Source organism: Leuresthes tenuis, unplaced genomic scaffold, assembly GCF_036924035.1.
Source record: "Leuresthes tenuis unplaced genomic scaffold, fLeuTen1.0.hap1 SCAF_2, whole genome shotgun sequence".
Lineage (NCBI taxonomy): Eukaryota > Metazoa > Chordata > Actinopteri > Atheriniformes > Atherinopsidae > Leuresthes > Leuresthes tenuis.
This window is the reverse complement of record NW_027325356.1, coordinates 17,808,105-17,952,283: the sequence shown is the minus strand read 5'-3', so window position 1 is coordinate 17,952,283 and position 144,179 is coordinate 17,808,105. Positions and strand designations below refer to the sequence as shown.

The following is a 144,179-nucleotide window of genomic DNA, read 5'->3' as shown; positions in this document are numbered from 1 at the left end:
TGCATGCCACAATAAGCATTTTTAAGAGACAACTACGTTTTAGGCCTCTTATTGAGCAAGCCTGCACCTGATGTCTGTGTCTCTAACTCTTTTGCCCAAAATCTATAACTCTATTTCTAAAAAAGTTGTCAAGCTGCATGAAATGCAGATAAAAACACATTTGCCACGACTTGCAAATCATATAAACCGTATAGATAATTGAAAATGGTACAGAGACAGCATATCAAGTGTTGAAGTGTCTTTTTTTTGTTTTGGTGTATGCTCATTTTGAATTTGATGCTGACTACACATTCAAAAAGTGCTTGGACAGGGGATCATTTACTTCTCTGTTGCATTATCTGTTCTTTTAACAACACTGTATGTACCATTGGGATTCCATCTGCTCAACAGTTCAAAACCTTTTCTGTTGTATTTATCACGTAATGATGTACAAAATGTTTTCAGGCAGGCAGGTCAGTTTGGCACCCAACCTCATTTCCTACAGAGCCATGCTGTTGTAATGCGTACAGTTTATGGCTTGGCATTGTTTTGCAGAAATAAGCCATGCCTTTCCTGAAAGGGACATTGTTTGAATGGCAGCATATGTTCTTCCAAAATCTGTACACATCAGTCAGCTTTAAAAGAGCTGTTGCCGATGTGCAAGTTGCCCATGTTATGTGCAGCAATGCAGCCTCCATATCATCACAAATGCTGGCTTTTGAACTGTGTGCTGATAACAAACCCGGAAAGGGTCATCTGCTCAAAAGCCTGGAGGAAACGGTGTACATGAGGTCCAAGTTTTGTTTCATGAGATCACTGAACAGTTTCCCACTTTCAGTTAATCACAGACTGAGAGAAGGCAAACACAATGTTTGCTAAATTGTGTTGTTGATTGTTTTTTGTTGTTGTTTGTTGCTTTTTTTTTTTTGCATGGCAGAGTTTTAATTGTGCTTGTGTTTGTAGATGCAAAGCTAAAGATGAACAGTGTTCACTGACTATGGTTCTCAGAGCTGTTCCGGAGCAAAAACAGTGATTTCCACAGCACAGTTTCCTCTCTTTTTAAGCAGTTTTGCCTGAGGGGCTGAAGTCAAAGACTATTCAGAACTGGTTTTCTACCTTTTCTATAGAAATTTCCCCAAATTTAGCAAATCTTACAATGATATTCTGTACTGTGTAGATCAGTGGTTCCCAGCTTCTTTCCTTGCTGCTCCTGACTTGTAACTACAAAACGTTGCTCGTTCCTTCCTGCTGCCAAGCCCTCACAGGCACCGAATGAGTAATCTGCACTTTTTGGCAGGCCTTTGAGGAACAATCAGTCACACTTTTACTTTCATTAAACACTTATGGCCATCTTTAGCTTGCAAAGCTCTGGCCGGGGATGAGATGTCAGATGTAATGTTTTTGGAAGTCTGTCATAGTTTTGTTTGTTTATTTTTTAGAATATTTTCATTGTTAATGGTGGTGAAGGCTGTATATAGAGGTGCATTGGTGAACAAACTGGAACTGCTTATTGTTCCAGTCTGGGTGCAACAGCTTGTCATTTGGCTGAACAAAGTTTTTGGTTTGGGTTCTGCAGGAAATATTTCTTTGTCACTGAATCAGCTTAAAGGTGCATGAATGCATTATCACATCCAAGGTTTTTCCCTTCTTTAGGCTGGAAATATACAAATCCAATGCTCATGATTAAAGGAATCATGAATCTTGTATTGTACATGTCAACGTCAGTAACACAAGACTGAATTTCTAACCAAAAGATGCTCATATTCTGCATAAATCAGTGTATAAACATGCACACGCAGTGCCATGGGACTGTTTCATCTGCAGTGGACATTATGGTGGCTTTTTATTGTAGATGCAATGATTTAAGATTTTTTTTCCTGTTTTCAAAAAGCTGTGTTTGACGCACTTTATCTTTGACAGACTCCTGATAATGCAGTAAATGTGACTTTGGAGACGTGGACTTCAGGTTTGGAAACATTGTTCATGATGATGACATTGCCAAATTCACTGAAAAATATATTTCTAGCATAGACAGGGTAGTAAAATAATCCTTACCGGTCAGTAATCAAACTAATTAGTTGCTAATTGTTCCACCAGGTGTTTTTTCTTTCTTTTTTCTTTTTTAGAAATGTGTCACTGGCAATAAGTTCAGAATGAATGTATTTATCACAAATGGAAGACCTAAAGGGCTTCATGGACTCCATAAAAAGAAGGCTGTTAAGCAGGCTTTTTCTAAGCCACCTTAACGGTGTGCAACACACCCTTCACCCACCATCAACTGCAACAGGAACAGGAGCAAAGCGTGACTGCTCTGTGAAATTCAGCAAGAGCGATAACAGATAACACATTCTAAGAACAACTCTTCTAAGCTCATGTCAGAAAACACACTGTCTAGACTAAGCATTCTGGGAAACTGTCTTACCGCCCTCAACATGCTGCAGTATATCAGTCAAACAAACAACAGAATATCTCACTTCCAACCTTTGAAATCTCGTCTTTTACCTGCTTCAAGTTAAACATCTTTGGATTCTTTGCAAATTATTGTAATTGTCTTAAAGGCTGGAACTACTATTGTGTTACAATCCTTCTTAGTTAAAAAGTCACCTGTGTTCAATATTCTCATTGATATCACTCATTTGATCCTCTCTTTTTTAACTTGGCCTGTCTTCACCATCAACATAACAACAAGTGGATTTTATGTCTGTTACTGACTACTGCTGTATCTGAGATCCATAGCTGGATTTTCAGTCATTGATAGACTCATGGTGACAGCAACCCAAAGAGCTATCCATTATGAATGAAGCTGCAAGAAAGAGGACTGAATGGGGTGAAACTGAAGAAGGCCAGGCAGAGTGCCTCACATCATTGAGTACTTGACTGAGTCCAGAGACAGGATTGCTTCAGTATTGTTGTACAAAGAACAGCGAATGTCTACACTTTCCCTTGATGTAGTGCACAGGGAAGGGGCAGATGGAACCTTGCTTCCTCTTGCAGAGCTGCCTCCTAGGACTTTTGTCATGTTTTGATTTTTGTGAATGTGTTTAAATGTGTTGCAAGCATTAAAACCAAAATGGTGTTTGGATAGTTTTTTGCTTTTCATTGACTAACTTATATAGCTAAATTAGTTGAAAATCAGAGATGGAATCGACTTTTCAAATGTTGTAGTTTATTTTATTTTTGCATTTTAAAAAAACGCATCAAAATAGAAGAGCATACCTCTGGAACATGACATTACATATTTGAGCTACTTCTTATTTAATTTTCTTTCCTGTAGTTGTGTTTTCTATTGTGTTTTCTGTGTGATTGGATTAGTCTGTGTGTGTGTGCGTGCATGTGAATTGTGCATTTTGAAGCACACTCTACACAATGTATACATTCAGTATGCCACCAAATAATAAAAGTAGCTGGAGGAGAGAAATAGTCCAAGATGTACATTGTTCCAGTCAAATATCCTCAACAAACTAAATTATCAGCACGTGCTGGACCAGATCAGTTCCTGGATTTCTCCTCTTCAAATGTGTCCCAGCCCCCATGTGATAACTCCAAGGTCTAGGGCTGTTCTGCCTGGGCTGCATCCCTGAAAGAGGAGGTGGTGGAGGGGAGCAGGCCGCAGGCATCCTGAAGACTGTCTTCATTGAGGGGAAACACAAGCGAACAAACAAAAGGGTCTGCGGCCAGGAAGCTTTAATCACTGCCACTACCATTAGAGTAATGAGGCCTGATGGACGCACAGTCGAGTGAGAGACCAGGGAAGAAGGGGGGCGTTCCACATAGATGAGGGCTGATAAACCCCCTTCTCATTCTTCTACAACTGCCACCATACTCTCAGGGGCATATTAATGAAACAACAGTGCCCTTCAATCCCATCTGATTTCTTTTCTTTCAAGTGTTTCTTTTTCTTCCTGAGATTAGCGGGGTATTGTTTAAATGAGCTCTTTGTTGTTTTAAAGGAGATTCTAGTGAGTCGTGCCAGCGTAGTTATTCAATTATACCTGCAAGAGACAAGGCTTAACTTGTGACTTCTGCCAAAAAAGTAAAGATCAGATCACTTTGTTCCTTATGGATGTTAAAAGTCACTAGCAAGGACTAAAAAAAGGAAAAAGAAACACACCAACAAAAGAGGCAGAGCTTTTTATACTTTGATCCAATGGAATGTCATCCCATACCGATACGTTAAAAGATGCTATTGATTTAACAGTAAGCCTCAAAAATTATGCCTGGCTGTGGTTATATGTGGCCATAGTGCTTTGTGAGCTGTGTTGCGACCGTCACTATCCGGGGATTGCCTGTTGTGTACTCTCCTGTTTATGGATCTCATAGCTCTTTACAACACACTTCAAAAATTAATCACCCCAGAGTCCAATACAAGTCTCTAGCACGCATCTGCTGAACTGCTCTGGCCAAACTCCCTTATGCTGGGAGAAGCACACTGCCGCAGCACTGCAGAGCATTTCATTAAATAATGAGAAAACACATTCAGATCTCACTGTTGTTATATGAAATGGATGGCAATTAAATCACAGCTGAGAGGAATTAATAACACTTGTGTAATGTAAGTAAATGGAGTTGACACTGATGGCTTGTCACGGTGCAGTTTTTTTCTTTCTTTCTTTGTTTTTTTTTTTTTCAGACCGACATGCTGTCGGTCTTACAGTCTGTGTGCGTCCGGCTGATACTGTATTTCCAGCAGGTTTCAGTTTTAAAGCTCTCAGGTGGGCCTTTAAACGGTTGCTCAGACAACAGTGAAGGCCTCCCTCTGATTTTCCATCTCTCTCTCCTCCTGTCCGCTGTCCTTTTCAGAGCCTGATTTATGGCCCACATAAGTGTGCAAGAGACGCTGAGATTTCAAAGGAAGTCATAAATAGAACAAAACCAAAGTAGAGAGGAGGGAAGAGGAAACAGACTGAGGAGGTGACAGGGACATGCAGAATGAAAAGGGAGCTTGAGAGAGACAGACAAGGAGACTTTGGCTTATTATTTCAGTTATTTACTGCAGAAAGAAGGCTTTCTCTGCTGCTCTGTCTACTGTACTTGCTGTCTGTCTCGCTTCTGTGTTTCTTTCCTTCCTGTCAGCTGACCTATGAACTCTTGATGGGTGTGCCTCCCTGTGGTTTGTTCTCCTAATTGGAGTCAGGATGCACATGCTCTTGCAGCTTGTGAACGCACAAACAAAGTCATGCTTCAGTATGAATTGACACAGAGGAGGGAGAATGAATTTGGTTGAAACAGAATGTGAGGAAAGGTAAAATAAGATGTATGACTGAATATTTTAATTATTATAATTATTATTATTTTTTTTTTTACATTGTTAGGGACTTCCCCCTGTTTACAACGCAGTCATGTAAATCCTGCTTTTTGGGCATTCTTGATTCAGTTGTCCATTCAGGAGCAACTCTTAAAGATCACAATGCAATGTCATAGCCAGTGGTGTGACGAAATTCCTTGCTTATATGTTGAGTAAATGTTAGTTCAGGAGAAAAAACAGTACAACAGCTCTGCAAAGACTCCAAGATTAATCTCTGGGCTTACATCTTGTAGACAGTTAGCTGCCTAACAGCACAATGGAAAAATGACCTCACCATCACATAAGCTCTTTATCATAATGATGAGGAGCCTACTGCTCCTAGGTGTCCTATAAACTATAACCAGCCTACCTATTGCCTGTCCCACTCAAGCCTTAATCCAAGGCGCTGTTTAACTAAACAGCTGGTAATCATACACATATACTCAAAAACTCAGTGTACAGTATTTTTCCCTGTTAGACTCATCAGGAGTCTGTTTTAGTCACATGTGATTAGCTTGCAGATATGGAATGAAACTGACAATGTATTGCATTTCTATGATTTGTCTTGAAGTGCACATTTTAACAAATCTGGACTTGAACAGTTTGTTTTGATATCGCACCTTATAAGTCTTTATGTGCAGTATTAAGTGGTTGAATATCAATATCAAAATCTAAATTGGACAACATTTCAGAAGGATTGTCATTGTATACAGGGCCAGCAGTCCCATTTTGTATGTGTCACCCACAGTAAATTTCCATAAATTTGAAAGAAGTTACAATTTGAGGGTAGTATATATAATATATAAGATATATATCACATCAAAACCTGGACATATTTTTCTTATATTTCACACAAACACTTATTTGGGCTCAAGGACAAACTGATCAAACTGACAGTGGTCTCATGAAACATGTTTGGTCATAAAGCAATAATTAGTCTGCAAATTCTGACTTTCAAATGATTTCATGCAAATGTCTAATAATATAGAATAAAATAACATCTTATATCCAAATGGTCAGAGGTCAACTTTATTCACCCTCCACTACCCAATTGATAGTAGAAAGCCCGAGAACTTTCAATTGGACTTGAGTTTGTGACCACTTTTACACTGTTTTGTGCTATTTTTTCACTTCATAGGTTTCTGTTTTCTTTCACTCTGTGTTGACTTTAAGGTTCACTTGCTGTTTGGTTAGTTTTAGGCATTAAAATGACTTAAGTATTTCGCTTATTCAATTAACAATGCAGTTAAAATAAGGAAACACTATTTCACAGTAATGTGTGTTGGATAAGACCAGTTTCTCTGTAACTCTTCTCACGCTGTCTGTTTAATGCAGGGCCACTGTTGCGCCTTGCTTTACTGTGTGTAAGCTACGGAGGGAAAATGGGGAATCAAAGTCAAAGATCATGTGCATCTCAACTGGCAAAAAAAAGGTACCGGTAGTTACTGAGACAATTTGATGTGTAAAAGGTTATTTGCGGTTTACGCATCTGCTCAGACGTGAAGCCCGTGTGCCCTCCAGTCTGCGAGGTCCACCAGGTCTCTCTGCGGAGGTCTGCATGCAGCCCAAATATTTGTAAACACACAAACTGAGCGCAGTGAGTATGCATGTATCAAGATTAATCACCATTCAGAAAAAACTACGTACCAGATGATGAACAGAAGAACAATATGGACCCTTGTTTTGAGGACCGGCTCTGCAGGATCTCTGCTGTTATCCACATCTTCACAGATAAGCAAAGAGGTATTAGGTTTCAGATCATTTGTGTGTCCACAGACCCATAACCAGTTGCACACATGGACGGTGAGAGCTAGCACCCGCCATCTGAACAGATGTTTGTCTGAGACAGCAACACACTGTCTCTGTTTGGTTGGTATGAACAAGCAAAGATGAACAAGGGCTGCATAATGAGCTAATATTTTTCAGTGAGGTAGCATGGAAAAGGCTTAGGTTTTGAAAATGAAGACTTTCATTTGTGTTCGTTTGTAACGGTAAGGAGTCTTGACGAAACAGCTGTATAGGATGCTGTCAGAGTGAAAGCAGGCTGTTAATACTGATTGAAATTATATGTGCTTTGCCAGCAAAACCAATGTCGCAAATCAAAGGAGAGAGATATTTTTTGCTGCACCGACACTTTGCTTATGAAAATGACCTTTTGTTAACCTTTTTATAATAGACACCTCTATTCTACCTGAGCGGAAACTGCTCTTCCTTCTCATGTACTCTTTATTTGCAGTGGTTAAGCCTGTAGTTTCACCCGCTCTCATTTTCTGTCATGTAGAGATTGTCTTAAAACTGCCAACAAAAACTTTGATGTGTCCTGTGATCTACAGTGTGTTCTGTGCTGAATGCATGTAGGAATTTGCACATATATATTGTTCGAGACAATATATTGTTGTCCCGAACTCGAATTACAGTCTAATCCATTTCATTGCACGCAGAGAACTTTTGCAAGGGGAACTGAGAGTTTCCGAGTGATAATAAAGTCGCAGTGGTTGTTGTTATATTAAGCAAAAATCCCAGACAGCTCCGAACTGATATAACTTGCAGTATCCATGAATTTTAAGTAATGATTTTAATTTGTAATTATATGAGGAAGAAGACAAAAGAAACAATTTCTGGAGCTTTTCTTGTGAGGAATTGTTTCTTTGTTGCTTGTGTTAGGCTGTTTTTGGTGTGTGTGTGTGTGTGTGTGTGTGTGTGTGTTTGTGGTGCACAGACGGCCCATACATCACATCCTCTTTACAGTGTTTCTCTGTGAGTCATTTGCATGTCATTACAGCTTTGTTTTATAAGTGAGTGGCTATTAAGGAAGCTGCTCCATAAAATGCCTGTTAAAATGGAAGAAGGCAGCAATACGGAACTTAAAAAGCCAAGTGCGTTCTGCATTTTCTCACCTCACATGGCTGATGAAAAGTGTGTGTGTGTGTGTGTGTGTGTTTGTGAGAGAGAGAGGGAGAAGCCAGATGTCTCTCCTCTGGGACTCACACATCTGTTGGTTTTTTTTTAATGACAGCAAAATTCATGCAATCCCATTTCTCTTCCCACTTTCTCTACTTCCCTTTCTGCTGCAGTCCCTCTGTTCTCTCTCTTTTCACACATCTGGACTTAACTCCATGAGTTCTGATGCGGTCCCCATCTGTGACGGGCGACACAACTGTTGGCATGATTCCCCTCCCACCCCCCTAGTTGGACCCAGGATTGGACAGGGCATCCAGGGAGTCTGTGCAGTCAACCTGCTCCTCCTTGCTGATTTAGACAATTGACAAATTTACGTAGTTTTTTTTTGTTCTTTCTGTCCTGGTTGTTCCAATATGTAACAGCTGGCGGTAACTGAAACAATAAGAATAAACAAATTTGCCCTCTCTCAGGAAAGTGACACGTCTCAGTGGCACTTACATCTATTCCAGGCAGGGATTGGACTTATGAACAAGAACACTTTAAAGCAATTTTTGAAACAGATTTATTCTGTAAGACAAGTCAGAACAAGAACAGAAGGACTGTATATTAGCATGTTTGTTATTTTTGTTAGAGGTCAAACAACTTTTTCTGATAACTAACTGGAGTGTGAGACCAGATTTCAACTGTTAAGGGTTCCGTGATTTGGGGTGTATAGTTGGCAAGCTTCAGCCTGGGATTGGAAGCATGTGGCTAACATCTGGATTTGCTTACAGTGTCGGGGAGGGAGCTTTCGTGACAGCCAGGCACGTGGCAACAAACTAAAACCTTTTGCAGAGAAAATGTCCCTGTTGCGCACTTGTGAAAAGAAAAGTTAGTGTGGCGAGCAGTTTTGACAAGCTTAGCATTGTATTTGTAACAGACAGGGGTGGAGAGGTTGTTCAAAGTTTAGCAACTCATGGCATGAGGAGAAGAGTTTTCCTCGGCTAATGCGGAGAAATGCTGTGCCGTTATTTATTTCCACAGCTGTCAATTTCCATCATACGTCCATCCAGCACAACATTTCAGATGATCTTTCTCCATAACTGTATTTATAGCTTTAGACACATCTTTTGAAATTAACTGAAGCAATGACAAGTAATAAATTCTAAGTCTGTAGATATTAATGTAGTTAGTTCCCCAGTTTGTAAAAGCAAATGTGTTACCAATTTTTTTTCAACCTGAAACAATGTTTTTGCTCTTGATACCTACTTAACTGTATCTATATATTTGTGTTTTTGTAGTGTTTTTTTAAAAAAATGTATCCATTCAAGTTTCTTCTTCTTAAATCCTGTCTTGTTGAATAGTTGGCAGTAGGACTTTGGTCAGAACAACTGGTTCTCATTTGCTTCACAGGGGCTGCTGTGTTTGTAAGGGGTGTATCTGTGAGATTACATTCCTTTCCATCACTGCATGCATATGCTGTATTAAAAGGGATTTTGAAAGGTTTGTATCGCCACTTTGTTATTTTCTTTCTTTCTCTATTTTGTATGTAAGAAGTCATGTAATATGTCTGTCAGCAGGGCTTACTGCTGTGTGTTACTTTCTATTCTTAGGTCTAGTTTACACACGATTGTTCTTCACCGGCACTTTCTCTTTCTCCTTTCTCTCGTTCCAACTCCTCTGTCCTTCTCTCAGTCCACTCTCTCCGAACACCGTTTCTCACAGCTATTTCTTTCCCTCCCCCTCTGCCCCATTCGCTCTCATGGACATGACAGTGCGGGGGGATAAGGGAAGAGTAATTATGGTTCAGTGAGGCTGCCAGGTGTGATAAATGACTAATAAGGGGAGCGGAGCCCTGGGTCCTCTAAGGAGGACTATTACAGTCTTATCAGCACAGGGCTGCAGCTCACAGGCTGGCCTGGGACAGAGGCCCTTGTAGCTGTGCTCACTCCTCTCCTAACCCCTTCACCTCAGTCATCCTCCGCAGCCAGCATCAGTCCAGCCCACCTCAGAGACAAGCTTCAGCTTTAACACCTTACCTGCTGGATCTGAAGGCATGTATTTATTCCTGATTGTTGAGATTTCATTTAATCTTTTTGTAATTGTTGATTTAAATAAGGAAACTTAATCTTTAGATCAACAAAATATCTTGGATGGTCAGTAATGACATGCATGTGCACATCATGCGAGCTGTTTGTTTCTGAATGTGTTTGGACTTTATTTAAAAAAAGGGAGAAAATTCTCAAGCGCTTCAAGCTGTGTTTGTGTCAACTGCAGATGTTACTGCTAATAAGAGCCAGTCTGTCTTACAAAAACACCCTAAAAAACCATTGTTAACACGTTTATAGATATTTTAAAAGTTTAATTCAGTTGCAGATAAGAAGTGTAACATATGATAGTCATGATTGTTAGCTTTTTCTTTTTTTTCCCCACCTGGTTGTTATCATGATCTGGTAATTACAACATGGAAATTCAGTCATTTTGACTCACTTTGGCAAATGAATGAAATGCATCTGCTTGTAAAAAGTGAGAGCTCGTAGCCATTAAGTAGATGACACAAACGGCCCGCAGTGAGCATGCGGCCAGTGGATGGAATCCCTTCATGTTCTGCCAAACTGCAAAAGCCGATACATTTAAATCACAGTCAGTCAAATTTAAGTCTCATCTTTTACTGCTGGAAAAAAAGAAATTTAGTTTTTTCTGGTTGCTCTCTTTGCTACAAATCTCCCCACACAAACTGTTCAACAACTACTCGGGGCACACAATAATGAGACACATTCTTAGTCAGTTGAATGATATCACGTTCAGCTTAAATTGCTTTCCGGAAAGTTTTATCTGGTGATAGTGTGGCATTCTTTACGCATTACATCAGAAATAGGGTGTTAAAACACGATAAGCTGTTCCTAATAAAAATAAATAAATAAAAACTTCAATGTGACCAATTGCTGTATGCTCATCTATGTCTCTTTTACACCAGAGAATTTCATATTCTAACCAGTATAAAAAATGGCTTGAGAATTTCTTAATGATGTTAGTTCCTTTGCTATTAACCTTGCACTACCCCATATAATCAGCTGTTATTATAAATTGATCGTTAACACCTCTATATATACTTTCATATGTGTTAAATTATTTTGTTTTCATATTTTTATGAAAGCTAGAATGATGTTATCTACATAAAATGGGATTGCTTTTAATTGATGGTTTATTTGACATTCATTTTATTTTGATGACATTTTTTTTTCTAAATCTTAATAGCATCACTCTACTTGCTATATGAAATGGTAGTATTGTAATAGCATTCTTACCACAGAGTCCCTCCTCCTGTGGTTGCTTTAATCCATGGTCTGAGGTCTATTTCTTGACATCCTGGTCACACCCCCCACAGAAAAAAAGCAGCTACAACCTGAATCAATATTACCATTACTCTGGTAACTCTAACCCTTAAATCAGATACAGAGGTAAAAATAAAGAAAAAAAATGTCTTTTGTTTATGTTGGTTCATGCTAAATTGACAGCAAACTGTAGCTCATGTGAGATCCCAAGATGAGCTGGAATAATCCCCTCCTCTCTTGACTCCATCCTTAGGCTGATTCCCAGTGTGATGTTTCCAGAATATCTCCACTGGTCTTGATAACAGCATCCTAGAGCTTTTTTTTGGGTCATCTTACATGTTCACTCACAGTGCATTAAAGATCCTTCAGAAGCACAAAGGCATTGCTTTTCAACAGTTTTGGCTCTATCTTGTAAAGTCAACAAAGCTACACGATCACTAAATAACAGATGCAAGACTCAGGCCACCAAATGGCCATTGGTTTTCTCAAACTCCTATCCACAAAAATAACAGCTTAACTGCATTCTCCTGTAGCAGATGGATGTCTCAGGCTTCACATTGAGTAAGAAGGTTTTATTTCACTTCTAAACCAAATTGCTGGCCAGGAGTAAAAGTTCTCAGTATGATTTGGGAATTGAGCCCTTCATTAGGACTAAGGCCCTCACTGGCCCTAACTTGTGGCTTCGATTCCCATCTGAGATCCAGGAGCAATGGCAACAAAACTACCAAGTTAGTGATTCCTGAACAAATAAGAATGCATTACTAAATTGAATCACACACGCTTTAAAGACTCCTAAAGACCAAAGTGGAATCTTTGCAGTCACATAAATAATACAAACATTTTACTCTTCTATATTTACCCTCATCGAAACACTAATTTAAAGACTGATTGAAATCTACCAAAAAGATTGAGCATTGCAGTCTGTGTAAACTGTGAGTGAACGCCCAGTGAAAGCGTGTCAACAATTTCAGAGGAATGTAAATTATGTTGATGTGATTTTACCCTTTCACTGTTGTACTGTTTTCAGGTCCCCTAAAGTGCTAATTCCCTTTCCTTTAACCCTAGGTGAAGAATACGTAGTTTTTTTTTTAGCATTGGGTCAGGGCTGATGTTTTGAGAAGGAATGACTGACAAATGAGTAAAACATGGACCCAATCCTCTAAGCCCCCATCTTAAACTCACGTCTAATTCATAGCCCTGTTGATTACCCAGGGGAATTCTTTTATCTCCCCCATTTCATTCCTGAAGCGCTTGGCGGACATTTTAATGGCTGCACTTTCATCGTCTGTCAGATATTTAAATAGAGAAGCGTGTGTGTGTATGTGAATGTGTGTGTGGCGAGGACTGAGGCAGTGTGGGGGCCATCTCAGATTCTGCATGTCAATCTTTAATGCCTAGAGATATGGACGTGCTCTGACCTCTCACTCTGTCATTCTGCCTCTCCCTTGCATAAATTGACCTCTTGATACTCATTTCTTACTCCTATCTGCTGTAACGAGTGTTCCAGAGTACTCGACCGTCACGTGATCCAGAGAGAGCCATTAGGGTTGAGAGATTGACCCCAGTGCAATGGCTTGGCCATAAAGCCTTCCTCTGACATATGGACTACGGTGAGACTGTCATGAGAAGTGAATTTCACTCAGACTGTTACGACCATGAATATCACAGAGAGACGTGTAATAGAAGGGGGAACTATTGGTATAATAGAACTGCAAGTTCGAGTCATTTGCCATTATTGCTGTCTGTTGGTAGAGCTGAAGGAACGCATACCTAAAGAAACTGAGCGAGAGCATAAACGAAGCACGAAAGTCTAGTTTGATTTGTTAGAGTTTGGTACAAGTTCACGTTGTTTGTATGTTATCGCCAAGGTATTCTGTAATATTTTGGCTTGAGTGCCACATTCTCATTAAGAAATCGTCCCCTCGTGTTACCGCCTGTTGAGTGCTGCTGCTTACCTACTTTAGCACCAGTTTAATGAGATACTGGTTTCCTGTCTTCCTCCAAGGCCACACTGCCACAGCCACGTGCATATGGCTAAGCACCTGCTCCACAGCAGTGGCCCGGTCACAGATGACCTGACACTTTAGACAATGTGCATGCCAGTGACTCAGCCTTTATTTCCTCTCCTGACAGAAGCGCTCTCATGTCCTTGCGTCTTAGCTGTGCTCCTTTAATTTCATTTGGTTTATCGCTTCATGCAAGTTTTATTTCATTAGAATTTAAGAAAGACAGAAACCTTGACCCTGTGGATCCTCTAATTCTTTAAATGTAAACATCCAATCACGTCCAGATGCAAATTCTGCTTAATTGGCGCACTTAATCTTTACAAGAGAAATAGCCACACACCAGTGGTCCTCAAATGAGTATTTAATCCTTCTGGGGGCACCTCTAATCTTTTCATATTAAAGGTAAATAATCAAATGTGCCTATTGATCTGATTACCCGTGGATTTCTCTGGGGAGCTCGGAAAATTAAATGTGTTCCAAATATAGCGTCCAGTCCATGTTAATGTCTTAGAGGGTTATTGGAGATTTAGTATTAAGACAGAAAACTTGTTTGGTATTATATTAGGCTTTGGTGAAATAAATTAAATAATATAGTTATATTTATATTTTTTGACATCCTCTTTATGTTTTGTATTAATTGCTACATTTGAATGATATTTAAAAGAATACACAGTTCATTTTAAGAAAAAAAAAACACTTTTGCCTTATCAATAATGAGGTTTGTATTTGAGTCGACCCACATAAACTTGTCAGTCATAACAATAAAACCACCAGCCTTACTTTGTGTAAGTTGTCATTGTCCTGTTAAAACAGCTCTGACCTCTCAGCCATGAAACACAGGAAATTCATGACAGTCCTGTGTTGTCTCTTTCCAGGACGTTCGTGGGTTGATCTGTCAGGTGTGGCCACTGTCCGTTGAGCTTGTTCTTGTCTATGATTGCTCGATTGGACTGGTTTCCGGACTCTTTTTCATGTTCCATCCATACTTTCCAGTGCAGCTTTCATAGTAACACATGGTAAGATGCCTTGCTAGTGGAGGCTGCTGCCATCAGAGACAGTTGTTGCCGTGATGGTTGCGCTGGGTCAGCGACAAAGCTTTCTGGGTGGTACATTCCAAAAATATCATCAACACTCAGTGTGTCATTTTCTAGTTGATTTAAGTAATGATATTATGAAGTTTCTTTTTGCATGCATTATGGAGACTTTCATAGATTGTGTAAAGTTAGGTTTAGGTAAAGTTAGTTTAATTCGACCGCAAAATATTTAGTTAATTGAAAAAGAGCACGTCTTTTGTGCCCTCGGAGGTAAGTGGTGCGCTAGACTGGAAATGTAATTGGTTTTGTTTATTTTGTGTGGCAATGCAGTTTTGTGCTTATGTAAGTGTATCATTTTTTTTTTTTGACAAATATGTACTTCAACTTGGGTGGCTCAAAGGAATACCGCAGCTGTGTTCTGAAAAATAGATGGTTGATATAATCGCTGAGCAATAAAATAGGTGCAGAGGTGAACCTGAAATCTTTTTAGATAACAGAGCAAGAGTGCGGAACGCAGCTATTTGTATCCAGTTGGTGATATTAGAGTTTAAAATCTACTCATTTTTTCTAATTCACAGTCATCAGATCTAATTTTTTTTTGTTTCCTGTTATGTTATTATATATGTTTTTTTTACGTGTGGTTATCTCAGAAGTGAACTTGTGTGCTGTTATGACTTAAAGAAGACTTGTTATGACTTAAAGTATTATCAAAGAAGACCACAGGTCTGAGGCGTGCTGGAAGGCTGTCTGCAAAGATAGAACAAACGACACTGCGAGAGATATTTAGGTTTGTAGTAAAAGCAGTAAACAACTTTTTTCTCATTGGCATATTGATGTTCCTCTATCTGACTACCACACCACTAACAGTAAAACAAAACCTTGACACACAGCAGCATTGTAGATTGCAAAATATGATTATGATTATGTCGATTTTTTTTTTTTTGCTGCAGATTCTGTAATACTTGCCAGTTACATACATATTCTATATTTAATAAAACGTGAAAAATTTATAAATATACATTTTTTATCTGGTAATTGTCCTTTTCACAACACACAGTGGTTAGAAATAATTCAACTGCCATATCTGACATATTTGGACGAGCAAACATTTGAAGCACTGCCTGCAGATAAAAGTGCCATGATGTGACAAATAGTGTGATTTCTGCCATTTTATCCAGAATTAGCTGTCTCAGCAAATTCATCTCACAAGCAAAGACTTTAGTTTAAGAAATAAGAGGAAGAAATAAAATGATAAAACGTCTTTTACCCTACGATGTCATCACAGAAGCTGCTGCTAACTTTTAAAATCAGGAAGACATTCCACAAATTTTAACTCCACAGGTTGAGTGCCAGGAAACCATGCCATGACGGACAAAGGCCAGGCCTTTTCAAATACTGTGGACTCTGACTGGGCAAATGAATCAAGAATGAATTCATTTGGTTACAATAAACACAATAAACATAGATATGTTTGATGCAGAACATATTGGTTTTGAGGGTGAAATTGCAAGTTTGTTCTGTGAATCATAGTGGAATTCTTATGGCTTTGACTTGATCTGCTGTCACAGAGACTGGGCAGCAAGCTGTGATTGACAAAACAATTCATTCTGATTCGCATTAGAGACTGTTTGACGACAGTGTAAGACTATCTGTTCGAAAGCTGAGATTGACCTGGAAGTGGAAACTCTTAACAGAATAATGATCCTCCACGCGAACAAGTCCTCAGAGGACTTGCTCAAAAAGAAGGGGGAGTTTATGGAATGGCTAGATCCAAGTGCAGATGTGAATACCATTGAAAAGTTGTGGGGTGATTTGAAACAGGCCGTGTTGGCAAGAAGATCCACAAGCATCTTGCATCTGAAATATTTTTTAATTGGAGAAGGGTGATGTCAGAAACGGGTGGAAAATATCCCAAAATAAGTAATTTCTTCTCAAGTGGACACTACTAGCTTTCCCATCAGATGTGCTTACTTTTCAGATGATTCTACTGTGACTGTTGTCAGCTGGCCTTATTATCCACTTGATTCTGTCATATAAGCCTGCAAATTCTTCAACTCGGTTTACTCTCATGTATAGATATACTGAGATTGCTCAAGTCTTACATGTCCAAGTCCCACTGTTTGCAGTCATTGTGCTTCTGTTGACAGTAATTTATCTCTGAAACGAATGCAATCATAGAAAAAATACTGCAAATTGATTTCCATAAAGTGCCAAAATTGAAAGTAAGGCAAGTAGAAAAATGGTTTGCCTACTACATCGCTGTGCAGTAAAGTGGATTTTAAATAAAGTAAATGCGCTGAAACATACAAACTACCCTGGGCCTTTAAAGACCCCCAGGATGTTGGTTTGGACCGATGCGAGTTCTGAGAAGGCTGCAACACTTAACTGTTGATTCCTATTTCTTTGAGCTCTCTGTGCCTGTCAGTGTTATCTCCTTCTCCCTGGTGGGAGGAGACATGCTCCATGGGAAGGGCTATCACCACGGGCTGGTGGGAAATCAGATTCTCCCATCACAGCTCCTGACCCCCCTGTTACACTGTATGATAGAATGTGAAAGTTAAGCTGGATCAGTGCCTGGGGACAGTGTCTGACTTTGTTGAGGGAATATGATGTTTCGCTCACACGTTTAGGCTTACAGGTGTGTGCAGGAGCAGCTACACACACGAAATAAAGGTTTTCAAAAAGTAAAATGACCTGGGCCTATTACAACTACCTCTAAGTGCACTTTTACTTATTTGTTAAGTTACATTTCTTCTTTATCTCTGAGTTTCCCCCCAAAAAGTAGATGTTTTAAAAAATTCTCATGAATAAAACAACAAATATGTTAAGTCAAGAAAGAGAGATAAAGAATTTGTGCTGTACATGTCTAAAACCGCTTTTTAGTCGACAGTCATGTACTTTTTTGCTCTAGTGTTTCAGTTTCAAAGATGTCCACACATCTGCAATGTGTGGACATCTTGTTCCAAACATCTGCAATGTTTTTTATGTCTCTATGAAGAAAAAAGTATATGCAAAGAGCTAAAGCGGGATTTTACTTCACAGCTGACTCTTGACTGCAATTTACCACTGTCTAGATTGCGTAAACTGAATGCAAAAGCACTCAAGCTGCTAACCTCTTCGCCAAAGTATAAAGTATAAAATGAAAAGAAAATGGAAAAAAAATTTAGCAGATTATCACCTCTAACTCTGAAACTGTGCAGCTGTAACTTTCAGTAGATGTGTGGGAGGACTCATTGCTTATAATCTGCTGGGAGGATCTGAACATGCACTGTTTTGTGTAAAGGTTAATGAAATTACACAGGGGGTTGGTGCCACAGCTGCAGGTGTACTCTCTCACACACAGGCAACAGAAAGCTGGAAAGCAGAATAAGCTGCCTTTCTGGGCTGCAAATTGAATCCATACACTTGAATTTGTATTTTGCAAAATCGCTATATTCGTATAGTTTTTGAACTACTTTGTATCAGATTACGCTGATCAGTCACAACAATAATGTCAGAGGTGCCCGTTGACTGTTAACTGTATTTGGGGATGTTGCTGGTCTTTGCTCGGGATCATTTTTTGATTTTTTTTTGTTGCTCCATTAGACGCCACTTGGATTCTGTGTCTGCTGTGGGGTTTGTCTCTGAAAGACTGTTAGTCAGCGCTGTATCTAGAAACACTTTGTCATGCTGGGCAGGACAAGGGAAAAAAAAACCACTTTCTCATGCAGCGTAACCACCCACCAGCCTACTGTGTCACACTGCAAGAGCCACTGCATTCTCAGATGACAGAAAAAAACTCTTGGCCATGCACAGCTCTGCTAACTGGAAGAAGCAGGCATGTGGCAGCATGGAGAAAGTTGAGACTGCTCAATTTACACTTAGGTCTAAGACTGTGTAGATCCCCTGCAGTCTGCCAAACTGAGCCTGTTCCATTCCCAAATATGATCCCATGGGTCAACTAGGCAATTTTGATCTATAATTATGTTTGGAGATTAAACTCTAGTGGTTGGAATTAGAGCAATGTCAAAATGGCATGCATTCATGTGACGGTAATGTGGTAGAAATAATCTATCCTAGCTTTGACCATTGTTATTCAACAGGCCCAACCAAGAATTGGTATTGAATAAATACAAGCACATTGCCATTTTATCAAGGCAACCAACAAAGGAACATGCATTGTTGTGCTGTTGTGAATGTGTTTTAGCTGTGACAATATTCGTTTTAAACCCCTATCTGTGTAGTTTGCATTTCTAGCCCTTAGTGAAGTGCTGTCATTGTTATTGTTTGAACGTAGTCCTGATTTAAAAAAAAAAAAAAAGAGAAAAGTTTCATATCTTTGTCTCGCACTCGAGTCTCAGCTCTCCTCCCTTTGTTAAAAGAACTCACCATTATCAATATGTCATCCAGTTCCACTCCTTCCTCCTTTGGAAGACTTTTTGATTTTTTTTAAAGAAATCATTTGTAATTTTATTGGCAGAATTTTTTGAGGGAGGATTAAATATTGCGTATGGTTGCGTAATTCTTGGATGTGCAATACTTGACGCCACCTGTCAGAGTGCTTAAAGACACTTTTTTAGGTCGTATATAAAGGTTGCAACAAATGGCTGATATGGTTGTTTAGATGTAAGGACAGGTTGGACAAGACAGCCCTGAGTTGTCAGGAAATGGTCATGGGACATTAGGGGCTCTTTGTCACCTTGTACTGGGATGTTAGAGGTGGGTTCTGCAGGGTGCTTCGCAGGGACTTTGTGGACTTTGTGTGTCCAACTGCATCCTGCAAATGCATAATGAAATTGAGAGTCTGCAGTAATGCTTAGATGGGAGGTACATAAAAAAAAAAAGCAAAAAAAAAAAGCAACATCAATAAGAATGACCAGATCCAAGGTTTATTTAGCAGAAAATTGCACTGAGATGATTGATGTTATCCACTTCATCTCTCTGTGGTTTTAATGTTGTGGTTGATCAGTGCAGCTAGACTCGCTATAAATAATATTGTTGCTATAATAGCTTTGTCCATTCTCCTTAACACCCTCAAACCCCTTCTGCTTTTTCAGCATCTCCTCTTGGTCTCTCAGACACTCTCAAGCATTATATGTGTCTGTGTTAGGCTCATTAGGAACATGTTTGCTGAGTTGCGTTGCCACAGTTACAGTCTTAAGTGCTGTTTACAACTCCACAAGGGAGGACTTGAATGCAGTCATTTTGCAATATTACTGCTTCACATTATGAAGTTATAAAGTTATCCGTTGTTCATTTACAAAAATACAAGACTGGAGAAATATTGATTTGAAGCTGTACAGTATGTTTCGTGACATGTTTTAGTTTGCTGCAGAAGGTCAAAGGTCACACAGTGATGAATACATCTGAGGCCCCAGTGAGCAAGAGGGAGCCAAGGATTAGAAGGAACTAAAATGCAAAAATGACAGAAGGACAAAGATATCCAGTTTCACTGTCTTCAGTCTGTTCTCTATTCTTACAGCTGTTTACAACTGTGTCTGATCCTACAGAACAGATGGCAATCTCCTGCACAGCTTCTTTTTTCCACATGTATCACCATTTGACAGTGTTCACATGCTTGCATTGTATCTCTTCACTGTTTGCTATACATACTTTTTAAAGCGTCTTCCTTTTTTTGTTTTTACTTACTTTATCTATTTACAATTTATCTGCGAAGTTTCTCTCATCAGCAACTTTGCAACAAACCATAAACAGCTTTTTATAGTTTTTATAGGTGAATCTCCATGTGTAGTTTATTAGCAAAATAAAAGCATTGCACTTGGCTTCCCGACATAAAGTCTAAAGACGGTAAGAGTTGCTGGGCGAATGAATAAAGCAGAAAGGTCTGATATCCTACAAGTGAATTTACCAACTACGACATGACCATTAGCTTCGATGATGAATTAAAGATAAAGCATGGATTATCATGGCATTGCAAGGAAAAAAGAAGAAAAGAAAAGTGAAAACAAATGAAATAGAGTTGCACAGTGAGATAGAGTTAGAGACAGGGAGGGTTAGAAGGATACAGGCAGTGTTCTAATGACTTCACACCCCATTAGCCACTTAGTCTGATGCGTCACACCTCATTATGCTGCTGGAGCAGCAGTGCATGAACGCGTGAAACCGTCCACTCAGCCAGACCTGTCCACCCGCTCCGAACGCTCACTCACTTACAGCAATTAGAGATTGTGAGTTTGTGTTTTCTGTGTTGCCTGCGAGTGTGTGTGGAGGTAAGCTCCTAATGGCCTGTCTGTTTGTGAAAACAAATGCTTGAAATTAATTGTTTTAGAGCCCATTGAAGATCTTCTCAACAGAGATGTAATGCTCCCACTAAGAGGCAGTTCAACACAACTTCACCATGGCTACCCTGCAGCTGAAGCTTGAAATGCTGTGAACAGGCAGGAGCTGCGCTTTCTTTGTGAGCCTTTATCAGGGTAGAGGACTGAGTAGCGTGCTCCAGTGGGCTTCCCTTAATCACTCTCACACAAGGGCACATGCACACTCTCTTGCCCAATGATGAACATGCACACAAGCAGTCACACACAAGGATAAGGAGATGAAAAAGAGGGGTCTCTCCATGCCATTCCCTGCGCGGGCAGCCCCAGTTGGCAGAGTATGTAGTGTTCCTCTCCAGGACAAGCCCCGCTAACTCAAATCCCTGGCTGGGAGCCACACTCCTCTCCATTACAAACACTGGACCCATTTATCCCGCTGCCCCCACCTCCTCCCTCTCCAGTCACACTGCCACCCCAGGGGGAATGCCACATAATGGCTCTGTGCTGCTGTAACCGACATCTTTATTCAGATTATGTTTATTGTTTTGGTCTGTTTGACTTGTTGATACTCAACAAAAATGAAAAACTAAGAAGAAAAAAAAAAACTAAACAAAATGAGAAAATCACTTATATCATTGTGTCAACATTTGTGCATTTCAGGGACCCCAAACAAAAATCCCACATTCAATTTGAGCAGTCTTCTATTACTGGTAAAGTTAGTCTGGATTAATAAGCAGGACATGAAGGAGTTTTATGCAATTAAAATGTCTTTTGACTGGCAATCTGATGTCACTGAACACATGGATTAACTTTTATCTCTGCAGATGACCTTTAATGATCTGTTATTTCATCTTTACATTTAGATTTCTGTAATTTAGTCTTTGTGTGTGTGTGTGTGTGTGTGTTATGCGCCAAATCTGAACTGTACTCTCAAATGGTTTACTCTTCAGATTTCATTCATGTGCCAATTTGATAATATTTAAGTATTGTTTTCCTGATCTCAGCAGTCTGTGCTTGCTTAGCTCATGCTGTGAGCTGAGACAGACTCCTTCTTTCTCAGACTCCTTCCAAGGTGACTTTCAATTTCAGCACATAGAGGTTTTATTTCTTCAATTATTTATTCCAGCTGTTCAGATTCTTGGTGTCTTAAATAGATTATCTCCAACTGGCATAAAGTTACAAATTAAATGTTGTTTTAACATTGTAAGCAAATTTATTGTCTTTATTAAGATTAAAAGTGAGAATATTGCATGCACTTAATTGGCATATGTAGCTTATAGGACTACAGTTTATTGACAATCATCATTAGAAAAAAACAGATACTGCAAATAAAAAAAAAACGTTATTAATACTCTGACTCCTCCAACCGTGCCCAGGCTGTGAGCTCTTCTATTTTACTGCTGAAAACCTGAAGACATGAAGACATAGCAGACTCTGGAGTGGTGTTGGGGCTACATGATGTTTAGCACTGTCTCCTCAGAGCAAGTGGGTTCCTGGTTGGAGTAGTGGTCCACTGTTGTTCTCCGTTCTACTCTTTCCTGCCTCTTCACCAAACAATTAAACATTGGAAGTTTGTAAGCTGACATTCAAACAAGCCCGATTGATTTTCCAAACAAGTCGAAATAGACGGATGAAATTAAAATGGAACCTTTTGGTCACAATAAACAAATGTATGTTTTAAAATAATATGCAGGATATGATTTAACGAACATCCTCAACTGTTTTGGCATTGGACTGATCATACTTTAAGGTTGTGTCGCTGACAATGGCCTGAGAAACAATTTACTAATGAAGGGAAGAATGGATTCAGTCAAATACAGGCAAACTCTGAAAACATCACACCATCTGTAAAAAGAAGATGAGGCACACATCGACATCCACAGTAAACCACCTTAGCTGAAGGTTTTACCATTGTGACCTGAACATTTAAAATATGTGGATATACTTTAAGAGAGCCGTGCATGTAAGATGGCCTCTTTATGTGAAGAATGGACAAAAAAACCTTCAAATAATTACAGAAAGAGTCAGAAAAAATGCTCATACTGCCATCCGTCATTATAGACTGTATTCTTACATCTTGTTTCTTTGTTTTTGACATGAAATCATGCTAGTCTACATCACCAAACAAGCTCACCAACTTTGAGAGATGTGATCCTGAATGATTGAATTTAAAGTGCTTGGTTTTCCTCTTTTTAGCTGGGGCCTCCTGTGACCTTCAGCAACGCACCAAGAGATAATGTAATCATGGTCAGGGAGATGCTGCCGTCAAATACGTCTCCTCTCTGTGATGAACGCATGCTGTGTGAGCATGTCAAACATCACACACCTGAACACCTGTCTGTTGCTGTCACCAGCCCCACATCACCTCCACCGTACAGCACCAGCACGGGGAAGGACAAAACTGGGGGAGGGGTGTCTGAAATTCCAGTAGAAAAAGAGAAAACACAGTGGTTCCTCAGAGGACGCTGATCTCAGCACACAGGAAATTCCAACTCACAATAATTTCATTGTTGCTTTGTTGAAATGCGAGTTTAATTTCAGTCTTTATCAGTGTGCGGGCCTCGTGTCTTCATAATTTGCCAGTGATCACACCAAGCTGATTGGCAGCTGTGTCAGTGGGCACAGCTTGGAGCGTGTTGGCCCCTGCAGTGTCCTGTTACCAGGGTCACTGAGGCCTCGCCGCGAGACTATGCGCTGCAGACAGGGGGTGGCCTTTGGTGTCAGTCTTGTGTGACCTCCCTCTTGCATCCTCCCCTCTATTCACCCTCTTCATCTCTGTGTGCTGTCCTTCTGGGTAAAGAGGGAATACCTCCTATCAGTTGGCATGCAAAACACGGCTCACATGCTGGGGTTAGAGTTCAGAAGGGGTGGAATCATTCTAGAGCACACATAAGGATGCATGTTTGACAGAGTGTATGTTTTGTGAGTTTAAAAAGAGAAGAGAGCGAGTGATACCACACTCTATCATTTCCAGACAAGGGGCAGGCTGAGCACTTTCCAACTGCTCATCTGCATCAGCAGACAGGTGATGAACATGCCCTTGCCCAACACTGATGTCAAATAATAAACATTTTCATTTTGAGGACACATGTATTGCAGGGGGAGGCTGATGACAAATTATGGTCAAATGTTCTCAGTATCCCACTGCCTCAATACTCTGACCCCAAGCCTGCATTCTCCCTCTCTACCTCCCTTTCGCTCTCTTTTTCTTTCTCGTCTCTCTCACTCCCTCATCTGCTTTGGACAGAGGTATGGATGAGATCATAATTATGTTATGACACATGGCATTAGCCCCTAGAGTGCTAGGATTTTAACTCAAAGTGGGAGTTGTCAGCGCAACAACCCGTGCTGTTCTTAATTGGAGGGAAGGGCCAAGAGGCCCGCCCACAGACTGAGGTGGCAGTTTTAATGAGGCTATGCTCACGCAGAAAGTCATAGTTGTGACAGGAGGAAACTGTCATTGGCCTGTTAGAGAGCGGCTGACATCTCAAAGCCGCCTGTGTTTGTCAGTGAGAGGGGGGAACCTCTCCACTCCTCTCTCCACAGGTGGAAACAGGCAATTAAAACAGCAATGAAGAACTTAAAAAACACCCAGCGCAGCCACACCAACTTGAGTATGTCGTTAATAAACACCAATCAGAAGAGGAAAAGCTGCTGAGAGAATAAAAACAGCTAAATGAAAATCTTATTAACCTCCTTGGAGTCATTTACCCAGGACTTAAAAATGAGCATAATCACCCCAACTAAATGGCAATTAACACAAATCAACAAGGCCATGTGTGTGTGTCTCTGTCTTTGCCTCAGTGCATGTATGTGTGATCTGTCCATCTTTGCATGTGCACGCACTCTGTGTCATTACACATCTGTAAGTGTGTCCCTGGTTTGTGCCAGTGTACACTTAAGAGACTTTTCTCTAATGTGGTTCAGCTCCTTCTTTGGTCTGTAAAGGGGGGAGCAAAGGTGTTGAAAGCAGAGCTGCAGACTTCTCTAGCCAAAACACTGAGCTCAGTGTTCTCCAGGTGCACCCTGTTGAGAGAGAGTGCTGCTGCCAGAGAAATGTGGCTGTTGGTAGACGGCCCTAACAAACAGGCAGGGCGCAACCTTTGATCTGCACCACCCTCAAAGTGAGTTCCCACTTCTACGAAAAGGCCATTTGCGAAATGTGTTCCTTTCTTTCTCTCTGTTATAACCAAATCCAAAATATTGGTCCAGCATTTAATTTCAAACGACATTTATTTGGAGTGGGGACTGTGTTTATTTTCCAAAGTAGATTTTGAACAGGTTTGAGTTTCGCTGATGCTTTCAAACACACACACGGTGTGTTTCGACGTCCAACAAAAATCATCACAGAGATCGTAGCCATTTCCTGTCAGTGTGTCCCTCCATGGACCTCTGCATGTTTCAGGCGCACCGGTTTGTTTTGAAGATATACCTTTGCCGGCCAGGAATTCTGTGGGTTGAAGAAAAAGATTCTAATTCAAGAACAAAAAATGATGACTCAGCAGTTTTGATCTTGCAAAATGCTTCACCTTGTAGGTACTTTGTTGAGCTTAGTTTAATATGTAAGGGAGATGCTGTCCTTCAGGTGTTTAAGGAAAAAATACATAGTGCTGCTAAACAATTTGTTTACAAATTTGTATGACGTGTGGCTATGTGTAGAGCTGATGACAGATGGCCTGGCCTCCAGATGTCACCGCCTTTAGTTTGCTTCACCTGGACCTTATAGCATGAGTTTAATAGACTCTCTTTGTCCGCTGTGACAATATGTGGCTTCACACAATTAGAGAGGTCTCCTTGCTGCCATGCTGTAGATAAGCATCACCTGCTGGCTGTATAGATTGGAACAGGCTCTCCAAGGTTGTCTGGAGGTCTTTCTGTGTTCAGCACCTTATTCACACACATACTACTAAGCTTTCTTCTCTGAGGATGTGGGAAGGAGTGAGAGGGGATCTGTGATGACCTTGTGTGGCATGGGGGCATGAGGAGTAAGATTGGGATGAGGGAAAGTGTTTGGTCCCAAGCAGAAAGAAAAAAGATCAACGTGTTTCCGTGGGCCGAAGGATGCTATTTAATAAGTTGACAAGGGCCGCAGCAAATGGGCTTATCAGGAAATGTGGACACCAAGGTGAGAAGGGGCAAAGTCCCATTTAAATCCAATCTGAATTTAATGCTATGGTAAACATGATTCGTCCCCATGTAGTGCCTCAATGGCTCCTGTTAGGGTTTTCTTGTGATTTGATCTGAAAAACAAGCAGGCAATATGCTTTTATACTGCTGCTCCATTGGGATTTCTAAGATCTCACAGGTGTACAGAGTGGCTTCTCTCCTCAGGACGCACAGATTCACGTGATACCATTCAGCTCATGGCCACTACTCTGCTGTCAGCCTCATCTGTGAGAACTGTGGAGATGTGACATCTAAGATGAAACTGCTTCTGGAGCAAGAGGCACGAGGTGGGTTGTGTGTATAAGTTGAACGTGTGTGCGTGTGAAGGTTTGGCTCAAAGCTGAACTCATCCCACCTACGAGGCATTTGCAAGTCTTCTGTGATCAGGTCTGACTGTAATCTCACCACAGCGCTGGCTCGCTCTGCTTACGTTCACCCGCGGAAAATTGTCATGAGTTTCGGTGGAGAGCACTATTGCCTAACTAATGCGCTTTGTGAGAGCTAACAGATCGTGAGAACTGACATGTTAATGTTGTTGAACATCACTTCCTCAGCATGTTACGGATGGAAACAAACGGGCCTGAAAAAATGTACAGATTACGTGGAAAGTTCTGAATTTATTTCACAACCTGTGAAAAAAAAAAACACGATTCTCACCTTTTTCCGTTACATTTTAATGTTCACCACAATTAAGACATGGTGTAAAAGATCATCAAATAAGACTAAGTGTCACCAAAATTTAAAGTTGAATCATAGCGCATTAATTAGTCTGAAGGTTTCCAGAAAATCCCTCTGTCACAGTGTCGTAGAATCTCAATGTAACACTGAAACTTTGTGAATCTCAACAGTGATCACCTCTGGTTAAACCCAGATTCTGTAATGCTCCAAGGTCCACTTAGCTGGGCTTCTCTTGCATTAATAATGCAGAACATTTTCCTAATGAAGGAACATATTTTTTCTTTTCCATTTTTCTTTCAACATGTTGAATAACTGTGTTAATCAAGGCTTTACTCTCAGATTTGCTCTCTAATGGCATATCCAGGGAAGGGAAAAGGTCATCGTGGTAATAGACTGATCTGTAGTCCTCAGGGAGTTTCTCGCTTTCTACTCAGCCCCAGACAGACAGTCTTAGTCCCAGACTTCCTCATCTGCCTCCTGCTGCGCTCAGCCCAGGATTTCAATCACAGGGCCAAATGAAATTATTAAGAGGTGTTAAACTTATTAATCATTATATTAGCTAAATGATCCTCCGCTTACAGCCCAGATGAATGACATGTCATTCTCTAATGCAATTTGCTTCCCCACCTCTCCAGCAGGTGAAGGTCAGGAGAGGGCCTGCAGCACGGCAGTTGATGACTTTTCCCTATTTCATCTCTTTCTTTCTTTGTGTCCTACTGAGAGCTTTCTATCAGCTATGAGAGGGAGACTGAGAATAGCTAAAAAACATACATACATGAAAAACGATACATGATGTGGCTGCACAAACACTGACGGAAAAAAAAAACTAACTAACTAGCAGACATTTGAAGAAAGACATTAAATTAACCTGGCACTTCCTGTCATCATTTCTCCTTTGGTGATAGACACGTACCAAACCCGCTCTCTGGTTTTGGTTTCCTTCCTATCTTGATTTCATTGGTGGGAAAGTAGGTGAGCTTTTATGTGAAACATACCTCCTACATAACACTTAGGTTCTCTGTGTTAACATGCAGTGACATTCTGTTGATATCATGTGAGAACTAGAGTGCAGATAGCACTGGAGTTGATGTGAGCTATCTCCATATGGCTGATTCACCTTTCAGGAACTGCTAAGTGTCACAACCCCATGATGTAGGTTTAAGTGGTTTTGATAGACAGAAAATATGAACGATTTAAAGACTCACCTGCGTATTTTGATCGTCATGACTTGCATTTATTTCTGCGACTTTACCATCCGAGTGTTTGACATTTACGCAGTGAGATAATGTGCCTCTTCTCCTCTCAGTGCCAGCTTTCCTTCCCTCTGATTTATCTTCAGTGGAACATAACAGAGCCATTTGAAATGCGACAGTGCCAGGTAATCAGTGAGGTTATTACAGAATTTACAGAAGGCTAACAAAGCGTACCTACGGTCCACCAATTATTGCTGTAGTTAAGGTCAGTGCTGTGGATGAGCAAGCTGAGTGGATGGGGGTTTGAGGAGGCAAAGACAAGGTCAAAGCAGCTAGGATTTTCATTTAAAAACCAATGCAACAAATCATAACATTTTTCAGTGTATCCGCTTCAGGCTGGATGGTGTAATTTTCGCTGCACATTCTGATTCTTTGTGATTTTCTTTGTGATTTGCTTAGTGGTCTCATACACGTTTCTCCCTACCATCGGCATCCATTCCTGTGGAGTGTTTGTCGCTATACCTGCACACGTGTGTGACATACATGCCAGTATTTCAGATTGTAGTCCTTAGGGATTTAAATATCATTTTAATTAATCTGCTCACCTGAATTTAATGAGACATGTCCAGGGGTCTGTATGCATGTTTGAATATGTGCATGCATGTGTCCATATAGGAATACGAATGAAGGTGTGTGTGCGGCATGTGCTCCTGTATGTTCAAGTGTGCATGCCTGTGACTAATGAAGTTGCTTGCGGGATCTCAAATTGTCTTTTTCATCCAGTCCTTCCAGAAATTTGCATATATTAACTGAATTGTAGCCAAAAAGACTGAGACAAGGAGACTTTGTCTGTTCACCTTTTAAGTGCGAGCTGCTTCAGTTTTCCACAACAAAAGGCCATCTAGAAATAAATCCCATTTGTTATTAATACAAATATGATCATATAATTAGTCTGTGATCAATAGAACATTGATTCCAATACAAACAAGGGATTAGAGTTCCCTGTGTTCTCTGGACAGTTCAGCAGACATGATGTGGACATGTTCGACAAGCTGACCAACAGGCCAGTGCAACCTTGACCGAGTTTACATCGATATGTGATTGAACAGAACACAGAGGTTATGGGAAAATGCAGAGTTAGTTGTTACCAAAAGCAAATGTATTTTAACATCATGTCAATATACCTTCAGAGTTCGGCATAATCATGTAACTTTTACTGATTGGCTGCCTTCTCATCACACGCTCTTTGCTAAAGTAGTCATAACAGGCGAGCAGTTGGTTGCAGGTTGCAGCTCAGATCAGTGCTTGTATCAGAAAATGATTGTGACTGCTATGTGCTTTGTGCTGATTAATATTTGCAGATCACCACGCCGTCATTTCTTCACCATAACATAAAGCCAGAGTAACTCTTTTGTACATGTAGCCCTTCTTTAGTGTTTTTGAAAGTAAAAAGTGGAGGAGGAGAAGATGTGAAGAGAGCTCTGAATGATTCAGTGAAGATTAGAGGCTACCATTTGAAATGTCATCAAGGGTTATGTGAAGATATAACTTTTATGTGTATGCAGTTTTATACAATGACTATATATATATATGAGCTTTGAACACTTTATAAACACACATATAAAGTGTATTAATGTAAATAATTGGTTGAATTTCCTGTCCTATTTCCATGCCTGACATGCTTTTTCTGTGTATGCCTCTCGGTTGTCAGAACGTGGTTGTCAGTGTGAGAAACGACAACCAACATGCGAGTGCGTATGCCAGACATTACACAATAGGCCTACACAAAACCCTCCCTCCCTCTACCACAATTGCCTGTTTCTCTCTGTTCTGCTTTTGTTTTGTCCAGCCTCATTTGTGATGGTATTTATCTCAGTAAAGGATACAAAAACCCCGCTCTTGTCTGAAAGAAGAGTCATTTACAATCGTTTACATTAACAAAAACTGCATTTTACCATTACAATAACTGCAGACAATAGAATATATCCCCCTCGTTCATTTTTTTGCGCAACAAAATGAACAGAGGTGCACACACTTCCATTGTTCTGGTTAAAATGTGCCATAGCAGAATAATCTCCCCCTCTGTTGGTATATTAGATAATGAGAAGATGCAGATAAGTTCTCCCAATACAATCTACTCCCCGCTGGCTAATCCACATCATTCAGTATTGTGAGGATCACAATGATGGTTTATCATTGCTCATTCAGAGCTCAACAATGATTTAAACGTTTGCAGTATGGGAAGAAACACACTGCTTCAGATCACTCATCCATTTAAGAGGATGCCAGTTCTGCTTAGTAGCAGCTGTCGGTTCGCTTGGATTGTTTTGTTTGTTGTTAGTCTGAAAGCTCCGCAGTTGATACAGTTGAAAAGCTGCATGTTTGACCAAGAGAAAGTACACCCAGGGTGGTGGATGTGCACTAGCTTTGCCCATGAAAAGACATTCAGGACACACTTAATTATACATGTACAGATAATGTGGGTTTAAAGTGAAAGACTGAAAATGAATCGAGACTGGAATGTCGCTGTGGCCACAGTAAATGTTCCCATTTCCTCAGGATCTTATAAACGGAGGGTATCCTTCTGTTTAGCTCATCTATCCCTCAGCTGTCAGGCACCTGCAGGATTGAGTTTCACTGATACTGGCCCTTAATGAGAAGCAGAGTGACACCTTTGTGTTATAGGTAGTGCCCTACCTCGCTCCATTTCTATGACTTGCTTTAATAAATTACAGTCCAATAAGAACTTTTATGATCTTGGCATATGTTGCTTTTTATAGGTGAAAATAATTGCGTTCCCGGATCCCCCTACCCGTTTTGAACATGAGAATGAGACTACCGGAGCCTACAAAATGAGATAGTTTCACAGTGTCTGCACAAGTCCTTCTCATTTGGGTCGCTGCCCCCTCCCCCTCCTTCTTTCTTGGTTTCCTGGCTTACCTTCACAAGCATCACCCCCCCCATTCTTCGCCACTCTCAACTCCACTCATGCCTAAAGAGGCCCGTGCTTGCGTGCCAACAGGCACTCTTAAACCCACAGCCCCATCCCCCATTTGACTTCACTCACTCACTGTCACACACACACACACACACATGCACACACAAGGAGTCTTGTTTTTGAGTTCCCACTGAAGTGTGACAGAAGCCACTTGACAGGTGACACACACACTTGATGTTATCGGGTCAGGGCCAGAGACTCAGTCTCTTGAGTGATGAGAGACTGTCACTCGCATTGTTTATCTTTGCTGCTAGAAGGGCGGGAGAAAAACGACAGAGAGAAAGCCTGCACTCCTTTCTGTCTTTGCCATATATCACTCAAGACGAAAGGGGAGCAAAGACAGAGCAATGCTCGCTGCAGAAGACAGAGACTACATGTGGAATTTGTGGCCACAACCACTGACTCAAATAACTCAAGATTCTCATGGCATACATGAGAATATGGTCAATTATATGGGTGCCTGCTAAACTGTCACAGCAAACAAAGACTTACAGGGGCCTGAAAGAGAAGTGCTCCTCAGTCATTTAGAGAAATGCACTGGAGTCGGCTCACAAATTGATGTGGCTTTCTTATCGGCATTGTCAATTGATTACACCTTGGGCGATAATGAAATAACTAATTGAATGTGTCCTCTTGTAAACAATTTGTTGAAATGTGCAAAACACAAGCTCGCCTCACTCAGTGCAAGTGGCTTTAATTAATTTAGGTCTGATTCTGATAACCTTCACAGATCTGTTAGTCATGCCTTTGGAAGTGGAAAAGGACGACGTTTGTAAAAAAAAAATCCCTGACATCACAAATATTATCTGAGGAATAATCTGTTTTATGTTATAGTTGGTGGTTTCGTTGCAAAAGTCGGCTATGATGGCCAATACTGGTCTTGTTTATCAGGGCTGAGGCAAAGTGAAACTTAATCTTTCTGCTCTATTGTACGTATAGTAGCTGGGAGTCAAAGGTCATTTTGTGTGAGACTTGTATGTCATTGAGAAGATAGTGAGTAAACAATATCCAGGCTTTAGGCTCCATTACCGCAGAGAGCAGCTTATCTGGGGATGTTTCCCGAAACATACTTTAAAACTAAACCCTTTCATTGTCTTTAACTTGATCTTGCCACCAATGATTCTATCGTTGAGGTCTGGATTATATCATCATATTCAGAGGGTAAAGACATAGTTCAGAAACTGACACAACTTGACTTGTTTTCTTGTTACAATAGTTATTTATTAAATTTAAAATATCTTTAGCACAGGTTAAAAATTAGACACTTCCATCTACCATGAGCGCCTTGGGATTTAACACGGTTCTAACATGGTTGAAAATAAACACTCTTAGAAACAAACAAACAAACAAACAAAACAACAAAATTATTCTCATTTCCTCCATTGCTGCATCCATAAAATGTCACATTAGAGCTGCTAGGGCAGAGGCAAATTTGGCATATAGATAATATTTTTTTCCCCTTGGATATTGTATTAGAAATGCAGAAAAAAAAGTTAAACATTTCTAAATTTCCTTTTCCTTGCAAGTCATGGTTTGGAAACTTTTGAATGAGTCAAAATTTTTCTCCAGCTTCGTAGTATGCATTCATCTATCAGACACAAATGTGTGCCTTTTTAAAAGGGCACACGTTAAAGCTGGTGATGCAACTCTTTTTGGTGAGATCACTTAAGTGGCAGCCCAGTTTTGACCACTTTTTCGCTAAATGGTTTTGCCACAACATTTTATTGGTTGTGTTTCACACTCAGAATCTGTAATTATCATTAAGTGTGTGCATGTGAGAGCGTGCAGTGGCAATGAAAAAACAGCAAACAGTACAGTCAGACCACCAGCCTTCTCCTCATTTTCTTATTCCCCCACCCGACTATTCCACAGACCTGTGATTAATGGTCGTGTTTTGCCTCAGCCCTACCTTATGGAACATAAGAAAGATAACAAGTAACATGAGCAGAGCACTGTAGTAAATGACAGGCCAATGCGTTAGTTAACAGTAAGAAAACATGAAGAGCAAAGACTTTTCTTTACTGTTTTGAATTTGTTTACAAATCAAATCTTTGCTCACAATTTATTAAATTTTTCAGTGTTTTTTCTTTTTTTTTTTTGTTAGTTTTTCTTTTTTTTTCTTTTTCTGTCATTACATGCCATATGAGAAGTCTGGATTACAAAAGTACCTGAACAAATTGCTCGTATATTAGCATGCATAGCTGTTTGGTATTTACATGCTATTTACAGGCTTGGACTAGGAAGAGAAAGATCTACAACACATTTTCTTTCATGTGTTTCATTTACATTTCTGGGATGGAGAACAAAAAGCAGCCTCATTACGGATTCTCAGAGTACACACAGGGACATGCACATAGAATGTTTGCTTGACTGAACAAAGTGTGTTGTTTTATCCCCTATCACTGAAAAAGGAATAGCTCAATTCTGTAACAGGCTATGCCTCTGACCGGCACAGCCGCATTGCATAACATGGATCTATTTTTTTCCTTTGTCTGTATTGCACACCAGTCTCTGAGCACGGGGGGGTTTGGAAAGGTTAATTTACGATGTTAACCGTGCCGTGAAGGGAAAAGCAAATAGGAAAGAGCATGCACAGCACCAGAGAAGGACATTAAGCTGTGGCTACATCTTTCTCTTTTCTTCTCCCTCTATCTGTCCAGTGACAACAGTAGGACCCCCCCTGTTATGTACAAAGACACGGGGCTATCACCATCCATCATTGCAGACATGCTGAGAGGATCTTACACCAATGATCAGGCTGTAAGCAGGCACATTGACACTTTCATTTTTTATGCATTATGCCTTTCATACCCACAGCAAAATGACCATATCAGAATAACGCACGTGCATGGAAATAAAGAAAACACCTGCTGGACATTTTAGCTGATAAGATCAGTGTAACACAAAGGAGGAAATGGTAAAAGAAGATCCTGTTACTTACAGTATACAACAGTGCAAACAGAATAACTCCAAAATATTACATTACATTGTATTTATAAGGATGTTTCATGAGTTTTTTTTTTTCTTTTTAGAGTGGAAGACATGGATATATTTAGACTGCCAACAGTATATGTAATCCAGGGGGCAGGTATCCTGCTCATGGGATGTTGCAGTCATTAAAGATATTGCTCATTTAACGAAAAGAACATCAGCATCACATCCTCAATTGTCCCCACTACCACAAGTCCTTTGTCCACTTTTGGCTCATTTACAGTCAACCTCTAATATAGGCAATCAGCAGCACCATGCCCTCACTGGGGGTCCATAAACACTTGATTTCACAGAACTGCCTTTGATAAAGGAGGGAGGTGACCGCCAGAGCATGTTAATGTGCTTTCCCATAAAGCTTATCTCTGACTGGGGTCAGGAAAGGCCAAGTGGCAAGGGGCTGATCACCATAGCAATAAGACCCTAGAAGCGGTTTCTGCGGCTTACGACCCCTCTGACAATAACACAGCCAACCAAGGTCTACATTTTGATTATCAAACCCCTCATTCAGGCCCATGTGGGAAATAATGTGGACATTTACTGGAGAACAATTGAAATGAGGGGTGAGCACAAATTAACCTCTGGTAAGAGTAAAGGGTCTCATTGTGATAGGAATCATAAACTTTTAATTGTTCACCAGCAGCAGTATTTTTAAAGCATGTAAAAACAAAATGAAGATCTAACCCCGGCTACTGGCGCGCACACAGTTGAAACAGTTACAGAAAAGAAGTTCAAACCCAACACATTTCTTTAAGTAGATTTTTCGTGAAATGCATTCAACCTATTTTTGTTTGTACCTTGAGCCGCACTTTTATGTTTTTCTCCATTTTTGTCAGGTATGTGTGATGATACTGTATATTTCAGTGAAGAAACGATGGGAGCTTTAAACACCACTTTGATAGCATATGGCTACCCCCTGCCGTCTCCCACTCTCTGCTCTCCAGGGGGCCCAGAAGGGATGTGTTCATAACTTTCTGGACTCCACAAACTTTTAACTTCTCTCAGACTGAAGGATTACACCCCGGTCACAGCAGGGAGAACAGCATGCATCCACGAAAGAACTTTAGCCGTGGTAATCTCCATTTTAACAACCGAAAGACGAACCCAAATGTCTCTTCAAAACCTGCCTGGGCTCAGGTGGAAGCGAAAGAGTAAATTAAATCAGTGCTGCTACCTTCTTTATTTATCCCATGTATTTGTCCCTCAGGTAGTGTACACAGTTCACAATCTGCTAAATGCATGATCACAGTAAGCTTGTCACAGATACCTGTAAGTCCATTCTTTGTTTTCCATGTGCATTAGCTACATCAATTGTGTTTCAGAGCAGGCAAATTAGAATCTAGTTAAGCTGCTTTTCTTGCCGTTAGATTTCTCTCTGCTTCCTGGCTCAGGTGCAGAAGACTAAATCAAGCTGTCAGAAACCAGACTGCACCGTTAAACTGTGCAGTCTGAAATGCCACCTGTCCACAGCTTCTGGCAATTTATTACTTCCCTATTCATTTGTCTCTGGAGTATCAAATAGGGTATTAGAAGTCCCTTCACATTTAAACATTGATATAGAGCTTGTATGTACAGCTTTGAGTGATTTCACGACAGTTAAGAGTTGTGATCACCTACATTACCTAATCAAAAGCTAAATATTGGGTTGAAAGCATTTGTCAGTGGTATCACACTGGTCAGCTCAGAGCATTTCTTTCAATTTAGGCATTTTGGTTAATCCGATTCCCTCCACTCATGCTCCCACCCCAATCTTCTTGGGAACCCATCTTATCTCAGCAAGGGGCTTGGTGGCTAACTGCCCACATAGAGCTCAGACTTATGTGCAGGGCAGAATGAGGTGGGAGAACAGCTTTAAAAGCTCTATTATTCATCCCTGTCATTAGCTCTGTGACATCAGGCGGTTTTCTCTGTCTTTGCTGCGGTCTGGCTATTACAACAGGCCTCATCCCCACTATCTCTACATCAAGATCCATGCCACTTTAAATGCATCTTTTGAAGCTCTTTCAGCTTAAGTACCCGAATGAGTTAGATTTCTCGGAGTAATGTGGCGACACACCCACACTATGTGGAGCTCGCATTAGTGAATGATTTCTTTTACCAGTCTCAAGTCAGTCTGGAGGCCTGGATTAGAGCAGAGCAGTACACACCGTAATCTTTTCGCCTTTGACCCCACTCCCACCACCCCAGCCTTGTGTAGCTTGAGGTCACTGCTACTCATGACACTCAAAAAGAAAGAAACACTCAGTCATAGAGCGTCACTGTATGTCTGTAGGTTTGCATATACGAGTGAAAGAAAACTTGGAAAGAAAGTTTGGATATGTAAGTTCCAGTATGTATTCAAATATTGTAAAAATTAAGTGTGATGTGCTGCTGTGAAGTCCTTTTTTTTGTCCCTAGTTACATAATCCTTCTTCAATATGTTTTAATAATATTTGCATTGCTCCTTAGCACCGACAATGCTGTCATGTTAAAATCATACAGCAATTTATAAAACTCTCATAAAACATGATTTATTGATTGTCTGACCATATAGTATATTAACGATGGACATTCAGTGTAGTAAAAAGTACCACAACATGCAGTAGCAGTGATGGCTGCTAGGCACTGCATGTCTCTGGCTTCAGTTGATACTAATTTAAAAGGTATGGGAAATAGAATGCCTATTTCAGTACTAGTACTCAGCAAGTACAAGCAAACAATAAAAAGAGAGAATAAACCAACATCAGTGTTCCATTTAGATATGCTCCCGAGTGGCAAAACATTTGACATGGCTGCCACTGCCAGTTGTATGATTAGGAGTGTAACAAGTGAGTATCACCTCAAAGTAAAGGTTGTTGGTCTCCACAGGGATCCATGTGTCTTATGAGAGAATCAGTGGACCATGCACATTAACGTCTGGCCAAAATCCGGGTTTCCTAATTTCTCTGTTTTCCTCATTTCTAGACTGAGAAAATTAACAAAGCCATCCCTGAAAGCACGTAAAAGTCTGGTTGCACTTAAAAAGTGGGTTTGGAATTAAAATGAAGGTAAACAAAGAACCCAATGGATGCTCTGGGTTGCGCATTGAGTGAATTGCACAAAGGATCGTCCCTAATTAAGGTGCGTTAACACTGCTCAAACAGTCTCCACTCATTGAGTCAGGTGTGTTCATGCCACTGTTTTCAGTCTTGGCAATGCAAAGCAAACAAATCAAATGCAAGAACTGCTACTGTTTTCATTCTGTCACTGGATTTCATGCTTTTTTAATGTAATGTAAATGTAACTGTATCTGAAAATAGTTCTCTGAACCTCCCCTGGCTAAGGTTAGCCTACTGTGGTCCTCATCGCCAGTTTGCCTGATCAGAGTCTGAGCCAAGAAAATCACTCCACACTATTTACTCTTTACATGTAAATTCAACATTGTCCTGGTATTGAAATGATCCATTTGCATTAAATTTGCATGCTGACTTCAGTAGCCAACTGGTATTGAGCACCTGCTGTTGGAAAGAGATGTGGGTTGGCTGAATACCAGTGACATACTGCTGTAGAATCTGAGGCTTTTTGATCATGGCGCTGTTGATTTTGTATCTGTTCTCCATACAGGAGCCTTTAACCATATCTTAAGTGAGACATCAATGAGGCAGATACTTGACTGCAGTTTTAAATGTCTTCCAAATTGTTTTTCTCCCCAGTGTTCTGCCTCCATGTTTACTCTGTCTCCTGGCCCCAGTATGTGTCAGCCTCAGTGGTCCACAGACACACAAAGTGCACACAAGTTAGCCATTAATGACACTAATGAAGTGTTTTGTTGTGCAGACATGGACTTATTAACCAGCTGAGAGACTGTACTAGATGATAATCAAATAAAGTGGAGATACTGTAAGTTAATAAGCTGTGAGCTTATAGAGTAAGCTATTCACGAATTATCCTGACTGACATGGCACTTGATTGTTGCTACTTGTTGAGACACACAAGCACACTACTGTGAGCATGGTTAAGTTTAGATCTATCTCTATTAACCACAAAGCTGCTCTGTTTATCACTTTGTTCATGAAACTGTAAATATTAATAGATTTCTCTAAGGTGGCACCACAAAATACTCTCTGTCTGCCTCTACATTGTTCTTTACCCGCTCTTGTTTATGAATTATAGCTGACATGGATGAAGTAAATCAAATAGCCAGATGTCACTCAGCCCTCTCTTTGCTTAATCCAAAAACAGGATTGTGGAGCTCTTTCACCCCGACATCCCACTGACTACAGAAGCAGATTATATCTATCCAGAACAGAAGGTAGATGGGAAAGGGGTGAAATGAAATCAAGATGTTTCAGGTAAAGACATAAATGTGGTACTAGAGGAAATCTGTGGTAATAAAAAAGGGAGAAACCCATTGTCTATGAAAATGTGGATAAATGGGGCAAGGAGCAAGTGGAGAAGACGGAAGACTGATTAAGTGCAGCCTGAGTAAGGAGGGAGAAGAGAGAAAGGCAGCAGACAAGGCTCAGTAGGGGGTAAATCTGAATCAGTATGGCTCTATATTTCTTATTTCCCTGCCCCCCTGCCTCTCACATATCAATCATGTTAATATACATACAGCGTGGCCCTCTGGGCAATATATCTTTGACCTGTGATTACGCTAACAGCTTATTGTTTGCACACCGAACAATCCCATTATGTCGGCGATCTGTTTACATACAGCCTTGGTATTTAGATTAGTGTGGTCTGCGTGTGTGTGTGTGTGTGTGTATGTTTCACAAGAAAAGACCAGGGATGTCCTATGTGTTTGTATGTACCGACGGCTGTTCTGCATGTAAACACGTGTTCTGATCCCAGTCAGGATCATTGCAAGATAGAAAGCTCGCTTTCTGTCTGACTGTGAGGGCTGAGCTACTTCGTTCTCTGTGCTGAACTTCAGTACTGCGCTCAAACAACATTAAAAAAAGCAAATCAACCCATCATACATTGCTACATTTATGAAGATATGGGGCTTTGTTTCGGTTCTAAGAAAGTGGAAAGTCTTGACTCTCGAGGTAGCATTTGCTTGTTTCTACATCTCCCATTTGAGTGACATTTTCATCCTTTCTGTTTTTTAAATCTTCTTTGACTAATCACTGTTAAGTCCTAAGTCCAAATTTTAAGTTTGTTTACGTGTTGACTGTAAATACCTTCTCGTGATTCAGTGTGCAAAATTTGATTTAAGAAGATTTTCTCATTGGCTGTACAGCCGGGTATCCAAAGCAGGTACCGCATGTATTCTGCCAGAAAAACGTTTACAATTTGTGCACAGAAACAGATTTTAATCGGTCTTTCGTCATTTTGTGTCTTAGAAGAAACGCATTTGTTTCTCTCTACTCAACATCATTTTTCGCATGGTGAAGTTGTTCTGTAGCTGTATCCAGAAAGAGCACAGATGCAGCGGGGAGGCCTTAAAGTGTCACAGAAGGTAACAGGTATTTAACCATGAGGCTGAACATCTGGTCGAGCTGAGGGCTCTGCTCATTAAAACAAAGTTAACCTTAGACAGGACGTGAGGTCATGACAGACCGAAGAGCTGCTTGACGGTGGAACAGTTTGAGTTCAAGGAGTTATTGAGCTTTCCAAAGAGACCAAAAGAGAAAATATCATGTAGGTCGTCTGACCAGTAAAATACTTTAACATAGGCGTTTGTAAATTTTTGCTCAAAATTAGTCTCCTTTTCACTCCATCCTTTCTGCCAAGCCTTGCCTCCTCCCACCGCTCTCCTCTGCTCTGCTCTGCTCTTGGATTTCTCTGTCAGTGCGTAGACTCATTGAGATGTGCAAATCCCTTTGACACAGGATGAATGGACAGTTGCTGGCAGGACGCCCCTTGCCACTTTGTGTGCTGCCACTTAATTGGAACGCCCCAGTTTTCCTTCCCTCTTCTCTTCTCCTCTCCTCATTCTTGCTGTGGCCAGGTTCAATCTGACATCAGAAGGGAGGGTACGGGTCCCTTCAAAGCCTTTAAACCCCATAAGCACAGCTGTTTGGCCAAAGACAGCCTTTTACAACGAGGGACATCAACCTGTTTCTATCAAGCCACTGTACATTTTTAGGAATCAAAGGATGGAAATGTAAAGCTGATAAGGAGCTTGCTTTAGTTTAGAGAGTCAGTCAAATCCCTACCTGTATGTCCTCATTTATGAATAGTTGACATGTTCCACCTACAAGTTTAACATGCAGAGTGTAGCATCTGAGACTATACATACTGGTCATACTGTACATATATACAGCAACAAGCAGAGAGCGTATTTGTTTTAAAGTGAGCATTTCTTATGTTTTACCCATTGCCATGTAGCTTTCAATGCTGAACTCTCCTCATGAGGCGTGGAAGGGACATGCAGCAGAAAAGTGGACCGTGGGGATAATAGAGGGAGTCACTGATAAGACACTGTCTCAATGTACAGTGGACGCTGAGAGGTAGAGGATGCGCGGTGGTGAAGATGAGGTGTTCATCACGCTAGTATTTTCCTTGTTGTCCATGCAAAGGTTTTCTGTCTTCACCAGTCTGGGGCCAATCTTTGAGATTGTCCATTTATTGGCTGGGCCTGTTATCTGTCTGTCCATTTGGTTATTTTTAAAGTCCATGGAAGACAAAGGTTAGGGTCATCATGTCTACATTGCAGTCAATGAAGTGGATTTCTTCTTCTTTTTTTTCCCATGTGTACCGACAACAGCTTTGCTACAGCAGTTAATATGTCTGCATTGAGAGGGTTGGGTGGTTATTGCAATGGGAAAGACCTGTAATACTGGAAGAATTCTTTAAATAGTGATGTGAAATCATATATAGAATGTTAAAAAGTATTTCTTGAGGGTTCTATTTCAAGCTCATGGGCTTGTCTGCTTTTCCTGCTCAGTTTGACTGTTCTCAGATAGAACTGAGTGAGAAAACAAAGGAATCACTGTCTTACCACCCTGTAGGGTGGTGAAATAATTAGACCTATAGCTAATGTCTTTATGTATCTACTCAAATACACTGGGGAGATGGCCAGACACCTGTGACTATATCTTTAACTATCATAAAACAAATGAAGAATTTTAAACTTTTCAAAGATTCTCTGGAATATTAACGTATTGAGATTTGTGGTCTTACAGGGTGGTAAATATACGCTATAGCCTGGTCCATGCTGTTGTCTTCATTCACATATTTACATGAACTAATGTGGATACTGGAGAGGAAGACTAGGTTGTTACACAAAGAGAATAAGAAGTGTAAGAAGTACAATTTTTACAGCTGAAATAACTCCATAGCTACAGAAATGGTCTTTGAAATGATCATTTTATGGGTCCTGAATATTTAAGAATACTGACATGTAAAATACGGAAACATGACTTTTTTTTATCCACGGTAACGAGGGTTTATGAATTTTGGTGATAGCAACTTGGTATGTTTCCATATTAGGAATAAGAATAGGGCATTATAATGATCTATTTACAGAAGCATGCATAATTGATCTTCCCGCCAAAGACAAAATAGTCTCTCCAATCATCAATCATCTCATGAATAAGAGTCTGTTTTTTTTTTTCTTCTTTTCTCGTGTTTTGTAGAAAAAAGCTGGAGGTAAAATACCAAGGAGGGAAACTGGAGTAATAAGAGGCTTTCAGGAATTTCACTGTGGGGATTTTGAGGGATTCTAGCGGATCTTGTCTGTTGTTCTTCATTTTGAATGTTGTGCTTTGTAGGTATCTTGGTTCAACTGGTCGGCCGCTCTGATGTCATCGCTGCTCAGTTGGTAGCTTATCTGTTAACAAAAAGTAAAAGAGAAGGAAGAGAGTAGGAGGGGGAGGGACAAGGAGGGAGAAAGAAATCATTAAAGTGTGACTCAGACCACAACTCTCTCATACACTTTAATACCGCCCTGCATATATGTACACACTCATAAAATGCTCCGTGAGACTGTGAGTGAGGACTACATTGTGAGCGATGCAGGACCCTTGTCTAAACTCTGTGTCCTTGTCCAGTCTTTATGGTGACATACAGTGAGTCACATTCAGTATATTTGGAAAGTGGGGTGGGATCTGCTGTCACGGGTGCCAGTTTAAAAACAAAGACAGAGTGACCACCCTGTGAGTGTACACGGCAAGCCTACTTGGCAGAGATTCAGACTGACAGTAGTGTCAGCATGGGGGGTGACTCTATAATCAGCTTCAATTAAGGCCAAGGGGAGATGAGCAAATTCACAACCAGCACATCTACTTAATGTCTTCTCCATGTTATTCAATCTGTTTGTGGTTTATCCATTAGAACACAAAAATACTGCTCTTTATTCTGTTTCATGTCTTGAGCCACACAAAGTTTGGTGAGACCCATCGTGCACTGTGTGAGAATGAATAATGTTGCAAGGAGGAGCGCTTTGTGGGTGGGCCATTAGACACAAAGACTACAGTGGAATTCAGCTTCTATCTACTGGAGATCCAATTACATGACCCGACTTTAAAGGTGCTGCCTGTACCCATTATAAATCACCATAAACAAAGGAACTATTGACATAGCATTGCATGCTGTTACAACACCCCACATTTCTGCAAAACATTACGTTTTAAACTTGTATGTTATGCATGTTGTATGCATGCAATTTTTCCAAACCTTTTTTTTGGAAATTTACTTTTTTATTTATTTAATAGTTTCTTATCTTTAGTTGTTCCACGCACTTAACATTACTGTTTTCACATGAGATCATTTGTATCATGTATTCATAAAAGATAGAAGGACGAATATGATTTTATTTCTATAATTTTTATACGCTCATAGAAGGCTGTTTTTTATTTAGCTGTTTCTGTATTTGTTGTCATACTTAAGGGTTGAGTGAATGCTCTTTTGTAAGGATTATTTGGTTGATTTATCCCGTTTTACTTTAAAAGTATTCCTTCTTAAGAAGGAACTGTACTCTAACTGTACAGTACAATTCAAAGCTTACACTAAAAAGAATTGAATGACTTGCTGCTACCTGTTCTGTTTTGCCTGTGTGTGCTCTGTCAGTGTCCTTTTTCTGAGTCACAAATCCATTTATCACTGCATGAGAATATGAATTTTTGGCATAAAATCAATTGCTTGCATCCCCACTTAATGCAAGTGGAACCTGATCTCATGAGACTGTGAAATTGGTACATTGGTCCACACGACAAAACATTGTAGTTTCACAAAAAAAGGCAAAGAAAATTGTGTAATTTATACAAATTCATAACTGTGTTCACGACACAGATAAGGTTTGAGTTTCGATCCATCAGCAGGTCAATGTTTTATGTCTCCAAACATGTTCCTATGTGATGATGCAAACTTCCAATGCCTTACTATCCATCCATGAACTGCTTTGTTTTAGGCTTTAAATGTACATGGTTAGGGCTTGAATTGATGCGTATGGTTAGGTCCACAAACCACATGGTCTGACAGTTACAAAATGGTTAGGATTTAAAAATATTTCTATTCATGCATCGCAATTTTCATCATATCACTTAAGAGCTGTCAGGCAGAGATAAACAGCCTTGGGATATCTAATCATCTTACAGTTTACAACCATGGATTGTGACACTACTACGTTTTGGACACATGAACAAATATATGCATTGCATGATTTTTGGTGAGAGTGGGTTGGTAAGAGAGTCGGCAGCCCAACAGCAAATATAACCCCACCTGTTTGTTCATAGAAGCTGAAAGTGGGGGCATCCTTCATTTGATGCTATCTGATTCTGTAGTCAGAAGTATAACCTTAGATTAGGTCATTTTCTGTTCTTCAGTACAACGAGCTCTTCTGTGACTGAATTGTTTAGAAAAGGAAATGTGGGATACCCTCAGGGTTTGCACTGCCTACAGACCTCCTACAACATATCAGCAATAGGCAGTTGTTGGATTGAGTGGCTGTTGGAAAAAAATTACATATCGTCCAACACTAACACATACACAGAGAAGTGCACAAGGTTCAGATGTTGTATCTGTTGGGTGTCCTTAAGCCTTTTGTCCACCTTTTCTACTCAGCATTGGACCATGTTCTGAGATCAGAGCCATCGCCCCGGGGCACGTTACATCCACTCTCAACAGCAACTGTCAAAGACTCCAGCCCTTCAAGTCAGAATGTGGTCCCAGGGTGTGTGATAACAGTGTGATGAGAATGCAGGGCCATTTGGACCTCCAAAGCCAGGTGTTAGCACTTCAGCACACTGCCTCATCAATAATTGACAGAGGCAAACCAATCAGAACAATTTGCTCCCCACAGCGAAGTGCTAGAGCAGCCTAACACCAGTGAATCATTAATGAGGCAATTAGCTGAAATGGTTAGACAGTTAGCCCTCACTGGCAGCACTCCTGTGACTTTACTGCGATGGTTCTCCTTATACGGGGACTGTGTGTGATGAAGTGATGTACAGGCCAACACAAGCTGACGGGGAGAGAGAGAGAGAGAGAGAGGGAGAGCAGTCACACAGCAGTGCTTGGATACAGAGCTCAGTCTCCTTAAGGCTGGAGTGCAGTTTGGTTCAGTGATGCCAGCTCTCCATCTGTTGACCACAACTCAGAGGGCCAATAATGGGAACAAACCCAATTGGCCATTACCATGGGAGATTGACCTTTATTGGTTGTTGTTACCATTGCACAGACCGACAGAAGCTGTCTCCTGGGTGATTCAAGTGTGGGAGAGCCTTTATGGACATGGATGAAATCGACCTCAGTGACATCACTCAAACATGGGGAAAGCAACAACAATAACAGCAAAGATGGAGTTTGCCTTTGAAGAGCAGAGATCTTGGATTGTTGTTTGAGAGGAAAATCAAAGCCTCAAGGGAGCTGCTCACAAAGCCTCATCGATTGGTCATATTGGAACCATTTCATAGTTTATCGATGCTCCGCTGCCTGCTCTCCCAGCCCTGGGTACAGTACAGGCTCAATTAAACCAGCCACCTTGATCTCAGGAACAAACCAAGCACATACTACACTGTGCATGGATTGTTCCCAAACACACACTCTTCGAAAGTAAATCTTGTTTTCACACTGTCCATTCCATTTAAAATAAGTGAAATTAAAATTATGTCATTTACTGATCCTTTTCCACAGTTTTTTCCTACAACAACTTCACTGTTCCCCTCTAATTTTTCAGCTGCCCAATCATCCTAATGCGCTCCAAGTTTCAGTATATCTTTATGATGGACAGATCTGGAATGAAAGTAAAAGAAGCACAAGAACAGGAGGGAGGAAGAATGACAGTGGAAATGAGAAGAGGCAAAAATGCATAAAACCCTTTTAAGGTTCATTGTGCTAATATTGCCAAATAGGAGGCAGTAGGGGTGTGCAGGGGTGGCCAAAAGACATGCAGTTTTCATTTCAAACAAGAATATAATTTTATTTTACCAAGTTAAAAACGTAAAATGTATCACCGATAATATTTAGTCAGACATGATAGTAATGTGCAGATTAATTACATTATGTAATATTACTACCAATTTTAAACTCTGAATCTTTAAGTTACACAACTATTTATTTGTGTCTCTTGGTGAAACATTGGAGAACTCTCAAAGAGCACATGATATTTTAGTGCATTTTTTAAAAAAAATGCAAAATAGTGCATTGTCTTTGGTGAACTACTCTGTCTAAGCTTTCATTGGAGTTGTTTTACCTTGGTCCCGTTATAGAAAGGCTCTTCAAGTATTTTATCTTTTGTTTTGGCTTTGTTATTACTGTACACTTAAATTAGTTTAAGTAACTGTAAAGTGAGTTCCAAGTAACAATGAGTGCAACGGCCTCATGCGGTCGTTTGATGGAGTGAAACCCTGCAAAATCCGGAGCTTCGTCACACTCCACCCACATTTTAAATGCCTCTATTTTGCCGGACTGTTCGGTGTCAGAGTGTAAGTCATTTTGTATATAGCATCTCTTTCAACACACGGGATTAACATGGAAAAGTACATATTTCAAGCCAAGCTGGCAACATTTTTTAAAACAAACTAATTAGAAAAAAACAAAAAAACAATGGTCTCACACAGGAGATGAACTCAGGTTTCCAAAACAAAAGTTCTGTGCTGTAATCTACTACTCCTGCCGTCTAAAGTGCCCTTTGTCACTCCCTGATAAGGGAGGGTTCACCTCACCCTATCAGATATTGCTGTAGCAGAATGACACCAACATCCAGGTTCACTTTGTGCATATCTCTGAAAGACTGCGAGATTTGACAAAACTTTAGGATTTGATATATTGGTTCTGAGACTGTGTTGAGTTTTAAGTGTTTATGCCAACACAGTTTGCCCAGAGAGATCTTTACAAAAAAAAAAAAACAGGCTTAGTACTTTGCTCTCTGGTATTCTGCCATCTAATTAGTTTAGCTTTAATGACATATTTTAAAATAAGGCCACAGAGAGATAAAAATAGCTCCACTGCACACCATTATTTGCCCCCATTTCAATTTCCTATATAGTCTAAGGAATTCCCTCCGGTGACATAGTACTGTAAGTCATGCTTCACAAAGCAATCGGTTTAGAAAAGAATTCAATTTGGTGATAGCAAAATTTCAACTGCCGCTTTAGAGCGTAGTTAACAGACTAACAGACGTACCATAAGTTTGGACACACCTTTTATCCCCCCCCCCCCTAAGGCTACTATTATATATTAAGCACAATCTTTCTCAAAACATTGTTGAAATGATTCTTAATTCTCTATTTGGCTAGATTAATGAAAAAAAAAAAAAAAAGTAACCAATTTTGAAAGTTCAACAGCTTCTCAAGAAAAGTTTTGTTCAGGCAAAGGAGAAAGATGCATGAAATATTTTTTTCTTATTTCAGAGAAAATAAAAACAGTGTTTATGTGTGTTCCCTGTTAGGTGTTGCTTATGGAAAAAAAAAAGACAAGCAACTGATTGGAAGCTGGATCAGCCTGTGTTTCAGATATTGACACTTGTGCAGATAGCTATTCTCTGTTTAATGATTGCTATTCACTTTTATAGCCCTCTCAGGACGCCATCCTCAATAAATATTTGCAAACAGGAAATTTGCAGTACTGCTTGAGAGAGTCATAACCCTGGCACCTCTGTGTTTTGCGATTAACATGTTATTAAAATAGTAAATCAATATTTATTAAGCAGTAATGCAAACAAATAGGAGACGTAGTCAGGTCAGATACTGCAATGTGTCACTGAGCAGAGCAAGAGGCCTTTAAAGTTAATTTCTGCAATGCAAGGATTTATATGTAGGCCTTCAAACAACTTTTTTTTTTAATCATGAAAGACCCACACATGCATACCATGCACACTATCACACTTAAATTGAGACCCCCTTCCTTTCCTGACCACATTTTTTTAATGTGGAGGCTATACGTCTTCCTTTGCTCACCACAGGTTTCCCACAGGTATTATTTATAGAGTATTGTAATCACAGTAGCTTCAACGACACAGATAGCTTCACCTGAAAGCGCGTATCACTCACATCATTGTGCACAAAGAGCAAAACAGGCCACAGGCCACCATCCATACTTTCCACCATCTTCAGGAGTGGGAACAAGAGAAGATGTTAAAAGCTTAATGGACTACTCTGATTATTGTTTAAGAATTGCTCATCATATAAATGGCTGAAGAAAGAAAGAGCAACCATCATTGGTTGGCCTCAATTATGCATTGAAAATAAAGTTATGAGCTAGTGGCTGAATTATTGATGCTGGCACCGGGAACAAGAGCATGTTGGCAGTGTGTCACGACTTTTTTTTTGCTGATGCGTCATCTTGTATTGATAATTTTTCATCTAAAAAGCCCATGAAGTCTTGATCTGTGAAAGATGGAAAAACACACCGTGAATATTGGAAATTTAATGCAATTTTACTGGAAGGAGGAAACGGATAACATCAAGTAACACTATGGAAAAATATACACAACAAAATGCAGCTTTTAATCTTATAGTTTCTCCAGTTTCAGACTGGAGACAAATCATTTCATCTCATCTGTAAAAGAGTTGTTAAATGAATGTCATAATTTCTCAACAGTTTGTCCATATATTGCCTCATTACTAAAAAAAAAAAAAGGCCAAAAAGTTGTAATGCTCAAGATCCAGGGACTGTCCCTTGTATGGCTGACTCATTTTCCGAAATGCAAATGTTTGCGTTTCATCTGTCAATAGCCTCTCTCTATCCTGTATGTGTCACTGAGTCAGTTAGGTATGCTGTGCGTACTCACACAGGCGCGCAAGAACATTAAAGAACATTAAAGGAGAGCATGACGAAAAAGTGCTCTCATAGTCGTATCTATCTTCTAGTTCAAGCCCAAGTTCGAAATAATTGTGAAAACAAAGCTTCGCTCTTGTTAACTCCAGCGCATATATAAAAAAAAGACAAAGACTGTGGAGTAATGACAAGAAAAAAAAGATGTATGTGGACTTCATTATTTTTCTCTGGAAAATCAATAAAATCCATTTTAAACCGGTATAGATTAGCAGATTATCTGAAGTGCAAAATAATTCAGATTATTTTCCACTGATAATCACACTAAAATGCAGTTGTCCACGTCGATGAGCTTCTTTTTTTTTCCAACTCTGCATGCAGATAACTGTCACAAGTGTTCTTATTTTTAGGTCTGGTAGCAGTTTTGCAGTTCATGAGGTCAGCAGGAAAGCAGGACCTGACAATAACCTTTTTTTTTTAAGAACGCCATCCTTCTTTCACTTTAGAGTGAAGCATATTGTCAGAAAAGCTCTCTTCATACTCAAAAATCAGAAGCGATTACACTTTAGCGTGGAAATTCCCCATTAATATTAGTAATGAGTCAAGGAGCACTCAGCTCTTATCGCAGGAGATGTTTTCAGCATCATCCTAGCAAGCCCTCTGTAGTTTTAAGATAGTTGAGTGGAGATAAAGATTACTCAATCAGATATTGCGTTTTAGGAGGAATAAGGCAAAAATGAGAGCAATGCTGCAGTCATGTAGGGTTTCACAATCTGTGGCTGGCCAGCAGTACTGAAGAGCTCAAACACGCCTAAAAATGTTTCTGTTTTTGTCCTTTTGTTTGGTTGCATTCGGTTTTTTCTTTTTTTTTATTATAAAAAATGGACTTGCAGTTTGATTTGATATAGCTTTTTTTACTGAATAAATCACATACTTTTTCCATCTTATCTGGCAATTATTTATATTAATAACATCCTTAACCTCTTTTCTCTTTACTTTCGGTTCAGTTTAAAAATGTACTGGGCAGATATCAATCTATTGTCAAAAAGTCCACTTTAATTCGCAAGAAAAAAAATTAAATTTATCTGCAAATTAAGAAAAATATTACTCGTTTGTGTGTGTGTGTGTGTGGTGGTGGTGGTGGGGTACTGCTGTCAAAATTCAGTAAAAAAAATTCCAGGAAACATTCACCACGAGTATAATCTTTTAAACATTGTTGTGTGCTGTTTTTAAAACATTTTTCAGTTAAAACACTTTGTGTTATTTCTCTCTCTCTCTGTTTCTCTCTCTCTCTCTCTCTCTCTCTCTCTCTCTCTCTCTATATATATATATATATGATATATATATTAGACATTATATAGGTGGCTGACATTTTCAGCAGGTATTTAAAAATCTCAATGAATCATCTGTCACCGTTTTCACACATAGTGGGAGGGAGGTTGATGAAGAGATCAAAAGATCAAAAACACAGAAGTGAAACTCAGCTCAGAGGCAAGTGACTGTGATATTTCTCACAAGGCATTGTAACTGACCTGAGCCCACAGCCGAGTTTAGGCCAGTTTCAATCTCCCTTCATGATTCACTGAGCAGCTACGGAGAAAAAACTTGTTGTAGTGGATGTTTGAGTCAAATAACCACAGGTCACGTCCACACTTCAGTTATGCATGGCTATATCTCTCCAGCCTACTCATGAGGGCCTTTGGATGTGCAACACAGGCTTAAAAGAGGGCATGTGGACGTTTTTTTTTTTTTAACTATGCTGCCGTGACTCAGCTTCTGTTATGCTTCGGTCTTTCATATCCGCAGCAGCAACTGCTGAGATGCTCTTACCTTTATTTCCGATAAATGACTGATTTTATGTTAAAAAGGCTGTCAGAGGCTACCGTTAACCTTCCCACACCTTCACAACGAGGGTTTTTTCACCTCATTTGTGAGGTGTGAGATAGGATGTTCAGTTTGTTCCCCTCCAAGATGCTGTAATGTTAACCTGTGGTGGAGCCATTGAGGAAATCAATACCCATCAGACTGCTAAAATAAATACATTTATCACACCCTGATACTTGCGACGCCATGCTTCCACAGCCTGTTCCATCTGATTGGAGGCAGAGGTTCTGATGCTTATCCACCAGCTGCACAAGCTACTATTAGACGGTCTTTTAATGCTTCTTTTTTAAAAGAAAGCCACTTTACACATTTTTATTTTGTAAGAAAGGTGAGTGGCTTATGGCTCTCTCTGGCTCAAACAGAACAATACTTGCGATCTTCATATTTTGCTTTTGGTTGAGAAAGCTCTGTGGGTTTTAAAATCTCATCTGAGGAAAATGATCCTTCTGTCCTCCCTCTGCTGCAGATAAAGAACAGGCGTTTGAGTAATTATGGTGCATTATCGCCAAGGAACATTTCATTGCTACATTTTAAGCTGTGTAGTGAGCGGTGACAAACGAACGACCATTTTAATTTCTATCAGGAGGATAAACACATGGCTGGAGCCAATGAAGTCAGCTCTCTCATTCTGCCACTGACTGAGACCATCTGGACCGAATAAAGTTTTTCTCTTTGAATCAACAGCTGTTGGAAATTACATGGGGAACGCTCCCTGTCTTTATATCCGTGTTGTTTTTTTCTTTTTTCTTTGCGCTCTCTTTAAAACCAACAATGTTTGTTTTATGGTTTTAGTGCAGTGCCAGATTTGATCTGTGCTCAAAGAAGAAAGAAAAATAAAACATGACTTTCTAAATGCACCTGTTTCCTTTCATTTTTTACTCTGTGCTTTTCTTTTGCTCTGCATCTTTTTCCTCTTCGACCCAGCCTGCTCTCTGTGGTGGTAATCGAAGGGTTGACCGTGTCAGTCAATCTGTCAGCAACCGACAGTTTTACAGCATAGGCACTACACTGATGGGTACCATCACTCAAGTAACGATTGCCCTCCATGTGGAAATCAAAAGACAAGATAAAGTGAGAGGGTTGTAGAGGACTGAACAAACGGAAGTAAAGGCAGTTGAGTAAAACCAACGGTTTGCATGCCTTACACAATCAGCGAGAGAAGAAAAGTTTAAAAAAAGTCAGTTTTATCTCAGTTTCATCTGTGAAACTGTATTGTCTTCTTTTTTTCTCTCAAGATTTTGAACTCAGAGGTAGATTTTCCTCTCTGTGCTGCAGAGATGGAATCATAGTGGTTTTCTCTTTCCACTGGCCAGAGATGACTTTGTTCCACTCTACTGGCAGATGTGACTTTTTTTAACACTTAATTTCATACTGGATTATTAAAAGGCCAAGTCATTAACAAAGTTTTGCTTTCTTCTTCTTCTTCTTTTTTTCTAATTAAACCATCAGATATGTGTTCCCATTACCAAAGAACATGTCTTTGTTATGGACAGTGAATACATGCTCAAACATTAACTGTATTTCCATTCACATTTCAATAATCATTTTTAACCTTTCTTTTCACATTCTTGTCGACATTAACAGTAGCAGGAAAAAGCGAAAAGTTCTTGAAATGAACAAGAAATGACCTGGGCGACACACAAATATGCACCTTTGAGCCTGGAGTTTTACTTACATTTTAGCCACTTAGAAGTGAAAAATTACATGGCAGTTTCAGTCAAAACATGAGCAGAAAATTGTATTGATTTCTTTTTTTAAAATCAATTACAAAAATCAACGTTTAATATGTAATAATAGCACAGAAACGGCACTGGTGAAAGTTACCAATGATCTCCTCTTAGCCTCTGATAGCGGACTTGTTTCTGTGCTTGTCCTGTTGGATCTCAGTGCTGCATTTGATACAATCTATCACAGCATTCTGACACAGAGAGTTGAACATGTTATTGATTAAAGGAACTGCATTAGACTGGTTTAAGTCATATTTATCTGATATATTCTAGTTTGTTCTTGTAAATGAAGAATCTTCCTCACACATCGGAGTATGTCATGGAGTTCCTCAGGGTTCTGTGCTTGGACCATTTTTTTTACTTTATACATGCTTCCATGAGGTAACATTATTAGACAGCATGGCATAAATTTCCAATGTTATGCTGATGATACTCAGCTGTACTTATCTATGAAACCAGATGAAACCAATAGGTTGGTCAGACTACAAGCATGTCTTAAAGACATAAAGACCTGGATGACTCAGAACTGTCTGCTTCTAAATTCAGACAAAACTGAAGTTGTTCTCTTTGGAAATGAGCGCTTCGGGGAGAAATGGTCTAGTTATATATAGTTACTCTAGATGGTATTTCCTTGGCTTCTAGTTCTACAGTGAGGAAACTTGGAGTAAGTTTTGATCAGATTTTATCGTTTGACGCACATTTAAAACTGGCTTCTAAGACTGCCTTCTTTCACCTTCGTAATATTGCTAAAATCAGGAACATTCTGCCTCAGGGTGATGCAGAGAAACTATTTCATGCATTTGTTACTTCAAGATTGAACTACTGTAATTCTTTATTATTGGGCTGTCCCACATATTCTCTGAAAAGCCTCCTGCTGATCCAAAATGCTGCAGCCAGAGTTCTGATGAGAACTAACAGGAGAGATCATGTTTCTCCAGTTTTAGCTTCTCTTCATTGGCTCCCTGTTAAATTCAGAATAGAATTTAAGATTCTACTCCTCACATATAAAGCTCTTAATGACTGAGCTCCATCATATCTTAAAGATCTCATTGTAAGGTATTTTACTAACAGAGCACTTCCCTCCCAAACTGTAGGTTTACTTGTTGTTCCCAGAGTTTCTAAAAGTAGAATGGGAGGCAGAGCCTTCAGTTATCAAGCTCCTCTCTTGTGGAATAAGCTGCCAGTAAATGTCCAGGAAGCAGACACCTTTTCCACTTTTAAGATTAGGCTTAAAACTTTCCTTAGTTCCTGATAAAGCTTATAGTTAGGGATGGCTCAGGTAATCCTGAAACATCCCATAGTTAAGCTGCTATAGGCTTAGACTGCTGGGGGACCTCATCTGTCACACCTGTCCTCACTTTGCTCTCTTTTTCCCCCCGTTTAATTTCTCAAATTATATTATATACATGTGACATTATTGTGGCTATTAACTTGTGTTTCCCTGTGTATCCTTTGAATGGTGTTATGGTGTGTCCCCCCCCCCCCAGGAAGAGGTTTCTTCCTGTTAAAAGGGAGTCGTTCCTTTCAGGACGCTCAGGACGGGAGATTGGACTGAAGAGAAATTTCGGTGCAATCTGTTGGTTTCCTTAGCTAGGATATTATTTTTTGAATTGGCTCTGAATGAATTGGATTATTTTGAAATTAATTAATTGGATTTCATTGGATTATTATTACAATGAATTGAATTCCATTTGGCTTGAATTGGACTATATTATTTAAGTGCCTTGAGATGACAATTGTTGTAATTTGGCGCTATATAACTAAAACTGAATTGAATTGAATGTACTTTCTATTGCTCAAGATAGGAAAAGCATCTGTTTAAAGAGAAACATGACATTCTTTGTCTAAACGTGTTTTATTTCAGTTTATCAGTTTCAATTACAGCTACTTATACACTAAATAAGTTAAGATGTTCTTTGAAACGGGACTTACGTTTGACAGAGGTCTTGATCAATTAAAAGAATACTGTAATTTGAAACAGAGCACAAGCAGTTATCTGTCTGGAGGCCCAGGGGAGGGAACGTCCTAAATGTTCCCCTGAAAGCAGGACGCACGAGCTGCCCAGAGGAGAGAGGCAATTGTGCCAATCTGTTTGTCTGTTTATGGGGAAAGAAGCAGAAGCATCTTGCCACTCCACACTGTCATATGGGAGCCAGGCTCCCACAAACACATGCTTAATGACTCGATTTATTCACTCCGTCACCATCTCTTTCTGTCTTTTCTAATGATTTTGCCCATATGTGCTTCCAGTTTTCTGTCCCCACTGGAATATTCAGGTTATGGGTGAAGATCTAACATCTCACATCTATTCTGAAAGCGTTGTGTCGGCAACCTTTTGCCAGTCACCAAAGTCAAACAATGCCATTTTACATTTTTAAAAAGCTAGTTACAGTTCAACATTATGTTTCTTAGCAATGTCTTTTCTACCTCTCTCAGTCTGAATGTCCCAGTGTCTCTCTCGCCTTTTCACATTTTGACCGTCAGAGCTTTGAAAGACTGTATACATGATTATTGTGTTTTTACAACTCTAATCAGGATCATAAACTGAGCGTAAGACACGTGCAGTTCATACTGAAAATAAATTCAAAGCTGAAAATATAATATGACACCGCCAGCGTGGCCAACTTTGTGATTTTTGTCACCAGATTTAGCAACTTTTCAGACCATTTCAACAACTGTTTTCAAAACCATGCTCATATAAAATCTGAATTTTATCAGAGCAGTCTAGAAATACCACAATGGTGACCGCAGTCTAAAATGTAGTCTTTACAGGCAACTTTGCAGTCAGAATTTCAGACTTATTTCACTAACTGACAGCAGAAACAGAAAAATCTGAATGAAACTAGCTCTATTGGGAATTTGCAGCATTAATTCAATTTATGCGAGCACAGTAAGTAAGAGAGAAGCTAACAGATGTAAGAGGATAGAACAAAGCAGAACACAAATGTGAAGACTCTCACCAAGCTGCTGCAGTCAACATGAGAGCGCTGCTTGAATCAATCACTTTAAACTTTCCAGTTTAGTTGCAACAAATGAAACCAAACAGTGACTTAGAGTGGATGTATTGTTTGAAAAAAAACAAAAAAAAAACATGGTCTCTCTCCAGAGGAAAAGAATGATGGTAAAACTTTATGATCCTCAGAAAACTCATGGATCATCTTTTCATCTGTGAAGCTCTTACTGGGCAGTTCCCATGCTACCTGTCAGCATTACTGCAATACAAAGATGGATTTTATCAGGCTTGCTTTTTACTTAATAGTGAAACAATAATAGACTGATTGGACATACATAACATAAATGACTTGTAGAATAAGTGCTACATTCTATTACCAACTTTGAGTAGGGGTAGAGGAGTAGTGGGGTCGAATAGTTCCCAGTAATTTGGCCACGAAGGGTTGACTGTCGTTTGAGAGAGAGCATATGATGCAAGTCAGTGACATCTGGGCCAACGCTGCCAGGACATTGATCAGACTGTATCTCTGGAAGGTCTCTCAAAAGCTTTATTCCTAAATCTATGTTGACAGGCGATGACATGATGGAGATGGGGTTGGTGAATTGATTGTGCTCACTCTCCTTCCCTTGCCTCTTTGTCCCATCTCTCTGCCTTCTACCACTTCCCCTTTTCTCCATCCTTCTCTACCACTTGCTTTATATGTTGAACACAAGATGTCAGATTATTTCCCAGCAGACACTGGGTTGTGTGACAGAGGACTGGAGCTGCATCCCCCTCTCTCGGCAGACAACATCAAAAATCCCCAAGCTTTTTTGATCACTTAAAAGGCTTGTATTAAGAAAGGAGTCGCTGCTTAAACAAAAGCAAACAAAGTGTTTCATCTGTTGTGTTTGTCAGTGGGCCATATGTGCGGTGTGACAGTTTTTCTTGTCAGAAAGGTAGTAAACCACACAATACTAAAAACTGTTAAACTCAGCTCAGGTACTCAGCAATGCCAAAAGAGGCAGGATGGCCATTCTGTAGTGAGCATCAATGTGCAAAGTTTTCTGAAACGCAGCTAAATCCTCAATTTCTGAATTGTTAATTTTTTTTAACCTTTATTCAAGAGAAACATTTTAAAAGTAAATGATTTTCGTTGTCCAACTTCAATGTATTTAGAAAATATATGGAAAGGCCACATTAGAAGAGAGGCCAAGCAAGACAGAAAATATTATTGAATATATAACTAATTCTGTTCTAAATGATTCTACTATCAGCAGGTTAATTGGAGACAGGTGAGGGTGGCAGGATCGCCTATACATGGAACATCCACCAAAGACCAACTTCAACAAAACTCAACTAATTTATATGTTCATGAGTGACTGTCATGTTGCCATAATTAGTATAATCACACTGGGTCAGGAGTACCTTGGAAAACCATTATCACACAACACCATCCGCTCCTGCCTCTAGAAATTTAACTTGAAACTGTATTTCCAGATGAATAGACCATACATAAAGCCAGCACAGAGAAGCTGCTGAGTTCTGTCAGTATGAACTCATATGAGATAGACAGAAAGACAGTGAACGTGTGTTTTGTGGACAATTGAACAACTCAAATCTTTCATTCAAAAATAATGGACAAAGACCCCTCCTACCAAATTCTAACAAGTAGTAATCTTAAATCCCAAAGGATTAATAAATATAAGGGTGAGGATGAAGTAACACACGGATAACCATGCTTCTATCTCAACTTCTTTGTCAGTGTATCGCTGGCATCAAATTCTAGATTTGTTTCTGTTTTCAAATATAAGGAAGTTGGTCTGTGAAGACACTAAAAATCGTGTTTTTCTATGCCTGTATCTGATGAAAGCGACCAATGACACTCTGTCAGACCAATTGCTGTAGTTTTGAAAATAAATTGTTTTCCCATTCTTCAACTCTGCGTCGTGAGGACGGCAGTGTTCTGTTGTGACATATGATGGATGGGGTTTGCCATTGTCTTGCTGAAATAAGCAAGACCTTGTGAAAAATCATCTGGATGGCATACATGTTGCTTCTAAACATGTATGCCATGTATGTATCTTTCATCATAAATGATGCCTTTGAAGTATGTATGCCAAGTTATGCCTTTTGAGTCATGTGCTAGCAAGACAAATGATGTGTCTCCCTCTTAGCCTAAAGGACATGATGTCCATCACTTCCAAAAACTGTTGATAATGTTTGATCCATCAAAACAACAGTCCTGTGTTTCCCTGTTTCACCTTTTTGAAACCTGTTGCTGGCTTCACATTAAAAATATGCACATATTAAAAGTAGAAAAAGGAACATTTTCCATTTTAAACTTATCAAGTTACCTTTCTACTATTATCAGTAAAGATCGAAACAGAAATGTGTAATATGTCTTTTCACATTTTAAACAGAATCCTAACTCTTTTTAGAGACATAGTTGCATATAAAGCAGAAAAGCCTTTAGAAAAGCTAATCTTCAGTCTTAAATTGTTGGATAAAACATAAAAACATCTCTTCCATTGTCATTTAAAAAAAAAATAAAATAATAATTCTAAGCTGGGCTTCAGTCAACATTTTGCAAGTTTAATTGGATGCAGTGAAGGCTTTTACACAGGTGGTGTCAACCCAGCATCTGGGTCAGTTGCTCAGCATTTTCTTTCTGTGACATCTGCACCCCCCCTCCCCCACGCCCTCACACACACAAGCAAATACACAGATTAATAACTTAAAGGTCTGTTCTGGGCGAAGCATGCATGGATACCAGAAATTACAATACTAATTCAGCACTAGGGATTTATACACCAGCCTCTCTCAGGATTTATGATGAAAGAGAGCTGGGCAGAGAGAAAGAGGAAGAGAGACTAATAATGCTGGCAAAAGTGATTAGCTCAATGGGAGAAATCGTGCATTTGTAGTTCTGCTATTATTGTTGTGTTTCTCATCACATAATGAGTTTGAACAATGCAGTTAATGGTATTATTGGCAGGCCACCAGAAACAGGGTGTATAGTAAGCTTGGTAGCACTTTTTCATCAGTAAATCACTCCAGTGCACATGGCAATATTTAAATCTATGTTATTAAAATTGTTGGAACAACACTATCAGATTTCGTGTTGTGTTATTTTATTATAGATTGATTATCATCATCGCAGGCATATCTGATTTGCGTGGAGGCAGCTGGAGCGTGGTTGGTTTAATCCATTTTGATTGCTCTGCAGAGGAATACAACTGCCGTGCTTGAGTGGACAACGACTTGCTGTGTACCCCTGATGATTAGCTGAGAGAGAAAGAAAAAAAAATTAAGTCTTTTTTCCTTCTCTTTTTTGTTCCTTCATGTCTGCTGTATTTGTTTCCACAAAACAGTTATGTTAACCTGATATACATTAAAAAAAACAGTGATATCTCCGCACTTTATCCTGTAACCAACTCAAGAAAAATAAATTAACAAATGAAAAAACAAGGATAGCATCATCCGCTATTATTACTTCCTCTTTTACTGTATTCCAGATCATTTATCTTGGTAAGGCTTCAGACGTAGGGAGTGTTTAGGATCATTACTAGTTTGATGAAGGCATTATGAATCACTTCAATCTAAAAGCCAATTGTATTTGGAGGATGAAGACAAATGAAAACGAGTTTCATAAAAGGCACACTGAATTGTGAAGTAATTTTAGATGCACTGAAATGGAAAAGAGACGGGGAGGAAATGTGTTAAACCAAACGGAGGGGATCAGGACTGTGAACGGTATATAGACACAAACCCTGCTCTCTGTTTGCAAAATAACCTGATGTGAGTCTAATTATAATCAGGTCGTTTACTTGATTCCAGACGAATGTAAAGTCAGGCTGCACAGTGAGAGAAAGTATTAGTTTCAGCACAGAAAAGCAGTCTTGTACACGACCTCACCGCTATGGCAGCAGAATTATGGGCTCTCAGAACTGTGACAGCCATGAAATTAGAATTGAGATTCACTCTTTCCTGCCATCCCACCTTCCTTGTTCTCCCTCCTCAAATCTCTTTTTCTCATTCTTTCTTTCTCTGATGGCTCAATAACAGGTGCCACGCTAAGAGAGCTGTTACAGCCGTCCCTGAGTGGTTGTGTCAGCAGCAATGTTCGGGCTGTGCTTTCCAACCTGCTCACCATGCAGGAAAAAGGAAAGAGAGAATGAGGGGGGAAAAAAATCTCTGGTCCCCAAATGATGCCCGCTGGGAGCCATCGTGCGCTAAATTTCACCGGGTGGTTCTCCCTTGTTTTCTGTCTTGTGGCCCCCGGACTCCGATTTACAGACAGAGCCATATTGGGGCTTTCTGCATGGCAGGGCCGAAGCAGCTGCGATCAGCAGGAAAAAAAAATGACAGCGACAAAATAAAGAAATAAATAAAGAAATCAACAAACACATAAAAAAAAAGCTTATTTCTTTGCTAATGCTCGAATAAGGGCTTTTTTTGTGTGCCATCTGCAGAAAATGAACCATATAGTTGGATTCGGACTGCTGTTAGACAGGTTTGGTCTTGCTATTTCAAGAAAAAATAAAAAGTTGTTGGAAATCCTCCCCTGCACTTCTTAAACAATTTCACAAAGACTTGTTTCCATTCCCTGATTTCAAGAGCCAATTTACTGCATGCACCTTAGCTGATACTGATATTGCCTTAATTGAACACAAACTAGGTGATCTGTCATCATGATTGCTCTTCCGTAAGCACACTCCTAAAGATTTGAGAGGTTCTCTGCAAAATCTATGCAAATGAAGCTGCTTAGTGAAAAGACCCATCACTGTGGATGAAGCCTGAAGCGGGCAATAATCACAGACGGATTGTGTGCAAACAAGAGATGCTAAGCACCTCAAACCTAGGCAAGCGACAGAAAACACAAAACAGAGATGAAAACACACCACAGAGTGAAAGAGATAAGGCAAAGACTCAATTGATTGTTCTATTTTTTTATTTTTTGCTGCTGATGAGCAACAAATCAGTTTCACGTTTAAAACTTTCTGTTTCAGCGCATTTACTTTTAAACAAACGTGCATGATTTTACTTTTGAAATTTAAAATTCACTCTGAGAAAAATAGGAAGTTAAGTTTCTGAGGTCAAACCTTTTGGAAACCACATGCATATTAGTATATGTATGGTCTCAGCATAGTTCATAAGCCTTTTTTCTTTCTTTTTTTTTTCTTTTTGAGGGGAGGAGGGGCAGGGATATGTTAGCATATAGGTAATCTAAATTTAGCTTCCATACCATCAAGGGGAGTTTCATTTTACGCACACAAAAAAAATGATAAATTTCAAAGGTGACCTGATGGGTTTCATTACAGCTGATTGATCGGCTTATGTGAGGGTGTCACGAAATGGACAGGGCAGACATAGTGCACCTTCAGGATCCAACATAGGACACATGAAAAAAAAAAAGATCATCTAACAGTGGCACCTATGTAAGCCAGCGATATACAGTGAATCATCTAAATAACATGTCTGACAGCTGACATTTTACCGTTCAAAAAGGCTTGAACTTAAAGTTCAACCAATATTTTAAAATGATCTTCAAGAACGTAACAATTTAAAGCTTTTTTGAAAATTAGAAAAACTAAAAATGTCCTTCACAAGTCAGGGGAAAAAATAACTGAATTCTTATATGCTTGTTTTTTTTCACTTATTCCTTTAGACCTTTTAAAAAAGAGAGAATTTATGAAGATGATAAACTTGAACATGTTTTGCATTTTTCACCAACATTTGTGCTATTTAAATTTTAAAAAAATCTACTTTTCCAATTAGGAAAGTTCCAGAGCAGTTATATTTATGGATGTCTCTGCATTCCTTGTGATTGTTTGGGAACAAAGCAGGGATCTGTGCTTCTCTCTTATGAACTAGTAAATAACCCCTGCAATTCATCATAAGAACAAGAAGGAAATGTCAAGGGCACAGGAGTCCCGTTTTTTTGTCGAGGTCATACACACATAACATAAACAGTGGCACGTATGCAAAAACATGCTCATATTCACATGCTGCAGTATGACCACACTGCGCCACATAGACGTTGAGGCATTGACAAATCACTGAGACCTGAAAGTGGGGCCGAGGTGGGACTAATTGAAATGAACTTTAGAAAAAAAAAAAAAGGGGGGGGGGCACCTAATTAAAGATGAACTTTCTAGTATGTTTTTGTGTTGATATCATGGGGCCTAAATTTAATCTCATCTTTGTTTGGCCGAACCTTGCGATGAAGGCAAACTGTGTGAACACGGGAGAAGGAATAAGGTCATTGCTTTTCCTCAGTGGAAACATATTTTCCTTCAAGTCACATGCGACACTTTTCTGGAATGTGTGAGGGGGCCCATTCATTATCTACTGCTTTTCCTCAGAGAGACTGTAGCGCATCTGGTTGTGTGAGTTTACGTGTTTATCTGTGCCGGTTTGAGACGTCTATCCAGAGCTCTGTGCTTTTTGGTATACATACTATAGAGCACGTTCTCATGCACCTGTGTATGTGAGTGAGTGTGGGTGTGTTATTGTTGCATGTAAGCACACTTGAATTGGTTTGTTGCTGTTTATTGCCTGCTCTATTTTCTGTATAACTTAGTCAGGGACATGGTCCAGTACAAAAGCTGTGAAGTTTCCCAGTAACAGGCCAATTCCTCAGTGGCTGTTTAGAGTATCTCAAGCAGGGCTTAGTGTTCCCCTCTCTGTGCCTGATCAGAAAACAGGACCACTTTAGTTAGTTTGTTTAGGGTCCCCTGAGAAGGCTCCCATGTCCTCCCACTACTCACCCCTTCCTTTTCCCTGCACTGTCTCTCTCACACACAGATAAATACACTCATTGTGTCACTTTCACACTCTCTCAATTACATTTACTTCAACTTGACATGATTTTTTGTTTAACAAAGGCTTAATTATGTTTTTAAGGTTTGGGCACATTTTATTATTATTATGCTTAATTTAAAATTTTATTTATTTTAATATTAAGGCATTTTAGCTAAGCATTCACGTTTTTTTCTTTTAAATAAATACAGTAGATGTGAGGAAGCTGAGACCATGATTATTCAGTTGACTTGCATACAGATGGTGCATCCTCAAAAAGGACCGATCTAGGCACTAATGGAAAGCCATGAGTAAGCACTGTCTGTTTGTGAAAATAAGAAATCCAAGTATGAGGTTACATATGAACAGACTGCAGCTAAAATTTATGCTGACGATAAATGTTTATGCTGGGTATATTAAACATTACATAAAACAATGCAGAACCCTTTTTTTTCTACTCAGTGAATTATACTCTACAGGTGCTTCTTTAACATAAATGCACCGTTAAGATGAGTTACCGTTTTGCCTCCTGTTATTGTTGCCAATTGGAGCCCAACTGCAAATTCTCATATAGAAACATTACAGTGAAGAACATTAAATGTGTCCTCCTGGCACATTTGCACGATTCTGGCACCCCCACCCCCCCTTCCTCAACCCTCACAGATCATGCTGGATTAGTTTTTTTTTTTTTTTCAAAAATGACTGACTTCAGGTCGTGATGAATCACGAAAAAAAAAACATTTTTTATGTGGTTGTACCTCCTTGTTGCACCTTGCAGTTTGATTAGAAACGATGCAGATCATTGTGTGAGTCTCATTGCAGATCCTTTAGATGAAGTTGCTGGCTTTCATGTATGCAAAGCAACTTGTTCAATTAAATCATAATAATTGCAAATACTAACATTGCAATAATATTTATTCATTGTTTGTGCAGCATATGTTGTTAATTTGTTCAAACACCTTTTTGGCTGACTGTTTCCACTACAGATTCTAGGGTAAAGTCTGCATTTTCTTATTCTTTCTTTTGGAATTGAGAACATCATATATTTGCAAGGGAGATTCTTTGCATAAGGAATTTCTCTCACAACACCAATACATATTCTATGTGTTTTCTATGGTCTGGCCTGTTCTGCTACCCTTGTGTAAAGGTGAAGTTTCCTCACGAGAGCTGACAAGTGTGAAATTACGATAGGAAGTGCTTCATACCCTGCCATTTACCTTCATTCATTACCACGCCATACACACCCGCAAACCTACACCTCCCCTGCAGACTGGCTGATATGGCAGCCATTTCTATAACCAGGAGTCTACTGTAGAAATCTGCTGTGCAAAAATTGCTCAGACTTTGTGGAGCCCTCACAGGCTCCAACTTGCCTTTTGAACGGTATTGAATGTAGAGGTACAAAGGTATAGGAAAGGAGGTTTTAGTTTGAGATGGAACTACATGGATTATAGCTCATCTATACATCTATACCACCAGCCTCCAGCCCCAGTGCTAGATCCATATGATGTTCAAAGGAACACTGGACTACAGAGTTTTTTTTTGCAGAGAGGTGAGGCAGGTCATAGGGCCTGCTTTGTCTTGTGAGGAAACACTCACAGTTTTAGTCTTTCAATACACATGATTTATTTGCAAAATTAGCGACAAAAACACAAGTGGTGTTATTGGAAGGACGGAATAAAGAAAAGACTACTGATATAAAATTTGTTCCTCATGTTCAACGGTCACCACAGTCAGTTTTAAACTCCACATGATAAAACAACATTAAAATGCAAATCTTGGCAAATGACAAATCTTTGAATAAGTTTACATTGATATTAAAAAAAACAAACGTGTTAGAAAGATGTAGCTTTAAAAGCTTAAACTATGCCTCTTTGTCTCTACCCCCCCCTACTGTAGTTAGTGTGTTCTGTCTGAAGGTTATGGCCAGAGGAAGTAAGACACTAGGCGGTCATAAGTCTTTGTCTTTGAAGACCGCACGCTGTGTCCGTATCGCTGTTGCAGCGTAATTGATACAGGCTCACGCTGTTGAGCTTAACTGAGCCCCATCATGGCCTTACGCTCAGATCTCTCACAGCTGTAGGGCTCAGAGTACTGAGCTCTCACAAAATCACACACACACACATAACACCCAGCTGGCTTCTGGCGAGATCACAGCTACAGAGATCCACAGCAGAGCTGGTTAGATTAACACTAATGGAGATGAGCTGCCTGGTTAGCTCAATGGAAAATTGAGTAGTGTTGATGCTTATTTCATCCCAGCAGTGGTCCGTCCCTCTGGGAATGTACAGTCAACTTAAACTGATTTTGAATCTTCCTGAAACAAAGAAAAAAAAAAAGTGGTTTTCTGGTGGGTCTAGTTGGCCCAGGACAGAAAAAGCTTTGTATTCTGAAGCGTATGAGAAGCCACTTGTGATGGATGATTTTCTTCTAAGTAGCATGCACAAAGGATACATTTGTAAGAGCATGCTGTGCTCAATCAGTGTTCCTCCACTGACAAGAAGCTCTTCTCACTTGGCTCCTTAGTAGCAAGTGCATTAAATCATGTCACCAGTCGGTCTGATGAAATCTGGGCCACACCTGAGTGCATACGTCCTGCCCGGCAGCACTGTCGCATCGTAAAAACCACCGAGGATCACTGGCAAGCAGGAGGAGGTCCTCTGCTTTTATCCCTCTGCCTGACATTCTGTGACATTTAAGAAGTCGTTAAAGGTGTGAGCATGTGAAGAGGGAGGGAGAGCGAACCTCCTCAGGCAGAGAGAGACCCTCAGCGCTGTCACAGAATAGAAACTTGTTGGATGAAATGATTATGCTGTCCAAAATCAGTCTGAGCATTACATGGTACTCTCCTCAACATATAATTCATTGCGTTGACAAATCGCATGTAGTGGTTTGTGCTATGAAGGCAGATAGACAGTCATGGAAGTAAAGTATTGTAATTCTGCTGTGTGGCCTTTGCAGATAAGAGGATGCACTGCAATTATCAGATGGAGGGCAGTCCAGCTCTGGCCTGGACTGGCCTGGATGTGTTTCACAGTGGTCAGTCTTGGCTGTGACACAAACACACAGGGTCTGCAGAAGAAAGGAGTCTCCTCTTTTATGAGCTTCTTCCCTTCCACAAACAAACAGCTATTAAAGTGCGTCCAGATCTGGCTCCTGCTGGTGCTGCTGACAGCTTATGTCCTGCTATTTGTCCATCTCTGGCATCCGTCCCCGTAAAGGCCCGTGCTGTAAAAAAATCCCAGCTGACCTAAATCGTTAGGGGCCAACCCTCTTTTTACAGCAGTAAATGTTTTTTTAGGAGCAGTCCCCCACTCTGAAGTAGCGATTAGCCTCTGGTGCTGGAGAGGAGCCCCCAGGTTCAAAGCCCCTTCCTCCACTCAGAGGCTGTCAGTTCCAATACCAACAAAAAACACAGACAGAGAAATGCAGCGGCAGAGACAGGACAGTGATTACGAAGCCTCAGCTTTCTGCTCAGGGCCCTGTTCTGCTTCTCTTGCGGAAAAAAAACATTGCTTTCCTCAACCCAATGAACTGACAACTGGATGTGTTCAGGCACTGAGTGGAAGTGAAAAGAATTCTACTAGTAGAGAAGGTTGGTTTGTTTACATAAAAGCACACACTTGTGCAAGTAATAAGCATGCTGTTGAATATTTAAGATAATCCTTCTGAACACAAATGTGTCACATTTTTCTCGCAACAAGACGGTGGTTTGACTGTATTTCAAAGTGAAATAACTTGAACTATTAAATGTCAGACTGCAGTTTTGGGTCTTCGGATTATCTGAAAGATATTTTCACCTCCCCTTTTCAGTACATTTTAAATCATTGTGCTCATTATATGCTTGTAAATCCGTCATCTCAGGCCCAACCTCCAAGGGACTATGTATTCCTCTCAGAAAGTCAGCTAGGTCACTGTTAGATCTCTGCACTACAATCTGACATGCACGATATCCACACAGGAAAGTCCTGACATACCCAAAACACACACAGAACTGACCGGGTGACGGACAGTCTTGCTACAGATGGGTTTCCTCGACCTCAAGCGCAGGAGGTCGCTCCAGTCCCCAACCCTTCATGGTATCCAGTAAAAGTGTGCTCTCAGCCACATTCCTGTTCACAACTTGATCTTAAAGATGGATGTTACAAAGTTCAAAACAGGTGGTCTGGGAGCGCAACTGTAAAATCTTGTGGGGTCTTTCGGCTGCTACAGTACCATTTGAAATCTCTCTCTCTCTCTCTCTCAGCGTCTCCAGGATGACAGCTACAGGCCTACACACTGTTCTCTGAGCGACTACAGATCAGTCTGAGCTGCTCTCTCCCACAAAACAGATATTCAAAGCAGCAACCTGAGGAGACTGCGCCTCTTCACGCACACCTCACTACCTGAGACTACAGATTCAATGGTATTTTGTACATAGTTCATAAGCAGCTGCACATGCTCAGTAAATATTCATTGTTTCCACAGAGAAATATTAAAAAAGAAAAAGGACATTTAAAACAGCCATACTGAGAGCTTGCCTTGGTTTTATAGCCACTCTGATTAATAATTAAGGTATTCATTTGAACTATTTGCATCATCCTCAAAAAAATAGATTGCCTGTTGTGTAGCAATGTGTTAAAATTTTATGGAGATATTGCTTCCATGATAACCAATGCGTTTTTACATGACCTCACTGTTGTCTTGATATGGGTTTTCATTACTCTAACTATCTGCACCTGGGGACACTGTGACTTCCAGTAGAACAAGTTGCACAATTTTCAGGAACATAAATTTTTTATTTTTTTTTTCCAGGGAAATCACTCTGGCGGTCAATCTGACCTGAACCCATTTGGGCTAAAGCCAACACTAAACAGACAGACATCTGGTCCCTCTAATCCTCTTACATCCCCCCCAATCCCCACCTACACATAGTCCTCAATGGGATGTCTGTGACATTGTGACATGGCAATTAACTTTAACTTATGTTTATTGATTATACAAAAGTAGCTTACCCCAGCAAGGGTCAGGGAACAGACTTAGATTCTTAACACTCTACTACACTGGTAAACAGAGCGGGAGTGACTCTCAGCTAAACCGTGAGTGTGTGTCTCTGCTGTATATGTCGGTTCCTGCAATATATAATCTTCTGTACAGCAAATATTCACACAAGTTCTAAAAGTAAATAATCAGAGGCCAATGAGACAAATAGGGCAAAAAAAAAAGATACATTAATCTACTGCCAGGGCTAGGTCAGAGTCAGGCATTTCAGTCAGTGTTGTGACAGTTAAATGAGAATGGGTCAACTGTTTTATTGAAAGAACAGGCATGTATTAAGACCTGCTCTTCAGAAAACGTTCTACGAAAGAAGCCAGAAAACAAGTTTTTGATGCTCATTGGGCTGCTAAAAGTTACAAAAGCATTTCTGAGAAATTTAGACTGTACCAGTCAACAGTAAGATGAGCTTTGACAATCGTGATCATTGCTACCCATTGAGAGTTTGACCATCAAAGATCACTCCAAGAGTTTTTAATAGTATGTGAGCTCACTAAGGAACTAACCACCATCAGGAGAACACTGGACAATAACGATGTGTATGGCAGGGCTGCAAGTAGAAAGCATCTGCTGTTCCATCGACTGGAAAATGATGGAAATTCAACTTTTTTGTTTGAATTAAATGCATTCTATTTACCGAATGTACCTCACCATCACTTCTATGAAATCCATCTTCTAAATCCAGCAAAAACTGTGTGATGCAACAAGACCGGCCTAAATGCACATTGTTCTGCCAAGGGATGGTTAAAAAAAAGCTGAAGTTCAAGATTTTGAATTACCAAGTCAAATGCAGACAATAATATTAACTGGAGCAGGCAGTTTGTGTCAAAAAAATCCCCATCATCACCACAGACTTGAAGTTGCTCTGTAGGGATAACAGTTGGCTAAGGATTCCCCCAAGCTGGTGTGAAAAACTGATGAAAAAGTCACAGGAAATATTTAGTTGTAGTTTCTTACTGTAGAACATATTTATGTAATTTATAATTTGTATATATAGTATTGGATAATTTTCCTTGTTCGGTAAGCAAATAATTTTTGGCCCATTTGTTTAATTTGATTACCCTTATCTGCTTGTATGAATGTATGAAGAAGCAAATATCTGTCACTCAGATGTTAAGTAATCCATATTACATAAATGCTCACAGGAATCACTGCCCTAAAATGATGTCCACAAGAGTGTGAGCTTGAATATTTTATTTTATTTTAGCATAAATGTGGTAGAACGTGTTATTGAACTTTGAGACACAATGCCAATAAGCTGCATCCTAGTCCTGTTGGGTTTAGGCAAGTCATTTGTCTGCATCAAAGGCTGGGTCAAAGCTTTTATTGTCATTAATTTTACACACACACACACACACACACATATATATATATATATATATATATATATATGTGTGTGTGTGCAGCAACTGTGCAGCATAATGGAATTTCTGTAGTGAACATAATGGCCCTCACCCCTACACTGCATTTATTTCCCCACAGTATTTATAAAGAGGGGGCACAGTTGTTTCCACTGTGAAGGAACAAGAAGGAAGATGGTTGAGAGCAACAGGAAAGCTCAAGTAAGGGCTTCGCGATAACAAGAGGAAACTGCAGTGTCACTGCCACAATACACGGCCCCGCTGTCAGCACTCAAGTAACATCCTCACCGAAGTTTGCATCTCGTTGATCTTAATTTATTATATGTTCCACGTGTTAAGTGCGCGGACCTCCAGGGAGCAATTTCAGCTGCAGCAACCCAAAACTAACAACAAATCTTTGTTTCTGCCCCTGGCATAGTGCTTAGCAGAAGCAATAAAAGCTTTTTTGAGAGAAACAGACTGGAACAATGGTGGGGACTTTAAACGGCTTCCTGTTGAGCTGCAGCGCAAGATTGAGCACTGCTTCTGAGAGGGAGGGAGAGAGGCAGGCATTTCATACCATGAAACGCAAAGAGAGCTATGCGAGTGATAGTAAGGGTGAATGAAAGTGAGAGAAACAAGCAGTTTATCGACTCCGCTGGGGAGAGCTTGTGTGTGAAGTGAGAGTCATGCAAAGATGCATTTATGTCTACAGAGGCATATCTTTTAGTCTTCAAGTCTCTCCAAGTCCCTTCACCCACTTAACACTGTGCCCGAGGGAGCTCAAGTGGCTGTTCTTCTAACGTCTCTGGGGTAAAAATATTAAAGATTCAGAGGCTTTGAAAAAAAAGAAAAGAATTCTTTCTTCATAGGGATCTCTATCCTAATATCAAAAGAGAAAACACACAGTTTTGCAACAGTGCCTCTTTAAGTGTTAGTTCACTCCCTATTTGTCGACACATTCATAGAGGTTAGAACTTGAAAAGATGAGAGGCAGCTGTGAAGACTTGTTAAGAAGATATTCAAACACTGCTTCCAAATACCAAGAATAATTCTTCTCTCAAAATCCCACTTTTTGGGTTTTAAAACACAAAACAAACTCAGGCCTTACATTCAGTCTCTTGCAGATGGCCCTAAATCTATGCAGGGCGGCGCATCTTCGAGTGCACTCGCGCATCCCTGTGCAGTCACATAGCCTGTCACTGCTGCTGTGGGAAGTTATAATAGAAAAATAAGGAGCTTTTGTTTTGACACACCTCATTCAGTGGCAGTGTGTTCTGGCCTTCGTAGATTTACATTACAACATGCTAAATGTTTGCATGAATTTTTTTCATCTGTCTGTGAAAGTATTTCTATTCATCTGTTTAAAAGACTGCAGTGCAAAGGCATGAAAAATGGTATAATGATATAACCAAATGTGATAAGTTAAATATGAAACAAAGATCAAGCTTTTCCTTTGATAAGGAGAACAAGAAATAAAGCAGACAGATCTGCTGCTTAAACCAACAATGCTGCTGTCACCCAGCATATTCCGCGATGCCAACTTATAAGCACATGCTGATGTGATGTTAGGGCTGTCACGTTTTACAAAAATCAACTTTGAAGAAATTTGAAAAAACACGTCATTCTCTGATTGCATTTGAATGCCACCCACTTTCCCAGATACACACTCATGCCCACACACAAACTCACACATCTCTAAACCTAGTCCGTGGAGACAGCTATGACTGCTTCAAGTGAGATGTTAAAATCTTTCAATGGACTGCTGATGCTGTCTGCAACATGAACAGCTGTGTGTCTTCCTCTCAGCTCCTCACCCCACCTTACTGTGAATTATATTAGGGCTCCAGTCCTATTCTAATTTTTCCAAACCTCTTTTTCGAAATGTACCAATGGGTTGTACATCGTTAAATTGATTTTGTCCGGCATTTAAATGATGCGTACACTCCCTCACTGTGGTGGGTGGCAAGTTAGCAGTTGTGTCCTCAGATTTGTTGTCTTTGTAGAGTAAGTTTGAAAAGTCAGCAAACAGCCTTTGCCTGCAACTACAGCATTTACAGAATAAAATTCAGAATTCTTCTAAAAAGGGACCGAATGTTTGTCTGAAATAATATAACTGTGTCTATATAAAGGCTTATGCCCATTTAAACATTATAAACTGCTGGTCACCATAAAATTATCCAGTGGTTTGATTGCCCAGCCAACCACCACAAACTCCACAAATGCAGTATGGAGATGTCACACAAAAAACAGTGTCAGTAAAGACTAAACAAGCATTTATTATGTTTTTCCCCTAATATATTTAGTAAAGTAAATTAGTAGTGCACAGATATTTTCTGTGAGAGACAGGGTTGAGATTAATACTTTGTAGATGTATAATAAGTAATCTAGACCCTTCCTACACACTCCCCAGACCGATTACATGTGGCAGTAGTTGCTATAATATATTCTTACCTTGATATTTCATCCCAGTCTGGCAGTGTTCCCATGAAGGCACCCATAACTTCAAACCCAAATCCTTAGCGGGGCCTCACCCAGATTTAACATTAGGTGTTCCTTATTAGAAAAAAGATAGGATCATGTATGCTGGATAGGTGAGAACCCCTTCGGGCGAAAGGGGAAGGATAGATGACACTTTGGCTCTTACTCAGACCTATTTTGACTTTGTAGCACTTTGTCACTGTCTCAACTTGCAGATATAAAAATGGAGCTGACATGAAGAGGGCTCTGTATTGCACATATGGTTAAGGAAGAAAGAGAGTGCAAAATAAGTGCAAGAAAATATCAGTGTAACTTAAATCATACCCAGACACATAAACAGAAGTCTGAGCTGTAGTAATGATAATCAGAAACAGAGTAGTCCCACCAGGAGCCAATTCACTCCCTGTTTTTCATTAAAATGCTGGCCACTGCTTCTCACATATTGCTGTGCATCTAAATAGTTAATGGACTGCCCATCCGCTTGGCTACTGTAAGATGGGGGGTTCGAGGAGGCAGGGTGGAGTTCTTAAAAAGTTTCTCTTTCAGATCAGAAAGAGTAACTTTACAATCTTGCAATATTCATGATGTGTTTAGGAACTCTATATCCTTTCCTGGCTTTGAAGTTTAAGCAATACCAGATTGCATCAGTTTCTCAGGAACCTTTGGTCCCTTGGTTAGTAATTGGGCACCAATGTAAATACATATAGTACATCTTTTTTTTTAGTTTTCACTGTTTTTCTTTACATCATTGGTGTAAGGGTGGACCTTCATGTTTCCCATAATTTTCCTCGTGAGAAATTTGCTTTTTGTTTCACTGATCATGTGACAGTGCATTTCTGTTTGTTCATATGGATATGACTAAAACCTTTTAATGTGCTTTTCTCGTATTCTTTTATTGAACCCCAGCTAAAAAAATCTGTGGTCTTATGTCCGCTAAATGTGAAAAGGTGGATTTCTCCTCATGAGTTCAGGTGAAATGTGCAGACACTATTTTTGAGGAGAAAGAGTAAAGACTGTGAGGAAGGAGATCAGTAAAGGAGAAAATGTAATTCTACACAAGTCTGGAATACCAGTTAGGAAGTCTGAATTCTTGCTCTGAACCCATACAGAGACTTCAGCATGGACAACAGAGTCTCTTTGAAGGAAACCATAAAATATTTAGGGGAAGTGGATACCCCACTTGGCTTAATGCGGACATGAGTCAGGCCACACACAAGCTCATAAGATAAGTCTTTTTCTCTCTACCTCTTCAAGAAAAGTGTCATGGAGCCATGAGCTACACAGACTTTAAGTGTATCTTTTTTCCAAAGGTAGTCTTTCCTGCAGGGATCAGTTCTTTTGTCACTCCACGCCACAAACATCAGCTGCACCTGCAGTTATTTGTCTCCACCTCAGTATAACCAAATATAGCTGCTTTTCAACTTAGGCATGCAATAAATAGCTATTTTAACCTCTCTGTATCTACGAATCAAGTGAAATTTCTGATTCTGTATTTATTCTCAATTTCAATAAACAAAAGAAAAGTCATAAATAATGCAAAAGCTATTTCCAATAATATTAAATGACAGCAGTCTATCACCCCTTTCCCAAAGATTGTGTAAAATAAAAATTATTTAATAGAGTTAATGATTTAAAATTATTTAAATAGCTTGCAAATCATATGAAGCCTGCTTTTATTAGAAAATTGTATGAAGACAACATTTCAAAAGCTGAAACAGAAAAAAAAACATGATTGTTCAAACACTTTGTTCAGGGTTTTGACAAATCAGGCCAGAACAATTCTCCACTATTTATTTTGACATGGGAATGTGATAACAAAGTGTGTTCACTTACAATTTGACATTGGTTTTCGGAAATGCCTGGGCCATTGTACACGTTAATAATACTGTTTATTGTAGTTGATGTAAACCTCAAATCATTTGATACTCACAGTTCTTCAAGACCCCTTTCTAACATGCACTCCTTTTCATTCATCGGGTGTCAACTAAACGTGTCATTGTCACTTATCAATTACCCTCCCTGGTGCTTTTTTACGTAGCATTTTGAGGCAGAAATTTATACAGGTCATAGCTAGTAACTAATCATTTTCAATATGGCACAAGTTTGCACAGCTGCAGTTACATTAATACACATGGTTTAATATGATCTCTGATTAGCTGTTCAGAGAAATCCAACAGTTGCTTTATTAAACAAATGCACAAAAAAAATGTACCGTCCAAAATTTCCTGTCCCATGGTTTCACCTACAATAGTTAGCTGCAGCACTGAGTCATATGTCTGACCTTATTTAAACTAACTGAACCAGAAAAAATGTTCAGAAATGTGTGAGCTGTAGCCGAAGCTTCTGCTTTCTATCCGACCACATATCAATATTTTTAACCACTTCCGTGTACTGCTGTTTTTGTTAAACAAAATGTTGTGTTTGACATGAATTTTTTATAACATGTTGCTATGAGAGAACTGTAACTATATGAGTGCTTCTAAAGTTTTATGTGGTGTTGCAGCTTCTTATCTGACAAACGGCGGTGACAGTGCAGATATGGTTTCCTCAGTTGAAGTAAAAGATCACGCTTTATACAATAACTGTGCACTTGGCACACTTATGTGAATTGTTTTAGCAACAAGAAATGTTGGGAGAAAACTGTGACTCTATTACATATGCAAGTTCAGCTGTTTCAGCTGTTTCAGCTTCTGAAATGCAACCGAGTGCATCGATAACTAAGTTTTTGACTCCGGGTTGGACAACACCAGTAAGTGACTATGATGGGAATTCTTTACTCATTCATGTAGTTTTCTGTGGGGAAAAAAATGAAAATGATTTAATTATGAAGAGAAAAGGTACTTAATCCCCAAAGAAAATGATAACTTACTTAATAATTATTACTTGTGGCAATGATATTGTGTGCTTCACCTGAAGTTAGCATTCTTTTTTCTATAAAAGGTACCCAAGTAAAAAAGACTGGTAGAATGTGTGCAGACCCTGGCCCTGTAAAACTAGCAAGTTTTACTTAACATCGCAGCAAAAGATAAAGGCAAAATGAGAGAGAGCGACATAAAGACAGGAGGATGCAGGACACATCCATCAAAATGGTGCCAATGTTCTCTGGCTGCTTTTAACCCTACAGCTATCTTCCCCTCCATCTTCATCCATCCATCTCCCCTCCTCTCTCTTGCAGGACTGCTCAAAGTTACTGATACACAGTATGCCAAGCCAGATGGTTAGCCGCACGGTTGAAGCATGTACCACTCGGTTTCAACACCCCTCTAACAAACCCTCCTCCTAACTCCAGATGGCATGCCATGCCTGATTCTAGTGCCATAGGGGGACTGCGACAGTAGTGCTGTGACTCAACTGCCTTGGGGCAGGGTCTGTGTGAATTTCTGTGCATGTACGGGTTTGTTTCAGTACGTGTACACAAGAGTGTGTGCCTGTCCCTTAAGTGCTCTTGTTTGGTTGTGTGTTTTAGAGTGCCACAATAAAATGATTTTGTCTCATGGACTGCTGATTTCTCCCCTTTGGCCAAATTTGTCTGCTGCGGTTCAATATGTAGTTCCATCTCTAATAATTTTCCCAACTGAGCCTCACTGTTTAAGTATGTGATTTCACAGGGTAAATACAGGCCTGAGACATTGGCATTTAACACATACATTTTGCCTAATTTTTCTGACACAAGCCAGTTTCTATCTTGGCAGGACACCGAAGTTGTGTTTCTTTTAACCATTTAAGCTTTACAATCAGCAGCATCCTCTATCAGTTGACAAGTGGGACTGTCATGTTTATATAAGCATGTTTCACAGGGTCAGTGTCAGCCTACAGAAGTGTTTCATTTGGCTGTGTGCCACATACACTCACATTTGGGAAAAACGCATGATCTTTAGCCTTACATGAAGCAGAAACACACCAAAGTAGATGCGCTGTGGTGCTTCTGGTCTTTCCTGCTGTGTTTTTTCCCTATAACTACTAATATCAGGAGGCTTTGAAACACAATTGAAATGGAAACAGAGGACTGACTTTTCCTCTGATCTGGGAATATTTCCGCTGATCACCCTTCTAAATTAAAAAGCAGTTATGAATAATCCTCACTGGAGACTCTACTTAAATTAATGCCTCAATTAGATTGGGAACATTAAAGGTAGTAATGATTCCACTCCTCTGTATTGTAATTTAAGGCCTGCTTGCTCTTCCCCGGGAAAGCAGCTCTTTGCAGTGAATATATTAGAGTAGATTAATGAGGGGAGGATATGGAGGTGCCTCGTACTGCAAGCCAGGCCACCCTGCATCCTCTCTTTTCACACAACCTTAATGGCATGAGAAGAGGAAATCTATCAATCATGCATTCTTTGTCAGTCAGTGATTGCGGGACACAACTCTAAAATGAAACTTTACATAAATGCCAACTCCACTGAACAACAGCATAAGATTTAAAAAAAAAAAAAAGTTCCATCTGGGCAAGGGCACAATTCAGTCATGACCATCACCTCTCTGTAGTACTGTGAGTCATCCCGTGGCTCCACCTGAATGCTGGGGTGGGGTTGTAACGATTGCTGCGTGTAAGTGATCCATCCCTAATCGATCCAGACTGTCAGCATGGACTAGACATTCACCTCTGCCTGTTATCTCTATCTGTAAGGAAGCCTGCCTCAGCCACGTCAGTGACCACAGCCTAACCTCGCGAGTCAGATACAGTCACAACCTGCTGTTGTGCATATGAGTCACCTGACTTCCAGCCAGGTTCTCCGGGTTAGGATCCAGGACCCAATTGTAGTTTAACTCTGGTGAAATTAACAGCAGGGGTGTGTTGGCTGGCTTATATTGTATTAATAGGTTTAATCTATGGTGACCTTATTTTTGGTAAGGCAGCATGATAATTGGAAGTCCTGCACAACACCGGGGATTACCATGTTTATCCTCCTATAATCCCCATAAACATTAAGACACAACGAGCAACATGCTGATTAGCTTCGGGCAAAAACAATCAATCAGTGAGGAAAATAGCTGCCTGGCTTTCTATGCACATGAAACAAGGGTAAGTAAATAGCTAATATCTTGCTGCTTTGGACTTTCTGTAGCTTTACCATGATCGCATCTGAAATGCCCCCTTTACCACCTCTTGAATAGGGCCAAAACATTTTTCTAATGTCGCAGTAATGTTTCGGATAAAGTCTGTAACTTTAAATTATGGTGAAAAATTCCATGGGAATAATTCTACAAATGGGCAATTATTTCCGTACCTCCCAACTGACAATCAAAAGTGTAAACATTTATCACTTGCACCAGGCCTGGGAGAGGGATGGCTCTTTTGGCAGACAGGAGGCCACTTTGCCATGCTGCATATTTGCCTTTTCACACAGGGAATGGGCAGAACCCCTCAAGCAGAACATATTCAGGAGGTGCGTTTTGAGGACTTCATGTTTGCAAATGACTTGCAGGTACACACATAAAACCCCCTACCTGCTCTCGATAAAGAGACTTGTTGAAACCCAGACAAGCGCGGCCACTCAGCGACTCTAACCAGATGCAGGCTGGAAGAGACAGGTTGTGCGGTGAGATGGAAGGAGGAGGGGGAAGGGGGGCATACACTCTTTCCTTGTCCGTGCGACGCCACGATAAGGAGACACTAGAGCTTGTTTACATGCAGCAATGGGGAAAACAAATTGAAAATCCCTGCCGGGATGCAGATGCATATCAAAACAGGATTATTTTAGAAATAATCGCCCATGCCACAAACTGTCACCAGCTAATCTCCACTTTGTTAGAATTCAAATTACTTTCCCATGTTTACATTGCCATTACTGCAAGGGCAGGGACTAGGGACTCTATGGGGGCCTATTTGCACAAGAGTAGCAATAAAAAAGCTGATAAAATAAACTTTCCATAAATATTCCAGACCAGAGAAAATGCTCAGGTCCCATTGGTGCAATATGAATGTTGAATAGGACAAGCTTTTGGAATAATAGAGACTGAAAGGCCTCGCTATAAAAAGGAGGCAGCAGACGGATAGAAATTCTGATGGTTTGTCTATCTGCTGTAAAAGGAAAGAGCCATTTAGAAGTGGACAAAGAAAAAAAAAAACACCGTAATAGCCCCCGCTGACCTCCACCTGGCCGGGTTGTGTTAGGCTCAGCAGGAGTGAGCCAAGCATATCTGGACTTGGCTAAGAAGAACAGAAGTGCATTAAGTTTGAGCTCTGTCGGAGGCAGAGGCGTCTCTTGTCTCTGGATCAGGTTGCTGGTGTTTATCACTTCTCGCTGCGCTGGCACTGAGGGCAGACACACTATCCCTTATCCAGTCCTGTCAGTCACTGGGCTGAGCCATCTCAGTCATAGCAGCCACGAGCATCAGCCTGCTTCAGCGCTGGAAGGATTCATGGAAAAACACACAAGGCTTATTGCCCCGTATCCCAACCGATCAATGGGGCTTGTCCTTAAGTGAGAACGGAAGTGCAGAGCTGGGTGAAACAGTTCTCATGTGTCAGAGGCCTTGCCAAGTCATTACATTGTTAATTCTGAATATTCAGATAAAAAGACAAATACTTTACACCTCTCAAACTTGTTTTTAAAGACTGATTTTAAAGAAAAGGTCACCTGAGACAAGGAGGATTGGAGCTTTTGTGCATGCTGACAGAAGCAGTCCCTTCTTAAGCAGAATAAAAAGTACTATTTTCCTTGAAAAAAACTCCTTTCTGGTGGTCAGAGTCTCTTTGCTATTCATTTGGTGCTTTGCTATGCTGTCACAGAGGTTTGCCTTATGGTTCCCAGAAGGATAAGAGATGTGTCTTGTGGTGAATACCACACTGTGTGACAGACACAGAGGAGACACAAGAAAAGCAGTTCTCATCCATGTTCGCTGCAGCAGTGGTCACATCAAAGACTATTAACTTGTTTTCCTTTGGTTTTCCAAAAGGCTCCGACATTCTTGTTGTGAAAATCTTGACAAATTCACAAACAAATTCATTTTTAGGCCTAATTATTGGGTGACCGAACACACATTGGCAAGTTAACTCAAAGTTTTGAGCTCAGTATGAAAGCCTGCTTCTGTGAAACAAAGCATGCAGTCTGAGAGACACTGTGGTGATGACTTGAATCTGTGACTCTGCTCTGACTTTGCTCTTATGTTCCCAGCCCTTGCCCGAGGCAGCAAACGGCTTTGCTAGCTAAGGAAGGGAGGATTGAGAGTGTGGAGCAGGATGGGAGGGGGGAGCAGACAGAGGTAAGTTAGATTAGGTTTGACAGGGTAATGCTTTGAAAAGGGCCCTCTTAGATGATTTATTCTCAAACACCTATCCATAATGGGTTGGTGCATGTTTCTATTAAGGCTGATGGAGACGGTGTCACACTCAAATTCTTAGACACTCAGTGGTCTGCGTGTCCTTCCTTAAATCTTCAGCTTCTTCATCTCTTCAGATGTCCCTTATGCACTCCCACTGAGATTCACTCATTAAAGTTCTTGCTACTTCTCTTGCTTCACTGATCACTCTTCCACAAAAAAAAACCAGCCACATCAAAGAATGCCATCAGATATTTTATCAGCTAATTCTGCTTTTGATCTTGAACAGCAGAGCAAGCACACACCATCATAGCTCAGGAGACGGAGCTGAGATGTAGCAACTACAAGCTGCATGTGACTGTCCTCGTAACTAAACCAAGAGAGGTCTGACTTTTTACATTTTTTACTTGACATCTCACCCTCCTGCTTTCTGGCTGCAGTGCATTATGTGGGAGTGTAGCGGTTTAGAATACGCCAGTAATGGAGGAGGATGGAGGAGACAGTCAAATAGGAACCATCTCTAAAGGCTGAATAAAAGAAGACGGGTGTACCACAGACAGACTTCAAAAGTGATCGAAACCTCCAGTTGCTTGTTTAATCGACATGAGAAAAGTGCTGCAATACTCTGACTGCATGATAAAATATCAACAAAAGCTTTATTTTTTTGTCATGCTGCAAGTTTTATCCACCAAAAGTATTTCCAAAATGTCTGTCGGTATGAACTTTTGACTTTTTAAAAATCTGTTTTAAACCAAATCTCTGAGGCCATGAGTTCAGCGCATGACTTCCTTTGACTGAAGCAAAACCAAGCTAAGAATAGTGGTTTCAGTTAAGTAGGGTCAAATTTGAGTAGGAACATTAGATATGTCCATAAAAGTGTTGACATTGCTTGGACAAACCAAACAGGAAGCAGCATTTTACTCTGCGAGGTTGACAAAGATATGGGCCGAGAGAAAACTGTGATGAGGTTATGGTAAGATATGGATGCCTGCTTGAAGCCGTGGCAGGAAGGAGCCGAAATAGACACCATTCACTTCACAGTGCTGTGAAGATGCACCTCGTATCGGTTTAATCACACGGCAAAAAAAAAACAAAAAACAAACGCAAATATAAGACAAGAAACTACACATTTGATGAGACAATGTTGTGTCACAATGAGATATGCATAAACTGCTTTATAGAGGAATTGGACATAAAAACACTTTCTTTAAAAGTGAGCATATATTTAATTTTATCTGAAGCCTGTGACAGATGAAGTCAAGCAGCAGAGACTGAGTCTGTAGTCGTCACTGGCCATCTGCTGTAATAATTGGAGGGGGGGGTCCTAATTTATTCTATGTGAATTGATGTTTGATTTTGTAGATATTCTGGCCAGTCTTCTCTGTGTTTGTTATTTTCTTCTTCCATCACACTTATATATTACCTCATCTCCTACTCACCTACACACACATTCCTGTAAACTGGTACTTAAGTGCAGTTGCTACATGCTGGATTTGTATGTGCGTTGGTGTAGATGGTGCCAAAACTGCAGGCTGATGTTTTGCCCACAAGTACAACACTCCATCCTAATTTCCATGTATCAACATTTGTTTATGGGCTTGGAAATGGTGTCACTGAGGCAATTTAATACACATCTTTCCTATAAAAAAAATGCCTTTTTTCTCTTTAGAAATGTCAGACATCATGACATTCAGCCGAAGCCTAAATAGATAAAACACACACACACACACAAACAAACCTAGAACATCTACAGAACTGGCAGCATTTGTGTTGTGTCTCTAGCAGCAGAGAGCCTGGGTCATCATGTACCACTGCAATAAATCCAGCTAATTCATTGTCAAGACAGTTTGCTGAAAACCAACATTCATTATGTAAGCTCGCTCAGCGGAACATGTCAGCGGGCATTTTAGAGTTTCAGAGTCTGTAAGTGTTTTTTTCAGGTGCACAGCAGTCTCGCGTTCCGGTGACTTTTGAGGTGGTGAGAAATGATATGCTATCGGTGCAACAGAAACTTCACTGCCTGTCTCTTTCTCCATTTCCTCGGCCCCCCACGGATGTTGGTTTGCGCCTGTAGCTGCGCCCAAGTTCACATTAACACAATACAGCACTCATAGACATCCGTTAACCTCAGTGTGACCACCTTTACCACAGGATCTCTTTGGAACCCCCACCCCACTCCGAGCTTCATGAGAGTTAAGAAGCCAGGTAGAGGAGCTGTGGTTTCTCTTCTTATGTGAGCCAAATCTGTCAACACTCCTCCACACTGTATTGTAATCAAATAATATTTCTAGTTCAAATCTTGCTTGAGAGGACAGATTTTCAAATGAAGTGCTGTTGAGTAAAATGTGCCCTTTGTATTCGCTTGGTGTAAATGTCAAACACTTATATACGGTTGTTGTAGAACTACAATCTTGACTAATGAACATAAGACAATGTTACTTCCTTCTTCAGTGGAGAGCTTGACAGAAACAGAAAACTGGAGGGGCGGTTTAAGAAAATGGAGAGAAGGGAGTATGAAGCACTTGTCTTAGTTGGCTCACACATTATTAGAAAACAAGGCCACAGCGGTCACAACCTTCATACTATGTTCCTGAGGGGGGAGTGTGATGACAATGAAACAACTGATGAGTCACTCTTTACTGTCAGAGGATGTCAAGAGAGGACTTGCTCACACATAGGCAAACAGCATGCAATACCAGCGATGGCGCCGCCATTGACTCATATCTTCTAAGTCTTTCAGCTAGTTGCATTTAGTCACATTAAAAGAGATGGCCTGGCTGTTTTTAGAATAACAGCACTGCAAAATATCCAGTACTATGTTACCGTGCATGTTTGCTGTATGTATACATGTACGTATTGCTGTTCTTTCAGGCTGACAATGTTGAAGTCTTTCCATTCTTCATCAGGAGAAACAAATCCCTGAGCAGACCTGCTTGCATGTTATTATTGTTTTGATACTTGTCTGTATTCCTAGAGTTGTTTTTTTTTTTGTTTGTTTCTGTCTCAACCTGGGTTCAAATACATTCAACTGTATACCGTCCTGACTAAAACTGTGTACAAACAAAAGCAGAAACGTGCGTACGCATAATTTTCACTAGATTCATAAAGCTGTTCACACGTATGGTTATCATTTCTAAACCTGAATCATCTTGAAACGATACACTCATTGAGACAGTAAATAATATATTGAAACAATGCATGAAACTGATTTCACCCCCCAATTTTTAGCCATACATGAAAGGAGAAACCCCCGATTTATCATTTGCATACAAAAATATTGTCTTCGCCACAACTTAATAGATGTGATAATGCAAACGTAAGTAAAGAAACAGTGAAAATTGAAACAGTTAAAAAGAATTCTACTTTATTTGGAGGTCTCATTTCTGGAATTGCAGAACAAAAACTGCTGAATGTTAAAACAGAGACAATCAGTTTGCCTCTGTTATATAGAAAACCTGGAAGAGATCAAAAAGAAATGGTTGGATTACAAACGAGAAGAAACATGCATCAGCTCACACAAAGACAGCATCGGAGCTAAAGGCAGATGACCGGCAACTTCTGCTAAATCTGAAATGGATCTACATATTGCCACTATACAGTGTTGGCTGGATATGTTTTAGATATATATATAGCCCCCACAATTAAATTAGAATATAACTAAGAAATTAACGATAAGAAAAAAAAAATATATATATCATTGTAATTTTTGTATTACATTAAATTCTGTCACTATTTGTTTCCATTTCATATCAGGGTTGCATGAGAGACAATGAGAATAACTCTATTAAAAGCCATTACCTCCCCTGCCAAGTGGCCCACTTCCAATTGCAAAGAAAGCTTGAAAAACATGTTCAAACACTGTAAAAACAGTCACAGGCCATGTCTCAACATCCCTCTGCCTAATGGTATTTGACACATCAACTCATCGAACATTGTGAATTGACTAATGGTCATATTTTGTATCCATTCCTTTCCACCGTGAGAAGTATCCCCACGGCCTAAGGGCAGCGTGTGTGTCTGTCAGGCTCAGGGGTATCTGTCTAAACACTGATAGAGCTCTTCCAGAGCTTCCTTCTGTCATCTAAAGACCTGGCTGCTAAAACAAACACTGACCCGTGCATCTGTCAGTGACATGCAACAGGTATGTGAATAGCAGGAAATAATCTTTTCTTCTTCCAGTGTGTTCTTGCACTGTTTGCATGAAATGTAGTTGCACATTATTCACTCCTAGAGAAATTTACAGTGTTGTTTTGTTTTTGTTTTTTTTTTTTGGGAGGGAGGGGGGGGGGGGGGGGGGGTTGCTGAAATCCAAGCCTTGGCAGAGGAAAGAATGTTGCTTTCACTTTTGCAAATGTGAATGGGAATACCTTTCTTAGATAAGACTTAACTCTGACCAAACAAGCATCCTGCCCCTGTCCCCAATGCTTTTCTAACCCTAGCCCAGGGATCAACTGAGGGTCTGGAAGCCTATGTCTTTATGGTCCCCTTGGACTCATAAAGTTACCAGGCCCAGGATGCAGCACACTCCACCGACCATGTCACTTCCAGGTTCCTACACATCAGTACAGTCTGCTCATGTCAAGTGTGACGCGGGGTGTTTGATGGTTGTCTTTTGCATGCCGTGAGGTGTTACGATAACAAAAGCAGGTAGTTTCTCACCCCTTCACTCTCCAGCACCTTCTTAGAAGCCATTTACTATCAGTCATTGTGTGACAGAAAGGCAGGGAGGAGGCAGAATAAAGAGGATCGTAAAAATTTTTAAAGTAGGCGGACAGCGAGCGGGTAATGTCTCTCTTAAATGTCTTCCAGAGTGCTCTGGTGCGCACCTTCTACCTGTAATGACTTCCGTTTTGCTATTTGTTTTTTAACTTCCTTGTTTTGTGTGTTTAATATTCTCCTTGGTCTTTTTAAGAAACCATTTAGAAGTTAGAAATCAGTGTTATGGCCACCAAAGAGCTTGCAAACTCTGATAAAGTGTTGAACGCTTGAAAGCCAAGAGGCAAGAGCCCAGAACAAACTCCCAGATACTAGCTTATGTTACAACACAACTGGCGACAGGCCTCCGAACTGTCCTTACATACACATGCGGTGATGAAATGCAGGCAAGCCTCGTGACCACAAACGAAATACGTGGGTGGGGCTTTAATGAGTGTACCAGGTTAAAGCTTAAGCTGGAATGCAGTTGACTGGCCAACTGAGCAAGGTATCCTATTGATATTGATCTGGGTTGGGTTTCTCCTTAATTAGCAAACGGGAGGAAGTTATTTTACACAGGTACAGTGTGCGTCCTGATTCGCATCATGTTGTTAAGTGGACAACATGAAATCTACATTTTAAGTCAGAGGTCAGAGACTCATCTTCTCAATGAATACACTGAGCCGCATAATACACTTGTATCTGATAAAATGACTTTTTCAGTACCAGAGAGGAGTTGAAATAAGCACAGATGCATCACATAATAAATATTTGTGAACCTAACATACAGTATGCTATGGTGATATGTTTGACAAAAGTGCAAATGCACTAGTTTCTCTAAATGAGCATGTTGCAGTCTAAAACATGACACATTTCATTGTAAAAGTGAGATTTCTTTTTTCAAAAAAGTAGTTTGTATCAATTAAAAGAACTGAAACAAGTCAAAGAGAATAAGTAAGAGAAAGAGAGAAGAAAAAAGCTGAAAGAGAGTACATTTTAAGAAAAGCCTTTATTATGAGCCTGAACTTGGCAGCATGTGTGATCAATATAAATAGCACCAAATGGGTTGTTATAAAATTGTCAAGAGTTGTAAATGATACCTAAAGACAAAAGTGAAACATAAACGAGCACCAACCCTTATGCACAAGCGCAGACATGCAGTCAAAGATATATTTTCAGAACGTGGATGTGTACAGTAACCCTTTCCCAAAACCACTCAAGACACACGCGCACACACACACACACATGCAGCTGATTTTTTATTGACTGAGCAATCAGAAACACTATTACTGACTTGTGTGTGGAAAAACTGAAGTCAACAAAATATGTTTTTTTAAGCAAATTACTTCTGTACAGGCAAAAGGCGCACACGGAAGTGAACATGTATTTTTAAGATTGCATATGGGAGAAACACACACACACACTCACACACATCAATGGTTAAAGCTGACCTAAGGCAATGCTTTTCCTTCAATAATGCAAACAAACATCTTTATTGCTTTGTTTGGTGGATAGCATGATTTATGAGAAAAACTTCCGTTCAGCAGTATTTCAGCTGCTGTATGCCAGGGGACAGTGGAAGGGCTGACTGTAAGGGAGAGGAGAAGGAGACACCGCAGCCCAGTACCTGAGGGAGACATGCTGCGCATGCTGCCCCTTGTGGCCAGAAGTCGCACATGCAGTTATAAAACTCTAAAAATCATGTTGTTTTACAATGCAGCTTATTTTATCATGATTCATTTCAGGTTTGCATAATTTTGTCCCCCCCCCTCACACACACACACACACACACACACACACACACACACACAACCCCATCTACCTCTGTTTACCTCTCTCACCCCAGTCATCCCAGGTAAGTCGAGAGAAAGAGATTCAATGATTATAGGGACTTACTGTATTATAACTTAGTCAAAGATTAAAGGGAGAAACAGGGATGAGGGATGGGGGAATGTTAAAGTGCTGTGCTGGCATTTTACACACACAAAGACTTTTTAATGCATATGCATCCCCCGATTCTTCTTCACAAATGGGTGCACCTTGAGCGAATATATTCCAGGATATCTTTCCAACTAACTTTTGAGGTAAAACAAAAAAGGAAAGAAGAAAAAAAAAAGGAGTCAGATTCCGGGTGACAACAGTGCAGCATAACCAGTCGATGCACTCTCTTCGCCAGAGTGCTCCCGGTGATGGTCGCAAACAGTAGCCGTGATCTGGCGGATATCACACAGACTGACTAATGAGCATTAGCATTATAGCTAAAAGACGCACAGGTAAAAACACAGAGGAAGGAAACTCCTGAGGATATGTCTTAACTTTTTTTAAATCCCCCCTTTTTTCCCTCTTCTTAATTTCCCCCCTATGGACCATTAGCCAGTAGAGCCCTCCCACCTCCCCACTGCGCCTCCCTCCCTCTTTTCTTTCTTTCAGCACAGTGCAATTAGCACTCTCATTGAATATTGAAGGTATGAAGAAGAATGGGGCTTTTTAGCCGTTTCTCTTCCGTTAAGACCATAGCTCCACTGAGGGATGGCTGAGGGCTTCGACTGAATCAGGATGCTGAGCTACAGCAGCAGCACTTAGAGCCAAACAATCACTGATCATTTATTTAGTCAGCCTTATTTATTCATCCCCTCTTTGCTGTTGCTCAGAGCTGTGATTATTTCACTTAGGATTATTCTCATGTGATTCTCTCTTCTTAAAGCAGACAAGTCCTCTGAGATCCACAAATTAATAAGAATCCTGCAGGTCAGTTTTTGCCATTTCAGATGATTTTGAAACTGAAAAGTGATGTGATAGTTCTAAGTACAAGTCTTGTATCATCAGCTGATGGTATTAGTCATACCCTCTTTATCTCCTCTCCTTTTTCTACTATGCAAAGTGTGTTGCTCTTTTGTTGCACAGTGCTTGCCAGACATATCATATCTCTGTTTTGTGTAATTCAGAACAGAGAATAGCCCTACTATACCTAGATGTGTTGCCTGGATGTTTGCCTAAGGGCTGTGTTGCAGGTTACTGGCAGAGGGACCACTTTAGATATGCCGATAGACTTTCTCAGTAACCAATGTACAAAGTCTGCCAGCACAAATCCCTAGCATTGTCTGTAAACCTTTTATGCCCTGTAGCCACATAATCAGACACGATCCTGACAAATTCAGACCTTCTCTAGTCATGTATCAACATCCACACATGCGTGAACACACATACAAATTAACACGTTTTCTCTTAGACTTCCCATGCACAAACACCAGACATTCATTCTCACTCATGGTAGATTAGTTCTCATTCTTTCACCGTCTAACACCCAAACCCAGCTCACATTTCAAGCTATAAATATATTTACAGTTTTAACAAGGCTGAGTATCATGTCTGGTATGCTTCTGAACTTCACCACTTGTTGGTTGTGGGGCAAATCTCACACGGCAAGGCTCTGCTGGATGAATGAATAAGAAAGTCTGAGTTAACAAAATCCCTTGCATATTTGATATGTTGAAGACAGGTCAGTGTGTCATTCTGCTGGCCTTGTGAATGAGTAGATTTACTCGTCTTTACAGATACTTCGTGTATGAATTATTTTCAACCAAATTTTAGTTTATTTATCTGTTAAATAAGCTAACTTGTCTTCACATTATGAGAAAATAAGATGATAACAGGGCTGAGATCATGTTCTGTTGTTATGCAGCAGCACTGGAACACACACACACAATCACACCGATAAAGGAAGGAAAGTATCACCATCTTGTGTCTCCTACCACTTCCTTTCATATAGCAGTGCTCTGTGGTAAGAGTCATAATGCATAACATAAATGCACCGCACATAGATGGTGATGCAAATACAGGAATCAAATACACACACATAGTCATTTCCAGGAAGTCATGTCTTACTGCTGTGCAAGTGGCCACAGGCAGCAGCAGACAGTTATCACTCTCATTTCTTGAGATTTGATGTGTCTCCTTAAAGTGAGCAGCGTTTGCTGCAGACAGCCCCATCTGACCACATTCAAATAACCACAGCAGTAGCGAATATTATCAAGTCGCAGAAGGAGGGAAAAAGTTGACAGAAGACAGATTGCAGTCAGAGAGGAGACTTGCTATAGGCAAAGGCCAGACCACAGTAGGAGACAGGCTCCAGCCTTCCCTTACAGCTCCATCAATGTTTAATGCAGTGGGGTAGAGAAGGGGCCGAGCCTGGACTGACACCCTCATGGAGGAGGTCATCTCTGGAGTCGGCTGGCTTTAGGGCGACCACAGTGATTTAAAGAGTGTGACAGGAGACAAGTGTCTGTCGACCCTGTTTCCAAAAAAGTACTTCCATCTACAACTTGTGTGCTTTTCAGGTAATGTAATACCACAAGAAGTTTTCTCTATTTTCAGTCTGTTCACTGATAAAGTATCTCTTTTGTTTTTTCTTGTGCCTATACCCAACTTGCACAGAAGTATTTAGACGACATCTAAGAAAAAAGGCCTTTACATTCACACTGGGTCACAGTGATACAGCATATTAAAAACATCCAGCTTGGATCTTTGTCAGGTCAGATTCTTTTTTAACCTGCACCCATATTCACAATATGATTAACCTGACCAGAAAAAGAAGGCCCATATACTGCCAGTTGTGGTCTGATATTCAAAAGTATCATGGGATAAAAAAACTCCGGAAGCCATTTATTATTTCCTTAAGAAGAATCAGTTACGTTTTAATGTGTATCGTATTTTTTTTTTAAATTGATGTCATTGCATTTTTTTAAATGTTTTTTTTCTTGTTCAAGGTATGTCTGAAACACAACTGCTACAAATAGGTTAGTAAGGTGCTGGTTGAACTTTAAAAAGAAACAAAACATGTTTTTGTCTTTTAGGCAGAGCTATGCACTCTTTGAAAGCCATCTATGTGACAGCAATACATATGAAATGATTTCCTATCAACCCTTACTGCAAGAAAGTACTTCGCAGATATGCAGTATTTACCCTGCAGACAAGATCACAACAATGCAGAGGATAATACTTCATGAGTTTGCAAAGTTTAAGCCTGTTTTTGAAAGGATATCCTGCAATGATAAACACACATCATCAAGTTAAGGCTCGTCAGACAACCGCTCTGTGATCAGGGCAGGAAGAGGTCTGCTTTCCTCAGGTCCACTCTTACTCAGTGGGATGCACTTCACAGCCATCTTCTCTCGCAGCGTGAGAGGCCGAACACACTCACAGAGAAAGCATCTGTGCACGTTCTGAAGCCCAGACATTTATAAGCTGTGATTATCTGGACTAGAGTCTACCTTCCCTGTCATTGGGGCCATCGGCTGAAAGTGTAGTTGCATGTTTAAGGGGAGAAAGACAAAGCAACATGGAGACCTTTATCTGTTTTAGCCACGAAGAGGGTTGTGGGTTGAGGGAGATATAAAGGACAGAAGGAGACGATGACGGATAAGATTGTAGGTATAAATGTGCGTATTAGCCCTTAGGTGGATGCAAATTTCCTTCAAGGACAAACAAACTTACGTATGGGATATTTTCATTTTAAAACTTAATTTCTTTCATACTATATTTTACGATATTTTACGAACTGTTTGGAGTTATTTGTCAAACTAGCAGTAGTAGGGTGGCGCCTAAATTCTTTGACAACTCACATATACCCAGCAATGCACATATTAGCTCAAGCATGTGTCCTGAAGGGATGTCAAACCTGCGGCATCTGTGGTTGGCAGGCAGGGAGGAATGGAGAAAAGAGAAACGGAGGGGGAAAAAGGGGGTAAAGTGCTGACTCTGACACCGTCTCTGTGTGCCGCGAACACAGGAACCAATTAGCTTGGAGCCAGTTTCCGTTATAGGACCTCCTCTCTGAGTCCCCGGGGGCTGACTGCAGCTCCAGGGCTACGGTGGCACATATGCTGTATACAGCAGACAAGCTATAGGAGAGATGCAGACACTCTGTAGACATGGCAAAGACAGGGATGTGGTGTGGCCTTCCAGACAGAAGGTGGACAGGACAGGTCACTCAGGTAGAAGGTATGTGGCGACAACATGCGTGAGAATGGGCTGCGGTCAAATGCGTACATCAAATGTAACACTTGCACACCACACCATCTGCAACGCACTTCCTTTATCATCACAAACATATTTTACACTTTCAATCGACCTCACACCTCATTTTATCATATCAGTGAGCATGCAGTCACGCTCAAATATCCCTTTGATAAAACAGACCTGTGCACACAAACATCTTTGCTCACACACCTCAACACAGCCAACAATTCACATTTGCACGTGCAGCCATATACACACGCACACAGATCTCCTTAACCTTACACACACCTCCGTACTGTCCTGCTCAAACAGGGCACTGGGGGACGGCAGTCTTTTTATGCCGATTATTGATCCTCTGGAGCGCAGTAAAAACTATCCCCAGACAGACAACAAAAATAACTGTAACCATATAACAGCTTCCTGCCTGGGGAACAGATCCCACAGAGCGGCCACGTGACCACACTATTCCTGGAGCATACTGTAGACCCCTAAGAGGCCCAGGGCACTGACCAGGCGTACTCTCAAATACAGGACATAGACAGGAGAAGGTTATAGAAAAGTGTGTATTCAGATTTTGTCAGTTCTTAGGGCTGAAAAATGAGCATTTCATGTATTTTCTGCTCACTGAGAGGCTTTCAGTTTGATTGTTTATGCGCAGCTCCTCTCCCTCACCATATGGTGCAGCTCACTTTTAATTATGATAATATCAAAGTCTTTGTCTTGCATAGTCCATTTATGTAATAACATTTTCTCGATGCAGTGCTCATGACATACGTCGCCCTTCATACCCAAACACTCTGCACATTTCCTCTCATCCTTTCTTTATGAAACCTTTAAAGTTATTTCACGTGTAAAAGTGGGCCTTTGCACTCTTTGAACTCTGAGTTTGTACCACACAGACAATCGGCAAAATAAGTCAGTATTTTGTCCACAGAACAGTTTGGCTCAATTCAGCTAAAACTCAATTCCTGAAGGGAAGGTGACTGTCTGAGATGAATTAAACAACGACGGAGGCAGACAGTAAGAAAAGGAGCCTAAAAGTTTGATTACTCTAATTACTGCTGATATAGACCGTGGCACAGCTTCCCAATTTTTTTCACGCATTTCTAACAGATGGACTTGAAGACTTCAGTTTCTCCACCACTATGGCAGCTACGTGGAGTTGCTTGAAATAATTTCCCAGCGCACACATTTCCTTTTCTGGTATACGCGAATCCTTTCAGGAGAACACAGTGATATGTAGATATCTCAGAAGAGAGGAGAGGAATTTAACCTGCATTTAAGCAAAGGCACAAATGATGAAGCAGCCTAGCAGAGGAGGTCTTAATGTGAGCTGGGCTCAGCTGCACACTGGCCATCAGACGAACAGAATTCAGTCTTGTCAAACTCCAACACTCAGCAGTCCACATTGGGATCTGGCTCTCAGCCAGCCCAGTGACAGAAACCTCTCATCAATGCCATTCTTCATCTGTCCTCAGAGGCCCATTGTCTACTATGTTTGGGCCACTTCAGCTCTGATCTCAGTTCATACCAACATATAATACAGTCACTGACTTACTGTGATCATAGTCTGTATTTACCCATTTTAACTCACACATTATACCATTAAATATGCCACTAAACACTACACAAGGGTACCCAGAGTAACAGAGAGAGAGAAAGAGAGAGAGAGAGAGCAAAGAAAACTTAACAGATCTCATTTCATTTTCCTAATAACTTATCGTATGTACTGTATGTGTTATCACCTCATTAGCAATTGTGGTGCTGGCTCCACTAAATGAGACATTCACTGACGAGCACTCTGCAGCCCCCCGGCCCCTCTAAAGGAGCTTTCGACTGGGGAAGGTCTGTTTGATCTCAACACTTATCTGCTTCATTTCTGTTCTCTTATGTGGTACTCGCCAACCATCACTTTGATTTGTGGTAAGGCTCAAGTCAAGTGCATTAACCACGCACTGCACAGATGTGTGCATTTAGCTGCATAAACATACACTCAAAAACACACACCATAAAAAAAATGGTCCTCTTGCAAACCTCAGGCAGAGTGAATTGAGTCTTACCAGGTGTTTCAGTGTATTTCAGAAACTGTTTGTTTGGACTTTATTCATGTAGCACTGAAGAAAATACCAGCAGGGTGTACTGACGGTGCTGTGTTACGTATTTCAACAAGTTCAGAACCAAATATGTTTTGTTTTTTGCTGGCACAATGAGTCATTGGCAAAGTATTTACTCACAGACAAATCTGTAAATCGCTTCCTTTCTTGCAGCCAGTGGTCCAATCCCACAATTATTCTAAATTAAGGCAAATTCCTGTCTCAGAACTTCTACCGCTCTCCAGGATTAAAAAATGCTTTTAGCCTCACAGTGAAGAAAAGCTGTAATTCCACAACAGTACCAATGATTAAGTTTCCCCTTTAACACATACATGTTGAGCACTAACAACCTGATCTCATGACAGAATAACATCCACTTTCCACATCTCGCTAGAGTTCTCTTCCTTTTACTTCCCTCCAACTTGTGATTCTGTACTTTTCTACTGAGCTCTTAAATGTGAATGATTTGGATTCGGCAAAAAAAGGTGCTTGGGTAGGGTTTGATGTACACGATTAAGTCCAGTTGTTACAAAATGCATGGTTAGACAGTTACAAAAATACAGACAATTACAACTTACACATTTTTGCACTCATGCGTGAGCACTGCCCCCCAAAAAAAACAATGGCCTTAGGATGCTAAACGAGACTGTCCTCTTTTCCAAAAACAATGAATTGTTGTAATTTTTCATATATCATCTTCCTCCATCACTTCATGCTGTATTAAAAAGTAGTGATTACTTCACCTATATCTGTGAGACCAGGCTGCTCGGTTTAGATCAGCTGCATTGATATAAAGGAGGAAATAGACAGTTTTTTGATGTGTTGATGTGACTGTTGTTCAATGTGCCATGCTCCTCTTCTCTGAGCAATATCAGAAAGCAATAGAAAAAACAAAGCCGCTACAGTACTGGCCTAAACCTCCCAGAGAGTGACGGAGCACTCAGATGAATAGATCTGGACAGTGGGTAAGCATGGCACAACGCAAAAGATGGCGAGTGAAACTGAAAGAATACTATTTCCTTACTCTGTATCCTATTTCTGTATGCTCGCCCTGTGCAGCTGTTGTGAAATAGATTCCTATGCCACCCAAAGTCCTTCACACTACTTGGTAGCAACGGTTCTAAATACAAAGGAAGGTAAGTATGCATGTAGATTAGGTTGAGCACGGGAGATGCACGCCTAGAAACAGTTGGCCTGTTTTAGTTCAGAAAACTATTTTCTGCTGGAGAAAGCGAAGCACTGGAGGGAGAGCTTTTCTGCAGTGTCTGCAGTAAAATCTTTCAGATTTGGGGGTATCTCCTTGCGATGGGGGTTGTTGTTAAAGACTCGAAGGCAATAAGGGGAGCTGGTAGGTTTTGGGGATGCTGGAGGCTTCTAGTAGCAGGTTATCTGTTTAAATAAAGCCTTGCAGAGCTGTGCGATTGGGGGAGGAAAAAACACACAATGAACGAAAAAAAAAAAAACTGAAGGTCTCTCTCTCTGCAGATACGGTCTCAAGCGCATACCAGTACATAAAAGACAAAACATTTCAGAGGTCGCCCACAAGCAAGGACAAAATGATAATAATATTGTTTCTAACCTTTAAGGATACTGTGTTCGCGGTCTGTGTAAAACATGTTTTATAAAGAACTGAACAATTGTAAAAGACTGAATATATGTAAGAATAGACAGAGGCTTGCAGTGGTGGGAGAGAGATAAATTATACAATAATAATACATTTACCATCACAATTGAAACATTGCCACGCAAGAAAAACTGTTCAGTAGGTCTCAAACGCTACAGTAAAAAACAGTGCAATATTTTTGAACTTTGATTTCTCCATGTGTGAGAAAACATGAAGTAATTGAGTCTGTTTTCTCATTAACCACTCACTTATCTTTACTTTTTCAAGAAGCACAGCAACAGGAAGAAAGAGAGGAAGAGACATTGACAGACACACAAAGAATCAGTGTGAAAGCGCTTTAGATAAGGAGTGGAGAGATTTCAGATATAGCCGTTAGCAGTTCAGCCATGATGGTGGTTGAACACAGCTGTCAGACCCAGATGGCGAGGTGTTAATAACATTCAGAGTTTTGTAGCGCACCATTTATTTTCTAATAATAAAACTGTTAGCGCTTGCTAATAGCATAACCACTGCCTGCCAAGCACACGTTCCAACACACCACTTCACTGCCATTTACAGAGCTGAATGGGTCCTCACTCTCCATGATACGTGGACGCACACTGACCAGATATGTGTTCGGTGTAACCATGCAAACGATAATTGTCAGGTCGATGTGACAGTTATAAGCATGAATAACTGAAAATAATTAGGATTATGATTTTATAATTATGAAATCCTTCAAACATAACTCCACATTGTGAAGTTTGTCTTTGGCAGTGGGATAAATCAAATTTAAAATAGTGGCCTTTGCATATGACTTAAAGTCAATACAACCCCTGTTACTCTGGACTTTTAGAGGGAGCAAAGGCAGCCTAATCATTAGACTGTTAAGCTTGAGATCAGAGGGTTTATCTTTGAATCCTTTTATTTCCAGTGAAGACTGAAGAATTTATTCAACCTATGACAGATGCTGCTGAAGAGTCGTTGAGCAGTGAATTCATTCCAACATATATAGTTAGCTTTATTATTAGAGATACATGGTGTTGGATAATTACCAATGTCTGATAAGCGGACCCTTTCTGACTTATTTTGGTTAAACCAAATACCAATGTACTAAAGCGACAGGTGGGGTTCAACCTGGACAGGTTGCCAATCTATCACCTGGCTAACACTGAGACAAGCAAACAGTTCAGCAAACAACAAACCTGGATTAAGCAGGAAAGAAGATTGATGGACGGATGGATGTTTTTTGGACTGTGGGAGGATGTAAAAGTACCCGGAAAATAGTACGAGGAAAACATAGAAAGAAAAGAAAACTCTCCACAAAAAGAACCCCAGCTTGATTTGAACCACAAATCTTCTTGCAATGAGGTGGCAATAAACAGCATGCCAGCATGCAGCTCCCATGCCACATCATATTACTGCGTGACACTGGATTTTTGCTGGTATCTTTTAGTGCTTATGTTGCTTTTTGAAGCTTTCATCGGCCAAAACTGATATGTTGATATCAGTGTGCATTCATAAAGCATAATTTTCTTGGTGCTTTTAGATAGTGAATAGAATATATATTTAACAGCTTGCGGGTCACAGAGAAATGTAAGTAACAATTGATTCTGAATTTGATTTAAAGTTGAAAATTTGATTTAATGTTAGAAATGTGATCAATATTATGAATTATGTTTTTTTTCAGTGCAGAATATCATAAAAATAAAAATAAATGGATTTTGTTACCATAAAAGTCCAGCATAGTCTACATGACGATGGCTTTCATCCTCGTGGTCCACAGTGTTTCACCTCCATTTTTCCACACTGGCTCAGAAGGGACAAACTGCACCGTGTCTGTAGAAGAGGGCTTTTGTGTGCGTTTGCAGGCACCATCGTTATCTACACACTACACAGGACCTCTGAAAGTAACTTGGGCTGTAAGTCTAGTGATTGAATAATTTCAGCTCTAAGTGGGAGAAACTCTAAACTAGGTGAAAACTTGTACTAGATTGACAATATAATTTTAAAAATTAGCAAATATATGAAGAAAGTGATATCTGTTTGTAATAAAAAATGTAGTTTGTGTATGGCTTCGTGTTTGGGCAGTAGTTCTGGGCAGATCACTCAGACTCCCAGGGACAAAAACAAAAGGTGCTATTCTGCAATAGTGCTGACTCATCGTAGCATGCCCTACAATAGAGAGTTACTGTGGCATGACACAGTATGTCACAGACCCTAAAAGTCTACTGTTTCCTTTTATAGACTTTCCCATTTTAGGTAGGATGGATAGTGTACTGACATGTCTAATTCAAAATGACTTTGTTCTGCTCAGTTCTTGGTTTATTGAAGAGTTTTAAAATTTCTTTTTTCAGATATTTTCACTTTTGTTCAATGGCCAGTGACAGAAAAATGAGAGAATGCAAGGGCTGATGTGTAAAAAATGTCAAGTGTTGAACATGTGACCTGGTGTGTATCTTTGAAGAATTGTCTCAAGTGACAGATGACCTTTTTGATTTTTTTGCATTTGATGATTACCATAAACTGAAGTGTATTTGTAAAAAAAAATGAAAATTCAATAATGAGCTTGTCAGTATCATACAAAGTTGTTTCACCTCTAAAAATTACAACAGGAACTGATTTCCACTCGAGTGTCATTAAAGTGTTTCTGTACAAACGCATGCCTGGAAACTGCCACAATTAATTGGACAACATTTCTGTGAAATAATCTGTTAGACACACATCACCACACACATAATAACACAGAAGTGTTGGAGCAGAAATAAGAGAGGATTGTGCTACAGCCCTATCTGTACACTAACAGTCCCTAAATCAGCAAGCGCTGTCATATCACTAAGATGCAGCTTCAATTAGATTCAGACTCACTGAGTCTGCTCTTCTGTATCACAACGTCTCTCAAAGTGTTTACAGAACGACTGAATTACAAAGATGTTGAATTGAATGGCATCACCCTGGTGGACAAAAGAAAAATGTAATGGGATAGAAACAATAAACTAGAATATCACAAACAGAAAAATACACGGATTAACTCTAAATTAACTCGGTACACACAGTGGGGCTCCAGCTGTTTCTTGTAACTGAGAGCAGAAACCTGTGTCTTGGGTAATTGAGCTCCCATCTGCCAGAGTTATCATTATGCCGTGAAACGTAACAGAGAAAAGCAGCTAGATTCCTCTCATGTCTGTGCTGCAAGAAATTGACAACATTATCCCATTAAAACTTGATGTGGCATATGCATACCTTTACCTTTCAAGTCAGGAGCGCCAAACATTTTCTAAGATACACAAACTATATATCTATATATCTATATATATATATAGATATATAGATATATGTATATATCTATATAGATATATATGCATAAATATCAAGGCAAAGTCAGTAATTCATGATAGAAATAGAATTAGTCATGGGAACATTTTTTATTTAATGTTTTTAGGAGCTAAGGAATGAAATGTGGACATCTTTAAGTTTCAGATTCTAGAAAAAACAGAGCTTTTGTTTGTAATGGATAAAGCCTAAATGGAAGATTTTTATAGGACAGGAGACCAGCAAGTGTCACAGCAGGGGGCTTTTGCGAAAGGTCTTTCCATTCAGCATATGTGAAGAGCTGAAAAAGAACAGATGGGTGAACAAAATACGGTTTGACTTAAAAAGAAAATGAAATTATTCGTGGAAGTCTATGAGGTGCACTGGTAGATTGTTAATATGGAAAAGTCTGTATGCCTGTTTGTGTCTGTTTGTGTGAGTGCACGTGCATGGGTGTATGTGTGTGCGTGACAGAAGGTTCCGGGGCTGCTGTGTGCAGTACCGGCTGGCAGGGTGGCTGTCAGAATGGCCCTGTTTCCTGTGTCAGCTCTAAAATAGGTCCAAACACAGCAGAGATGCACGACACACTCTGGCTATTTACAGCACTCACACAGTGTGTGCTCAGGATGCTGCCAAGTGTACGGAACCAGACGTACTGTATCTTCTCCGGATAAAAAAAAATAGAAATTCACTTTAAATAGCATACAATGTAACATTGCAAACAAATAAAAATGGAAGACTTATATAGTAAGCATTCATGTGTGGAATGTTTACAGCTCACAAATAAAATGTGTGTGTGAGAACAGTGTTCGCCCTTGACCCCTCCATATGTAGGTGTTGTGAGAGTATTGTGTACGGTTGGGGCACTGCGTCCTGCTTATGTCACTGCACCCACCTCCTGTGCACTGGAACGTCGCCCTCTGTGTGTCCGTGACAACCACCAACCTCCCAAAAGATTCTGAAGCACTGCCTCATTTTGGGCATAATCTTTCCATGTGCGCACAGTTTAACAGATACACCTCAAAGCAGGCATTCTATAACTTTTTGTTCACATTATGTTTTTATCTTTTGTTCTCATTGATCCTTAAGAATGCACACCACGTTTCTTTTGATTTTAATAGTTGTTCTTTGAAAGCACTTGTTCTCTACAAGTCCTTTATATATCTTTCCATCTTTCACAGAATATAGACATTTATTTATTCTGTCAGTTTTGAGCCATATGTGAATAATGGTAGAAGATCACTGTTTCACACTTGACCCAGCAGTACTTTAAGAGCAGGCTACCCAATGCAAGGTGTTATATGTGCCATGACTGTCATTGACCTTTTTCTTGCCACAATTGTTTTTGCAAAGCAGCAGAAAGTCTGTCGTCGCTTGTCGCTTCATAACAGCTTGACCACAACAAGGCTGCTGTAGACTTTGCATGAAGAAGTTGGAAATGATCTCAGGCGAGATTCTTCTCCCTTCAGGGGGATACTCTATAGCCCTTCTCACACAAAGATCACACCATGATGCCACAATATACTCCCTTGTTATACTTCCCTTACACACCTTTGCCTATTGACAATGAGCTAAAAGAAGAGGCAGTGAGCCATACAAATGCTAAAAAATCCTCCAAATGATACATTCATGTGAGCTGTTAGATACATTCATTGTACCCTTAATGCGACCATTCACGGCCTCCTGTGAAGCTTATATAAGCAGCATGATGTAGTTATGACTCATAAGCAGCACGACATTGAAGCAGACATAACTTTCAAGTCATTCGTTTAAGGATCCACAAAGTCCTCATAAAAAGGAAAGAAGGGGGGATGTGAACCACATGACTTCATATGACAAAAGATGAAGACCAACATATGGCAACTGTTTTCACTGTTTTGGAATTTTCACTTCTGAGTTACTTTGTCACTACAACTTTGGGTTTATACAATAACATTAGTCAGTCAGGATAATGAAATGATCATAGTTTGGTTACTTTTACAGAGCGTCCATCTTCTTCATGGATGCCAGTTTGCTTGTTGCCTTGGTTAAACTTAAACAACAATGCGTAAAGATGAAACATTGTCATTTCCTATTTGGCTTTAGGCAACAACATCCCTTGGTTTGGCTTAGAAATCGAAACTGAATGTTTCGCGTTAAATTTGGTTATGGTTCGGGTGAAAACATTTTTTTTTTTCCAACACGACTGTCCCCCTCATGGAGGCTAGTCTTGCACTTCACATGCAGTTTCTCTAACGACCACTTGTGATAGCATATTCTTCAAATGTCATTATGGGTTGCATCTGCTTGCATGAAAATATGACGCATGGGCATGCTTTAGAGAGAAGGACAGTCTTGCAAATGCTTTAGATGACATATTGTCATCGCCGGAATCAGAAGATTCACCACTGCTCTCCCTTAGACACTCACACACGTTGATTCTTTGACTACCGACTCAGAGGTGAATCCCCCTTTTCTCCTCTGTACCTTACAAATCCAACAGCAAGGTGAATGAAAGGCTCAGCAGTCCTACCTCGAACACTCAGTGTAAGAGTGGCTTCTGTTTAATTATCTCTCTGACAACGAAATTCTTAGTTGCTGGTTTCCCAAAGACATACCTCGTTAGGGGAGGCACCTCTTTAACCACAGACTCAAGTCAGGTTTGACACAGTCCAAGTTGTATTGTCATCACACACATTTGGGAGTGCCTTGTCGCCACTTGTGTTTTGAGCTCAACCTCCCCCACCGTTCCCAAGCAACATGAGTCAAGTCTCTGCAAAATTGCTTAAATATTTGCAAGATGCCTCAGCTTTCATATCAATCGAGCCCACAACACTTTAGAATTTCTTTTTATTTTAATGTTTGCCCACATTAGTATCGTGAGTTTTATCCGCTTCTATTTTTAGGTTTGAAAGTAACCCCCATAAACAGAGGTAGCGTTAAGTTTCAGGATGTTTAGTTTCACTTTGCAGGCCGCCCACACTTTCTCTGTGCATGTGCTCCTCTGCTTTACTTAGTATTTCTTTGAAGTAAAAATTTCCATTCCTAGTTTCTATTAAAAAACCAAAGGTTTAACAATTCTTTTTGCAGTTGAGGTCAAAAATGGAATGAGAGAAGGCGCCGTAAAACAAAAAGATTTCTAAAAAAATGCTATTATTAATGATAAAAAGTCCATACACACTTTAAGTTAATTTTCCTCATCATATTGGGAAACAAAACTAGAAAGAGGACACAAGCTCAGGCTAAAGTGTAATGCTGACCTGAAGTGCAGACTGTGTCTTCATGTGCATGAGTTTGTGCAAGAAGAAGAGCTGAAACTGAACTGAGTGGGGGAGGCAGCCATATGGTAGCAGCTATCAGTATACACTGTTAGTTTTCAGTCATCGGGACCTCATGCATTTGGTTGAGAAGGAGGAGAAGCAGGAGGAGCAGAAAGAGCTGGGAACTGATAAGGCAGCTCAGACCGTCAAATTATACAGAAATAATTTTAATTGCTACTGAGAGCAGCAGTGCTTTGAATTGTATCTCTTTGTTTCTGTTTGCCCGCATCAGTTTCTTTATCTTTCCCAATCCCGCCCCATATGGCTCTTCTCCGCTTCCCTTGTGACTTACTTCACCTCCTTGTCTATCAAGTTTCCCCCAAAATATTTTTAATGCTCATGCAACTGTCAGCCTCCATCTGGGGCTGCTGAGAAGAGAGTGCAAGTACTTATTTTTTGTCAGTCTTTTATGTGTCGTACCTGTGTGTGCACTCAGGGCATGTTAATACACAGAGGCTAAGATGTCAGTGTTAAGCATCCAGGGCCAATATAGCCAAGCTTTGAACCAGAACAGTGAACCAGTGTTGTAGTTGAGCATGCTTGCTTGTCTCGCTTATGCTTGTGTTCTGTGAACCAGAGAGCTCAGGTCAGATGCTTCAAGTGTTGGACTTAACGCTGCTTTGAATGGGCCAGGCTGCGCTCATCTTATGTCTAATCTTCCTGCTCTGGTGAGTGTAGGGAGGAGGAGGAAAAAATCCATAGTCTTTTCATCCTCTTGTGACCACTGTGCCTGTGAGACAGCAGCCGTGGGAATGGAGATGGATACAGGCGGTCCTGCCTCTGACCTCCCTCTACTCCAACACAAGGGTGGAGATAAACAGGGCCACAAAGATTGCTAACATCTTTCTTTCTCAGGCACACACAGATGTAACAGCACACACACAGAAAACAGTACAGACATCTCATTAAAGCAATAGTAGGTGAATGTTGCAACAGCAGTGTGCTACTGGGAGAGAGGTCTATTAGGGATACTATCAAGAGATGGGAGAAGGAAATGAGAGTCAGTGCGCTGCTCCTGTCTGCATCTAATTCTGGTGTGACATGTGTTTGACGTATGTCTAATTTTGACCCAAGAGCCTAGGAGCCAGTATTTATACCTATTTGCTCAATCTTTCTGATAATGTTTTGGCTCCAGACTTGATCAAACAATTCTTACAGTAAATATCTATTACTGAAAGTAGTGCGTTTGTGTGTGTGTGTGTGTGTGTGTGCATGTGAGTGTGTGTGTCAGAGCGAAAAAGATTTGTTCACATGAGATTCTGTGTCTAAAAGTGAGAAAGACAACAGAGGCAAACTGCCTTAGAGAGCATACTGCAGACAGTTCATCCTAAATTACTCTTTCCTCCTCTCTGTTTCCTGGGGATTTTGGAGTGATACTCCCCTTCTGCTCCCTTGCTCCCTCAGCTGTCACAAACCGTCACCACAACTATTCCACTTCAGCCACAGGGATGTGGGGCGAGGTGGGGTGGGGTGGGTGGGGATGGGGGCGTGGGGGGTGGGGGATGGAGGGGACAGGAGAAGCTGCATTGTCCCTCTCCACCATCCTCCTTTCACATCCCTCTGCCTGATGGCAATTGTGGCATGCTGAGTTTTACAGTATGTTGCTTTAATACCTGAATGATACCTAAATTTTTCTAACAATGACCTACTCGTTTAAGGATACAGCACAATGCTAATTATGTTTTAGCTTCTCATTGAAGTTGCAGTCATTCCTTTGGTTATGGCTCAAATCCATAGATATGCTTGTGTCTTATTAAGGTTCGTCAGGGGTCATTAGTGTAATCCAAGCAGACAGAAGTTTATACTGAGAGATGTACGCCATAGTATTCTCTTTCTTTTTGTGTCTTTATTTATTTATTTTTTGTCTTAGCATCTATATGCAGCCACTTCCGATAATGTCATCCTATACTGTTCTCCGCTCTTTGCAACCAGACACTATCAGCTGTGAACTCATCACTCTCCTTTAAAGACCAGGTCACAGGGAGAAAGGCAGAAAAATACCAAGAGTACTGGAAGCAAAGACAATGTTGTATATGTTCGATAAAGGGGCTACTCACTGCTGTATAATGGAGACGAAGCCGTTGAAAAAGAACAAACAAACTAAGACTGCGGGACAGTGACTGAGAGGTGCTAATACTTTGCGGCATAGAAAAAACGCATCCCAATAGACACACTACCTTCCATTTCCATAAAATAGCGCCATATTGTCAAAATCCTTGGTCTCACTAAGATAAATAGAAGGTGTTTCTTAACAGCAGTGACCTGACACACCAAATGTAGCAAAATCAGACCACAAGAACAAAACAATTTGCAGTCCTGAGGTTATACTTGTGAAGAAATAACAAGGTCCTAATAAAGGCCTAAAAGGAGCTACATGCTCACTACAAGAATAGTGAGGTTGTCTTTGGCCATGGCTAAAAATCGTAATACTACATAAGGACAGTGAAAGAGGTTTAAAGACTGCCATTGATATGGTGTTGCAACCAAAGATAGCCGGGATACATTTTTGAGAATGCCAGATGTTTCGGATGTGACTAATGCTTCAACCTACATTTACATACGAAACTTGATGCGACTTGATGATGTGACTTAATAATCTATGTGTGATGCCATTTCATTGATGTCCGTGAATGGCTAGTTTATATATGTTTGTACAGTGGCTAAGGACACACTGTCATGCTGGCGAGCGCTGACATGAGTTTATATCATAAGGTGTATTTATGTATGTTATCTGTCATAAAATCCTGGGCATCCGGTAATATACTGCAGTAAACACAAACATAACGAAGCTATTCCCAATACAAAAACACTCTAGCTCTATATATGGGTGTGGATAGTTACTCTATTGGGAAATTGTTTAGCAATGTAGCACTGTAAGTTAGCAACAAATGCTAGTAAACAATGCTTTCTTATCAATCGTAATGAACCAAGCTTTAGATGTACACAGCTTAACTTGTATAATACATGTCTACCACTAATTAATGCGTTTAAACATTTTATATATAATAACATAATCAAAGCGTGCATGGTTATGTGTCTCATTTGTCTCTGTGTGGCTGGCGACCTGTCCAGGGTTAACCCTGCCTCTCGCCCATTGACAGCTGGGATAGGCTCCAGCCCCCCCACGATCCTAAATTGGATTAAGCGGGTATAGAAAATGGATGGATGGATAACATAATCAAATAATTGTAATTGGATACCTAAATCTTTATCAAAACATGCAGATAATGCAGTGATAACATATCGAGAGCTGTACAGTGCTGCACTGACTTGACGTTTAATGCATGTTTATAAATGAGAGGGACATTCACAGGAAATAAAAAAAGGTTTTGGTTGGTAGCCCCTGTAAAATCTGGCTGAATTCCCTAAATGCTAATGAAAGGGGCTTTAGTGCTTCCTTTCTCATCTCTTTTAGCGTAGAATACACTGGATCACCATTTATGAAAGCAAAAGACGTTAACACATATAACATAATTGACACCTTTAATGCCATTAACACAGCTTCTTTTTCACAATTTATTCTGGCAGCAACATAAGAGCACTAAATTATATTAGTGCAGTAATAATTATTGGTGTTCATGTAGAGGATAAAACGTTAGAAGCAAAATATTTCACTTTTTTAACTATTTTAAAAATTGTTTCTTAAAAACAAACCTTGCACAGGGCAAAAAGTCTCATTTTCATGTTATTATTTCTGTTTGTAGTCAAATTTTCTTTGTTGCATGGTTCGCTGAAGTGCCTATGAATTTCCTTTGTGGTATCAGTCATTGAGGCTAAGCAAAGTGTTTGAGAACACTGGACATTCGTTTTTTTTGACTAACTAACTGAACCCCAACCAAGTTGTAGATTTGTTTGTTACTTTTTTGTTATATGCTGGAAACATTTGCTTGTATGACGAGTATTTGCATTATATTTGTTTATTTAAATTTATTGTACGTATTGTCAGTGCATGTGCTGCCAAACTGATGAAGACAGTATCTCAAACTGTGTGTGTTTTTTCGACTTGCATGTTTTTTCTTAAGTTGCATTGTGGTCAAAGCCGTTGGCCACCATAAATTGTGTCTTGAAACATTTCCCTTTTTCTTTTCTGCCGCAAAGAGTCTCGCATCCTTAAGCCTATGATAAAGAAAAGAAAGAGAAAACACTGCAGTTACCAACAAAGTTCACAGTTTGGTCAAAGCCTAGTCTGTCTGTTTTTGACTTCAGAGTACACCCCTGGAAGATGGTTATTTACTGAACGATCCACTTTGACTGTAGTGACATGTAGAAGTGTGCTAGAGCCTCCACACTTTAAGGTTCACTGTCATCATAGTGTCTACAGAAAGCCCTCTTCTGTCAGGTCTCTGAGGCCATGTACTGTCCAAGGGTGACACTACCACCAACTCTATAATTATAAAACCCAAAGAACATTCCTCAGCCTGGTTAACCAGAACTATGAGGGAGAGGGACAAATATTTACTCCCCCTGCCCCTTCATTTTGTTCCTCCTCCTTTAACACGCCCCCACCTCAATAATTTAACATTAAGAGCAACTCAGCCTTGTAAACACAATGGTTATGTCTGCACTCACAGAGCCATGAAGCAGACATACAGGCTCCACTGCCCCTGCAGCTACAACTACAGTTATACTGGTTCCCCTCTGCCCTATTCTCTACTCTTTTCCCTCTTTACCTCATCATGTTTATGTAAGCTACACGACATGAAGCGCAAGTGTATTTATTCTATTTTCATTTTCTCTGAAACTGGATATGATATCTTTCAACAGTTTGTCAAACCAATTCCAATTCAATTTCTTCCAAATATTGATGTGTTAAACATGTCGGGGCACATCACCTGCCGCAAATAATACTTTACTCAAGTTGAAAGAAATAAACGGCTGAAACTATGTTAAAAATAAAGCACACTACCTTTAGGTCCTACACACTTACTTCAGTTAATCTGTTTTTATACTTTTTTGGCTTCAGCTACTGATTTAGACCTTTTTGAAATAATGAAATATGATGTGTTTTGATATTGTGTTTTTCCTTCAAAAGTGAAATTCAATTGAAAAGAGGTTGGTTGACCTCATGTAAACTAATATTTCTCTTTATGCATTCAGTTGGTATGATAGCTTCAAAATAATTGTAAAATGTATTCAGTTCAGGCATACCAAGCTTAGAAAGTACTTTCCTTAACATTTAGAGAATTCAACCAGGTCTTATATAAACTACCACTCATATATTCATAGGTCATTTCTATTAGGGAGACTGTGCCAAGAATTTCTACACAGCTGTATGCAATGCAACTATAATTCTGGGAATTTTCCAGACTATTTGCTCCCATATTTGCATATTGATGCATTCACCGGTTTTTGCAGAACCACGAACTAAGCGCCTGACTGAGTGATATCGACAAGAATTTATGAACAGATTCTGAGGACATTTGAGTTCTTACATGAAGCCCCTTTGTAAAGCCACTTGGACACATGCACTGGAGACCAGAAATGGTCAAGAGATGTTCTGCAGTGGTGAGTTGTAAGAATGTGAACGTTGTCTTCATCTGGACTTTTTGTGGTGATTTTCCACCCAGCCCCCTTTTAAAATCTCTGGAACATCAGCGAGTGGGGCAATATACAAATGTATAAGTATTTGCTATCTCTGTGCAAGTGAGCATGTGTCTCATGGGTCACGGCTGTTGAGAGGTTGCTCTTTCTGCTGACTTGTCTGCTGCTTTCCACTTGGTCCCTGCAAGTGTGTCTGCATACATATGTGTGGTGCTCATGTCAACACAATTAGGAGCCTCATCTGCTATTCTTAATGTGTTGTAAGGAAAATACAGCAGTTGCCACAACATCATTTCTACATCACATGCTGCCTCCTGTGCCCCCGCCCTCCCTCCCTCCATTGCATTTCCAGCCGGTAGAGTGTATTTTGAGTTGCTGTGCATCGGTGAAAATATCTTCAGTTAGGAATTTTCTTAAGCTAAACAAACCCTCAACTACAACCCGAGTCATAATCAAAATCAGACGATATCAAGTCTGAGACAAGACCAAGTAAGAAAAAGAAAAAGTATGAGTCTAGATTTGACTCTATCAAAAGTAAAATGAAAGATGAAAGATTTTTGTAAAACTAGATGTTAATCACTTGGTCATTTGTCTACTGTCATGTCATAAACTCTATCACTCAATTTAGAGAGCAGTGTGTGGCATGTTGCAAGTATAAGGGAGGTAACATTAGCTAACGTTGATGTATAATATGGGATGGTGCATTTGCTATTGCATTACGTGGCATAGCTTTATATCCTACAATAAATGTCAACCAAACCAGGTTGCTTGTTCACCAAACTCTTGGTAAGCAACTAACACTTATGCCCTGAAGTATTATGTATACACAGAAATATTTATTTAATTTAGTTGACAAGATCCATGAAGAGTTTTAGCGCAGGTCACTAGTGTTAGCTTTGCTAGCATCACTTCCCATGCAGAAGATTCACATGGATCCAGTAGTCTGAGTAACTGCACATGTAAAGAAAGCTTACGTATTTTCTGCCAGAGACTGAAACAAGATTGAGAAAAATGCACTCTTTTTTGAGAATATTTCAACACCAACACTCTCCCATCATGAGGTTTTCCCTGTCTATTAACAATTTTAAAAAAGCATCCTGTTACTGTGGCGATGCTTGTAGTGATGCTTTACAATTATTAATATTGAACGGTGGTATTATCATATTCTGTTATTTAATTTCTTTTGTTTCAGTTTTTCTGTGTGTTGTGAGGCACATTCCCTCCCCAAAACGGCTTCACAGACATGTTCTGTACATTTATAGAATAGCACAGCCCTACAGCTGAAATCAATACATTAGAGAGGTGTCACGAATATAACAGAAAATCGAAGAGGTATGTATGCATTAATGTGATACCAAATATTGTTTTAATTGCCAAGAGAAACATAAGCCTTTTAACTGCTGAGCAAAGGATACTCCACCAGACTGTTTTGTTTTAATACTTTGTAGGCAGTGTGATAATTTCCTACGCTTTAAATTCTCTGTCAACGCATATATTCTGGTGATCCTAGTTTGATAGAATTTCCCTACATTTTAATTAAATACATGAAATAACAAATAACAGCTTTTGTTCCAAATGCCCCTGTCTGACAGCAAGAAATTGAGAGAATTTTATTGTTCTCAGAGACTATTTGTGTCCAGTGTTAACAGGTAAGCACAATGCATTAAGCCTGGAATGTAAGTAATGCACACTTAGACTTTAAGCCCCATCCACACTGCATATACAGCATTGTTTAATGTTTAGCAATAACTCTATTATGCTGTTGCTTCTCTTTGCATCTCTTTCTCCTTGCTTTTTTCCCTTCCCATTATCATTCTCTGTATACATATCTTAAATAGAGTACTAGTGTGAAAGGTGAAAGATGAGAGGGGACACTGTCAGTCTCCTCAGAGCAATTTGCTTTGCACAGTTCTGTCTCTTTATAGTCATGTTTGTGTGAAGAAAGACACTGAAAATACCCAAAAAACATCTGATATGGTGCGGTGGTACTAGGTGACTTGTATTCTCTTTAGAAGACATAAAAGCGTGTTTGGATTCAAGAGTGGAGCTGAACTCTATCAATGTAGATGCAGACTCGGCCTTCAATGACGACCTACACTTTGGGTGAATGACTGTGAGAGCTGCTGTATGGCAGGATGAAGTGTGTTCATTTCCTTATTTATTGACTCACTTGCTTTTCTCGGAGTGTTTGAAATTAATAACAGCCAGCAGAAATCAGACAGAGGGATGAAAATCAGCACTTTTCCTGCAGTGAAGTCATTCATCAAGCTAACGAGGGGGAGAAAAGAAGCAGAGGAGGAGAGGTGGGGAAAAGTGACGTTTGGAGAGGGAGCAGTGAGCAGGAGGGAAGCAGGTGCAAAGTGAGGCAGAGGGAGGGAGGGATATGGAAAGTGATGCTGGGAACGGAGTAGGAACAGAGGCGAACCGAAGGAAGCTAAGTTTCTTGGGGAGACGATTCATTTGGAGGATAATGGAGCACACTGAGGAAAAGGAGCTGTGTCACTCTGAAAGGACTGTTAGAGATGTAAAGAAGGGCAAGTTTGATATTGTGGTATAAAGAGAGTAGGAAGGGAGAAACAGCATGCAAACAATTTCCTCTGAACTCAATATTTATCAGAAAGAAAGAAACATTTTGATTTTCTGGCCCCGCAAGAGGCATCTGGACTCCATCAACAATCAGGAAACAACCAAACCAATCTAATAGCACTGTTGAGCAATGTTTGATGATGCAGAATGAGACCAATACTGAAGAGAGATCTCGGTTGCTTTCCCCAGCAGTAGTATTTAAGTCTGTTTCCTTTGACTGATGGGGGATGATGGGCCTGCCCTCACCTCAAAGACTTCACCTTGTGATGGCTTTGGTCCCATGCTGCTCTGCCTCCCCTACAGTCCACCAGAGACCCAGCAGTATCTCACACCCAGAGTAGGGCTGACTAAGCACTTGCCACTGAGCCTCTCTTCTCTGAGCAAGAAAGGAGCGCCATGCTGAGATCTCTGCCACAGGAAAATAATTAGCAAAGTGGGCTCTGCACAAAGACACCAGACTAAATCTCGTACCACTTCACAGTCAAATGGAGCCATAAATTTCACTTTTGGTTCTTAGTTAGATTATCTCCATTTTTTTCTGAACAAAGAAAACTATATTTTAGTTAATTATAATAACTAAAATTTCAGTTTAATTTGTCAAATTTTTATTCTTAGTGTCACATATATTAATTTGATCGTTTGAAGTACCAATACAGCATAAGTGTGGGATAGCTCAGTGAATGTGGCTACCAGTGAAAGAGCCTAATGAAAGCTTTGCACTCAAATTCCTCAGCCTGAATTGGTCCATGCTGAGAAACTTGTATTCTGTGCCCTGTAATGGGACAAACTGCACCATCTTACTGTACATGGATATCTGTATTTTTAACTTTAAAGTTAGACCACAGCGTCTTTGGTCACCAAGGCTAAATATAGTCAGCTCCTGAGCAGTCTTCAGTTTCTCACTCCTTTCCAAGAGGCAGGTGGAGCAGAGAGGAGGAGGGGAAAAAGGAGGGTCAACACCCAGTCTTGAATAAATCATCCCTCGACTTTTGACCCATATGGAGCACGAGGTTGTTTTTATACTTCTGTACTGCCCCTTTTTCTTCATGGCCCCTGCACCCCTCCTCCATCTCATTCATTTTCTCCTCCACATGACAGGTCAATCTGGATCGATTTCATATGCCCTCGATGACTGAGACCAACATCCTGGCACCCAGAAATAGAGCACTTTGTGATAAAAGAGCCTTCGTGCAACCATTATCGTTAGCATGCAGCTGTGAAAGGGAGTATTTGAAAACATTCAGAAGACTTAATCTCCACCACAGATGAACTGCAGTAACACAGATGCACAAAAGACACTTTTTCGGATGAGAAATTGCTTGCTGTGATGAGATGTGGTGTGTGGGTGATGCTGCTTCAGTAAGTTTCACCTAAACCTCCCTGTTGCCACGTGGTTAGTTGCCTTGCCTACATGTTACTGTATGTCCATGTGACAACATACGTTCACATTCACACATTTGCACACATCTCTTTTTCTCACAGCTTGTTTCTCACACTTACAGTGCACATAATGTACACACACCTGGTGTTTTATCTTTGTCGACATATTCTGGGTCCTTCAACTCCCTGCTGGGCTCTGAACTGCTGTGTCACTTTGCATGGCAAACCCTTGAGGTGTGCATGCCTTTGTACCACACATTCACTTGTTATTGGTGGAACATGCAGGCAGCTTCTCACCAGTTTTAGAATAACAATAATAGTTCTGAAAGTTAACTTCTTTTTTTCTCCAACTTTAACTCCACATTTTGGAGAGTAAATACATTTATGTTTAAATAAATCTTTTTCCCTTGGACTGGTGTGTTATAAGCACAGTGACACAGTGTCCCGGTCGTGTCTCGGCAGTCCAGGCTGGAGTCAGGACACTCTTTCCCCAGGCAAGGACACCAAGACCTGGCTCTCCGTCTCCATCACTCAACTTGTCCTCCTGGAGCTACGTGGCCAGACTGCTCATCGCCCCCCACCACACCTTATATGCATGGATTTGCATAAAACAAAGACATTGCTCTGCCTGCAGTCCCTGCTTCAGTTGAAACCGCTACCAATGGGATCGACTAGACCACACGGCATGCATCCCCTCTGAGCTCGCTGGCAGTTTGTCAGAGCGCAACATCAGTATAGTGCAGCAGCATGGCGAGGGATCTGAGATTTACGAGGCTGACTAAGATAGACACCCTCATGGTTTTCCACTTTCATTCGTTTAACATCCGTTCCCTTGGCATTGTTTATATTTGACACCCCTTAGCAGCGTGCAGAGGGCACCTAATTCACAGCAATGACGTGGGAGGAGAATCAAAGCACTTAAAACACTTCATCTAAAGATGATTTGTCCTTGTCTTCCTTGATGGCTTTTGTCCTGCTTCCTCTCCTGAAGTTAAGTGGATCTGGAAAAAGGCCAGCCACTGATTCCACACCCCACTTAGATACAATCAAGTAAATAACGGTCAGTACAAATACATGTACGCATATATTCGCACACATGCGTGTACACGACTTCTGCTTTAAGTTGATGGGGTGTAACAGCTTTGAAAGAGATGCCAAATCTGCAATGATAACGTGTGGCAGCACATGCCATTACAAACAGAGGCACTGATAGCATAGACCAACGTAAAAGAGAAGTTCTAAATGTCGAGTAATGTGCAAAACCACAAACATTTTATCTCAGTTTGGATTTTCAGAAGTACAAATGCAATAGATTGTTTGCATTATGTTTATAGATATTCATTTAGTGCATGCTTGTGGATGAAGTAGTTTTGTAATATATCAAAAGATTGCAATTTATTCATTTACAGCAATTTGAGAGCTCAACTAGCTGCTGAATTTTGGGAAAATGAAGAACTTTTCGAAGGCTCAAGCCAAATGTCTAATGTGAACATAAAAATGACACTTACAAGCATAAACACCTAACAGCACTGCGACACACGTAATGACAGTTAACTCACCGCTGTCAGCTGGCAAACTATCGTTAGCATCGCCATTTGCCTTCACATGGCGTACTACTCCTAAATAAAGCAAACATGAAGCAAACATGGCAACAGTTGAGGGTGAAAAGTGTGCCGTGTATAAAACTGTGTATAGTTTAGTGGTTAAAACTGTAGGACAAAGGGGAAAAATAATGCTAATAACTTTCCCTTTCTCCAGATTTTAAAAGCATACCTGTGGTTCTCTTCTATAAATTTCAAACATGATGAAATCATAAGAATGTGAACAAGTCTGATTGCCACTCCCATTTTTCGTTATTAAAAGCAAGTGCATGAATCATTTTCATATGAAAAAAATTTTTTTGCAGCGAAACTAATTAGACTTGACAATTAAATCAACAGCAACGAAAGGAACAGCAATTTTACACCATGTTTTATTTGATGGTCAGTTCTGGAAGAAAAACTGCTGAATGGAAAAAAAAAAGCATCAAAAGCGGTCAGCTCTTAAAGTTCAGAGTAAATGACTTTGTCCAAGTAAATAAAGAAATGGTCACATTACAAATGAGAGACAAAACAAAATTGCATCAGCTCATGAAAAAAGATGAGCAAGCTACAACAAGCCCATCTTCTCAAAAAAATTAGGGAGATTAGCCCTTGGAAACCTAATGAGTACATAAGTCAGCAATCATCTTGTGTCAGAAAATCTCTAAATACTTGTTATTGCATTTGCAAAGTGCCTAACACCAAGAGAGCAGCCATCCTTATGTGTGAGAAAATTGAATCACTATCAACCTATGAAACAAATGTGTTTTGTTTTTTTTGGAGGGGGGCATTTTAATTCCATTGCATTTTCTTGCTTATGTTGACTGTACCATATTAGACATAAAGAACACTAAAAACACATGAATGCATGATTTGAAGAACACATGAAATACATGCGTTATCACAGCACATGCTTTATAAATACCAGTTTGTGTTTAGGAAAATGCTAACGTTACATGTGCACCTGCACACATGTTTTGGTGCGTACACATTTTTTTTTATGCATCTGGTCCGTGATGCTCATTGTGTTCCGCATGTTGTCATTCTTGTTGGTATAGATTTTATAATGTGCTCAAAATATCAAGTGTATGAAAGGAAGTATGATTTGAGGCACATCCACACAAACACATGATGGAGAGGAGGGACAAATTCATCACTTTAGCAAACCGCAAGGATGCTAATGAAATTTTAGCTAAGCTTTGCGGTGAGTTTATCTGAATCTGAAAGCTTTTTTTTAAAATCCCCTTCAAGAGTGACACATTTTCTGTGCAATGAATAGTTGAAAAATAGTTAAGAAATAGTTGTGGTGTTCTGAATTGCTAAAGAAATGTTAATTAGCTTCATGCTTGTGCTTACGCTAATTATCTATGTGGACCCAAAAGCATGTAAGTCTAGTAATGTTTGAGGTTGTTCAGATCAATAAGGGTAAAGGTTGTAACTATTATGTTACACTTTGCCAGTTTATTACTTTAATCAGTGTTGATATTTGTTTATTCATTGAATTAAAAAAATGAAAATGAAAAATCAAACACACTATCCCCAAGGAAAAAAAATAATCTACTGTGTTCCTTCCATGAACACAATGTTTTACAGGTTATACTGTGAATGAAACATGTTAAATAGTTTTGTAACAACCCTTCAAAATATAGACAGGAATAGCTTAAAACCGAAGAGTTCAGTTTGAATGAACGCCACCAAAGTGGAAATTTGTGGCTCAGAGTTGAAGAAAACAGATTTAATAATCCCCTCTCATCCAAAACTTCTAAATAGTTATTTATGAACTGATCACCATAAAACCAAGAGCCACACCATACCTCAAATTTGGAGAACTGTTACACCCCAAGAGGAGAGTCGTGCATATAAGCTCAGATACTCTCTCATTCTCATGTGTCATGACCAAATGAAATCATTAGTTAAAAATAAGGTTTGCAATATATGTTCTGGTCAGGCTCCTGTCTGTCGCTGTATATTGATTTTAGTACTATTTAGTGTATTCTTTACGCTTCCTCTCTTGTGTTGTCTGAGAGAAAATACAACATCTGAACATGTGATTTGTATTTGAATGGGTGGTTATACTATACTGTTTGTGTTGTAGAAATCTGTTGTGTGTTCTTGTGAATGTATGGAACTTTTTCCTCAGTGGATTTGAAGAAGGTACGGAAACGATACAGGTACAATACCTGGGTGATACTGAGGGATGTGATGGAGAAAACATTTAACAACATCCAGAAAGCGCGTGGTCTTTAGCATATGAATAGGCATTCACAAACCGTGGTTTCATTCTGTATATGTCATAGAATCCTCACAGACATGTGTCTTATGCTTTAAAACACTAAATGATATCAGAAGAAATTGTGTCCCCTTTCTATCTATTATGCCTGTGTTGCTTTTATCTTTTAACTGTGAAGTAATATAATGGCAGAACAAACATGTTTTCTGAGGAATATTTGTTGCTTACTTTACAAATTGTTTAAGTCAAATTGAACTCACTTCTTAAAGTTAGGCAAAAACTGAAAAAAAAAAAAAGAAGAAGTTGAAAAAGATTAAGTTTTACCTCAAGGATCCGAGGGCACGGAGGAAGGGGGCGTGAAATCACAGATGGAGGAATTTTCTTGATGACCTAAAGAAGCAGATAAGATTAGACGTAACATATCAGAATGGGTAAATTAATATCAAGCCAAATAAGCATGGTGTCACCCTGGCTCCCTCCTCTGCTTCTTCTCTGTGTGTTTGTGAGTGTGTGTGTCACTGTATGCCACCCTGTCAGACACACACGAAGACCCACTGAAACAATCACAAAGGAACAAGTAGACCTATTCGGGGTGAGAGTCACTCTCATCCTGTCTGTACGCTGCAATACTGTGCATGTATCATAGGAAGGGTTTGATGTGGAGGGAAATGTAAAAAATTTGCATGCAAATAGATTCTACAGGCAGAACCCATGCATCAAAACACTGCAAGTAGAAAAGACTAAACTAAAATATCAAAATGTAGTGTGCCACCAAGAAAATTAAAGAAAAAGGCCTTTATCCCTGCTCATTTTGTGAGACATAGTTAATTGTTCAAAAAATGATGGGGATTTATCATGCAGACATAGTGGAGGAGGAGAAGCTCTGCCTTTCCTTTAAAGTCATTACTGAAACTTTCGTAAGCACTGACTAGTGAAACACACAGAAATAAGCATGTTGTTCAAAGCAGGCCCAAAGCGAGTTATTCATATCTCCAATAAATGTTGCTACAAGAGCAAAAGCAATGACGCAGCTCTTAGCCCCTTGTGCTCTGGTGCCAAGCAGGGTTCCTTTAAAGCGCTGTGCAGATTGACAGTTGTGGAAATACTGGTGCCAATACATTGCAGTGAAGGAAATTTTAAATCATCGGATTTTCAAATAAATGCCACATAACTCACGTCCACAGAGTATACAGAATCTGCAGGAAAGCAGCAGTCATGCAGCATAATATTAATACTGCAGCAGAAAACACGTCATCCCGTCTAAATCATAGTGTAGAGTAATAAGATGCTAAATGTGTTTTCAGAAACAATTATCAGAGAGTAGACATGATGGAACATTTACCTTAGACACATTTAAAAATGCTTTTTTTTTTAAGTTGCAAGGTATGCTTTATTTCCCTCGTTACTCTTGCTCTTCACCAATATGACATTACTCATTTAATTGGACTGTAGGTGCTAACGAAAGAACAATAACATTAATCCAATAGAATGTGGCAAAAATCAATCATTTTTGCTCTTTATATGACTACTTCTGTTGTTGATCTGCAACATTCATGTGTATTGCTCATGCTGCAGTCCCGTATTTCATAACAATATGGTTAAAAAGTTATAGATGTGGAAGTAAGTGACTCAAATTTCAAAAGTTAACATTTATTAAGTGGAATTTAGGTCAAATAGCAGGATTTTGTTTTATTTGTAGAAATTTGACAACTGTGCTTTACTTTGAAAAACTGCTTACCTAACTGTTTTCCTTTTTTTAAATGTCATGTGCTATACTCTGTCTCACTTTTAGCACTGGCACTGCTGAGAGATGGCACTGCATTTATTTAAGTCACAGGCTCTTAGTTTGGGTCCATTTACAGACATATAAAATTACTCCAGCATGTCACTGCCACCTCATTACCAACATAACCTGCAGCCAATCTTTCAATTACAATTCTTTAATGAAATGTATAGGAAGGGGAATTCAACTCGGATTGTTAGCCATAAGTATCTTAATCAATGCTTGACATACAGTCAGTTCTTAATGAGTGAGTTTTTTCTGGTATATCTTTCAGAAACCTTTAAAAGTGAGTGGGATTTTTCTGTTTGCCTCTGTGCTTGATATGAATCTGGGCAGACCATAGACAGCTGTGGCTGCCACCTAGTTGTATTGAAACACCTGACCTCTGTTTCTGTTTACTACCGGGAAATCGTCTAGTCTCCTGTGTGACAGGCTGCTTTTAAAAAACAATTTCATGTCAAATGCTTTTCAGTTTCATATGAACTTGATAAACTAAAATTTGTTGATGATTTCACTTTATTTTATCTCAGCTTCCAAGATGTTTATGTGTATGATCAAAGTAACAAAACATTGACAGTCCACAAGGAAAAAAAGAGGAGAAAAATGTGTTGTGGCTTCATACAAAGTAAGATCCCTTCAGTGAAAGTAAAAGGCACTGAACAAATATTTCTAAAGCTTGTCTTAATTTAGTTTAGGAGATGCAGCGATGCTCCTCTCTGTCTATTGAATGACCAACTGGAATTGTTTTGGATTTATGATATGGTCTGGCATGGATGTGTCGTGATTAACTTCAATAAAGGTTTTAAATCAAGAGTGACACTGAAAGTCACAGTTCAACGCACGCAGTCTGAGTCAGTCCAAGTTTAAGAGAAGGAGTGATGAATTTGAAGAACTACTGGCTGCTTTGTTGTGTCTTTACAACACCCACAGTACAAAACTTGAAAGATGTGGGCGTGAGAATAAAACTAACTGTTCATTACGGGCGCCACAAAGTTTCACCCTTATGCTGGTGTGATTAGTTAAACAATACATTTTTTTAGCATCTCTTAATCCACTTGACAAAGATACTTTGTTTCTGTTGAGACATAATGTAGAGACAAAGAAGCGTATACGGTAGCATGAAACTCACCAGTGAGAAACTCACCAGTGTTAAGTGCCACCTTTGCCCTGTTCAATAGTTTATAGAAACACATGTGCTGCAAACTGAATTCAAACACCCTTTATGTCTCTGAATAAATTTCATCCCTTTGCAGCCAAGTTACACATTAGCTGCAATACTGTTTTCACACTCTCCCAAAAAAAAAAAACAAGCAATTTTTGTTTTCAAATGATTTTGCCTTTAAATATTACATGCTGTTAACACCCCCAAAAGCACAGCTACAGCTACAAGAGTGTGACTCGCTAAGTTATCACTGAAATGCAGGAAATTGGCTTTTAAAAAAAAGTGAGTGGCAGCGAGCAGTTTTGAATTTATTGTGAAGTGTACCATGTCGGATGTGCATGTTCATCTCATTCTGTGGGTTCTGGCAGAGGAAATGAGCATGAGCATCCCCAGGGCAGGGATTACGCTAATGACTTTGAGAGCAGCCTTGTAGACTGCAACTTCTGACCTCTGCTCATCCTTTTCTCCATAAGAGAGACACGTGTAAGCATGCACAGGCACACACTGTAAACCTTCCCCATACATGCACACATTTTATCTACACTGATCGACCTCTAACACAGGCCGGCTCGGGTTAGGAGCACCGGAACCGAAAACAAACAGCAACAAAAATGTCCTCTCCAGCCCTTCCTCCGGCGCCATCTAAAGCCGGCAAGAAGTCAGACCTCTAACCAGCCCTCAGTTTTGATTCTGTCAGCTGGCATCCTGCTACTTGACTGAACATTGTGCTTCATCTTAAGGAGTCAGCCCGCATAGCGCCAACGTTCCACACGGGTGCATCACTGGAAGATCGATCAATTTATCACTTACGTAATCATTGCACACTGGTGCCACGAATATGAGAGGCAACAGCTTTTTTATTAAAATTTGATATGTCTTCACTCAAATATAATTTCAGCTTTGAGACTCAAGCATTGCAATAGAACACAATGAATGTCATGCTAAGAATCAAAAGGATTTGGGGCAAATCTTTGCCAGGCCACTTACACAGCTCGTGTTTGTGCTGTTGTCTGTAAGCTGGTGTGTACATTTTCAGTTCTATTGCAATGACTTTCGAGGCCTAACTGATACATTCCAATAAGGAAACAATCCAAAATAAACACGAGTCCAACGAGGCAGCCCTAACCAGAAAGCAATTATTCATTTTTTGCATACCACTCAAAACACTTCAAAAGCCCCACCACACAAACACATTAGCAAAGACGAACTTCTTAGCACAGAAGAAATAATCTTCTCTTTGAAATGGCAAGTACAGAAACATATTCCTTAAAGAGGGAAAAAAAACAAACAGTTACCCTCCCTAAAGTAATTCCACACACTGTCGTGGTTAATATGGAATATCAAAATATAGCAACACCACTGCTTAGATCAAATAGATGTAATTAGATAAATTGAGAGAGAAGGAGAGCGGCTTGGCTGTAAATTGCATGGTGTGTGCATGCTAAGATCCAACACTGGCACAGCTGCACTGAGCTGCACTCACGATTTATCATCTCTACATCGCAGGAGCCCGTGGCCCACACCACTATTAATCATCAGCAAAATCATTTAATTCAGCCCAAGCCCGACTATTGTCTCAGTCTCTCCCCTCAGTCTGGGTGAATCAGCCATCTCAGATGGGATACAAGTGTTAGGTTAAAAATGCCTTTTTCTCTCTCTTTTGTGGGGGGACAGCTGTGTAAATGCGTCATCAGTGGCAGATGGTACAGAGGATTACTTTTTTTTATATCTGTATTAATTTATACATTCAGTATTGAATTCATAACTGCTACAGTATGTGGTATCAAATAAGAGTTGATAACTTCGAGCTTTGTCAACACACCGACTGACAGTGTGGTTGATTTTTTGTGTAAGCTGTCCTTTATGGATGTCCTTTGCTCACAGCCGCTAAACTGCAAAAAGCTGACAAACCAAGATCGAATCTGTCCTCCGAAACCTTAGTGTTTCTTCAGTGTGTTTTGGCACGTTTGGTCTTCCTGTTTCAACAAACAGATTGTTCTGGAACAGTGAAACGAGATGCCCACAAAGCTACTCCTTGTCCCAGAACTTTTAGAAGAACTTTTTTTTTCCATCGTATGTTTCAGAAAAAAGAGTTGCCTTTTCGGTTCACACACCAGTGCAGTAAAATACTCAGGCTGAAAGAAGTCAAACTAAGATGTCTCAACAACAGCCGAAACGCAAGATTTGGTGGAGCAGCACAGAGCCTCTCCTGCTCACCACAGCGGCTGACTTGAACCGCTACCTTCTCCAGCGCCCCCTCACATGCCTATCGTAGCTGCGCCCTCATTGCAGCCTGTCGCCCTGAGCAAGTTTGCTTCAGGCCAACATCCAGACTCATTGACAGAAAGTATACGGCTGAGTGAAACCGGGAAAGCCAAATGATGACATGCTAATGACAGTGAGCACTTGCTGTCCGAAAAAAAAACGCAGACAGCGGATACACCACACATGAACTCACTGGGTAGTGAAAACCATGAGAAAAGACTAATGAGAGGTGCAATATGGAACATGCAAAACCACAAAAAGCTCACATATAGAGATGTAATCTTTACATACTGTCATTCAGGGAAATATGATTTTGATTCAAACCTATTTCAACTCACAGACATGGTTCTACACACCTACACACATGAACACTTAAAAGGAGACAGAAAGACCCACACAAACAAACACACACACACAGACACACAAGACACACTGATCACGGGACACAGTTTACAATAAAATCGACATCAGATATAAAACTATAGACGGCTTCTATATGAATGCACGTGCAGTTAATGTACCGAGGGGTTAAATATAGATAAAAATAATATTTCAGGAAACATAATAATTTGATTTAGTGGTTAAAAGAATGGCACAGATATTACAACAGCTAAGATGTCAGCCTGACATTATGCAGGGAGAAGATTTTCTTTTCAGTTAAATTAAGGAGAGGGGAGGAAAAAATATGAAGTCTACTGAACGATAACACTTTCAAATTGAGGCCAAAAGCATGTCTTAATATCGTCTTTGATTCCATTAACTTACCTGGAACAGTGCACCTGCAGCTCAATATTCTAACATGCAGGATCCATGTGTCAAAATGTGTCAGCCTGAGTTCATTTTAAATTCTTTTACTACGTCGGATTCCTTAAATGCTTCAAATGAATGTTTCTGCTGACTTTTGGGTGGCCCCTTAATAAACTGGTGTTGGAATAAAATCTATTAAAAGGGAGCAACAGCAGCCAAAAGAAACAAAGCTGAAAAGTCAATGTGACTCTAGATTCATTTCACGCTTCAATCACAAAAGCAAAAGGAGAGAAAAGAAAAAAATTCTTCAGATAAGTAAAAAGAAAAATGAGAAACTTTTTGAAGACAGTTACATACATTTATTGCATATCATTTAATTGTATGAAATGAAAAACGAGCACATATGAACATCACATATGGTTAGTGAGTGGTATAATTTTGCACAGCAAAATATATATATATATATATATTTATATATATACTATGTATAAGATGAAAGATTAATTAACATATTTTCAAGATTTATTGGTGAATGGTACTCTCTCTTTTTGAACATGCAGGGTGACAATCCCTGAAGATCTAACAATGTCCAGACATTATTGGTTATAATAATTAGTTATTGCTTTGCAAATATTGACTTCAACACAAAACAATAGTCTCTCCTGAACTGATCATTAAATCTCAAGATGTTACGATTAAGTCGTAGCAGAAGGTCAAAGTTATCTTGATGAATGGGGGAGATGAACTTTTTTCTATCCTCCACATGACACCAGGCAAGAGGATTTTTATTGTTTTTTTTCTAGTGCACTTTCAGGTCAAAATAGTCATGTTGCTGAAGAAACACATCTCCAAAAAGTGTGGCAATTGACTTCGACTTCAGCAGTGGGGGGGGGGTTTCTTCTCCAACAATCTTTTTCTCTTTTTTTTTTTGTCTTTCATTCTTTTTGTTTTCCATTCTTATTTTACTTTCTATTTTCTAACACAATAATTAAATGTTTGGCGACCAGAGCTTTGACACCTCGCTTTAAAGAACATGCTGCAAAAGCGCTGTTTATGCACTGCACAATACTGCTCACTGTATAAATTGGAGCCAAGCCAATTTCTCTAAATCAATGTTAAAAAAATACCTTTGTGCAGCAATCTCCTTATTTCTGGTAACCTGTGCATCGACCTGTAGCACATGTTATCTTTTTGCAACTTAGATTATAAAACTTTGTATTTAAATTACGTTGTAAAAATTACTCAGAGTTTGACAAATGCACAATGGAATATCTTTAAATAACAACATAGGCTTATAGCAACAGACTAAACTTCCAGGAAATGGCTTCGTGGTTTCCTTAATAGTGAAGTCTTTTCGTTTCCCCTCGAACCAGGATCCCCGCCGACAAACTTCCATCAGGAATGCACAGCGCATTCACTGCAGCCAAATGACGGCCGATGGTGGTGCACTTCAACACAGTTGAAATGCACTCGCACAGATTACAAGGGGTGGGGGTGGGGGGGGTGGGAAGTCCTGTCACTTTTTTGTCGCTGTCCCAAAAAAGTGAGGAGGCCTAAATGAAGTTATGAATGCCATGCTGGAGTCACAAAAAGGACATCGTCAAGCACAGAAAGGAAAAAAAAAAAAAAAAAATACAAAGAAAAAGAAGGAAAAAAAAAACCATACATGTCCAGCATGCAGGGCAGTTCAATAACACATCTCTTTAAAAACAATGGATAGTTTGTAATGAATACAGTCTTTTGTTGTTCAGCACAATAACAAGCAAACGTATGAGATGAGGTGGCGTCAAACGGCAGGCTTGCAATCCTCCAGGTTTGGTAGAAAAAAAAAGATAAAAGAAAAAACAAAAACACACTGTCGATGGATGCAGTTTTTTTTTTTTTTACAGGAATCTGTACACTGAGTCAAAAGTAAAATGATGTAAAAGGGCACGTTGATGAACTTCAAAGGAGTATACTTAGTTCTTGCATGCACACTATACTGCGGCGTGAAGTTGGATCAACTTTTTTTCTTTTTTTTTAAAAATCACACTGCAAATCTAACGAACAGAGTTGAAAAGGTCTTGACAAACAGACTATGCAGAATATACTGAGTATGATAGCAAACAAAAAAAAAAAAAGCAGATGAAAGTTTTCTGAATATGCCTCTTCAAAATGAAAAACGCGGATGACAAAGCCCTCCAAATCTAAAACAGTCGCAGACTTGAGGAACATTTTGTTTTCCAAAACTGTATAAAAGAAGACAAAAAAAAAAGAAAAAGAAACAAGTCTAGTGGACTTTGCGCCAAAATAACAACAATGATAAAAAAAAAAGAAAGTTTCATATTGAAAACTTCTTAAGCGGAGTGAGTAACTCATCTGATTTTTCTTTCTTTCTTTTTTTTTCGCGATAATGTCGAGACTCACATGAAAAACTCCGGAGATGAAGGGTTGTTGTCACTGCTGGATCCATTTTCTCTGAAGCCGTTGCTGATGAGCTTCTCATACTTTTCTTTGTACGCGTCCCTCTCCCGGACCAGCCTGGAGATCTCCTGCTTTAGGTGCTCGACCTGCTGCAAGAGTTGCGTCTTCTCCCCCTCCAGGACGTGCCGCTGCTGGACCCTCTTGTACCGGCAGGACTGAGCGTAGCCTCTGTTCTTTAGGGTCCTCCTCTTCTGTTTCAACCTGATCACCTCTTCCTTGCTGACCCCCCGTAGCTGCCGGTTGAGCTCCCGCACCGACATGGTCACCAGCTGCTCATCTGAAAACCGGTCATCCAGGCGCATGTGTGGGTGATTTGTCCCCGAGGTGCCGTTGGACTGGACGCCGGGTACCTGGTGGTGGCTGCTGCTGTGGTGGTGATGGTGGTGGTGATGGTGTTGCCCTCCGTTCTGAGCGGCCGCCGCAGCGATGACTGCCGATACCACCGCCGCGGCGGACCCCATCTCTTCCCCGGCCATGGTGCCTCCTGCTCCGGCTGCGCCAGCAAATTGCTGGCCCCTGGCGTAGCCATCGAAAGACTGGAGCTGGTGACTGCTGTTGATCAGCGCCTCGACTGCGTCTTCGGGGCTGAAGCCCAGCGCCTCTGGATTCAACTGCTGTTGATAACCGGACATCCAGTAGAAATCCTCTATGTGTGTCTTCTGTTCGCTCCCCGAGCCCGGACTGGGCGCCGAGAAGCTTGGGGAAGGGGGCACCGAGCTGCAAGGCGTGCTCATCGGGGTGGAAGACAAGGATCCCCCGGCGATAAGGCGACTGCACTGGCTGATGTTGCGATCGGGCTCCACCGGCTCCTTTTTCACTTCAAACTTCATCAGATCGAAGTCATTAACATATTCCATGGCCAGGGGACTGGTGGGCAGGTCGGAGTTGCTCATTGCCAGCTCTGATGCCATCCTCTTGCTGCTGACAGTCCTCCAACTGGGGTGAAGAGCAGCTGTCAAACCGGGCTGGTTTGGAAGAACGTGAGCCAGTTTGATTTTTAAGCGTTTGTCTTGAAACTGAAAAATGAGGTTTTCAGCGTCCTTTTTGCAGCCACGGACTTGCAGGCGCGTGAGAGTAGTTTTTCTTTGCAGAGTCTATTGCACAGACACAGTTGTGCCGCGCGCACGAGTAGCGGAGTCCTTTTTCAACATGTGAAACACGGCGGTTTTGTATTTCAAACATTTAACACTTTACGGCTTCTTCAGGAATACATTACGCAAGCGGAGAGGGAAACAAGCCGAGACTTTGGGAGTGACTGCAGCCTCGCACGTTGGAAGCCGCTGACTGGTGTTGCGATTTTTTAGTGGGATCACACAGCAGATGAGTTTAAAAGCATTGTAGCTGCCCTGACGTCAGGGCTCGAAATGGGAAATTGACTCGGACGAGGAGCCAATAGGGTCGCACACTCAGAGAGCTAATTAACATATCAGTAGCCTACAGAAACACAACTTTTCTCTAGTGTCAAAAGCCAGCAGCTGACTGTCAGCTGGGCCACGGGTTGTACTGGCCCAGTGGTCGTAATTTTAATTACTCGAAACTATTTTATCATTTTCCATCATTCGAATTCATCTTGATATCTGTGGGAAGAAGTAAATGCCGCAAACGGATTGACACGGGAGTTACAGAACATTTAGAGGAGAGAAATAAAGCAGATAGATAGATGGATAGATAGTATTTTACTATTTTCTCATGTACCCTATACATATTAGCCGGTAATTTAATATGGCGTACACATTTGTCTCCGCTACAAAAGTAAATTGGAATTATTACACCATACAGCTTTTTATTTCGTTAATCAATTCAGTTAACACTTTACAAACCTCATGAACTATATATGAAACTATAGAGACTTGAATACTCCACACATTGATAAAACAATATAAGCGTGCTGAAGAGGTCTCATGCGCCACTGCAAAGCATTATAAAACTCAACACTGCCACCTTTTGGTCATGTCACTTAAGGAAATCCCCTTCCTCCCCGCCAGTCTATGGCACGATCCAAACAGAATAAAAGTAGTTGTAAAGCGATTAAAAATCCCCTGTTTGTAAAACACACGCAAACACTATAAGTGGGTCTTTGCTCTCTGTGTTTCCTAAAGAAAGAGGTACAGATATCCCCTGTGAAGCTTACCAAAAAGATTAGTTTTTTGTAATGTGGGAGACATCATATCAGCGAATGGCAGTGAACCCAATGTTCTGTCCAAACAGTTATTATGTACAGCAGTCATAAAAAAAACACTTTATCTGAGCTCTGGCCCAGTCGTTGCTTTAAGGGTCATATAAACCTCCCTCGTACATTGCACTTTATCTCAGTTCAGAGGTCTCCTCCTTTTAATTGACTTGTGTACAACAGTATTATGAGGCAGTCTGGGTTCTCCTGCTTCCCACTGTGTGTCCTGTATAGCTAAGGTACCATAAAGGCCTTTTTGTCAAGACTTTTAAAGCACGTTTTCTCCATTTAATTTAGACACTTTCAACCTGAATTCATAAATAAGGATGATATAACTTTAAGGAGGAAACATTTCAGCTCCTCATTGTGTATTGGCAAAATGCCATCAACTGATCACTCACAACAGTTTACACACTGAATGGTAATGCAGTTTGTAGGGGAAAATAGTGACATAAACCATACTAACTGGCCAGTCAGAGTGTTGATTTCTTTTGTGGCCTCATCTTGACATGTTGCTGACAAATAACCATTTCTTTCCTGTAACAAAAGCATATAATCATAGTTTGTCTCTGTCTCCAAGTGCGTGATCTCATCTGTGTGTATATTTAGATTTTTGTGTCTAAACTATTTAATGATAGGCTAAATAAGTCGTGTCCATACAGACAAAGGCTATGGAAGAGGACCCTGACAGCCAATCTGATATTTTACAAGTTCAACAGTAACCTGTGGTCGTCTAAAAGTGTAGCTCAGGTTGTGTATTTCAGTTTTTTAAAAATTTTTTAATTCACTGCAAACAATTCTGGTTATAGATATTATGGAATTTTCATTGGACCTTTAATAATAGCATGTGAAAAAAAAAAGCAGCGTACTCTTCATGGAACAAACATTAAGGCACCAAACACAAAACCATTATTAGCATTTACTGAGTGTTTAAGAAAAGGGGTAAATATATGGATCAGGTTTAATACATCACTGCGCATGTGACAAAACTTAAACAAAACCCTATTGTTTCTTTTTCCATTCTGTTGCCTTGTCATCTGTTTGGGTTTACCTGTTCATGGGAAGGCACAGCAGTGGCCCATTCCCTGGGGTATGGCTACAGCAGAGCGAGACTAATATACAAACGAAGGGAGAGCTCATTAGTCATGACAGAAGAAAGTGGCGGACCTAATTTAGCTGCTTTTGTGCCTTTGAAGTTATTGATGATGCAGAGCTGAGAGAGATCTACGTGGAAGGAGATGGGGCCGCGGTGAGGAGAACTTCTCAAACCAGGAGGGTGGATGTGATGAGAAGGGAAAGCAAGGAGAGTTGCCTTACGAAGATGTGAAACGGCACCATTAAACGGGTGAATCCAATTTTCAGGCTTTTTACTAATTTGTAAAACAGGAACATATTTGAATCCATGGCAACCACATGAAAACTGAGGAGCGCGTTTGTCAGGAGGCTGTCCTCCTCAAAATGTGCCTGTGTGGTGTTAGTTCATGGAGGCAGATACGTCAATGATTACGTTACAAGAATATGCTTCCTCTAGAGGTCATAAAGAACAAACTGCATGTGAAGGGAAAAAAATGACGCCTATGATGATAAGTTAAAGCTGTAAAAAGATTTTTTTTTTTTTTTTTTTTCTAATCGTGACCAAGATGTGCTATTTTCTAAAGCCAGCCAGTAAGTGACACTTGTTTACATATAAACAAGCCAAAATAATGATTTGCCTAAATCCAACCAGGACGTGTCAGAAAGGTTTTAGTAAAACGATGTCCAGTCATTGTCAACATTTGTTCTCAATCTCACGTGATATAAAGGCCCACTGTTGAAAATGCAACGTTTAGCTGATCCATCCAACCCCATCTGCTTCCTTCCATATGAGAACTTTGTGGCTTCTTAAATGAAAGAATAGCCTCTGCTCTGATGTGGAACGCTCATGTATGTTCTAATAGCCATGTGCCACTTGCAGGGGAGGTGTGTCACAGGGCAAAGTTATGAGGCATCCTGTGGGGTATGATCGAAAGGCCTTTATGACCATTTCAGTTGGAAGACTTGTTGTTTGTTAGAATACGGTGGAAAATATGGCATTTCTGTCACTAATGTTCATGGAGTTTGGTGACTTCCACTGGTTAAACTTACAATCATTAGACAAGGCGATTAAGGTGTACTTTTGACTTTGCTCAAAGCTCAAACAGATTTGACTTAAAAGTGCTGTGTTGTGCCTGACCATTAAATATCATTTGTTTGGCAGTGAGTGGATTTAGATTTGCAAAAAAATGACATCCTCGATGAGTTTGCTTTGGAAATCTTGTTGCTTTTGGTCACAACCACTTGGACACGAGCAAATCAGTGAATGCTGTGGAGTGCTCTGCAGTGTGATGTCACTTTTACTCACTGAGATGACCTCTGGTTTAATCTCGGAATGATGTATGGCCATCTAATGTGCCGACCCCAGATTCAAATTTTTTGACAAACATTAAGGGTATAATGTAAATTTTACTGTAAGGTTTATTTTTAAAGGTAGGTCAGCAGAGTCTTAAGGTAAAACAGTGTCTCAGGAGTTCTGAAATACATGGAAAGAGATGGAAATTTATGTTCCCTTTAAATTGTAAACTCACAGGTTGTCAAGAAGCACTCATTTGTCTTTTGAAGGCCATGCAGTCATTTCCGAAGTTGTCGTTTAACAGAATATTGCATAATGTTCTTAAAAATGCCATTGTCCAGATAAGTGCTTATCACATTCGCACTCATGCAGGCAAACATGCAAGAAGTTTGAATCACTGACGTTTAAAAATTCCCTTTTTAGAAGTCAAGTTCATGCTACTGTCTGAAAAATATCCTGTGTGTCCTGCATGAAAGAAACTAACCCAGGAGGAATTTAGCTTCCGTTTGCATTGACAACTCTTTAATTTATGCTACAAAGCAAGCAATTCTTAAACTGTATCAATAACATGAAGAGCGGCATTTAGATTATAGGCCTGAAATCCTCTTGCACTGGAGAGCATGCGACTGATTAGAAAGATCAGAGGTCAGGGAGTTGTTTTCTGTGTCTTTTAGACAGTGTTTGTGAGTGTGGAGGCTGTGGGGGTTACTTAGTTCCAGACAGAGCTCAATAAGTCCATTTAATCAGGCTCTTTGCATTCCAGCACTTTGTGGGCCTTCCTTAACCTGAATATGTTACTGTAACCGTGTCGACGCCAGTGAAAACCTGACAGCTGATAGCACCTGAAAACAGGAGCTTTGTCCTGGAAAGTATGGACTCACACAGCCTTTTGTATGGTGGAGAAACATGCTGTCTCAACGTCGCTTTTAACTTTAAAATTAAGAGGAAACTCTACCCGTGTTTTACATCGTTCTTAACGTGAAGAGATTGGGATGCTCTGGGGCAATGCGATTTCATCAACAGTGTGGTGAGAACAGCAAAGCTGGAATATCAATTTTCACCCCACCAACAGAATGTGGGCACAGCCATGTCATAATTACCTTAATCCATTTGTCAGGAAGAGGGCGAGGCCGAAAGAGGGTGCGATGGAGGACAGAGCAGACAAAACAAGGTCAGGAGGAGAGCACATCTGTAGTCTGAGGTGCATTTTGGATGGCCTCTCTGACACCAGTGGGAAATATTTAGGAGCCTTCAGCCAGAGGCCAAATGCATAAACAGAGGGCTTTATGTGAGCAGAGGACTCTGGCGTATGACCCTGAGCTATCAGCTCTGTGGCTTGATGGTGAGGGGCCGACAGTGAAGCAGTGAATGTGTTGCAGTGCTGTGAACAGTGGAGTCACACATTTCTTACACTGTCTCGGTGTCACACTACGCCCGGGTGACACAGAGTTTTCAAGTTTAATCTCATTCCCCTTCCAAATGAATATTTGTCAAATTATAATAACTCCCCTACAAATAAATGCTGTGTGGTCTCTAAATGTAGGCTATTCTGTTGACCCCACGCTGAGTAATCGAAGAAAACTAGTCAATATTGCACAAGAGTTGGCAGTGTCGTTTGCATATAAGCCATAATTACATTCATAAGAACATAGTATATTGGATTACTGTCATGTGTAAGGTTAATGTGTATCGCAAGTAAATGATATATTAACTGTTAGATAGCTTTCCAGGGTTATCTCATTGTTTCACACAATTTAGACTTTCATATTTAACTGCGTGTGTGTGTGTGTGTGATGCCTGAGTGTGTCCCTCTAACTATTACAATGTGATTAAAGTTTTATATGGTTTCATGTTAAAACTATATACTGACCTTATTGACATGATTAGAAAACAAGATCGTTTTAAAGCACTTACGAGGGTTATGTCTGTGGTGATTTGTGAAAAAAACAGACATCATGTTTAAAAAATTTTAAAAAATTCTCTTTTTGCATATAGTGACGACGTGCAAACTATTACAGCAGGGTTAGCAACACTTGTCTCTAACACTAAATTATTTTGATAAGCAGAAATCAGTGTGAGCATGTTTCATGTATCTATTGTTTTTCATGATTTAAGACCTTCTCTAATTTATCAACACAAAAGAAATAGCAACAATGTTTGAAGGACTTGACACCCCCCTACACAAGTTTCTGGCAAGTCTCTAGCCTCCACCCCTATCTCATAGCTGCTGTGCCCTCCAACCACTGTAGCCTGGAACTGACAGTGACAATTAAGTACAGTTTGCACAATTACAGAGAGACAGCAAACTAATAAGGGCAGAGACACGGAAGCCGAAGAAGGATCAGAAGACAAGAGGTCTAAGCATGCTTAGCTGATATATGAAATCTTTTTTGCCTTGTGACCCTTTGTTGAGTAGATAATGGTGGTAGTTGTAGAAGTTACTACTTAAACCCCCTTTCTGACACGTACTTCTCTCCAATAATCTGATAGCAGAAGTCAGTTTCATGTCTGAATGGGCACTTTGGGCTGGATTTTCTAAGCCAGGCCAATTAGTGTCTGATCAAATAACAGCAGCCATGGGAATGTCCAATTCTGCAGGTGGGGTCTTGAAACTACGATGATTTACAAACACAGGCACAATGAGCTCATTCCATGGTAGTTTTAGATTTCTTCCAATTAAAAAAGATTGCGGCTCAGTACCTTTGTCTTTATTTGACAAATCTTAAATGAATGGAAAAATCTGTTGATTCACACCCTCTTCTCCCACTGATGTTCCACATCACTTGTGCATTGTACATTCAGCAGCAATTTCTGCCATATCAAGTGGAAATATATCTATTTTTTGGTAAGCAGTGGTCTGTGAGCAAAAAGCTTTTTAAAAAGCTAAAAGTAAGCTATTCTGTATTTTGAAAGGGAAACTTTCATTAATACATATGCTAAGCACAAAAAATCATGTCCATGCCTTTCCGATACCAAGATACCGATACACCTCATTACTATAAATGGGATACTATATTTGTACTGTTTTTTGGCTACATATTGATGCTATGGTGGTTACACACCAAAACTACAGTGAAAGTTGTACTGTTGCTGATATGAGATCAATATGATGACCAACAAATGTTTTAGCTTTATATTTTTGCTGAGAATGGCTTACCTGATATGAACCTTGCAAGAAAATAGGCAGTAAGCCAAAACTTTAGATGGCTTTCGGCCAAAGTGTGACTGGAGTGGCGCATAAAACGAGCCTGTCATGCAGTTGGTGTGTGTGTCAATTAAGGTCAGCGCTGGACTGAAAATCTTGACATTCTGCACATGCAACATACATTAACACACCAGAAGATGTAAAGCATTGCAGCATTGCACAGCTATGCATCTACAAGCACATTAAACCTTTGGTGAGTTAAAGAATGATAGTTGTTTTGTTACGACACCTGCTCAACAACCTCAAATATGTCAAAAAGTGATATATTTCCTGCGTCCTGCAGCCACCATCAACATGCTTTACACATCCACAGTAATGCTTGTCATGCTAACAAACATTTTCAGGGCAGCATGACATTTCAATTGTAATTGCTATGTTATACTTAGAAAGCTCTTACCTCGTGGTCAAGGTATGCATTATATCTAACATGATGTAGTATCTGATCTGCATTTATGAGCCAATATCAGGGACATATAGTGGCTATATATGTCACTGTTGTGGGACTCTCCTAAAAAAAATTAATTATTCTCAACATTTAAAAATGTAACAATTTTTATGACAAAAAAATAGAAATGTGTCCCCTTTAAGTCGACAGAAAATGTGTCTGTGATAAAAATGGTGGTATAAAAAAAATACATTTTCTTCTCTCTTTCAGGCCGATTGCGTCTCAGTGATGAGAGATGTCTGCATATTTGTGTATGGGAGATCAGGAAGCCACCTGCCCCTCTTGTGTGACATTTCGTCTGTCCCCACCATATTTAGAAACAGGTAAACAGAAACACACAAGCAGACACAAAGACGCAAACGCATTCCTAAATGCATCCATGCCTACAAAAATGCACATAGCGGTACAAGCCTGCGCATGCTCATAGCCTAATGAGAGATATTCTGACCTTTCTTTATGTACCCCTGGAGAATATTGATGAATCCCCTTTTAAAAATAACTCTCTCTTGTAGGGTCATTAAATGATTTACAGTTACTTCACCAACACATAATTATTGCATTTATTATGTTGGACTGTACAGGGTTGGGCCGCTGTGGTAAGGAGGTGGTCCTTTTAACACACAATAGACGATTAAAAGTTCTGTGGGTGCACAGAACTTGTGATCTACTCTGAAGTTTACATGAGAAAAAAAACAGTTTACAGCTTCTGTAAGTGGTGCATTAGCTATTATAAAAGCCAAGCCTGTAGTTTTTATGGTGTGTTGTCCAATTAATGAAAAAAAAAAACTTTTAGAAGAGATTGAGAGAGCAAACCGTTTTAGTATTGGCCATGTCTTATCATATTTGACCTTTCTATAACACCCTGTTACTTTAAAAGTCAGTTCTTGCATTTAAGCTATCTCTAATCAAAGGATTTCCGATGGCATTTCACTCTTTTACTGTCATGCAGTCTAAACCTTTATGAAGGAAAACCTCCATCACATTGAAACGTGCATGGATGAGTTTTTTCCCCTCTCAGATCATATCTATTACCCATGTCAAATCCGACATAATCTAACACAATGAGCAAAATAATCACAGGTAGTGTCACATTTGTTCTAATGGCAGAAAGCGCCACATTAAGATCACTATGTTATTGAATTGCTTCAACTATCTGACCACTTCTGATGTGCAAATTTGCATGACCTGCTTCACTTTGTTACCAACATTATCCAGGCCTTTGTATGTTTGAATGCTCCAATCCTGATCTCTTTTGAATAATGATAGCCTCTCAATTGTTACATTGCTAAGCTGGTTAAAATGTCATCTGACTGTGATTGTGAGCACGTCCCTTCTAAGGCTCCCTGTGGGTGAAGCGTTTAATGTTCATTTGAGCTCTGTGTCGAACACACGGCATTAAAAACCCAACTGAAGCTCAAATTAAGATGATTTAAATGAACCCATTTGAGGAACATTTAATTACAAGTAGAGCGTAATTGAATGTTTCTCTGTAGTGCTGAGTGATTCCTAATGAAATGAGAAAGACTGGGGAGGCTGATAGTCAGACCAATCTCAGTCTACAGGTCTGATAGATAAAACAGAGAAGCACCTGCTGGATAAATGAATAGACTGCTGCTAGATTATCTTCAAAATTGCACAAAAGAAAGTGGTGTATCAGACACACACACCAAAGCTGTTTATTTTAGACTGAACTGAAAGGTAAGAGATGGCTGTATGAGACAGTTGCATATAACTAAGTTAAGGATGAGACAATGTTTACAGGGCAGGTGTGTTGTGTGGCCAATAAGAAGTCCCCTCCTCTGAAGCCACATTCTTAAGCAAGAGTTACTATCAGTCTGGTTGTTGTAGCCGGCATATTTCACGGTCTTTGGAAATTCCCAAACTGCAACATCCTCACACCTGTACCATCCCTTACAGGGAGTCTCATCTTGTAGTAGTCACTAAATGTCTATTTGTGTATGTGATTGAGAGGAAGAGAGAAAAGGTGAGTGCCTTCGCATATATATGCAAGTCAATGTGTGTCAGTCTTTACGAGTGTCAGACTCAGCAGCTGCACTCTCCGTGGCCCTCTCAGTGACTGGAAGCCCTAAGGCCTCAAGGCAGAAGATGCCAAACAAGTCTAGCTTTCAGTAGTTTTTTGTATGCTTGGTGAAGTTCTGTCAGACAAAAATGCAAATCTTAAAAAACCCACACTCGTTTCGGTTCTCCATTTTCTATTTCACACTTTGTTTAGGGTTTTCTTAAACAATCTTGTCAAAATCCGTTTTGTATTCGGATATGGGGCTTCAGTGTAAAACAAACAGTAGCTGGTTGGTTAAATGTCGATTAAGCTATTATGAGGTTAAATCTAGAGTATACAAGCCAACTGTCTGTATGATGAGAGCGTTTCCTGGCGAACAATGAGTCTCCAAGCATGTCTGACAGAGGGGGAGAGATAGAACGACAAAAGTCAAAAACAGAGATTATCATTGCTCAGTATGTATATTTCCATCTAAGCTGCCAAGCAACAAAACTGGTAAAGATAAAATGTCCTTCTTCTAAAAGATATTGACTCTGTCAATGTAATGATGCACTTTTTTCGCACTGCCTTGACATGCTTTGTGTCTTCACATACAAAAACTAAATCACACACAAATATAAACTTTTTACAAGCTCAGAGGGAAGCCAAACTGTGTCAAATGTATTCCCTTTACAAGATCACTTTATAGAATGTTTCTTCGGGACTGCTGACTCCACTTGCATGTTTCAGGCCCTTAACCAAATTAGTCTGGTTGGCAGCTGGACTCTCGTGAGATTCGTGAGGTCATGATCAGGAGGGAATCGATCTTGTTAGGTTCAGAGCCAAGCATCTGTGGCCATGACACAACATTTCCTCCTATCATTGTCATGTACCGATAGCTAGAGGTGGGTTTCAACCAACTATAGTGACTCATATTCATTGACCGGTTCCAGGTATTTCTGCTTGGTTGGATAATCTGATTGGTTGAAGTTTGCTTGTGACTTTGATAGCCTGTCCGTTTTCCGAACAGTCCCTACATTGGACTCCCTAAATGGTTCTGTGAAAAAAGCCATCTGGCGCATCACAAATTAAGTGGTCATCTGGCTCCATTGGTAGTGGTTTGTTGATATGATTGGTTTACTCATGATGGAGAGCTGGATCATGCAATCACATGCCACATACTTCTTTGTAGTAAGTCCCTACCTTTTCATTGACAACTTCTCAGATGGTTGTGTGTAACAGATCATTTACTGTGATGTTTTAGGTTGAGGCTTTTTTAAATCTTTTTTTATTACTATTGCGCATAAGAATGAAGAATGGTAAAGGATTTGCTTTGGCATCAAACATGGAAGTAGTCAGCACTATTATCACAGCAACTTGGAGTCTGGCCAGCTACTGTATTGATCCATGGTAGCCTGTTCTACTCCATTCAGAGCTCAGGATGAAAGAAGGGACATTAAATAGTACGTCATACACAGTCACAGCATATTAGCAGTAGTTTGATTCACCTTTGTAAATATAATACCCTTGCCAACAACAACTCAATAAATGACCATAACAAGGACTTTCACCTGTCAGGCCAACCTTTGATAAATGTTCAGGGGTTGGCTAGTTAAATGTTCAAAAGGGCAACAAATAACTGACATTATTTCAGTGTAAAATGTTCATAACTGTATGAAAATTTCTTATTACTATTAGGTTTTGTCACAAGTTGAAATGACACGTGCATGTATTAGGTATTGTCTCCATAAAACTCAACTTCCTCTTAATGCACAATTGCATACATACCCTTAGCCCCCCCTCCTGCCAGTCACACACATGTATGCAATGCATGTATACAACAAGAATTAGCTTAATTCTTAAGATAGATATCACATGGGTGTTGTACATTCAGACCAGTCAGAGGAGTTGGTCAATTGTTTCACTGTGTTCTTGATGCACTTCCCATGGAGACATAGGAACTAAATTGGCTAATAAAAGCTCATAAACTAAATTGGAGTTGTGACTCCAGAGTTCTGGTCTTGGAGTGCACACGGACAATGACACCCAGTAGTCCAAGCTAATCCTCGAACCAAGCTTACATTCCAATAGACAATTACAGCATCAGGCCCACCAATCCAGACCAAAACACCTACTCTCAAAAACAATGGCATCAGTGTTCACACACAAGAGCAACGCTCAGTATTCTGTCTCCTCTTCCTCTCTGCTCTGTCCAATCTTGCTATTAATCTTAACTAGTTCATTAGGAGAATCCTCAGTCATTGCAAGTTCTCACAATAATTTAATGACCATGACAGCAGGTCAAGTACTCAGTTGTTATTGATGTGATTTTCAAATTAATCTGAAATGGCTTGCCTACAGCTACACATTTTCATGACTGATTTCTGTTTCTTTTGGTTTTCATAATAAAAACATATATAGCAAAAAGCACATCTGTCAAGTTTTTCATTTGTCAGAGGTAGCTACATCAGTAGCTATATGGCAAATTACAAAATGTGTAAGTAAGGCATAGAACTGTAGCTTTTTCATCTGGATAAACAAAAACTATTTTGCACAGCTACCCTGACCTGACATGATGTGTTAATTTCCTCAGTTTCTTTAAGGCACATAAAACAAACAAAATAAGTTAATACTCCTAAAATGCTGTCTTTCATACACACAGCCATTATAAACACCACATAATTATGTGTTAATGGCTTTCTCTGCAATTCTGTGTGCGGAATCTGGTTTGTAATTCAGTGCTGGATGAAATAGCCCAGATGTAATGGAAATAGCATCAGTCCTGCTGAAGGCTTCAATGTTTCTTTAAAAACAGTTCATATTGACCAGACACAGAGGTGCTAGCATTCATTTCTTACAGACACTCATTTTGCAGGGTGTTGATTTATTCTAAATTAAAACACAACATATACAACCCCACCAACAACAACAGCTTGTACAATTGAGTTTGGATAATGATGTCGAAATATTTAGGCTGATTAGTTCTCTGTTAAGTAGGCCATTTCTAAGTTTCGATGGTCAATACTAGTCAATGCGTAAAATGATATTGCAAGTCCTGACCCACAAACAAAGTGAAAAATGCAATAAAGCAAACACGCTTTCTAGTTGCCTTGACTCACAAATCAATGGAAGAAGTCATGCTTGCCACAAGCATGTTTGTTGGTGGCTGCTTTTCAAACCATCTGCAGCAAAGCGAGCTCACTGCTGGGCTGAGCATGAACCCAGTCTTGTGCAACGCTCCCTCAAAAGAACATTTGTTCACCATCTGTGGCTGCTGCTCCCACTCCATGTAAAGTTGAAGTGAAGACGCGATACTGCTCACTTTCTTACAAGGCAGAGTATGTTGCCACTGGATTGTTTTTAACCTTCTCATTTCTACAAAAATATTAAATAAAAACTAAAACGTCGGTTTATGGCCATGGGTTGCAAGCCTTCTCAGGGATCGTGAAACATAGTCACTGCATAAATCAAATCCCTTTTTTATCACATAGACCCCTGGCCAGAAGAGTGTGTTTTGATGACAGCTATGTGTTTCCTGTTGCACCCCATTCAGGCTGCAGCTGGCTGTAAAATACATTAGTCCAGCCTGGAAATATTGCAAGGGTGCCAGTTAAAAGGCACGTGTCCTCACTGAGGCTCATAGATGAACCTCAGCTACAGAAAGGCAGGAGAATGGATCTATCAGAGACTACTTTACTATAATTAATATGTATGTTATTGTGATTAAATGCCTGGTGGAGCAAATATCGATTTCATCTGCTGGTGTTTGCAACATTATGGACAAAAAGAAATTATAGGTTTTTACTTACCAGATGCTAAATCGTAAAGCCTTTTCTATTAGTGCTTGGAAAAAAAAAATCCACTGTTAGGATATTGAGTTTACTATGGTGAATGGTTAGAACTCAGGCTGGATGACCTGTTTGTGACTCAGACTCGTGTGACTTTGCAGTAATATCAACACAAAGAGCTAATACAGACATGCCTCGTTTCTGTTCGAGCACATTCGCTTACACACATGCCCAATCTACACTGTGTCATTGTCCAACATTGTGGGATCTCTCGGCTTTTTTTCCTTTTCTCCTCTTTTGTTTGGTTAAGCGGGGGCCAGAGGTTTGGCCCAGTCTGTGTAGGTGGAGTTTTGAGAAATCTGACTGGTTTAAACTGCCTAGTGACAGTTTGCTGAACACCAATTGGGCACCTTGCTTGAACTGGACACATAGCATATCCTGGGCATGTTGGCTCTGCCTGCTTGAAAACTGTGGCGTCATCCACAGCCATAAAGCCCTCTGTCAACACTGAACTCTTGGGTCAGAGAGGATGTGATGTATATATCTTGTAAGTTGTGTCTTCTGGATCGTACACATCCATTTACAGTCATACTTGCTGATAACTGAATTAACAAAGCAAACAACCAAAGTTCAGTCACACTTGAATATATTGATAATTTGATTACGTGAGTTTAACTATGCACTTTGATACTGATGGAAAAAAACAAGTGATAGCCTCCTTCATTAGGAGATGTAAACATATATCTATTAAAGTGTGACCATCAACTTAAGAGCTGTTGTCAAGTTGGGGCTTTCTCATTGAAAGGAATCTGTCTGTTTGTCTTTTTATTAGGTGTAATTTATTTGATTTAATTTTTCCCATGTTAATCAGAATTAACTAAGAATGTAATCATTGGAACCTACAGCATGAAGCTTCCATAGGTGCAAAAATTTTAGATTGACAGAACAAAGAAATCCCTTCAGTTGTTGTAAAAATATGAAAATAAATCGCTCTCATTTGTACAGGATGGATTTTTTTCATGTAGAGCACTGATTGTTGTAGATGTAACTGTATGTTGATGTTGATTTGTTGATACTGGCAGTTGTCACTGAAAAAAAGAAAAGAAAAACACACGTCAACAATGGTCAAACACTGACATCTTTTGCAGAAGCGATGTTTGGGATTTGATTCAATCTAGAGACCAAGTTTCAGATTGCAATGAACTAAGCCACAAAAAAGTATAGAGCAAAACTCAGGATGGACTGAAAGCCAAGTACAAATGAGAGGTACACCGACCACAGGCTGACTGTTGCATCACTTCAGCATTTCTAGTCCCCTTGTCGGTAGTCATCTTCGACTGTCTGAAAAACAGTTTGGTCTTTAAGGAACTAATATAATTTTTCTGTCACTTCACAGTTCATAAATTCTATCTCTTTTAAATAAATTATATAAGATGATAATGGTATTTTACTTTATCAAAGCTATTAGTAAGTTTGTTTGAATCCTTCAAACTTTTAGACATTGACAGCCACAGAGATCCTACTCGACCTGATGGGACTGACTGTAATATGAACTCTGCAGTTAGGGTCCAGGTAAGGTCTTGGAAACTTTGCACCTACACTATCTCTGACAACAGTTAAAACAATATAATTTCTATGTGAAGGTCAAGCTCTGTTCAAATATTTTTCAGTGTAGGTTATATACTATATGTTTTTCAGAGTTTTTTTTATACTTGCACTGTATATAAACAGGTATAAAATGTTTTAATATTGTGCCGTACACAGTATATAATTTACTTTAAATGACTATTAACCCCCAAAACCTTTAGATAAACATACTGAGTACTGAATGACATTTACAGTCAATCCTATGCCATGTAAAGTTTTGCACAAGAGAAAGGTTACAATCAAAAGCAACAAAGTCTGAAATCTGGGTCACAGGGGCTTCGAAAGGAAACCCAAACTGGTTTAATGGGGGTTAAAGGTCATTCTGGGTCACGTACTTTGCCTGGAGACTACATGTTAAACAGACTCCCCAGAGGAAAAAGAGGGACAGCATAGTGTCTGACAAAATCAGCAATGCTGTCCTAATTAGAGCCAACACTGACGCCAGGGTCCATCCATTATTCCAAAGTGCGAAAGACACAAAGAGAATCTCTTTGTGTTGCTGTTATTTTTTTTTCTAAATAAACTTATTTTCTTAAATTATGCTCTTTCTTCCAGTTAGTGCTGTATTTTTCACCACCAACGAGGATTTACCATCTTGAGTGCAATTTGGAGAGGCTCCTTGAGGAAACAGCCTCCTCAGGGGGAAAGACAATTAGTCCTTCAGCAAACAGCACGGATCAGTCGCTTTAATTAAACACCCTCCCCCATCATTGCCTTGTCCTTCTTCCCTCCCATTCCCTCCCCACCCTTTCATCTCTACTTTTTTTTTCGTTCTTCTTATGCGAAGGATCCTGGATTTTAATCCAGGTCCAGATGACACCCTAATAATTTGTTGTGTGGCTTGGTGAGCTCCTAACCAGTGGATTAGATGGATATTGGTTGGCGGGGTAGTTTGTGGAGTTAGCGCTAACAGGATTTACCATCTACTGAGTATATCAAAGACAGAGTCCTTCGCTAAGCACTAAGCACTTCACCAAATTAAAAAGTGACCCACAGGTGGCCTCTCTCCACTGTTTGTGCCGATGGGCCATGACGCTAATTGCTTTCTAACTCTGTTACGAGTGCCATCAAATTACACTTGTCAATTAGAATGAAGAGGAGTGTATGGAAGGTCTAAGAGCTTATTCCACAGATCAGGGTTGTTTGTTTTACTTCTGTCAGTATTGCACAGTGGGCATCAAGTCAGACACAGACGCTCTAAAACTGAGCCCTCTTTTTCTGGATGAAGTCATTTTTTGTCAGAAAATGGTGCAGTCCTCTTTAAGAAGACTATTTCATTTACGTGACAAGTGCTGTTATCTTTTTTATTACAATTTGGGTCAACTGGAGGTTTTACAGTATGCACGTTACTCAATTTTCAGAGACGGTAGGCTGCACATACAAAGAAAAAAGCCTAGAAAGTAGGTGAAGCCCAGTAGCAGAGAAAACAAAACTGAAACACCACAAGAAACTACTCAGCTCATACTTGATGTGGGAATACTCTGTCAACTTTTAGTGTGTATGTTGTCTATGTGCATGCGTATGCCTTTTCTTTAATGTGATGTGGTGAAGCAGTGAGAGGAAGGCAGGATGTGATGCTTCATGTTCGTACATAACATCCTGTGATGTTGGGGATCCCCACCCTGGTCTTACACCTATAGCTAAAGTCTGGTAAGACACTTGAGTATTTCCTGTGTGCTTATCTGTCAAACCGTCATCTGCAAGGAGCAGACCTCAGTGAAAACTTTTGTTCCCCCAAAGTGCTGCGGAGCATTCAACCGCACTGTGCCTTCTCAAGAGCAGAGGGGCATGATCTGCAGTTCCAAAGAACATGGAGCATAAAAAGAAGCATTTCCAAATCATTTCATTTCACCACAACATCTAGCATTTCACTTAGGCTCAATAAAATATCACAAGCTAACTGTGTTATATCTATGGGTTTTTTTGTTTTCTTGCTTGGTTCAGCATGCCTTGTTTCATATTTGTTTGCACAATGCTGACACAGAGAGTTGTAGGGAAGTTTTCTAAGTCAACCTCAGTTTAGTGAGTGACATGAGCTGGGTCAGTGGATGGGGGTGTGACATCTGTACAAGATTCTTTACTGGCATTGCAAGGCGTACCTTTCCTGGAAGAGACAAAATAATGGGGGAAGAGAACAAAGAGAGAACTGACTCCCTCAGACATCCAGATCAGACAACACACCTGTAGCGATAGATGAGCGAGTCGAGTGGCATGGTCAGGGTAGTAATTCCACCTATACTCTACCCCCTGCGGGCTCAAACTAATCCCAGCAGTCTTCACTAGTGAGAAGCAACAAGTAACAGATAAAGATATGTAGCTATATCATTGCTGGTGTGAGAGATTTAACAAGCGGCAAGCAATAATGCAGTTAAGTCCCCCGTATTTATACTACATTGAAAACCTGGTGACAGCCTCTGCTCCGTTTCACCCCAGCAAGCTGTATGCAAAACAGCTGTTTCTCTCTGCCACTTTCAAGTGCTGAGATTTTCATTTACTTGACTGCTTCAGGGAACCACACCTCAGTGTGGCATACCGCATGTCTGGGATAGCGAGACTTGAGTAAACAAAGACCCCTGTTATACACTGTGCAACACATCATTCACATTTGGAAAGGAAAAGACAGAGGAAGGGGGGGAAATGAATCTGTCACCTAAGTTAGCAGATCAGTGGAACTAACCACTCAGTGGTATGTGGAGGCACTTTTTCATGCAGCTGTTACCTATGTCTTCTACCAGTGTCACACTACGATGAGATGCACAACCTTCGTATGTTTTTGGAGGCTTTACTCGTAACAGTAAGTGTAACTCAAACATTAAACAGGTCGACTTAAAAGACTCAACATGAATAGGTGGTTAAGTTTCCTAAACCAGACCAAAAAAATTAAAGCAAAAAATGAAACTTTAAAAAAAGATAGTAACTCTATTGCCACACCCTTCGACTTTGGACTCTTGGGCAACAGCATCACATGGTTTGAGGTACAAATCAAAACTACTTGATTACAGTTAGACAATGATCATGGTTATGGTTTGAATAAGGTCAACATGCCTGTTACCCTCATGGACACTGTTTCTACACTCTACATATAGCTGATTTCACAACCATTAGAGGTTGCATATTTTTCAAATTATACTAAAAGGTAGTTTTTCCCTCAACGAACAAATGCTCCATGGTATTTGGGATGAGGACAATCTGCTTTCAAGACAAACTGTGAGTTTACTGGAAAGCCTTCCCACTGCATATGCTATTAATCACATCTCCAACACTGAAATAAATTTTGTGTTCATGAAAAAGGAAACATCATGCTCTGGAAGAAGAATCAATAGATCATGTTTTGTGACATGCAGTGAGTATGATATTAGTATAATGTTTTGTTTTTGAAACAAATGAAAAGCAAAACGTGTAACAAGTAATCGAACGATAATTCTTCACAACAAAAAAGTTTTATTCTCAAAAGCAACAAGATGAAGATGTTCATAAGCACCTCTAAGAAACTTGTTCACAGTTTATAGACTGTCGAGCAATGTTTTCATCAACGTGTGTTGAATGTTTTCTGCACTTATTAACATCTAATTGCTTTTGTTGCAGCTAGATCATCTAAAAATAGAACCATGCCTTATTCTGTGTGAAATGTCATTCTTTATACATATTAACTATATTATCATATATGTGAATAAGCATCTTGTAAGGACTTTTTAAATGTCTAGTCATCTATTTACGCACACTTTGTATTGTCCCTAGTGTGACTTCTCTTTTTGACTGATCCTGACAGTAAAAACAGAAAATCCAGATCTTCTGTTAAAGGAAACAGATAAACAAGAGTTTCTGAAAAAAAAGAGTCTGAATATGTTATTATTTGTGACTTTTAGTATTGCATTGGAGACATCATTATTTAAAGAAGGAAACTGAAATGCAAACAAATATTTAATTTGCCCACCCAAATCCCCACTCTAATTAAATTAGAGCCACATCATTTTATCTTCGTGGGTTCTACAGCAGAGCTGTTAGACAGTGATGAGTCAAACAAAAGATGCTATCGTAGTAGCTTGCCATCTAAAAAAAGAGATGTAAGGAAAGGATTTGAGGGGTTGTTTTTGCACATACAGTATTGTAAAATGTGTGCAGTCTTATGCGCATGTGCCGCCCACCATGCTGCTATACAGATGTTTTGCAGTCTGCACCTCAACGTGCAGAGGCATGTCCTGGTCTGGGACTGATGCCAAGACAGGAAGTCTCATGTTAACCCATTGGTTTCAGGAGACACTACTGGGAGAAATATATCAAATAGCTCTTCAACAGGGAAGGATGAAGAGAAAAATATTTTCAGTGCGAATTGGAAGGGTTAATTCTACAGGATCTACAAAATTGACAGATCTGATGTTTCTTCTATTGCTAGCGTTAACCTAGCCCTTTGTGCATGTTGCAAAGAATTAAAATATACGGCAGATGTGATTGTCTGGAGAATTATTAGAAGTAGCATAACATTTGTGAAATGCTTTGGTTTGACTGACACTGTCTGACATTCAGACACATGGAATTGTACAGTGTTAATTACACATTTGTACTCAGTTGGTTGCTGAAATCATGTATGTTTTCTGCACTGTAACATCTCATCAGTGGGCTGCACAGTGTTGTGGCCTCACAGCAAGAGGGTCCCTGAATTCCAGCTAGGGCCTTTCTCCCTTTGTGCATGTTCTCCCTGTGTACTCCATCCTCCTCCCTGTGGTGTGGTGTAACAACACCTTGTGTTGTTCTTTTCTTTTTTTGATTATTAATTTTTTTCCCCAACTCATGAGACTCTTATTGGGCCTGTCTGGTTATGTGGATGTAGGGATGTGATACATGATTAGAAGAATGCCTTTCATTTTTAAATTAATTTTACATTTTAATTAAAAATTCTCATGATAATAATTAACCAGATTTTCCACAACTCTCCTGTAGTTGATTAACATATGACCACTATGGCAACACTTTACTAAAACACTTGTTTTAGTTTAGGAAATCAGGTGTTTTGGTTAGAGTTGGAAATTAACACTACTTCGTAAGGCTTAGAAAATTATAGCTGTTGCCCTCATGGGTGCCATTTTTATTATTCACATGCAGTTGCTTCCTAGACATCAGATTGAGGTCTTCAATCGTAATTATAGATTGTTTCTGCCTGCATGAACAGATGACCAATGAGTACGCTTTGAAGAGGAGGACAGTCTTGCTTGAGTCATCTGCTCTGTGCAAGTTGATAAGACTTCCCTCAAAAATAAACTCCTGTCTGATGGAATCACAAGCTTTGTCCAGAGTGGCCTGAACCAACACTGCTGACCATGCTATAGCCAGTACCCAGCAACAGTTGATCGCAATCTTTTGATACCAAAACTTACCTGAATGTATCTCTGTCACCTTGAACACAACAACCACTGATATCGCTCTCATTTACATCTGGCCCCAGTTGGAGCTTTGAAGGTCTTATTCTACCTTCAATGAGCACCATACCATGAATATGAAACTCTGCTCTATCTCATATAGCTTTCAAGTGCATGATTCCACAGTGGTGTGCAATGATGCAATTTTTATGCATACATGCCAACAAACCCTTAATATGTGGGGAGATTTCCTCAAGGCACAATTCAGCCAGTGTTTACGCTGCTCATTGCAACATAGGGATGGAGACTAATTCTAAGTGTTAGGGTGGTTTTACCTGTTGCATGTCTTTAGTTAAATCCAGTATATATATGACTGGATCACAAACAATGGGATTGCACATAATAATAAATATTTTTGTGTGGTCATTTTGACATAAGAAAAAAGTGAGATTATGAATTATGAATGAATGAATGATAAATGAAGAGACAGATAGATGGATGAACGCCTGCTTGCCTGTCTCAGTGTGTATGCAACTGAGAGCTGACAAATGACCTCAGTAATCATATTTGGACTTAGTCACCAGACTGGCTGTTGAAAGACGCTGTGGGATGTTTTCAAACTCCAGAGCCTCTGGAATAATTCCTACAACAACACTGTTCAAAAGCAGAGGAAGCTGGTTGTAATTAACAGTACATATTCAATGAACAAATCGTTATAAAAGAAAAACAAAAAAGCATATTCTTAGGCATGTGAAAACTGGCGCTGCACTGTCGTCTTTACGCAGCTGTAATTCTTTTGGCAGGCAGAAAAGTGAATTCATTTGCACTTTCACTGCAAGAAAAACATTGTCAGGGAAATGAAAATGTTACACAGAGGCAGGGGATGTCAACTGGACTTTAGACAAGAAAAAAATTTTGATTTCCAAGGAGAGGCATTGAATGTGTAGCCAGATGTGCTACACGCCACAGAGAAATATTCATCTCACACCTTTGCCTGCTGCCAGGGAGAAAACAGGAGACTAGGAAAGTGTGAGATGATGTTGGATAGTCCAGCAGTCAGTTTGACACTTCATGACTTGACAAAAGACATTTGCTCATATAAAATCAAGGTCAAAAGTCCCTTTTTGCCTTCCAGGACTCAAAATGGGAAGTTCCAACAGTTATATATACTGTACTTCCAACCATACACGCAAAGACCACACTTAAGATAACAACAATACAATTGCACAAATAGATTAAACTCACTCTGCTTCTACTTCTTACTCTCCAGACGTATCCACTTAGGCCCAGGAGATAAAACATGTTCAAGTCTGTAACATCTGTACAACGTTTTCATGAATAACCTTTGGCTCAATGGAGAAGAGACAATTTTAGATACATCTGCTGTCCTTGTCCCCAAAGCCAGGCCAAAAAGAGGTATGAAAAATGCTAACAAGAATGAATCAGTAACACTGATGTTTCACAGATTGTCGTAATGCTGCCAACTTTGATTCAACAGATACGAAAAGAAACAAATGCTACGTCATGAGTCATAGTAACTCTACGTGGCATCTTCAGTGAATGTGCCAAGCTTGGCAACTTTTGGGAAATGATGCGGGTTGTGTTTTTACACACATAAGACACACGATCCGAGACATGGAACTCAAGGTTGAGAGAGATTAAATCACAATTTTTTTGAGTAAACAGCTTGTCCACTTGTCCAAAAAAACCTCCTCGCTCTACCTGCACCGAGAAAAATGTGTTTAATTGAGGAAGACGTGATGTATGTCCTCATGATTTGGTCTGCTGCCAAATGTTGAGCATCAGGGGGCACGCTCCTCCAGGCCATGAAGGCTCTAAGATTACCACCCTCTGCTAGCTTACATCTTCGCTAGATTTGCAGCCCTCCCCCTAACTTCCCTCTTTTATTTCTCTCTACATGAAGCCAATTTGTTGTGGCAGGCATGCGTCTCAAGGTCCAGATCTTGTTACACAAATTTAGTTTTTTTCTGTAAGATTTTGAACATGGTCCAGACCGGATAAACGAGGCAGTGTGTATCTCCAAGGAGTGCCAGACAGAAAAGACATGATATGGGCTGTTATGTTTGATGAGATCTAATAAGGTGGTCTTTTGTGGTGTGCGAATAGCATAATCTGGAAGCTATAATGTTACAAATCACTTACTAAGTGCCATCTGAAGAGCATTTTTCCGCTGTGTTCCACTACATGGATCAAATAACCAAAGGAACCAAAAACAACTGTGCACATACGACGCAAAAATTAATCTGTCTAAACCTTAAACTGTAGATAGTCTTGCTGTCATTTCAGCTCTCTTCATGTTAGATCCATGGTGCTCTTTTGCAGCACTGTCCAGCTTGTCCCACAATGACCACAGAACAAGGATTAGCTAAGAGAATACTCGTCCTTTCCTGGATGAAATCCTACTGCAATCTCTGACACAGGAAGCGGTGGCAATAGGTTTTGTGTACAAGAGGAAGAGGAGCTGCTGTGGTTTACACAGCACTGTTTTTATCTCCCCTATTGTTGTTTTAGGGATTGGTTGGTTGATGACGTTGAGCTAGGGTTGAAGTGTTGAACAGGGATGTCCGGCAGTGATAACCATCTCTAGGCAGTATGTTGCTATGTTTGGTGATGGTGCTGAGGCCTTTACACATGAGATGACATGTCTTTCATGGTTCAGTAACAAAGACAGCTTGTGTAAGCTGCACTTTTGTCTGGAGCCATATTAATGAAGCTTCCAATGCAAAGCCTTGCCCTGCAGTGTCAAAATTCAAAGAAAATTCTTAGTCATTCTGATGTTTTCGAAGAGGTTCCCCTCACAGTTAAGATCCTGGTAAAAATCGAATGCTTCCCATGAAGCATCTTTGACCTTAAGAGAATTTAAATAACTTAGGAGAAGAAATTATATCTTTCAAAAGGCTTAAGATTTTATTAAGCAGAGTGGATATTACTGTAAGGAAAGTATTCTAGAAATTGAATGACACTGAGTTTATGACAGAGTACAGATCTGATCATCCAGAAATAATGTTATTATCAATCTAATTAGAAAGGCGGCTTCATGT

At 40.0% G+C, this 144,179-nt stretch overlaps 1 protein-coding gene across 1 annotated transcript; it reads right to left on the bottom strand.

The window, feature by feature from the left end:
• Nucleotides 1-41,051: 41,051 nt before the first annotated feature.
• mafa (MAF bZIP transcription factor a) lies at nt 41,052-121,455 on the bottom strand. The gene is made up of 3 exons (XM_072380436.1): nt 120,085-121,455; nt 112,046-112,111; nt 41,052-41,533 (listed from the first exon to the last, which is right to left on the bottom strand). The coding sequence occupies exons 1-2, from the start codon at nt 121,050-121,052 to the stop codon at nt 112,084-112,086; spliced, it is 996 nt and encodes a 331-aa protein (XP_072236537.1). The 5' UTR covers nt 121,053-121,455; the 3' UTR covers nt 41,052-41,533; nt 112,046-112,083.
• Nucleotides 121,456-144,179: the final 22,724 nt, after the last annotated feature.

Excerpts from the sequence above, each read along its gene's own strand:
- mafa (XM_072380436.1), bottom strand. The coding sequence starts at position 121,052 with ATGGCATCAGAGCTGGCAATGAGCAACTCCGACCTGCCCACCAGTCCC. Across the intron at positions 112,112-120,084 it reads TCATCTCCGGAGTTTTTCAT|GTCATCAAGAAAATTCCTCC; the intron begins GTGAGTCTCGAC and ends CTGCTTCTTTAG.